The sequence below is a fragment of the Monodon monoceros genome, unplaced genomic scaffold (genome assembly GCF_005190385.1).
Source record: "Monodon monoceros isolate NGI ecotype Baffin Bay Population unplaced genomic scaffold, NGI_Narwhal_1 Super_Scaffold_2, whole genome shotgun sequence".
Lineage (NCBI taxonomy): Eukaryota > Metazoa > Chordata > Mammalia > Artiodactyla > Monodontidae > Monodon > Monodon monoceros.
Window position 1 is genome coordinate 42,969,336 of NW_021703776.1, and position 144,179 is coordinate 43,113,514.

General features: G+C 35.2%; 1 pseudogene; it reads right to left on the bottom strand.

The window, feature by feature from the left end:
- Positions 1-48,574: 48,574 nt before the first annotated feature.
- On the bottom strand, positions 48,575-107,302 carry LOC114901338 (annotated as a pseudogene).
- Positions 107,303-144,179: the final 36,877 nt, after the last annotated feature.

A 144,179-nucleotide genomic window follows, 5' to 3' on the forward strand; every position in this document is an offset into this window, starting at 1 on the left:
TATTCTGGATTTCTAAATATTCTGTCTTGTCTTGTTCTTTAAACCTACCACCCCACAATGCTGCCAGGGTGACCTCATTAAACTGTACATCTGATTTTTTTTTAACCTCTCCATGACTTATTTATTGTATAAATAGAAGTTTTTACATTTTACCCTCTTCACCCATTTTGCCTACTTTCACCCCTCACCTCTAGCAACCAGCAGTCTGTTTTCTTTATTAGTTTGTTTGTTGTTTGTTTTTAAGATTCCACATGTCTATACACGTTTTTAAAATGTAAACCTGTTTTTCATTTTTTGTAAATGTTATTGTGTTGTAAATGTAATTTTATACTCTACTTTCTGTTTAGAGAAATTCTTTTAGTGATTCTGTTGGGGTACTTGTGCCGGTGACAAAATCTCTTTTAACTTTCCCTCATCTGAGAATGTCCTGATTTCCCTTTCATTCCTGAAGGACAATTTGGCTAGATATAGGATTTTGGCCTGATAGTTCTCCTCTTCCAGCACTTGAAAAATGTCCTGCATCTTCCTGCCTCATCTTTCTGATACGAAGTCTCACCATTTGGAACTGTTTTCTCCCTATAGATAAGATGATCTTTTCCATTCATGCTTTAAACTGTTTATTTGTCTTTAGTTTGCAGAACTTTACCTTTGTTCCTTGGGGTGGATTTCTTTGTGTTCACTCTGTATAACATTCACTCAGCTTGACTTTGTAGGTTTATGTCTTTTGCCACAGTTGGGAAGTTTTCAGCCATCATTTCTTCAAGTGCTTTTTCAAGCCTACTCTCTTTTTCCACTTCTTTTGGCATTCTAATGGCGTGAATTTTTAGATCTTTTGTTATAGTTTCATAGGTTCCTGGGTCTCTTTTTCCTCCCCATCTATCTTCTCTTTGTTTTTTACTTTGTGTACTTTCTATCGTTCTATTTTTAAGATGTCTGATTCATTCCTCTCTTCCCTCCATTTTGTTCTTGAGACCATCTGTTTGCTACCGTATATTTAATTTCTAAAATTTCCATTTTTTTCTATTCTTTATATTTTCTATTTCTTTACTTAGACTTTGTACTTATTTGCTAAGATATTTTATTTTTCATTTGTTTCAAACATGTTTGTAATTGTCAAAGCATATTTATTACGGCTGCTTTAAAGTCTTTGTCAGACAATACCAACATTTCTGTCATCTTATTGGTGGCATCAATTGACTATCCTTTATCCATCACTTGTTGATATTCCTGGTTCTTGGTATAATGAATGAACAGTTAGTGGCAACAGTTACTATATTTACTACTTGTAGATTTAACAGCAGGGATGGCTGTTAAAAATATATTGTTGACTGCTGCAATGTAGGAAACAGAGTAAGATACAGTGTAATACTATTTTCATGAACTAAGAACACATTCAGACAAAATATTCATGTTGTAAGAACTTATACAGATAAAAAGGTAAACACTAAGGCCATTAGATTTGCTGTACGGTAATGGCGAATGAGGATATAAAGGATATGGAATATGACAATAAAAGAATAGATTAAAATTTGAAATATAACTATTTGAAAATGGTTAGGAGTGGCACTGTAAGAATATGAAGTATTCGCATGCATCACAATTAGATTTCAATACTATCAATATTTATAATGATAGTTCATAAAAGCCTGATGTAATAAGCATAATAGTTAGAGATATGAAACTCACCAACAAGTGTATATACTAAAATAAGAACTAAAAAAATAAAATGAAGTAGGTGCTAGGGAAGCCTAAGGCTCATTACTGCTGCTTATTTTTCTATATATTTTTATTTGCTTATATGGCTTTTGTATTTTTTAAAAAAAAGACTTTTAAATACCTGAATCTTCTGGTATTATAGATTTCATTTCAGCAAATTTGATCTAATGTAGCAAATTAATTGGTGCTTTCATAATTATATAACTATTACCTGGAGAACTGTCTGGCATTCGTAAAGGGCAACACATTAGTGGAAAAAAACCCATAGTATTAATCTTATAGGAGGATTTAATTTACCTTAGCATCTCCAAGGTGCTTCGTTGACATTTAATAAATAATTTTATAAAGATTTACTGGGGACCTACTATGTGCCATGCCCTTTTTAGATGCTGAGGTCACAGTAGTGTATAACAGAGACAGGATTCCTGCCTTACTATCAAAACAATAGCCAAATCTTGAATTATGCAGATTATCAAAGTAATTCATTTTCTTTTCCTAGTGCTGACCTTTCTGTATTCTACTAAGGATAATATATCTTATTTAAAAATCTGTATTTATTTTAAATGGATACAGTGAACTATCTAGTACAAACTAGTCATGTGGAACATTTCATTAGGAAAGAACTGTCAATTCTTATACACTAGATGACATTTCATGTTTCACAATCACTCTAACGATTCTCTGCTTTCCTTCAGTGTTTTATTAAACAGATGCCATCTTTTAAAGTGTCAGCAAAAAGGAAACATAAGGACGTAATAAAATATACTGCTGACTCTTTAAACAAGGACAGGTCTTTGAATAGGTTAACACCAGGAACTGATTTCAGCTCCCAGAGATTTTATTGTTGTGTTTTTTAATCATTACTTTTTTCTTATGCATTATCTCCACTGATGTTTTAATAAAGTTACTCAAGTCCTCTTGTGCAAAACCTACCATAATTAATCTTACTTTAAAACCTTGTTTTCTATGGTGTTATAAAATGACTAGTCACAGGGTTGATAAAATAAACTTGAAAAGAAAATCTCTTCCTTTAGCCAATGCTTAATATGCCCCCAAATTTTCCCTACATAAATCCTATTAGGTTATTCAAACAGTTAATATTATATGATATATGTAACATTAAAAAAATACACAGGTTACTGTATAGGGAGATCAACTTAATCTTGTGCAAGTTCCTACCTAAAGATCTAGGAAAATATACCTGTAATCACTCTGATGACAGCTCTCTAGGGTTAGTGAAAATTATTAAAAAATAATTTGTTTTAACCAGAAGGCTGGATTGGTTACTATATCTAAATTAGTGTTGGAAACAAAAAAATGAAAAAAATATTTTTAAGCATTTAAGCATAGATGAGTCAAAAAAAGTCATGAAAAATTAAGAGAAAAAGAGAAGACCTCAGTTGAATGTTAAGCTAAGCACTGAAACTGGGATACTACTGAATTTCAGTATCCATAGTCTCTTACTGCAAGGAGGGCTGGAGAAGAAGTCTAGAGCTCTCTCCAGGTAAGGAGTCTAAAAGATTTTCTGGAGCCTCCCTCCCCCACCCATCATAACTCAGGGGCCTAAGAAGGCTAAAACATTAGTGTGTAATGATCAACTAGTAATAGCATAGAAAATAACATCCTTAACCTGGAAATGAATAGCGGCAAACAAACAAACATTGGACCTAATAATAAAATATAAGAAGCCATCTCTTGTAAAGTCATAAAAAAAATAAGAATAACTAACATCAAAAAATATCTTGGAGATCCTAACCAGTATAACCACACAGATAAAATTAGTAAGTAAAGATTGGAAATAGTGAGTAAAACTGCCAAAACATTCAAAAGCATCTGTATAAAACATTTTAGAAGTAATAAGAGTTCAGCAAAATCTTGGTTTAGAAGATTGACATGCAAAAATTTCTATAATCCAGCAATAACAAATTAGAAAATGTGACTTTTAGGTAGACACCATTCACACCAGCAACAAAAGGTGATAAAGCCTCTAGCAATAAATCTAACCTATCTGTATAAGACACTTATGAAGGAAATTATGAAACATTAAAGCATAAAAGAATAAAAGAAAACCGGAAAAACATGAGAGTTTAACATGTTTGTGGATTGCAAGATTCTGTATTAGAAAAGATGTCAATTTTCTTTAAATCAGCATATAATGCAATTTTATTCAAATTCCCAGTAGCATTTTTAATAAAAACACGCTTGACCCTAAAATTCATATGATATAAAGACCTAATAACAGCAAAGAAATTTATGGGAAAAAAAAACAGAGTTTTTCTTACTAAAATTTAGTCATAGTAATTGAAGATACCATGGTATTTTTAGAGAGATAGATAAATAGATCAAAGGAATAAAATAGCCAAAAATAAAAAGATTGACACATATATGTGATTAGGTAAACCCTAAAGTCAGAGAGGACAGGACACTATCCAATGAATTGTTGGACAATTCTCTTTTCATACGAAAATAAAGTAAATAATATCTTTATCTCCCTGCTCTCCGTTTGCCTCTCTCCACTTACCTACCTCTCCATGCTTAAATGTGGGAACCAATTTTTTTTTATAATTCTGTTTTATTTTTAAATGGAGTATGCTTGTTTTACAATGTTGTGTTAGTTTCTACTATACAGCAAACTGGAGTTCCCTGTGCTATACAACAGGTTCTCATTAGTTATCTATTTTATACATATTAGTGTGTAAATGTAAATCCCAATCTCCCAGTCCATCCCACCCCCCACCCCCTGCTTTCCCACCTTGTTGTCCATACATTTGTTCTCTACATCTGTGTCTTACAAACTGGTTCATCTGTACCATTTTTCTAGATTCCACATATATGCGTTAATATATTTGTCTTTCTCTTTCTGACTTACTTCACTCTGTATGACAGTCTCTAGGTCCACCCACGTCTCTACAAATGACCCACTTTGGTTCCTTTTTATGTCTGAGTAATACTCCATTGCATATATATATATATATATATATATATATATATATATATATATATATATGTGTATATATATATCACACCTTCTTTATCCATTCGTCTCTCGATGGACATTTAGGATGCTTCCATGACCTAGCTATTGTAAACAGTGCTGCAATGAACAATGGGGTGCATGTGTCTTTTCGAATTATGGTTTTCTCTGGGTATATGCCCAGTAGTGGGATTACTGGGTCATATGGTAGTTCTATTTTTAGTTTTTTAAGGACCATCCATACTGTTCTCCATAGTAGCTGTATCAATTTACATTCCCACCAACAGTGCAAGAGGGTTCCCTTTTCTCCACACCCTCTCCAGCATTAGTTGTTTGGACATTATTTGGTGATGCCCATACTAAACGGTGTGAGGTGATACCTCATTGTAGTTTTGTTTTGTTTTGTTTTGTTTTTTGCAGTACTGCGGGCCTCTCACTGTTGTGGCCTCTCCCATTGCGGGGCACAGGCTCCGGACGTGCAGGCTCAGTGGCCCTGGCTCACAGGCCCAGCCGCTCCACAGCATGTGGGATCTTCCCGGACCGGGGCACGAACCCATGTCCCCTGCATCGGCAGGCAGACTCTCAACCACTGCGCCACCAGGGAAGCCCCCCTCATTGTAGTTTTGATTTGCATTTCCCTAATAATTAGTGATGCTGAGCAGCTTTTCATGTGCCTCTTGGCCATCTATATTTCTTCTTTGGAGAAATGTCTGTTTAGGTCTTCTGCCCATTTTTGGATTGGGTTGTTTTTTTGCTATTGAGCTGCATGAGCTGCTTATATATTTTGGAGATTAATCCTTTGTCCACTGATTTGTTTGCAAATATTTTCTCCCACTCTGAGGGTTGTCTTTTCATCTTCTTTATACTTTCCTTTGCTGTGCAAAAGCTTCTAAGTTTCATTAGGTCCCCTTTGTTTATTTTTGTTTTTATTTCCATTACTCTAGAAGGTGGTTCAAAAAAGATCTTGCTGGGATTTATGTCAAAGAGTGTTCCTCCTATGTTTTCCTCTAAGAGTTTTATAGTGTCCAGTATTACATTTAGGTCTTTAATCCATTTGGAATTTATTTTTGTGTATGTGTTAGAGAATGTTCTAATTTCATTCTTTTACATGTAGCTGTCCAGTTTTCCCAGCACCACTTATTGAAGAGACTGTCTTTCCCCCAGTGTATATCCTTGTCTCCTTTGTCATAGATTAGTTGACCATATGTGTGTAGGTTTATCTCTGGGCTTTCTATCCTGTTCCATTGATCTATATTTCTGTTTTTGTGCCAGTACCATATTGTCTTGATTACTGTAGCTTCACAGTATAGTCTGAAGTCAGGGAGCCTGATTCCTCCAGCTCCGTTTTTTTTTCCTCAAGATTGCTTTGGCTATTTAGCATCTTTTGTGTCTCCATACAAATTTTAAGGTTTTTTGTTCTAGTTCTGTAAAAATTGCCATTGGCTATTTGATAGGGATTGCACTGAATCAATAGCTTGGTTTGGATAGTATAGTCTTTTTCACATTATTGATTCTTCCAACCTAAGAACATGGTATATCTCTCCATCTGTTTGTGTCATCTTTGATTTCTTTCATCAGTGTCTTAGAGTTTTCTGAGTACAGGTCTTTTACCTCCTTAGGTAGGTTTATTCCTAGGTATTTTATTCTTTCTGTTGCAATGGTGAATGGGATCGTTTCCTTAATTTTTTTCTGATCTTTCATTGTTAGTGTTTAGGAATGCAAGAGATTTCTGTACATTAATTTCATAAGCTGAAACTTTACCAAATATGCTGATTAGCTCTAGTGGTTTTCTGGTGGCATCTTTAGGATTTCCTATGTATAGTATCATATCATCTGCCAACAGTAACAGTTTTACTTCTTTTCGAATTCGTATTCCTTTTATTTCTTTTTCTTCTCTAACTGCCATGGTTAGGACTTCCAAAACTATGCTGAATAAGAGTGGTGAGAGTGGACATCCTTGTTTTATTCCTGATCTTAGAGGAAATGCTTTCAGTTTTTCACCATTGAGAATGTTTGCTGTGGGTTTGTTGTATATGGCCTTTATTATGTTGAAGTAGGTTCCCTCTATGCCCACTTTCTGGAGAGTTTTTTTTTTTTATCATAAATGGGTGTTGAATTTTGTCAAAAGCTTTTTCTGCATCTATTGAGATGATCATATGGTTTTTCTCCTTTAATTTGTTAGCATGGTTTATCACACTGATTGATTTGTGTATATTGAAGAAACCTTGCAGTCCTGGCATAAATCCCACTTGATCATAGTGTATGATCTTTTCAATGTGTTGTTAGAATCTGTTTCCTAGTATTTTGTTGAGGATTTTTGTATCTATTTCCATCAGATATTGGTCTGTAGTTTTCTTTTTTGTAGTATCTTTCTCTGGTGTTGGTATTAGGGTGATGGTGGCCTCACAGAATGAGTTTGTGAGTGTTCCTTCCTCTGCAATTTTTTGGAAGAGTTTGAGAAGGATGGGTGCTAGCTTTTCTCTAAATGTTTGATAGAATTCGCCTGTGAAGCCATCTGGTCCTGGACTTTTGTTTGTTGGAAGATTTTTAATCAGAGTTTCAATTTCATTACTTGTGATTGGTCTATTCATATTTCTTCCTGGCTCAGTCTTGGAAGGTTATGCCATTTTATTGGCATATAGTTGCTTGTAGTAATCTCTCATTATCCTTTGTATTTGTGCAGTGTCCATTGTAACTTCTCCTTTTTCATTTCTAATATTATTTATTTGATTCCTCTCCCTCTCTTTCTTGATGACTCTAGCTAAAAAGTTTATTTTATTTATCTTCTCAAAGAACTAGCTTCTAGTTTTATTGATCTTTGCTATTGTTTTCATTTATTTCTGCTCTGATCTTTATGATTTCTTTCCTTCTACTAATCTTGGGTTTTGTTTGTTCTTCTTTCTCTAGTTCCCTTAGATGTAAGGTTAGATTGTTTATTTGAATTTTTTCTTGTTTCTTGAGGTAGAATTTTGTCTCGAGGCATTTTTTGATTTCCTCTTTGATTCTTCCAGTGATCTCTTGGTTATTTAGTAGCGTGCTGTTTAGCTTCCACATGTTGGTGTTTTCTACGGTTTTTTTCCTGTAATTTATTTCTAATCTCATAGCCTTGTGGTCAGAAAAGATGCTTGATATGATTTCAATTTTCTTAAACTTACTGAGGCTTGATTTGTGACCCAAGACGTGATCTATCCTGGAGAATATTCCATGAGCACTTGAGAAGAAAGTATACTCTGCCGTTTTCAGATGGAATATCCTATAAATATCAATTAAATCTCTCTGATGTATTGTGTCATTTAAAGCTTCTGTTTCCTTGTTAATTTTCTGTCTGGATGATCTGCTCATTGGTGTAAGTGACGTGTTAAAGTCCCCCATTATTACTGTGTTACTGTTGATTTCCTCTTTTATAGCTGTTAGCAGTTGCCTTATGTATTGAGGTGCTCCTATGTTGGGTGCATATATATTTATAATTGTTATATATTCTTCTTGGATGGATCCCTTGATCATTATGTAATGCCCTTCCTTGTCTCTTGTAACATTCTTTATTTTAAACTCTATTTTATTGGATACAAGTATTGTTACTCCAGCTTTCTTTTCTTTTGATTTCCATTTGCATGGAATATCTTTTTCCATCCCCTCACTTGCAGTCTGTTATGTGTCCCTAGGTCTTAAGTGGGTCTCTTGTAGACAGCATATATACAGGTTTTGTTTTTGTATCCATTCAGCCAGTCTGTGTCTTTTGGTTGGAGCATTTAATCCATTTACATTCAAGGTGATTATCGATATGTATGTTCCTGTTACCATTTTCTTAATTGCTTTGGGTTTGTTTTTGTAGGTTCTTTTCTTCTCTTATTTCCCACTTAGAGAAGTTCCTTTAACATTTGTTGTAGAGCTGTTTTGGTGGTGCTGAATTCTCTTAGCTTTTGCTTGTCTGTAAAGCTTTTGATTTCTCTGTCGAACCTCAATGAGATCCTTGCTGGGTAGAGTATTCTTTTTTTTTTTCTTTCTTTTTGCTGTGCGCGGGCCTCTTACTGTTGTGGCCTCTCCCATTGCAGAGCACAGGCTCCGGACGCACAGGCTCAGCAGCCATGGCTCACGGGCCCAGCCACTCCGCGGCATGTGGGATCTTCCCATACCAGGGCACGAACCCGTGTCCCCTGCATCAGCAGGCAGACTCTCAACCACTGTGCCACCAGGGAAGCCCTGGGTAGAGTATTCTTGGCTGTAGTTTCTTCCCTTTCATCACTTTAAATATATCATGCCACTCCCTTCTGGCTTGCAGGGTTTCTGCTGAGAAATCAGCTGTTAACCTTATGGGCGTTCCCATGTATGTTGTCATTTTTCCCTTGTTGCTTTTAATAATTTTTCTTTGTCTTTAATTTTTGTCAATTTGATTACTATGTGTCTTGGTGTGTTTCTCCTTTGGTTTATCCTGCCTGGGACTCTCTGTGCTTCCTGGACTTGCGTGGCTACAGCCTTTCTCATATTAAGGAAATTTTCAACTATAATATCTTCTAATATTTTCTCAGGTCCTTTCTCTCTCTCTTCTCCTTCTGGGACCCCTATAATGTGAATGTTGGTGTGTTTAATGTTGTCCCAGAGGTCTCTTAGGCCGTCTTCATTTCTTTTCATTCTTTTTGCTTCATTCTGTTCCATGGAGATGATTTCCACCATTCTGTCTTCCAGGTCACTTAACCATCCTCTGCCTCAGTTATTCTGCTATTGATTCTTTCTAGTGTATTTTTCATTTCAGTTATTGTATTGTTCATCTCTGTTTGTTCTTTAATTCTTCTAGGTCTTTGTGAAACATTTCTTGCATCTTCTCAGTCCTTGCCTCCATTCTTTTTCTGAGGTCCTGGATCATCTTCACTATCATTATTATGAATTATTTTTCTGGAAGGTTGCCTATCTCCATTTCATTTGGTTGTTTTTCTGAGGTTTTATCTTGTTCCTTCATCTGGGACATAGTCCTCTGCCTTTTCATTTTGTGTGTCTTTCTGTGATTGTGGTCTTTATTCTGTGGGCTGCAGAACTGTAGTTCTTCTTGCTTTTGCTGTCTGCCCTCTGGTGGATGAGGCTGTCTCCGAGGCTTTTCCGAAATATTAAATAGTAGTAAAACTATTAGAAACAAATATAGTGAAATATCTTATTTATTCAGGATTGAGAGGGATTTCTCAAACAAGATATAAAATGTGGAGTGAAATGATGAGAGAGAAGCATATTAGTATTCAAATTCAGATATTATTTTTGAAAGTAGCCTTAGCAATCCATTTTTACAAAGTATGGCTACAGTGAAAATATGTCTCAAATCACAAATGGCAGGAAGCTTAGTAATTGGCCAACAACCCCAGATGCTGTGGTCTGAAATGTATCACCCAGCTCATGAAAAGGCTGCACTTCCTGCCAGCTTCTGAGGCCAGTGACCGAGTGTGGCCTGATACAGGGGCCAATGCTTTCCTGGAGACAGTGGGCTCCAACAAGAATTCACTTGGCTTGAGGATTCCCCAGTACTTTTGCTGAAACCTTTTTAGAATTGCTCCACAGTTTATTCCTTTTCCTACTCTACCTTCCTTCTTTCCCTCTTAGCTCCTCTAGATTAGACCTGCCACCTGGTTTGACAGATCTCCCAGCCTCCTCTAGCTCTCGGCTCCGTTTTTCCTCACACTTGTGTTTTCCTCTTATGCAGCTAATCTCACTTTTGTGTCTGATTCTCCAAGGACATGAATTAACACACAGTGGCAAACACCAAGAAGTAAAAGCAGAAGTGCAAGAAGAATAAAATTAAACATTAATTTTTGTTTATAATATGTAATAGAAAATAAATATCCACAAATGATCTTAGAAGCATGATATCACTCGCACATTCATGGAAGAAAACCAATAATCATTAAGATAATCAATTACCTACATAAGTGGTTGGTCAACTTTTTTTAAAAAAGAGCTAGATAGTAAATATCTTTGTTTTCTTCTGCCAAGGGGCAAAATTGAGAGTGTTATACAGGTACTTAGAAGCCATTTTAAAATACATCTATTTACAAATGGAAAAAAATCACTTCAGTTCCTGGCAAAGACAGAGGAGGAGGAGGGAAAGAAAAAGAGTGAGGGGTAAAGGGAGGGAGAAGAGAGGAAGAGAAGGGGGAGGAGGAGGGGGAGGGGAGAAGGAGCAAGAGGAGGAGGAAAAGGAAGCGGGAGAGGAAGAGAAAGAGGAAGAGGAAGGTCATGACAAGCAAGGCAACTGGCCAGATTTGGACTCTGGGCTGATCCCTGACAAGGGTAAGAGAGTGCAAGCCTATGAGAGTGGTGTTCAAAACTTTGTTTGGGTATTCCTACAAGAATTTTGAAAAATTGTTTCCCTTTGTATATGTTTAGGATGATACCTGACGTCTTCATCTTAAGTTTGATCATTGCAAAGGATGTAATTATAGGTACAATTCTATTGTACATGTCCTTTAAGGATGTTTTTATTAAAAATTTAGAGCCTCAGCTTTATTCAATTTATGGAAAACATATATGTCTAATAATCCAAATGACAATGCTAGTCATTTCTTTCTCAAATTCAGACTCACTTCATGTCAGAAAAAAAAAGATGACTTTGCTTTTCATTTCAAATATCATGTTAAGAAGCATCACTATCATCTCAGTTCTGATTTTTAATTCTAAGTGATGTGGTAGATAAAAATATGGGTCTATAGATAGATGTATAAATGAGAGATGGGCAGATGAACAGATAATTGCTAGACAGAGAGGCAGACGGATGCATGAACAGGTAGAAAAAACATTTTCTCTTTTGATTATTTTCCCTCTTTATGGTGCCCCAGAGATTTTTATACCTTGGAATTGTGCCAAAATAGGATGTGGAATGGATTGGTGAAAGTTGCCCTGTTCCTCTGTGAAGTTGTAGCAGAAGGGTTCTGAAAACAGAGGTGGGAGTGGGAAAGCCACACAGATTCTCTACTAGGTCAGATGAGTTTTGGAAAGGGTACATATGGAATTTAAGGATATGGAAGATAATACTCTCTAATTCTATTTTTGCCCAGGCACCCCCCGCCACAGACACACACTAAAAATGGTTTATTACCTTAATACTTACAAATACTCTAATTTGAAAATCACTGGTCTCAGATCCCAAATGCTCCATTTATAACAATCATAGTTTAACACAAGAAGGGTTTGCTGTTTGTGGTGGTGGTTTGAATAAATATGTAACTCTGAGCTTACAGACTTAGGAAATTCTGCGACGCTGCACACCATTTATTTCCCTCTCTCTCACCCAGTTGCTGTTCTGTATAAATATGTCAGTAGTAGAAGATTCTCATTGTTCAACCTCCTCTTCTATCAACCTTCTGTAAGGATAAGTCCTTATACTGGGAGATGGCAGACTTCACTCTGCTGGCAGTGCCTGTGGTTTATAGTGAGTCACAGCTTGCTAACTGCTTAACTTTTTCTCTCTACTTAAAAGCTCCAAGGAGTCATGAGACCACCCTGAGGAAACAACGGGATGTCAAAAGAAGGGTATGATTTTCCCACCTCTTATATGGATGTAAACATTCAAATGTAAAGTTAAATTAGGAATCTTTGAAATGCATTTTTCTACAAAGGACATCACTGAAAGCACAGTAACATTTTCACTGAATATAACACAAATTATCATATATTGTTTAAATACTAATAAAAATAAATTAGTTCTCATATGAGTAGTGTAGCACACAATAAGAACACAGGATGTTTTTCTTCAGTTCTATCAGAGTTGATAGAGCAGCTAACTCTCCTCTAAACATCCACTGAGGATACCTTCAGATGAAATAAACAGGTTTTTTAAACCTTAAAGACCTAGATATAAATGAAAAATATAAGAAAACAACATTGTCATTGGAATTACTAACAAAATGCTTTGATAAAATCTACCATTAAAATGTGATAGAACATGACTAGATGACTTCCCAGTCTCATTAGCTTAAACATGACCTTACAATAAACAGATGCTTCTACAAAATGCAGTTTGCAGGGAGTATTCAAAATAAACATGACCATTACCACTGCTGGTTCCAGGACAGTAAAACAGGTAGTGAAACCCAGCAACCTACGGGAACCTGGGTGAGCCTAAGGCTATCAGTGTTCTAATTTATATCTTTTGAAAATAAATTGACTTGTCAGAACACACACACACGTGCGCGCACACACACACACGTAATTAATCTCTTTTATGCAAATACTCTGATCTCCAGTACTTACTAAGCATTCTAGACATGCCATATCATATTTAAGTACCCAGTGTGTATATATTTTTATGTAGTCTTAGAAAACATGCTTTTGCTGTTTTACTTAAGTGAATTCAGGTTAATGTATATTCTAATAAAAGGACAGCTTATAAACAAACTCCTAGCAGAAAACAGCTATTTTTGTCATTCTATATTTTAAAAGGCATGCCTGAATGGTTTACTGAGTTATAAAAGTACATAAAAGCTTTATTAGTGTTTTATTAAAGGACTAGATGCATAAAAAACAGGTGACTTCCCTGGTCCTACTTCATAAATAAAAGTGATCTCCCTGGTAATAAATGATCTCTCTGCTTCTTTTGTGGTCTTGCTTCTCGGTCTTTGATTACAACAAAACACTTGGCATAGCATTTGTGATCAGTACAACTCTGCCTCTAAAATAACTTCCCTATTTAATGGAGAACTTGCATAGGAGAAATTGTATTTGTTTTGTTCCTTCTAAAGTTCTCCACTCCTGGTTGAACTTGTGACTCTGGAAATTCTGCTATTTTGGAATGCTTCCTTGGACCAGGCAATGCCTGCGGAAAGGTATTTGGAATGGGACTTCTCTAGAGATCAGATACATCAATCTGCGTGTTACACATTAAGCAATACTATTCAGAATGTACACACACACACACACACACACACACACACATACGTCAACCAGAAATTATTAATGCATGAAAATGGAAAATAGGTTCAATAGAAAGAGTCCATTATCTAACAAATGATGTCCTTCCAAAGCATATTAAAATTCTACAAATCTTAACAGGACTGCTTTATTAGAGAACAGTTGCTTTGCTTCTGGAATCACTGTTTCAGAGGCAAAGTGTGTCTCATTTCACTTGCGATTTTAGAATGAGAGTCAAACCAACATTAAAGAGTGGCATATTTGTTTTCTGAAGGATATTCCCCAGGCATGCCCAAAGTCAGGCTGGCTTCTTGTCTGTGCCATTGTTTGCACATTTTGTAAACATCACTTGAGTTCTTCTGTATCCTATCTATCGAAAACTCCCAATTTCCAAAATGACCTCCCAAATTTACTGCCCCACAAATACTGCTTTATATCTTGAAAGACACAGATTTTAGATTAAAAAAAAAAATTCTCTTCAACAAAGGTCACCTAAACACCATCTTCACAAAGGGGAGACATTTCTACTGTCTATTCTATCTCCGTTTTGACTGTGGGCTGCCTGCTGCCTACTTTGCATTCTGTTGTCCAAAAGGCTTATTAATGGGGTCTAGAGGGAGGCTGTCAGAAATGGCAGACTGAATCAAGGGATTTTCCTTCAACATCCAAATGACACACTGAAGCTAGAGAATTAAACAGATGACTAACCAGTGCCCTTTTGTCTGAAGATGAAAGTGGGATTGCCAACTTGCAAACCAATGACTGACATTTGGGTAGATTAAACCATCCTGCTATTGTACTGCCAGTTTATAATCATTACTGCTTTCTTGATCTCAAGTGCCTCAGCAAAAGCCTTCTCAGTTTTTAGAGTCATGTTTGTAGAAACCCTCAGCTGAGCTTTTGCTGTAAACATTTATACACCAAGAAGCAGTTCTCTGACACTAACTGAGAAGAAGCGTTGGCTTCTAGGTATTTAATTAAAACATTAAGGGGAAAAGCTTTCGTGTGAACATTCACAAGTACTTTCCTATAGCTGAGGGTTGCTATAATTGAGTTTCCCTTCAAATGCAACCCTCCCCTCCCCAGCCTTCTCTGAGAACAGCAATAGCTTGAGGTTCACTTTGCCTCACGCTGTTAGTTGTGACTTTGAGACTTTGCCCCATGCTGTCACTTTCCTGATTCTCTCAATCTGGTTGTTAGCTTTAATTTCTAAAATCAAGATTGGATGGCAACAAGGGGCTTTAATGAAGAGTGAAAAAGTCATTTGTTAAACAGCATTAAGAATTTTTATTTGCACTGCTGTATAGTGTGGTCAAGCCAAACACTTTCTGCTTTTATGAATCATTCAATTTTCCTTAACACATAATTAATGTTAATAAGGAGAAGGCATTGTATAGGAACTTAATTCATCATTATAGATGCTGACTCTAGGTGTAGGTTCCTGGGGTGCCACCATTTTCATTGTAAGGTATTGTGAGTACCATGTATTATAAGGAAGGACATGAAGAACAAATCACATATGGTCATTTGATTGTTGACCAAGTTCACACAATGGAAGTACTTAGTTTCCCTTAAAAGTTGCATTTTTCAGTGAAAAGATAGTAAAAAGATATCTAGTAATGCCATATTAGTGAACCTTTCTGAAGAGTATCATTTCTAAAGAACATTTTTAAGCTACTCTGTGCCTTGGACCATTGAATGTAATAAAGGGAGATTGCCCATGCAATTCTCTTCAGTGCATCAAGTCAATTGACAGGAGCTTTATTCCCCTTTCATAAAATGTAAAGGTACAGATTTCACAAAACATCTTGAACCAATCAAGATGGCAGCAGCCAAGTGTTGCAGGAAAGATATAAAAGTGGTTATAGCATCTCTGTTAAACTCATGTTTCATATTCAAAAGTGAATCATTTGCAGGATTCAACAAATTTCCTTTAAAGATAATGTGGCTACAATTTTTACTTCAAACTCATAATTTAGAATAGTCAAATTTACTTGTTATGAACAAGTAAATATTTCAATTTAACAAGAACTTACTGAGGACTTATTAAATTGGTAACACTATACTAAGAAGTAGAAATACACAGTCATATAGACACAAAAATACCACATAATGCCCAATTTGTGGAAATTATTTATCCTTGATAAAGAAAATTCTTTTGAAAACTTAAATGAAAATGCAGGCTACATATATGTGCTAAATTTTAAGCAATGTAGACAATAAATTGGCATAATATTACAGAAGGGGAAATGTGGATAGAACAGCACGCCAGGCTATGTTCCTCTTAGCTTCTGTAATCCTGCTAGCTCGTGCAATAACAGGAGTCCTAGACCCATTCAAAACTTAAGTAAGAATCAAGTCCACTTTCACTATAGTCACACTCTGATGGGTTCCTTGGTATTTTCTTTTGTATCTGAGTCCCTGCCTTGATGAACTGCCATTTACTTGAGTTCTGAAATTTCTTTCCCACCATAGTCTCAGTCTTGCCTTTAATCCTGTTCTTAAGGCATGCATGTTTCTGTCTCTTGAACAACCATATTAATGGCAAACACCTGTCTGCTTCAGCATTCTTTTCACTTGTCAAGATTCCTGTCTGCTTTCTTGCCATACTGCCTTCTGCCCTCCATCCACTTGACTGTCTTTCATTGCTTATAAATGCCATTTCCTGGTTAAGCATCAAACCTATCTGACTTACTACCAATAAAAATCTGTAATGAATATGACCCACTCCCCACAGTACATGTATGTTCTGGCTATTATTACACTATCAACTTACCTGAAAAGGTCAATCTATGGTATATTTATTCTAATGTATTATTCCTCAGTGTTTTCCCTCTAAGACAGGACATGAGGAAGAACCACTTGGGATAAAGGGAGTTTCAATGAGAGCACCTCACTTGACATTATTCTATTTTTTTCTCCAAGAAAATAGATTTCTCTGTGGCTTACCCACTTCAATACCAGTCTCTGTGTAATGACCACCGTTTTTGACATCTATCCCATTATCTAGCTTCTCATCTACACTTACTTAATTTTTGGTATTAAACTATCCATTTGGAATTTCAGTACAATTCATCAAACACTGAGTGAACACCTACCATTCGCAGGCACCGTGCTAAGTGCTGGAAATACAAAGGTAAAAACACTGTTCCTGATTCTGCAAAAGTTGTCATCTAATGAATACAACTCTGTCACTACCTCAAAACTGGAATTAACTCACTTTCTACAATCAAAAGTGATCTCAACAATCACTTTTGTTCTCCTTACTAGTAGCAAATTGCCACCTTCACTGGTAAATAACTAACGCAAGATTCAACTTCCAGGAAGGCAATTCCAGACTACTGTCTTGAGTATTTCCAGAACTAATTCCCTGAGTTGGAGCTTGAAAGATTAAGATTCATTTTAACCAACTAGTGGGTGTGATATTTAGAGATTATAAAAATGATACAAAAACTAAGGACAGCATAATACTCACTCATCTTAAAAAAATTTTTTTTCTATACAATGCAGGATTTTACTTCCCAAATGTACCCAACTGAAGTAAGACATGGGAGCTGAAATCTAGTCTGTATTCTCCTCTCCAATATATACACCCTGGCTTGTAACTGCATATGACCACACAGGACATTTTTTCTAATTTATCTACCAAAAACTTGTTTCCCAATTTGTCCAAAGGGGCATAAAAGCAAGCAGCAGACTGAGCCTACTGACTACTCTTTAATTCTTTAGTATTCTTAACAATCAAAATTCTCAAAAAGGTGTATGACACTTACTATATCCATTTTCTCACTTCCTATTTATTTATAACCCATTCCACCCGGGGTTTTATGCCCATCTTTTTGCAAGACCCATCACTGATTTTCGTGTTGCAAGATTTAATGGACACTCTTCTATGTGCACCTAACTTAAAAATTCTTAGCAATGGGCACAGTTGGCCATTCTCTTAAAAAAAAAAAAAAGTATTCTCTCTCATCTTCTAGGAGATGATATTTTCCTGGTTTTCCTTCTACCTCCCTGAATACCCTTTCTTAGTCTCCTTGTTGGCTATTTTTCCCTGTACTTATCTTCAAAATATTTATTTAGTGAGCATCTCAGGAGCTGTTCTTTTTTCCATTTACACATCCTCTTTAGGCAATAAAATTTTGTGGCTTTTAAGCAGCATCTATATGTTCCCAGTTTATATTCCAAATTTATAACTGTAGTTGTACAGCTCCAAATTTAACTTTATAACTCTAGTTACAAAGCTCCAAATTTATATCTCTAGGCAAGGCCTCTCTTTGCTCCATTCTCCCATCTTCAACTAATTAGGATTATGGCAAGTGAAGATGGTTTCTGTCTTCCATGGTTGTCAGTGCTACAACCCAGGGGAAGAGAGTTTTTTCTCCCTCTGTGCTGACACAATGTAAGGTTTCAAAAAGATCAGCAATACACTTATACAGAAACTGCTGAGGACTGTGCTAAATTAAAATATATCACCCAGATTTGCACTTTATTACCCAGCCAATTGTTTTCAAAGTGACTTTTTTACAAAGAGGCTCTGAGTGTAGTTAACGTTCTGCATTTAACTACTTTTCTTGAAGGTCCAAAATATCAGGGAATATTTGTTATCCACATTTATGTTTTCTATATTCTCTACAATACCTAGAATAGTGGTTCTCAATTGTTACTGAACATTAGAAATTCTGTGAAGCTTTAAAAAAATCAGAACCTAATATCACCCCCAAAACTCTGATGTAATAGATACGAAATGGCACCCAAGCATGTCTATTTTTAAAGTTTCCTCCTAAATGTCAACTGACAGATGAATGGATTAAGAAAATAATGAAATATTATTTAGCCTTAAAAAAGAAGAAAATCTTGCCAGTTGTGACAACATGGATGAACCCGGAGGACATTATGTTAAGTGAAATAAGCTATACACAGAAAGACAAATACTGCCTGATTTCACTTATATGAGGTATATAAATTAGTCAGAGAAGCATAGAATGGTGGTAGCCAGGTGCTAGGGGTGGGGGAAGTGGGAAGATGTTGGTTAATGGGAAGAAAGTTTAAGTTATGTAAGATGAATAAGTTCTGGAGATCTAATGTAATGTGACTATAGTTTAAAATACTGTATTTTATACTTGAAGTTTGCTAAGAGGGTAGATCTTAAATATTCTCACCACACAAACAAAAAAAGAAAGAAAGAAAATGCTAACTATGTAAGGTGATGGATATGTTCATTTACTTGATTGTTTACTATGTATATAGTAGAATACATACCACCACTTAATCACCATATCTGGTTTCCTAGATGAATCAGGATATAGTCAGCTTTGCTAAGCACTGGAATATAACAGTAGATGCTCAAAAACATTTGTTCAATAAACCAACCAATATATCTCAGTAGTCACAGTAAAAAAAATTAATCACATTATTATTATTTAAAGAGTTTCCTTTCTTCTACAGTACAAAATAAACAGCTATTGATGGACTTGGCAAGAGATCAGAGACCTCAGTTTTATTTCGAAAAAAATCTAGAAAAGCCTTTGTGGATTTCTTTCCAACAAATCTAAACAGGCAGTGATTGCAGTATCCGCAATTAATAGCAGGTACACGACCATTTAATAAGACAGCAATTGATTTGGGGTCCTTTTCATTTAGAAGCAGGCAGAAATTAGCTTACATAATGTTGTACCAGCAAATAAGGTTGTTATTTTGATCCAAAAGGTGATTACTTTACCCTAGGAAAGCCTACCCTTAAAAAGGAGATCAAGAGGGTTTGGATGGAAGAAAGGATAAATTATATTTTAATTCATTTACTTGATGTATTCATTCTTCTAAAATATTTAACATGAATTTTGTAAACTTTTTAATCAGGTAGAGAAAATTTCAGAAGACATGGGAATAATTTGATGGAAAAAAATTGATTTTACTCAGCTACCTATGAACTCTGTCATTGTTAACTCTGTTGCTTTCAATTCTAATTGAAGAGATCTATGTAAATTGCCTGTATGAAGTGATTTTTTTCATTCAATACTGACATACATCACCTATCTTGAAGAATTAACCCCAAAAGGTACAGATGGAAAAGAACCCACCATAATTTACATATGTAATGTAATTCCCTAGGATGTAATTTTGTACCAGAAAATAGGTAATTTCTCTATTATTGTGAGAATTTTAATAGCTAAAAAGAAATAATGGTTTGTTTTGAATCTTATTTGGAAGACAGTTCCCTAGGACTAACTAAAACTCTGCCATATGCCAAATATCACCCCATTTCCCTATGTACACAATGAATGCTTTACTATTGTTAACAGTGTTGTTCTTAATAGTTCAAAATGATCCTAATATATCAAAAAGGATACAGAGACAAGAACTTCTGAGCATTCCTTGATGAATGCTGCAGCCAGAGTGTGAGGATATGAGTGCCCATTGTTCCCTGCATCCACCTTGTAGATTTCCTCTCTAAACTACCCAGAACTCTGGTGCTACCAAAACAAGAACATCTACTTCAAGCAAAAAGGTATATGAAGGCCTTTTTTATTATCCTGCCCTTCAAAATGTCTGAAATATATTCATTGTAGGAATAAGTCTAAATTTATTATTTTAAAAGTTTACTCCCTGGGGTTTTTTTTCTTTCTTTCTTTTTATGTCTACTGTTTGGTTATCATGATTTCTTCACCTGAAATTATATTTGAATTTTTTTTTTAATTTTTAATGCTTAATAGATTAAATTGGTCAATAAAAATAGAAAAGTACCAACATATAAAATATGCATTTTAAAATACAGGTCACGCTATCCAGTTGCATATGCATGCATGTGCATACACACACACACACACACACACACACACTCATGCCCTGCAAGAGCCCCAAAATATTCAAAGTGTTTGCATTTCTCAGGACCATATTTTCCTTGATTGTGTGCTCTAACAATCTTAGTGTCAGTAATTTTAAATTCCAGTCATATATCAGATTTGTTAAAATAGCTTTTGCTTTCTAATATTTTCCTCTAAAAGAGGTTTTATTTTTAAGGTTTGGAAATAGATTCCTGTGCCCACAATGAGTATATAGGGCACACTGAAAAGCATATCTCAGTTGAAGCCCCTTTGCCTGATAGGGACTGCCTAAATGTTTAAAGACATTAGCTCCCTGCAAATGACATTCATTTCCTGCATATGCAAATTTTCTTAATGTGAAACCCCCCATAACAGGTAGAATGTATAAAGTTAATGAAGCCATGTAATTACAATCACTATGGTGACTGCAATCCCCTGAGAACAATAATGTGATAATATACATCAGTTCTGAATTTCTTTGGAAACAACAGCTTATAATTTAAAAATAGATAGTAAAATATTTTCATTATCTCCCTCTTAACTCCTAAGGCAGAAGCAGGTACAAACAGATTATGCTCTTTACTAACTGAAAATAAGATAAGAGAAAGCAAAAATACAATGTTAGTAATTGTTTATTTTCAACTTTCAATGCCTTCATTTGGCCTCATTTTAAAGGCTTTTTCCCATTTAATCAGGAAAACACCAGGGTCTTTGGAGCCAGATTTTGTTTTTCTTAAATCCTGATCTTGTTAATCCCAGGGAGGCTACATAACTAGCGTTCACTGCTGTTGTGCTAAAATGACATGACTTGTAATTGTAAACTGGGTAACAAAGTCCTCAAATATTTGTCAGTGATGTGAGAGACCAGGGAGTAGGAGTGAAAGGATGATTCTTAGGAATCGTTGCTGTGTTGATTTTTTAAAATTATAATCATTTTGTGTTCTCTGAAAGAACAGGAAGCAAATAAATAACACAGGTGAAAGTCTACAACTTTGTAGGGTTGTCCTGACAGTTGCTAAGCCCATATTTAGCCAACGTCAAGATAAGCATAAAGTATATTTATTCCAGGAGATTTTTTGGAAGTATTAGATACACTCAGTCCTAATTCTCTCATTATTTCACATCCCTGTGCATTTATTTCCCTGAATACCAAAGAAAGTGCAACCCCTGTTCTTTTATATCACTCAGGAAAAAAGAATGTCACATTCCCCTATGAAGACAATGAATCAAACTATTTACGCCTGGAGCATCACAATGTTGACGAGTATAGCCCACAACTGAACTTCCCTTTAAACACCTACCAGTTGATTCCACTTAGTGCAACTTCCACTCACTTACTCAAAATGGAGGGCCTTTCTTAATCAAGCAGCAGGTTTTGTGTAAGAGTTGGTGGCACACAAATATACACTGAGAATTTTGTGTTCCTAAAATAGCTGAGAAATACAGTCCCCTGAAAATTGAAAACTTTTTCATTCAGCTTTATGCAATTACATGTTTTAAAAATTAACCACTTGAAACTGTTTTGAGAACACTGATTAGTTTTCTTAATCTTCCAAATGAAATTCAATACAACCCATTAGAAATGGAACTCTAGTCATGGTTAAGCACTGAAAATAATGTATGTATTTATTGTTGTTTTAATTTAAAAAACTAATATTTCTTAGAGCAGTTTTAGGTTCACTGCAAAATTTAGCAGAAGTACAGAGAGCTCCCACCTACCTCCTGTCCCACACACTTACAACCTCCCAGACTATTAACATTCCACATCACAGTGGTACATTTGTTACAATCAAAGAATTTACCTTGACACATCATTATCATCCAAAGTCTGAAATTTACATTACAGTTGTACATTTTTAGTGACGTACATTTTTTGGTTTTGACAAATGTACCACAACATTTATACACCATTGTATTATTATACAGATTAGTTTCATTGCCCCAAATATCATCTGTGCTCCACCTATTCATCCCTCCGTCCCCCTAACACCTGGTAACCCTTGGTCTTTTTGCTGTCTCCATAGTTGTGCCTTTTCTGGAACGTCATATAGTTGGAATTATACAGTGTGCAGCCTTTTCAGATCGGTTTCTTTCACGTAGTAATAGTAATATGCATAAGTTTCCTCCATATCTTTTGATGACTTCATTATTTTGTTTTTAAGCACTGAATAATATTCCATTGTTTGGATGTACCACAGTTTATCTATGGATTCACCTACTGAAGGGCTTTTTGATTGTTCCCAGTTTGGCGATTATGAGTAAAGCTGCTAGAAAAATCTGGGCACAGGATTTTGTGTGGACATAATTTTTCAATTTACTTGGCTAAATACCAAGGAACAAATAACGTGTATTTTGACTTGACTAGCATATTTTTGTGATGGTAAGCTTTCATAAATTGGCCTCTGGGTCAGAACAATAAACAGAGTTGGGTGATGAAATGTGTGGATTCAGGCCAATGTTTAAAAACTAAAACTAAAAACCTTAAAACTTCCTTTTTGTCTGATCCACTAATTATTCAAAGAAAACACATGGAAAATATAAGAAAACAAAGTAGCTACAGAGATGGTATTTGGACATACAATTAGTGCATTTATTTGAAGAGTCTGTACCATATTCCCATAGAAAGTAAATACAAAGCCCCTTTGAATTTTCATGAAATCTGCCCTTAAGGTTAAAAATGAAATAACTAAAGAATACAAGATGTTTTATATTAAGCCAGTCAATTCAATATGAGATCCTTTCTGAACAGTGATGCTAAAGGAAGTGTGTGTATGTATATCTATCTATCTATATCTCATGGTGTTTATTTATCATTTGAACTTTGAAAATTAGAGAAATTCCTTGGGTAGTCTTGGCTTGACCCTAACACTAGATGGCTGCTGTGTTTATACAGATGGCAAAAAGCAATGAAAGGGTGTTCAACATCATCAGGCATGTATTTGGTCTTTATACCACCTCTCCATCTCCTTTGTTTAAAACCTACTCTAATCAGTTTTTGCCTCCAAAATTCCATCAGATTTGTTCTTGAAAATGTCACCAGTCACCTCCACATTACTAAATCTAATGTTGATTTCTCAGTTTTCATTCTATTCCATCTACTGCTGCATGTGAAGCAGTTATTCACATGTGTCATCATGTTTACTTTCTTTTAGGACAGCATACTTTCTTAGCTTTCCTTCTACTTCACGTTCCTCCTTCTCAGGATTCTTGGCAGGATCCTCCTCATCTACCTCATATTTTTGTGATGGTGTAGCACAGGAGATGTCTTTGGTCATCTTTTTTATTTGCACTCACTTTCCTGGTGATGTCATCCTGTCTCAAGCTTTCACTTATCACATACATGCTACTCACTCCCAGTTTTATATCTCCAGCCCAGACCTCTCTCCTGAACTTTATAACTATTTATTGAATTAATAGGAGTATATTCTTAAAGCAATGGCTATTTGCAGAATAGTCATGCAAAGCTTTAAAGAGAAGATAACGCTTATCTCCTTATACCAATTCAAATTCTTTGGTTGCATGTAACCAAAAAACAGCCTCAAACTGACTTTAGAAATGTCTTCATCACCACAGATGAGCTATCTGCAATAACCTAAGCTTATTATTCCTTACTAACATCCAACACTGGGAAAAGCTTATCTTTCCTCAACTTTCTGACCGAAAGAACCAGACACCTTTCTGAGTAGGTCATCTTAAATCATGTGCTTATGTCTGAACCAATTGCTAGGGCAACTGTGACATAATTAATAGTGTTCCAATTAGAGTCCACACCTAGCACCAAGGTTGAGAGTTTCATAAACAGAGGAGCATGCAAAAAGTAAAGGAATAGCATGAAGCTTGAAAGTGTTTATGTTTTGAGGGAATGGTTAATGATCAGTGTAGTTGGATCATTAAATTGCATGGAAGTTTCTGGTAGGTAATGAAGTTGAAAATATAGTTTAGGACTAGCATGGAAAGGAACAAAAGCATATTATTTTGAAAAACCAAGTTAATATGCTCCAAGTATCATCCCTTTATTTCTCTTAAAACTCAAAATCACTAAGCTTAAAGTTGTGAAGATTAAACATTCTATGATGCCACCTCAAGTAGGTATGTGTGCTAACATTGGTTTGTCAAAGACTATTGGTTTTGTAATAATATTTAAGAAAGGTTTTAAGCCCATTAAGAATACATGTTTAATTTTGTTTGAAATTTTGACATTTTAAAATAATTATTTAAGCCATTAAATTCTGATTAAATAAAATTTAAATAAGATATTTTTATTGGGAGGTATAAAGGCCTTTGGAACCTTGCTATGCTCAAAAAATTAGAGATCCTATTTATTAGTATTTCATAGGCCAATATTTCCATGAAGTAATGATGCCAATGTCTTCCTAATAGAATTATGATTGGTTTGAAGCTTTGCATTTTATTCGAAACTTTCAATAAAAGTTACAAATTAAGTACTATATGTTTGCTTTTAGTAAAACTGGAAATTATCCTAATACTTGTCAAGATTATACTAGTACTGACCTGGATTTCATTCACTTACAGACTAAATGGTCAACAAACTTGCATTTTTGCTAATCCTGAACTATGAGAGAGAAATAACCCAAAAGCCACCAATAACATTAAATCATAATATTATTAATAACTATGCATTGTTTGAATGATAAACATATATCATTCATTGTTTCCTTTTCAAAAGGGCTGCTACAGATTTGACTCCAGCATCTTGTTTCACCATACTCCATTAAAAGGAAATCCACAAGGATTCATTTTATACTGACCCTTTCCTCTGCATTTCCTGTTTCCTCATTACAGCTACAATTAAAAATAGTGACAGCAGCTACAACCATGTCCCCCATACCCTCAAACATGATGAACTAAATGTGTACTCGTTCGGCATATGAAAAAACAAAACAAAACAAAAAAGGGCTCCTCATTGTTTCAGGTCTCTGGGATTTGGTTGAGTCACATTTGTAATTGAAGAGGCTGAATTATATCCAGACAGCCAAGCAGCATGAAGCACCCCTGAATAATTGATAAAACATTCAGATGCCATACTTTCTTTATTTTAGTCATTCAATGTTAAACCACAGCTATAAATTTCATCACAGGATCTCTCATTCCTTGTACTATGATTACGTAGGAAGTAGCTCTGAGATTCCCCTGTCAAATTTATCTCTGAGTAAGTGATCCTATTCTATTTTATTTCAGTGTATGACTCCCCAGCCACTTAAGGCATATCAATAATATTTATCTTACTATCTCAATAGCAGACTAGCTCTATGATGTCTCTGGCTGTTCACAACCTCAATAGCATTGAAAACACTATAATGTTACTATTTGCCATTTATAAGCTAACTATCATTTGCACAACAGTACTATGACATGATAAAATTGGTTTTTAGAAAATTGTTAGACACCTGAGAGCAAGCTAATATTGTCTGGAATAGGGATTGGATTGTTCTCTGGAATGGAGTACATTAAGAGTTAAATGACCAAGAACTACTTGGAAAGAGAATTCCCTGACTCTGCCTTATTGAAGGGGAGGATCAGGTGCACATGCCTGAAAGAATGATCAGCTAAGAAAAGCCTGCAATATAAATTCAAATTTTATATGTAGACACCAACTAAAAGTACAGGAGGAAACACTGAAGTTGTGTGAAAATTTAGTTATCTCTATATTTCAGTTACCCAATAAAGCTCTTAGTTGGGTTTCAAAAAGTTAGCCAAAATATTTGGCTTTGTTTCCTTCCTCCCTGCCACTCTTTTTTCATTCTTTCCTCCCTCTCTGCTTACCTTCCCTACTCTCTTCCTTCTTTGATTACTATATTAGAAAAGCCATTAGCAAAACTCAGGAGCTTTATTTTTCAAGGTAAAATTTATGTTTTGTATTTCAAATGTATAGAATATGTTCATTTCACCTTGATGCTTTCCATCCACTTGTCAAAATCCTACCTGGTCTATTTGAAAAAGTAGAACTTAGGTTAACTATAAAATTAACATATTTTCATAGGAAAATTAGAACAGAAAACAAACAGCATGCTACCTATTCCAAGGAATTTTCCAGCAATTTCTTGGACAGAACAAATTTCATTTTCCTCTGAAATTCCACAACCCATTCTTGGAACTCTTTTATGACCCTCTTTACATTCAACTCACATAATAGTCACATAAATTTCTATCTACTATTCTAGAATGCAGGCTAAGGCCATGTCTTAGTAGCCATTGATGGTCCACAGTACTGAACATATAAATTCTGATTTTAAAAAGAATGCAGTGGCTTTATATATTCCTTAATATGATTTACAATCATGTCTCCAAAGTTACAGAAAGATTCCTCTAGAAATAATAGAGGGGGAAGCTGAAAAAGAAAAACCCTCCTCCAAATAACTAGATAGTAGTATGAACAAGAAAATAAGGCTAAATTAACCAAGAAAAGAAAAATGTGATAATGCCAAATTCAAGCATTTTGAAACAAGAGACTTGCCAACATGTAAAATCTCCAACTAGCTTTCAGTTTTCACAACACAGAGCACTTCATTAAAAATGAACAACCTTAGTCTGCTCCCAAAATGGAAATCTAAGTAAAAGTAAAGACTTGAAAATAAAAACCAATACTAGAAGCTTGCATTTAAAGTTGGAAAGGAGGGCTTCCCTGGTGGCGCAGTGGTTGAGAGTCCGCCTGCCGATGCAGGGGATATGGGTTCGTGCCCCGGTCCGGGAAGATCCCACATGCCGCGGAGCGGCTGGGCCCATGAGCCATGGCCGCTGAGCCTGCGCGTCCGGAGCCTGTGCTCCGCAATGGGAGAGGCCACAGCAGTGAAAGTAAAGGCCCGCGTACCGCAAATAAATACATAAATTAATTAATTACATAAAATAAAATTGGAAAGGAATCTTGGGGAAAAAAAAAAAACAGACTAATGCCTGATGGTGGTAAAACCTGTATGGTTGTAGTGTATGTTGTAGGTCCAATTAACTGTCAGCATCATCAAGTAAGAGCCCAAAAGATAGTCAGCATTTGGTATTGCTACTTGGAGAAGAGTACTGCCATACACCATAAACAAATACAGCCAATGTCTCCATGGGCAGAATTAAAAGAATGAGAAGAGAAGGTTGTTTATATCATCATGGTTTACATAATTGAAAATTTATTGTTGGGGGTCAGCAGAATGGAGTGCTAAAAAGCATGGGTTTTGAAGTCAAATAGGCCTTGATAACAAATCCCAGTTCTACCTATGTAACTTTGGACAACCTACTTAACCCAAATGTTTTTATCTTTAAAATCAAAATACTGATACATTCTTATCAGGAGAGTACGTATGCTTACCACAGGGGTTACATAGACAATCATTAAATAAACGGTCACTATTATTAGGAGAAACATGACTTTGATACTCCACAAAGTAGCAAATAAAAATAGGTTCATGCTATTACACCAACGAAGGAAGGAAGGAAGGATTTTCTGATCATGTGGTTAATGAAACACTTCAGGACACTAAAATGAGAGGTATAACTTCATACTTAAAGATCACCTCCCACACCTCCATTTCTGTAACTGGCAGTCATCCCAGATTCTCTTGGGTGCACTGAGTTTCCAAAAAAAAAAAACAATTTCCATCAATTTTTAGTGCTGTCAACTAGAAAATAAAAACAAAAACAAAGTGTCAGCATCAAACTAAGTTGAAGATCAAAATGCTAAGGCTGACTTTAAAAATGCTTTCTACCATATGAATGATTAATTTTATAAAAAAAAAAAAAAAAGGAAAATTTTCTGCCCTGAGCGCAAAAGAAGGTAACCATTACTGAGCTATAAATACCCCATGCTGAATGGCGTGGGGTGGCGTGGGGGGCGTATAGAGAAGAAAAGGACAGTGAAACCCATGACATCTTTCAAAAGCCCTTTTCTTACAGGGTTCTAAATCAAAAACAGATTATTCACCAAAGGCTTTTTGATACCTTGAAGGGTTTCTTGGCTGTTTCTTTGGAAGCTATCATTCACTAGTTCACACTGACGCAACATTAGCTGTCACTCAGAGATGAACTTAAAATTGCTGCCACATGGATGGAAAATCAGTACCAGGAAGAAAGTGCCTTTTGTAAACTCAGAAAACATATTTTCTTTAAAATGGAAAGGCTGACCATATGATAAATGCTTTTCGTATAATGGATAAAACCACTCTCTACTTGAAGAAGCATGCACAAGCCCTCTGAGACCTGCAGCTCTCAGATATTTTTCTTCAGATCACATGCAACATTTAACTTTACTGGATGCCTTCGTAGCACCTACATCTTGCATTTCTCTCCTTCATCTCCCCACTTCATTTTTCTGCTTCAAGAAAGAGCAATTAAAGTAACTTGTAAGTTAGAAAATAAGGCTTTGAATAGAGATTTAAAAGGAGCTAGGGGTTATTTGGCAGGCACTAGATAAATAACGTTTTTAAAAGTATAAAGCATTTTATGGTTGATTCCATTTAATTCAACAAATGTTTGTTGAACATCAAACATATGCATGGCTTTGTGCTAAGGATCATAAAGAATATGAAAAAGGAACAGACAAGAAATTGACCTTCAAGGGGCTTTAATGTAGAAGGCACATATTTTAAAGTGCAAAAATGATTTGCAGTTTGTTGTTAATGCCTCAATAGATCTAAAAACAATTCAGACAGATCACTGTCAGGGGGAGGAGTGGGTGTTGTAAAAAATGAACAAATACTTCAATGGTTTTCAGAGAAAGCTGAATGGAGCTTTCTCTGATAAAACCACTATAGTAGTGGACCTCAAGTGGCAAAAAAGACATTCTAAGTTGAGAGAACAATCACAGGTGATGGATTCTGAGGCTACTGAAACTTCAAGACGAGTTGTAATATCAGATAAATGAGAAGTTATGGGAAAGATCTAAAAAGGGAAGTTTGGCATTAAATCCTAGATTTACATGCTTGGCTAGAAAATTTGGATTATAAGAAGCCTTTACCATTTTGGAGCAGTGAATTTACATGATCAGATTTATAGCTTATGAAGATAAACAGACTGTCATATAAGGAATGACTGGAGGTAGAAGATACTGGCAAGGCCAATTTGAAGATTATTTGCAGTAGGGAATGTAAAAAGATAGGACTGAAGCATGCAGTGGGGATGGACTGGAAGGGACATATTTTGAAATGCCTTTTGCAGGTATAATTGACATATCTTGGTTCCATAGGGAGATTGACTTGAGGATGATTCCAAAATGTTAAGGCTAGTTTCCTGCAAGAGAAGTAATTTCTAATAAATAATTAGGGAAGAAAGTAGGAATAACAGGCTTAGTTTTTGACAGATTGAGATTGATGGCAACAAGAGGTTATGAATTAGTAGGTTGTTCACTCATTCAGCAAAATTCTGGGAGAGATTCCTATGTATCGTACCAGTACCAGGCATTAGGTATACGAAAAGGAATGGACATAAAGAAAAGTACTGGGCTTCCCTAGTGGTGCAGTGGTTGAGAGTCCGCCTGCCGATGCAGGGGACACGGGGACATGGGTTCGTGCCCCGGTTCGGGAAGCCATGGCCGCTGAGCCTGCGCGTCCGGAGGCTGTGCTCCGCAACGGGAGAGGCCACAGCAGTGAGAGGCCCGCGTACCGGTAAATAAAAAAAAAAAAAAAAAAGAAAAGTATTTTAGGTTACTTTATCAAACTATATCACACAATAATCCCATTTATTGGCTGTCATAATTATTCTAGCATATAGTTTAATTAATTAGACATTGAAAGCTTCTGTTTTCACCCAGTCTAGAATTTCAATAATTCTATAAAAATATTTGCTTTTGCCTCAAGTTCAAATGGTCACAGAAATGTAAACATTGAGGACAAAAGTTTGAAGTGGTTGCTTTAGGTCTTCATAATCAATAAAATGCACAATGAACTTTGGGTGTAAAAGAAAGGCTAATAATCCAGGCATGCATTTTTAAAAATTATGTAATAAGAATATATGGCTAACATGTTAGATCCTGGACTTCCCTAAACTTAAAATTTTGATGAACTAAAATTAAGGACAATGAAGAGAAAAACATATAGTGTTGATCTTCAGTAAGTGGATTATATTTATATATTTGACTAAACATGGAACTTGTTTTACAGCCTTCATTGTGAACTTTCCCAGCATGATTTAATAAAACTGTAGTCTGTGAATATACAAACTAGTGTAAGAGTCATTACTTTCATTAAGAATATTACAGTGAATAAATTAACCTAAAACAATAAAACCTGAGCTGTTGATCTATGTTAAGTCATTTACATCTTGTAGACTCATTTTGGGTAGGGAAGAATAAATGTGTTACGGTGGATGTTTCATTAGCCCTTGCATTTCAATTGACTTTGAAAGCACAGAATAAGAATACAAAAGCAATAAATATCATCCATAAACAAGAATATCATACAGGGTTGTGGATTTTTTTTTAACAAGATGTTCTGTGCTATTACACTTTAATAGTCCTGCTGAATATGAAAAAAACTAAAGAGGACTGCCGTAGTGCCATCGCTGTATTCTGCAGCCGTATTTTATCCTGCTTTATTACATCACTCTGCATTCAAAGCTACACACGATGATGTCTCATGGGAAACGCCAAAGATGCTGCAGGAAACCTTAAATGTAATACATTAGCATCTTTCAGCATTCTGTACCTGATGCTAAGGAGCTTGGCTTAGGCAATGCAAAATAAATACTCAGTGTAAGTCACATAATAACAGCACATCATATCCACTGGATTTATAAGCCTGAGTATTTGACAGATACAGATATTTTAAAGATGTTTTCATTTAGCATCTTATTAGTATCCTGGTAGATACATACTAAAAGGACCAGCTCACTGCACTCTTGCGGGGAGAATAAAGCCAAAGAGATTTCCTTTCACAGCTGGCCATGCGCTGCTCTATTTACACTACATCCCTTGGGGGATAAGGTTTCTTTTTACTACTGTCTAAATCAGTGTTATTTTTCAAAAGATGTATATCTACTATATCAGACCAGAATGAGAATTCCAGATTTTAGTGTAGACAATGCTGAATTAGAATCTCATTGGTGGTTCAACAAAGAGCTCTAGAGATCAAAGCAGCAAAAAACAAAATAAAAAAACTCCTTGTAGCAAATATTAAGAAAAATTTTAAATGCTCCTTGAATATAGCAGTTACAAGAAAGGGCCTTTTAAGACACATTTGGGAATGGGCTCAATTAATACATGGTAGGCCCCTTTAATAAAGTACTAGCAGACATTCAGGATAAGACTGATGAGCACAACCCTGAAAATCTCTCAGCTACCTGAAGAGTTTGTAATCCAGATTCAATTCAGGTACTTCAACATGAAAGACCTCAGGGGCTAAAACAACTTATGCCTGTCTCTCTGTAAAACACCTGTATACTTCACTTAGGCCCCTCACTTGACAAACTCTCCTCTTCCTTCAGCTCTCTGATTTGCCACTTCCTCAGAGAAGTGTATCTGGACCATTTTGCCTAAAGCAGCCCCCACTCCCAACTCATTTTCTTTCTTTGTTTTTTGTTTTTTTTGTGTGTGTGTGGTACACGGGCATCTCACTGTTGTGGCCTCTCCCGTTGCGTAGCACAGGCTCCGGACGCGCAGGCTCAGCGGCCATGGCTCACGGGCCCAGCCGCTCTGCGGCATGTGGGATCTTCCCAGACCGGGGCACGAACCCGTGTGCCCTGCATTGGCAGGCGGACTCTCAACCACTACACCACCAAGGAAGCTCCCCAACTCATTTTCTTTTAATCACACTGCCTCATCTGCTTCTCTATAGTAACAAAATCTGCAGTCATTAGGTTTGTGGATTTGTTTCCTTGCTTACTTGTTTATGACTCCGACACTAGACTATTTTCTCCGAAGAGGGAGGGATCATGTCTGCATTTCATGACTCCACACCAGCATCTTGCACAGTGCACAGCACATGGTCAGGTTTAATCCATATTTTGTAAAGGAGTAAAAAAGGAAAGATCGAAAAAAGGGAGAAGGAAGGAAGAAAAGAATGGAGAAACGAAGGGAGGGAGAGAGGGAGAGAAGGGGAGGGGAGGGAGGGAGGGAGGGGGGGGGGGGGGGGAGGGGGTGGGGGGGGGAGGGGGAGGGGGGGGGAGGGGGAGGGAGGGAGGGAGGGAGGGAGGGTTCCCCCTCTATCCTTAAGCATACCTGATATAAGGAAGTTGAGGATCATTCTTAAACATATTATACTGCCTTTATTCAATTAACTGGTTGTTAATATAGTGCTTGAGTATACCCTACCACAGGGCAACATAATAACAATAATAACAACTTACATTTCTTAAGTTATTATGAGCCTGAAACCATTCCACTATTCTAAGCTCACTGTATCTTTTATCTCATTTAATCTTTATAAAATCCTAGAAGGTAACAATGAATTATTCTTATCTTTGTTTTACAGTGAGTAAACTGAGGCACAGAGAGATTAAGTAACTTGTTCAAGGACCCAGTTCAGTAAGAGACAAGACCTGGTTTTGAAGAGGGTTTCTGGTTCCAAGTAAGGCCTCTCAACATAGGCTCTGCAGGTCTCTTAACAGGCAATCTACATATGATTCTGCAATTATAAGGCTTGTGGAATTGTTCCTGGAAATGGATATTGAATATACGACTGTGTTCAGTCAACAGGCATTAGAATGTTTCTCTTTTGCCTATTCAGTAAGACTATAAAACAGCAACAGGGAGATACCAGAATTGAAAAATGTCTGAAAAGTTTTTAAAGGATATTCAAAATATTTTTTAAAACTTGGTCTTGAGTTTAGTCCCGAGATTATTTTTACTCTCCCAAAGTCCTCATTTTGTATCTGTTGGTTCACAAACTGGCCCCTGTACATGGAGGGCAAGGAGAGACTGAAAAAAATGGCAGACCACTCTAGATTGGTAGGTGGCAATTTTAACAAGCAAGGGAACTTACACATGAGGCTTGTCTTGGGCAGCTGCACCATGAGTAGATTTCCATTCCACTTACCAGTATCTTCAAAGTTTATATAGAGGCCTTAATTGTGTCCAATCACATATTCAGTTAGGATGGTCTCAACAATGCCTTGCTCTGTCAAGGCTGTGTCCTTAAAATGGGAATGTTGGATGGAATGTACATTCCAAGGACAGGGCCAGGAGAGAGGAGCCCCCAGTTCCCTGGGTTCAGCTTGCAGGTCAGCTGGCAGTCATGCCATCTCAACAACCTCCTCCAACAATACTGTGCTTACAGTTTCACAGAGCAATGAATGACTATCAGAAATCCTAAGAAGTTTCTGCACACTACTCAGGTCTCGATAACTTACCCCACCTTCTCCTACCCACCTCAAAGAAGGTTTTCCCCTTAGTATTGGTTGGTGAGTCCAATTACTAAAAGGTTTCCTCTTTTGGTGTGGGGAGGATGAGGAAGGCAGAGAGAGTGGATTTTGTTCTATGCTGCTCAAATATAAACCGATCATTGTTTTCAAGGCTATTACTAGAACTACTGTGCTAACAAAGATGGTAATAATAATAATAAGGGCTAAAATGTATTAAGTTTTTACTCTGTGCTTACCAGACACTCTGTTAATCATTTTAACAAGATTTTTCCAACAACTAATCCGTGTAATATATAATCCAGTTACCTCCATTTTACACAAGAAATGGTTTCAGAGTTATTTGGCCAAGGTCTCTATGTGAGTGGTGGATCTGAGATTAAAAATCCAGTCTGCCTGAGTTCAAACTCAAAGGTCTCATAGCCACCTGCAGTACTGCCTTTCCATGGACCAAAAAGCACCCTCCACCACTACCTCAAAACACCTCCCTCCTCACATGAATATGGGCAATACGCGCACACACACACACACACACACACACACACACTTTCTCTTCCTCAGGTTTCTGCTTAGGTGTTGGGACTCATTGGCTCTACAGAACTGGAGAGGAACCACTCATGGGCACTCTCTAATGCTTAGGTTTGGTTTATCGTAGGAATACTCTAAAAAATACTTTGCTATTTCTGTACTAACATAATGGACTACAGAGTTCTTTTCCAGCATATTTTATGTACAATAGAGTCTCATGATATGTAGCATCATAAAACAAAAAGTTATTCCATATTCAAAATAGTTAAAGGTTTTGTGAAGTGTGAGGGGAGATGTGACTAAGAATAAAGAGGGGAAACCCAGTAAAATTAATCCAGGTGTTTTTTGAAAAGGTTAAACTTCTAAATGGAATTTAATAAATGCATTTCTATGATGATTAATGATGCTGAGCGTTTTTCATGTGCCTATCTGTATGTATTCTTTGGAAGAAATGTCTATTCTGCTCTTCTGCTCATTTTTTAATCAGGTTCTTTGTGTTTTGATTTTGAGTTATATGAGCTGCTTATATATTTTGCATACTAACCCCTTCTAGGTCATATCATTTTGCAAATATTTTCTCCCTTTTGGTAGGCTGTCTTTTTATTTTGTTGATGGTTTCCTTTGCTGTGCAAAACCTTGTAATTAGGTCCCATTTGTTTATTTTTGTTTTGGTTTCCTTTGCCTTAGGAAAGGGATCCAAACAAATATTGTGATAATTTATGCCAAAGAGTATTATGTCTATGTTCTATTCTAGGAGTTTTATGGTTTCCAGTCTTAGTTTTAGATCTTTAATCCATTTTGTGTTTATTTTTTATATGTTGTGAGAAAATGTTCTAATTTCATTCTTTTACATGTAGCTGTCCAGTTTTCCCAGCACCACTTATTGAAGAGACTGTCCTTTCTCGATGGTATATTCTTGCCTCCTTTGCTGTAGATTAATTGACCGTAAGTATGTAGGTTTATTTCTGGGCTTTCTATTCTGTCCCACTAACCTGTATGTCTGCTCCTGTGCCAGTACCGTATGGTTTTGATTACTGTAATTTTGTAGTATAGTCTTAAATCAAGGAGCATGATACCTCCAGCTATGTTCTTTTTTCTCAAGATTGTTTCAGCCAATTAAAAGTTCTTATTTTTACATGGCTATGTATTTGTGTGAAGTACTGCCATTATTCAGCAGAATTTTAAAATTAATTAGTAGGTCTCCTGAAACTTACCACCAAGTGTCCTACTTACAAGGTCTACTCTCCCATGCAAGTTGTAATGCCTTTTCTTTTCAAGATAAAATCGAAGCAACCTAAATTTCCATCAACAGAGGGATGGATAAAGAAGATGTGGTACATAAATACAATGGAATATTACTCAGCCATTAAAAAAATGAAATAATGCCATTTACAGCAACATGGATGGACCTAGAAATTGTCATACTGAGTGAAGTGAGTCAGAGAAAGACGAATATCATATGATATCGCTTATATGTGGAATCTTAAAAAAAAAATGGTACAAATGAACTAACCTACAAAACAGAAAGAAAGTTATGGATGCAGAAAACAAACGTATGGTTACCAGGGTGTAAGGGGTGGGGACGGATAAATTGGAAGACTGGGAATGACATGTACACACTACTGTATATAAAATAGAAAGTTAATAAGGACCTACTGTATAGCACAGGGAACTCTACTCAGTACTGTTTAATGGCCTATATGGGAAAAGAATCTAAAATAGAGTGGATATATATATATATATATATGCATAACTGATTCACTTTGCTGTACACCTGAAACTAACACAACATTGTAAATCAACTATACTCCAAGAAAAATTTAAAAATAGCCCATATTTTAATTTCTAAAATCAAACCATGTTGTATATATTCTGCTGGCATATGAGGTAGAATTGCCACTGAACAAAAAATCTCACTCTTAGACATAACCTGATATATATTGATACATTTGTTTAATCAAAGAGGAAAAACAGGAAGCTATTCCCAGAAACTGTATGGTAGCTATAGCATGACTACTGCATCCCATAATAATAGTTCTTACATTTTGTTTCTTTTCTGAAGAGTGAAGAAGCAGGCTCAAGCTTTTGATAACCACCACAGCAAAAGATTGAAAGCATTCTCTCTGTAACCCTGGTTAGGTATGTTTGGAAGGGGAGAGAAGAGGTGAAGTAGAATTCAGCTTCTCATGACCCCATATTCTTCTCCCACAGTACTTCCTCCAGGAAACTGTGACTTATGAAATTGAAGGGCAAATGGCATCAACTTTGTGCACATTCAGAGTCCTCATGCCCATGGCAAACTGTGCTTGAATTGAGGTCCTACTGTGTCCCTATTGTGAGCAGAGCAGAAGAGTGACAAGTGACAGGACATGGGTCCCCATGGACAATAGGAATCGTTAAAAGTAAGTTTGTTTTCCTCTGTCTCCACTGAGCATAGTCTATTCAGTGAAAGCCCAAAGTATTAAATGGAAATTTCATTTTTATGTAACAGAAGCTTTAGATATATTAAAAAAGAAAAAAGTGTTCTTCAAAGGCTCCCTTTCTTTGAAATAGACAAAAAGGAAAGGTGAAATTCATCTGAGAACTGTTCAAAGTCACCATAATCTCAGTAAAAGAGGGAAAAAAAGAAAATAAGTTCAAAACCACCTTTGTTTCTTCAGAAATATTTTACAAATAAAATCAGGGAATATTTGCTTAGAGCAATAAAGCCAGCCTCAGCAGAGAATGAAAGTGATACACATGGATGTTTACAGAAAAGTGTTCTTCATTTGAAGTAAATTTACTTTACAGAACATTGAATTTACACGATTAAGGTGAATAACTATTAAATTTCAGGAAACAGGGAGCCATGAATGCAAGAACCTTCTACCTAAAATACATTATAAGGCATATTTCTGAAATATCTAAGAAAATGTGACTTTATTTAGTACAATGATGTAATAATTCATGGATGATCGAGAAAAGCACACCTCTAAAATACTGAGAGTATCATGGGCCAGAGGAACGAATTGGGTCATCAACTTTCCTAATTAATTTGTGATCATTTGTGGCCATTTGGCATACTGGTGCCAATTTTATGTTGTAATACAAAAAGATAACAGAATTTCACCAATTTTGTTAAAACATTTTTAAACTGATACGAAGGGATTCTTGCATTCTCAAGAAGTATCTTCTTGACTCAAATCACAAAGGACTAAACTTACTGTAAGCTAATAATGCTTGGGTCGGGTGAAGGGTGTTTCAAAGACGTTTGAGCACTAGACTTAAGGTAGGAGAAGTCACGTACGTTTTTAGAGTGGAGAATGGAATTGGCCATACTCTGCTCAAGTTTCCAAAGTGGGGAAATGATGTCTCATCCAACTCAAATAGTTGATGAATGAACTCCTCTCAGGCTTGGGCACGGGAAAGGAGACTAGAATGCAGGAGGCTATTCTAAATTACAACTCTATCATCTTTGGCTAAAACAGTGTCTGACAATTAGATGAAGTGGTGTAAGCAGCGTTTACTTATAAGAGAAGAGCCTGTGTTTGGAATCTTGTTCTGCACTATTAAGCTAAGTAGTTCCAAGAAACTTATAACATCTTGAAGCCACTGTTTTCTCCTCTGTGAAATGAGGGTTGTAACATCTACCTCTCAGAGTTCTTTTGAACAGTAATTAGTACTTAGTACTACTTACTGGAAAGTAAGAAATTGAACAAAATATGCATTAATACTATATATATACACATACATATGGAAATACACACATATACATATACACATGTGTATATAATATTTATGAGCACAAATATTTTAGCTATCTGGTATTCAGTGTATTCAAAGGATAAATACTATGTACGTAGGTAGAAAATGACTTTAGTGTTAAATATTGCAGGGAATATAGAAGTATACCTGAAATACCATATGCTCCTTTCTTCATTTATGTGTATATTATTTTTTATTTGCTAACTTAACCCAAATAAAAATTCTAGGTACTGGTTTTACCATCCCTTTTTTATAAAGGAGAAAACAAGGCACTGAGTAGTAAAAAAAAGTAGTAACAGTAGCAGTAGTAGTAGCTGTTGTTGTAGTCCAGTAAACAAAATGTGATGCTATATAAAGTTTGTGATCATGAAAACAGGAGCTATTACAAGGAAGAAATGGGCCTATCTAATGGATGGTTTGAGTGAAAAATTAAAGGAGCTTAAAAAAAAAAAGGATATTTTTGCATAGGGAATGAGTATTGGGCTTGAGCCTAATGGATCACAAGCTTAAAAAGGGCTATTTTGAGATATATCTGGGTTAAGATACAGTGGAATTGGGTATGAGTATCTTGACATCAACAGTCAAGCATGTGTAGTTTTGTTATTATTGTTTATTGGTGACACTATCATTTAAGATTTTTTTAAGTGGCATGAGACATTTGGTACAAAATCTGACCCCAAAAAATCAATAGATAAAAGTAAAGAGAGCCTGGAATTGTGGGGAGCCATGAGGAGGAGTTTTCAACTGTTTATATTCTTTCCAAAGTGGGAGCAATTTTTTTGTTTTTTGTTTTTGGTGGAAGGGAAGAGAAAGCTGATTCTTTAGTGGTATATAGATAGGAATTCAAAGTTTTAAAGGATGTCTGAAAACAATACTTCAAAATATTTCATCTTTTGAAAGCACTTTCACACACATTATCAATAAACTCTCAAATAACATAAAAGGTGGAACAAGACAGATATTTCTTTCATTGCCGGGTATGAAAACTAAAGAACATGAGAACCATAGAATTTGCTCAGTCACAAATGTAGCAAGTGACAGACACCAAAGTGCAACCCATATTGCCTATCTCCTAGTTAATTACTTTTACCCCACTGTATCACACAATCTCTCAGATATATGTGTCACTGTTCCCTTTCCCGTATCAGGTAATTTTCTAACTTGCAGTATACTTTCTCTGAGGGGGCTTTTGGAAATTATAGAAATAATAATCATAGAATATTTAAGCTTCATGAAAGGTAGAAATGTGCTTTATAAATATTAAATGGTAGGTGACTAGGAGTATAAAATAATTTTGCTCTAAGCTGCTAACAATGATTAAACATACTTTTTTAAGAGCTGCTCTTTTGAAATTCTACTTATTTTAAATCCAGTGCTTACTTGGCAATGCCCTCCTTTAATGTTGCCTTTTGTAATGCCTGCTTCCTCCTACCCATAAAGTCTGTTAGATTATATTGACATAAATAAATGTAGGCGATATTATGCTTTTAAAAAAAAGATGGTGTTAATTGGGGACCACAGAAAAGAAAAACACTGAGAATGAATGTCGCGAGGATATTTTAAATCCAAGAGAAGAACTGGCTTCACTGATTGTTGAGAATAGTCTGTCCATAAGGAAGAGTGATTCCTAATGAGGATGGATGTACCACCTAAGCGTATACGAAACAGCAGCAGCAAGGAAGAAATTGTGATGCATGTAGAGAGCCTTTTCTTTGAACCATGCCTGTTATAAGGCTACGTTTGAAGCCAGTAGAAAGCATTCTCCTACGTATTGTACAATAAGTAAAATGGCATGATGGAAACAAATATCATCAAGCTCTAAGAGCCTAGAAATTGTGAGTTCTTTGTTTTCTGAACAAGAGAATTTTCCACTATCCAAAAGTCTGACAAGCAGACACTGAATTCTTTACTCAGTTGAGAATTTGTTTTAGTTTCATAATAAAGATGAATTGATACAGGATGAAAAGATTATTTTGTAGGGGGATAAAACACATTTATGGGGCCGAGTATATTAATAACTAATGATTTTAGTTCCAATTTTATTGAAAATAATTGAGGCAGATAAAACAATAAATGTAAGAAAAGCATGATCTCTATCTACCTGATAGAAGCCTATAAATAATTATGTATATTTGTTTTTACTTTCCAGTGATTTCAAAGAAAATTTAAATATATATATAGAGAGATAGATAGATAGATATAGGAAATATTCATTCTCAAAATTGCACTCAAAATTTGCAGAGAAAAAAATTACAGTATATAAGTTTTTTTGTCTGTCATCGTATTATAAAAGGATAAGAAGTTCTATTTCATTTCCAAATAACAATAATACCACCTTATGGTTATATGGCACATTTTGTCTGAGAGCATAAAAGGTCAACTCAATGCAAGGTATAACAAGATTTTATCATTAAAATTAATGACATTTCTGGTGGTGAAAATTCAAAAGTGATAAATAGCATCTGATTTTTGCTATGCTGGCACAATGCAGACACTGAGAAAAATTTAAAAATTTGTGACTTTGTATTTTCAGATATATAAAGAGATAAGGAGAATCATCTGGAAACTTCTACAAATTTTACATAAATTTTTCAGGAGTCCAGTTTGAATCCTAAAGGTTAAAAATATGTCATACATAAAAGGTTCATTTCAATTTGAAGTACTCATTTGAGACCATTTAAAATCTTTTCTTGGATTTGGAAATCTGTGAGATGGATACATTTCTAGGAATATCAAAGATGAAAATACTGTAGTATAATCTGAAATTCTCACACATCTCATCTGTCATAACATATTTCATATATATTTCAATATATTCTCAATATATTGGTGACAGCAGTAAACTCAAAATTATACTTTCGTCCCAAATTGGTGCAGCCACTATGGAGAACAGTACGGAGGGTCCTTAAAATAATACTAGAGTTACCATATGATCCAGCAATCCCACTCCTGGGCATATATCTGGAGAAAACTATAATTCAAAAAGATACATGCACCCCAGTGTTCAATGCAGCACTGTTTACAATAGCCAGGACATGGAAGCAACCTAAACGTCCACTGACATATGAACCAATAAAGAAGATGTGGTATAGATATGCAATGGAATATTACTCAGCCATAAAAAGGGTGAAATAATGCCATTAACAGTAACATGGATGGACCTAGAGATTATCATACTAAGTAAGACAGACAGAGGAAGATACCGTATAATATCGCTTATATGTGGAATCTAAAAAAAATGATATAAATGAACTTATTCATAAAACAGAAATAGACGAACAGACATAGAAAATAAATTTATGATTACCAAAGGGGAAAGTGGGGGGAGGAATAAATACGGAGTTTGGGATGAAAATATACACAATAATATATATAAAATAGATAAACAATAAGGACCTATTATATAGCACAGGGAACTATACTCAATATCTTGTAATAATTTATAAGGGAAAAGAGTCTGGAAAAGAATATATACATATATATATATATAAAACTGAATCAGTTTTGTACACTTGAAACTAACACAACGTTGTAAATCAACTATACTTCAATTTAAAAAAATTATACTTCTGTCTCAATCAATGGATTATCTGTGGTCAGTAGTCTCCTGATTATTTGATCCATTGTTATTCTCCAGAAAAAGACATAGTGATATATTGTTAGTAAAGAAGATGAAAGACAAATGATAATGTTATATGTGCTTCCTGTAGCTGTCACTTATTAGTGATCCTTACACTGATTGATTACATTGATTACACTATAATTTCAGATGACACTTTAAAATATATAAACATATTCTCAAAAGGTATATTATATAACCACCACCTCTTAGAATTTCAGGGGAATAATGGACCCTAAGAATCATCTAATCTTTTGCCTAAGGAAACTGGAGTGCATAGAAATTAAAGTGACTTTGCCTTAGGTTTTGCAATATAAGTTGCTAGCAGAGCTAGTTCAAAAATTTAGGCCTGCTGATTCACTTTACTTACATTATTCTATTGATTTAAGAGTAAATTAAGACGTGTAATTTATTTATTTGTGTACATTAAACAGATGTAAGTCTCAGAGAGCAATGAAATTTTTAGCATAGAACTGTTTTAATAATTTCTTACATGATTGATTTAATTAATTAAATCAGTTCTAACATTGCAACTGAAGTCACTGTGACCTGAATAAAATGTGACTGACCTTCAGTGAGTAATATGTACCCACTCACTCATTAAGTCACTATATAGTGTGTTTCTACTAGGCGCCAGGCAGTGTTTGAGGCATTCAGAGTATAGGGGTAAACAGAAATAAACCAGTTTTTATGCAAGTAATTTTTTTTTTTTTAATGAAGACACGGCATAAAATAAGTATGCTAGTTCATGATAAGCACTTTGGAGAAAAAAAAAGAAAAATACTGTGTAAGCAAGCCTAAGGCAAGATGGAGTTTCATTTGAATAGGGTGTACAGAAAGGTCTCAATTTAGAAGCTAAACCCATGAGGAAGAACGTTAACAGCAGCATGAATACCAAATGTGCTGATCCTTAATAGGAAGCGTGGCTGGTGTGCTCAAGAAACAATGAAAGGTCTAGAGCAGTGGTATATGGGAGCAGGTTACTAGTAGAGGAGATATGAGAAGGGAGGTAAGCAAGCCATGGATTGGGGAAGATTATTAGGGTCCTGAGGCCATGGAGATGTCTTGGACTTTTAGATTTAAAGCCTTCAAAGAGCTTTGAGCAGAGAAATGCTCTGATCTTTCTTTTTTTTTTGCGGTACGCAGGCCTCTCACTGTTGTGGCCTCTCCCGTTGCAGAGCACAGGCTCCGGATGCACAGGCTCAGCGGCCATGGCTCACGGGCCCAGCCGCTCCGCGGCAGGCAGACTCTCAACCACTGAGCCACCAGGGAAGCCCTGATCTTTCTTACATTAACAAGATCACTCTGGTTGCTGTGTAGGAGATAGACTTTAGTGGAACAAGAGTAGATGCAGCAGGAAGAACAACAGGAAGCTACTTCAACAAAGCAGACAAGAGATGATGCTGGCACCGAAGATTATTACACCACAACTAAGTACTCCGGGAAATCCATTTCCTATAGTGTAACAGCTCAGTCAGGAAACAGGTGGATCATTCAAATGTTATTTGAGGAGATTTTAATAAAGAGATTATTTCCAAGGGTGGACCAAGGTCATTAATAAATAGTGTAATACACTGAGGCTAGTTATAACAGGGAAAAAGTACTACCCTCTAGGTCTAATGGGAGAAAGCAATGGGAGCAAGCTAGTACTGGAACCTAAAGAGGACAGCTATACGGAGAAGGCTTCTCAATGGAAGTAACAGCCGAAAGGGACACTGGTCACAAACTGGCAGAGAGACATCCAGGGGAATTAATACCCCTATATCAGTCTCCTCTCTCCTTTGATCTCCTATTGGTACAGCCTGTTGACCAAACCCAAGCAGAAACCAGAGGGTAAGGAAATGCTTTGATGAGCCCCCCACAGGTTAGACTTTTGAGAATGGAACAAGGTGAAGAGTAAACTGGAAGCATAAACAGAAGATTGTCCTAATTCACACCAAGTACACTCACACACTAAACTGTTAAGAACTTACTATATCTTGTTTAAACACATACATGCAGAAATTTGAAATATATATATTTCAGGTAATAATTCATGAACACAACGAATTCATTAAAGTCATTAATGTGTTCTTACTCTTGGGCAATGATGTGTAAAGTTTAAATATTATGGCTTTTTAATGAAATTATTCTATTCAGGACATCAGTGAAAAAATGATGTATGTGTCCTCATCTCTGTACTGTGAAATCAGACATTCAGGAATTATTATTAGGAGTTATTGAACATGTGTCAGGCATTTAAGAGATTTTCCAGAATATAAAAACACTGAATTCACTCAAAGTTCTACTTATTTTCTTAACCAGTTTCTCTTCTCTCTCTCTTGACCCTTATAGTTCCTGCAGTCTGAACAGATATTTCAGATGCCAGAAAACCATCTCAGTTTCCAAGATTAGGTAACATCCTAAGGTGTTTCCTACTTTCAGATTAATTCATAGTAAAATTAGTACCTCTTGGACCAGTAGAGTTCCTAAATAGAAAATAAGAGTACAATAAAAATATTATGTTTTATGTTTTTTAATTTTCTAAGTATTTCTGCATATAAGAACTCAGCTGGTAAGGAAAACATGAATAGTAAAAAGTACTTACAAACTTGGCCGAGAAGGTGGAATCTTTGGGTTTTATGAAAAATATATGTTGTCAGCAGTCCAAACAAAGATAACAAGCAAAAACAAGAGTCTAATACAAGTTCAAATTATTTCAGTTACTCAGAAATCACCTCCTGTCCCTACAATTCAGTGACGATTATAGTGTAAAGTTTCATGGCAGAAGGGCAATTTTCCCTGCCCTCTCACTCGACTATTCAGATGCTCTTCTGCTGTGGTTTGTAGGTGTATTTCCAGTTATTAAGCAATTAAACTGAACCAGGTAAATAGGAATGGAGAACCCATTTCACTGATAACTCACTGGAAGGTGTTATCTTTCTTCCATTTCCTGTTTTTAATCAACAAGCCATCTTCAACCTATATCACAAGAAATATTCGATACTTGTTTTTGCTTCTATAAGAAAATATATTCCAGGTTCTACTATGATGCATGGTCATTACTTTGATAGTCAACAAAATTCTATTTATTTGAATTATAGCATTACAAGAATTATAATTGCTTATTTTGCCCTGGGAAAATATATTATCACTTCCAAGAGGGGAGTCAGCAAACTGATATGTAGTTTGGGCTGGTGGAGCGGAAAGAATATGTGCTTTAAAATCAGAGATTTATTTTATTTTACAAACACTTATATATTGCTCACCATGGGATTCTAAACACTTTATAAACGTTAACTTATAACAACCCTGTGAAGAAGACTTTATCCCCCAAGGATCATCATTCTCAATCAAATTTCATGAATAAGGATACTGAGGCTCAAGTGGTTAAACAATTGACCAGGGCTTCCCTGGTGGCACAGTGGTTGGGAGTCCACCTGCCTATGCAGAGGACACGGGTTTGTGCCCCGGTCCGGGAAGATCCCACATGCCGCAGAGCGGCTGGGCCCGTGAGCCATGGCCGCTGAGCCTGCGCGTCGGAGCCTGTGCTCCGCAGTGGGAGAGGCCACAGCGGTGAGAGGCCCGTGTACCGCAAAAAAAAAAAACAATTGACCAAAAGTCACATAGCTTATAAGTGGTAGAATGAGGATTTTAAATCAATCAGTCTCTATTCCCAATATGGGGGAAACATATTCTACCTCAGTAAATTGTAAGGATTCAATGAGATGTTTAAGGGCTACCTCCTCTCCCTATGTTCTGCTTCCTTCCCTAGACAATGAAACATGCTCAGTATTCTTCCTTAAAACAAACGATTTAACAAACAAAAAACAACATTGTCTTACTCCACTTTCTTCTCTAAGTTTACCTGATTTCTCTCCTGTTCATTGTCAAATTTATTGAAAGGACTACAGCTGATGCCTCTATTTCCTCATCCACCCTTTACTCTCACTTACCAGCTCCTCCACTCTGTCTTTGAGTCTTCTCCCTCTTTACAGAATCTGTTTCTATTATGGTCACTAATGACGTTCAAATTTCAAGTTCAATGGAGATTTTTAATCATTAGTTGGTTGCAGTCAACACATCTGATCACTCCTTATTCAGATTACTCTTTTGGTGCCCTTGATTCAAAATTCAGAGTTCTGTCCTATGCTTCAATTTTCTCATACTACATACTCTGCTGACATGATAATATCCACTACTCTGACTTCAGTTTCCTTGTATGTAGGTTCTTGTGAAATACCGTGGGTTCCAGTGTTAGTATCTCTTGCCCTAATGCCCAGCTGCCATCAGCTGCTGACATCTATAGCAAATAAAGCCTATGACTTGTTTCTGGATTTATCAGGCTAATAGCGCTCTTACCTGGTCTGACTAGGGAGACTACTATTTTGCCATGTGATATATTCAGTGGTCTTCAGATACCCACCTGGGCACCTTCTCTTCAGTCTCACAGCATTGTGGATACTGCAGAGGCATAACTGCTCCCTTTCCTCCCCATTTTCTGGGACTATTTTACCCAACTGGATAGACTTTGTTGTGGGGTGCTAAGCCAGATCACACCCCAGATATCTGCTTCCTCCTTCTCTAGGCTTAAAGGAAAACTAGAAAGTCCTGCAGAAAATTGCAAGTATGCCTTTGCCCTTTTTCAAATGGTCATGTTACTGCCTAACATACCACCTGGGTGGCCACATGTTACACTGGCATTCCCTCTAAGGGAAACTTGATTTTTTTTCTAATATGTAGGTAAGAAAGTGAGAAACAAACACACTTGCTCAGAACTCCTGAAAAATTATCTGGTTGTTTCTATTGCTGGAATTATGATGTTGTGGACTGAACAAGAGAGGAGGGGAGGAGTAAAAGGACTGTTTTATCCTCCACTTTCTGTCTTTGCAGAGCCGGCTCCCCTCTGGCAATGGGAATAGCTACTTTCATTTTTCTAATACATCCTGAACTTACAATTTGTTCTTCCCTATCCTGTGGCTAAGATACAGACATAGCTGATATAGATTTGTGACAAATACAAGTTCTATAGGTCCTTTAGGGCCTGTTGATGGATAAAAGAAGGTTAAATGAGATAGAGAATTAAACATGTTTCTAACTCTGGGGAAGTGTTCCATGGGGTAATACGGGCCAGTATACTGACCAGCATTAGCTGGTCACTCTGACCCTGTCCACTTGGCCCACCAGACTCTAGGGGAGGAACTGAAAGGAAACACTGCTAGTGCTCTCTATGACACAAAAGGATAACCAAGTAGAGGTTTTATGCATAAATTCACTAAATCTCCAAAGACAATTTTAATGACTTCTATTTCAGAAGTTGGAGATATGACATGATATGATTTCTGATTATGCCTTTCTGTGGGATTCTGGAACCTGTGGTAAAGATCACTGAAAGTTTGAAAACGGCATCTCTAAAATAAAATTGAGTAGCCTATGGTCATGTTTATTTGCCAAAGGCATGGTTGATGATATAAAAATATCTATCTCAGCTGGCTGGGCAGCATCTTAATAAATGCACTGACTCATGCTGTGATTTCAGTCACCTGAGATGAGTTTTTTGGATTAAACCCTTTTCCCCCTGATTCCAACTTATTTTTTTGTCTTATCTTTACTACCTTCAGCAAATTTATGTAGACAGCCTGTGCAAATGGTGGAAGGAGGATAAAGAAACCTCTTTTGCTTTGTAAATTTGCATTTTGATTTGTGTGATATTAAAATTGTTCAGAGGTGGTTAAAATAGGGAAACATTTACCCAGAGGTAAGAACCTGAGTGAAAATGAGAAACAGCTGGGGGTATCCAGCTAAATGAGTTTCTTATAAATATCCACTGGCATTATCTGCGGCAAAAGAAGACAAAGATTTAGAAGTGTGATATACCAAAGGGCTCTAGAAATTGCTTAAAACAGATCTTTTCAGGCTAAAAGTAGAAAATAGGGAAGTGTTAAGAAGGCAATTATCATCTGTAATCTAAATATCAATTGACTACACACGTGGTAACTAATGGACTCAAGACTCAAACTATGAAAGTGAACTAAAGCTTCTGCAAGGAGTGAAAATAGCATATTCACTCATTTATTCAAAAATTATTTATTAAGAATCTGATATGTGACAGACACTGGGGCTTCAGTGACAAACTATAAATTGGTGAGACACAAAATAAGCAATGAAATACATGAATAAGCAAAACACCCAAAGGTTATATAGTAGGTTCTGTAGGAGAAGTAAGCAGATGTCTTGACAGAAAAAAGTTCAAAGTGGGGAATCTATTCCAGATAGGATGGTCAAGAAACACCTCTCTCAGGGTGTGACATTTCATCTGAGATCTAAAGAATAAGAAGAGCCATGGGAAAGTGGTCCAGATAGAGGTGAGAGTGGATATAAGGATCTAAGGCTAGAAAGGCTCCATGTCTTCAAAGAAGACAAAGAACAATGCAACTGAAGAAAAGCTAGGGGGAGTACAACGGGTGAAAACCCAGACAAGAGTTAAAGCATGCAGTATCTTATAAATCAGGATAAGGAGTTTCAATTTTATTTGAGCACAACAGAAAACCATTAAGAGGTTTTAAGTAGGGAAGTGATGTGATCTGAATGGTTTTTCAAAAATATTTGTTTTGTGGAGAACTTAGAAGGAAGAAATGAGAAAGTCCTCAGACTAATTAGAATACTAACAGTAATACAGGCTAGAGATGATTGGGGCTTGGACTAGAGAGGGGCAGGGGAGGCAAAGAAGAGTGGATTGAATAGACATGTATTTCGGAGGTAGAACTAACAAACTTGAAACTGAGCAAAAACAGTTTACAGAGAAAGATGAATTAAGGATGATTCTTGGCTTGAGCAAGTGATGGTTCCATTGTAAAAACAGACAACAGCTTGTGGATAGAGTAATCAGATGATCTGGGTTTTTTGTTGTTTTTTCAACAGAGGCTTTTATCGCATCTTTAAAATATCACAAGAAGGTCTTAGGAGTCATCGGGCATCTTATTGTTTCCATAGATAGACAACTCTTAGACTTTATTCATCAGCCTGCTGGACTTTTCCTTTTTCAGAAACATAGACACCATCTCCAAATTTTCTGATATTCTCATTTGTAACTGTTCTGGCTTGCTGAGTCAAAATAGCTAAATTTGATACATGGTTAGTGCCGTTTCCTTCAAGAATTAACTCATCATTCTGGACTCAAGATAGTGAACAAAGAATACCTTGTCTCATGCAAACCCTGCAGACGTAGTTTTCAACCAAGAAATTTCTAATTTCAACAAGAGACCCGTTCTACATACTGAGGTTAATGGGCAAGTGGCACAAATCTCATCTTGTAACAGGAGCCCAGTGTGACACCCTTGATCATGTTCTATGCATGACTATAGATAGTGTGAACAGTAACCACTTCCTTTCTATTTCCCTACTATTTGTCAATGCTGGGGTGTCTTCACTCCAAGGAGACTGAATTCTACATTGATGTGCCTGAAGTTCCTCCACAGAGTTTCTCTGGGGTCCTTGAAAATAACTGTGCGTCCTTTCAGAGTGATGTCAACATTTCCTGGAATGTCAACAGCCTGATGAGAATCATCTTTGTTCTCACAGTAGAGGTAGCAAAAATCGTAAGTGATCTGTTTTGAATGTATTATGTTTGAATTACCGTAAGGGCGATGTCAGGAAGACAGCTGAATATATGTGACTGAAGCTTATAGAAGAGATCTGGAAAAAGGTACAAATTTGGGAGTCATCAGCATGGAGGTAAACATTATTTATGGTCATAGGACTAGGTAAGATCATCTAAGTGCCATTTGTTACGATGAGTAACATGTGTGTAGAAAACCTGAAAGTCTTTTGAGAATAAAATCTGAAACTTAAAACCATTTTTGCTAAAGACATCATCACAGAGGAGTGACCCACACTAAATTTGGGTTTTGTTTCTTGATTCACCTATGCCTAAAATTTATTCTGTTTAGTTGTACAGGCTTCTTGCATTCAAAGAAACTCCTGTAATTCTATCACTTTATATACAATTTTCAAAGAATAAATTAGCATGTTAAAGACGTTGGTGATTTACATGAAGACTTCAGAATAGTTAAATCTACAAAAGACAAAGAGCTGGCTGATGAAAGTGTTGACAAAGGTAAGGGTTATGTGTTGAATGACAGAAATAGCTTTCACAGAAATGCAGTTCAGAGTGATGGCTTGGAATGTTAGAAATAAATGATATTAGTTACATTAAAAGTTATATATTTCTGTTGAAACAATTATTCAAGTAGAAGATTGGGGATACATATCTATGTAATAGTTTATTTGTTTTTAATTTGTAGGTTAAAAAAAATAAAGGCTAAATTTCAATTAACCATGTGAGGTAGGTACTTAAAATAAAATGTAAATTTAAGCTGTGTGGTAATCAGTCAAAATCAGATAGACCTGAAGTGTAATCCATGCCATCACGTCCCAGCAATGTGTCTTTGGAGTCTTACTATCTATGCCACTTGTCAAATTCTCATAATAACAGTCTAGAACATAAAGAGCTTTCCTCAAACATTGTTTGAAGGGATTTTTCCCTGTTACTAAGCATATTACAAAATTATTTTAATAGTTGCACAAGGGTCCATTTACTGAAAGTTCTAAGCCATCATTTATCTATTATCCTTCTGTTGGATGTTTAGAATATTTTTCATTTTACATTATTATCATAACTTTTTATTTGTTTTGAATCTCAGCCCTTGGTATTCTGCAGAAGCTCTGCTATACATGCCCCCACCCAAGTCTATTCACTTGACCCTCTCTTACAAGATGTTTAGATAGCCTCTACTCCTTCACTCTCCTCTCAAACCTCCAAGACCTCTTTTCTGTTTTCCCCCTCAGCTTGTTGATCTTGCTTCCTACGCTAAAAAAAGAAAAGAAAAGAGAAAAAGAAGCAAACAGAAGAAAACATTCCAAGCTGCTACAATCAAGTCACCTATTTGTATCTGTGCCTATACATTCTGTCTTCCCTTCTGTTACTTTGAATGAACAGCCTGTGTTTTCACTGAAGGACATTTCTTCCACTTGTACACCTGCTCCAACACATTGCTCCAGGAATTTTTGTCTTGGACATTATAACTTTCCCTCTTGACTAAATTATTCCAAGGGCATACAAGCATTCTGCTATTTCTCCCATCTTAAAAAAAAAATCAGAAAACAAAATTCTCAGTACCACATCCTTTTTCCACCTTATCTGCTCTCCTTTAGAGGAAAACGTCTAAAAGTTTTCTTTATAAGCTCTCCTCAGTTCCTTTCTTTCCATTCTCTTGAATCCTATCCAATTAGCATTTCACCCCATAGTCCATCAAAACTTCCCTCAAGGTTATCACTACCTCCATATTTTAAGCCAATAATAAATGCTCCATCCTCATCCTATCTAAAAGACCAGCAGTACTAATAAGGCTGAGGATGGTCTCCTTAATATACTCTCTTCACTCAGCATCCAGGTTTTCATGTGCTCTTCTTTCTCTCCCAATTTTTATAGCTTCTCCTTCTCATTCAGTTTTGCTGAGTTTACAGTATCTCATGACCTCCAAACACTGGAAAAGCTCGAGCCTCAGTTCTACTCCTAAAACCTCTTGATTTTATACCATCACTGCCCTGTGATCTCATCCATAACTTTTTTATGCTGAAAACTTTCAAATTTGTATCACCAGCTCAGACCCCTCTGAACTCTACACTTAGATGTACAACTTTCTAGTAAGATATACCTGTTGGATGTAAGAATTTCAAAGACTAAACTCATGATCCATACCTCCAAACCTGCCCTTCCCACAATCTTTCTAAAAATCAATAAAATCAATCTTCTTAAAATCAATCAGTATATCAATACTCTGGTATTTCTCAGGCCAAAAAAAAAAAAGTCATTCCTGATTTGATTATTCTTTTTGCCTATAAGAGGCAAAGTATAAGACTTTTCCTCTGTCAACACATTCTTTCCTTTCTACCTTCAAAATGCAGGCAGTGTCTGAACATTTTTCATTATTTCCATTACTCCTATCCTAATACAAGCTATCACTATCACTCACTCAGATTACCATAATAACCTTCTGGTTCAGGGGTGTGCACTTTACCCACAAGGATCAGATGGTGAGCGTTTTAGTTACTGCAGGCCATAAAGTCCTGTTGCAGCTGCTTACCTCTGCCACAATGTGAAAACAGCCATCTACAGTATGCAATTTAATGAATGTAGCTGTGTTCCAATAAAACTATTTACTAAAACAGGAAGCTGGCCAGATGTGAACTATGGGCTGTAGTTTTCCAACACCTATTCTAGTTTGTCTCTCTGACTCATCTTTCTTTCCTAATATCTACTCTCAACACAAGGGCCACAGTGATCCCTTGGAAATGAAAATCAAAGCACATGATACATCTACTTAAAACTGCTTGTGCTCCCCATTTCACTCACAGGAAAAGCCAAAACTCTTAGTATGGCATACAAATTTCTAAACAATGTTTCCTCAATTTTGCTCCCTGTGATCCAGCCACATTGATCTTTCTGCTGGTCCTTGAACTTGCCACATGCATGACGGCATCTGTCCTTTCTATGTCCTGTCTGAGAACCCATGGAACTGTGAAGCTCACTTTCCACCTTCTTTAGGTCCCTGATCAAACGTCACATTTTCAAGGAAGCCTTTCCTCCCTAAGAAATTACCATCACCCTCCTCCCAACATGCCCCATTCTCTTTTCCTGCTTTATTCTTTTTCCACCATTACCAGCTGGTATGCTAAAAAGTTTAATTTTTATTTGTTCCCTCCTCAGAATACGTCCCACTACAATATTGGGATATACTTGAGGATAAGTTTGTTTTAATGGTTTTCTATTTTATCCCCAGAATCTAGAACAGTTTCTGGTATATGATTTGGGACCAGTAAATAAATATTTGTTGAATGAAGCACCGTAAATGAACATGGGGAGGGCAAGAGAGAGTTCCTGGCCTAGATGTACCGAAGAGAAATTACTGCATCACATGGTAGAAGTTATTTAAAACTTCAAATTTAATATGCCAAGGTTTATCTCTAAGTTTTTTACATAATGTTTTGATGCCCTTTCTTCCCTCTGTCTCTGTGATGCTTAATTTTTCGTGTCAATATGATTGAACTAAGGGATGCACTGATAGCTGGTAAAACATTATTTCTGGATGTTTCAATGAGGGAGTTTCTAGAAGAGGTTAGCATTTGAATTGAACTGAACAAAGCAGATGGGGCCAATCCCATTGGAGGCCCATACAGGGCAAAAAGGTGGAAGAAGGGTGAACTTCCTCTCTCTCTGGTTGATCTGAGACATCCATCTTCTCTTGCCCTCCTGATTCTCAAGACTTTCTGACTCAGACCACTACTTACACCATTGGTCTCCCAATTCTAAGGCTTTCAGACTCAGACTGAATTCCACCACTGCCTTTCCTGCGTCTCCTGTTTGCAGACAGCACATCCTGGGACCTCTTGGCCTCCTTAACTATGTGATCCAATTCCTATAATAAATCTCCTTTTATCTCTATCTACATCTATATTTACTATTGGCTCTGTTTCTCTGGAGAACCTTGACTAATATAGCCTCCAAAATGAAAATGACTGTTTATTTAACATGCTTTCAGTATTACCCAACTGAACTACATGTACATGGTCACAGGTATACTATTTCTAGTCATCCTAACCTCATATTTTTCTCCTATTATGCTCACAAACGAAACAGACACGTCCAATATTTTACTTAGGAGCAAAGAACTTCAGAGACTACTTTAAAGCATTCTGTGTATTATAGTACTTACCCCTCTAAACTCTAATCATTATTTTCATTGTTGACAACTCCCATTAGATCAGCATGCTGTTGAGTATATCTAACTAATTTAACTAGTAATTCAGTAACTAACTTAACTGGTAAGACCCAAGATCTCCCAATTTCAGGTGTGAGAAAAGCACAGAATGAATGAATGAATAAACAGATGAATCAATGTTTAGCAGTACTGGCATCAGGGCTTGGGCTCTCTTACTTCTAGCATGGTCTTCTCTCCACTACAGCATGCTTCTTTTACAGTGACTTCACAAATACTTGTTAAGAGGTAGAAAGTCCCCTAAACTTCGACTTCTAAAAACAATGACAAAAAACCAAAAGCCCTACACACCCAACTGCCATTCTAACTAGACAACAGATAATTCATGAAATGAAAAGACTAATAAAAGCAAACCACAGAATTGGTTTCACAAAGTTATTCTGAAAACAAATGCAGCAATAAATTAGTCAGTGGCTGGGTTTGAAAAGAGAACCTGGACAGAATAAAAAGGGCTGCTCCTGCATAGCACAGGGATATCAGCTCAGTGCTTTGTGACCGCCTGGAGGGGTGGGATAGGGAGGGTGGGAGGGAGGGAGACGCAAGAGGGAAGAGATATGGGGATATAAGTATACGTATAGCTGATTCACTTTGTGACACAGCAGAAACTAACACAACAATGTAGAGCAATTATACTCCAATAAAGATGCTAAAAAAAAAAAACAAAGAAGGGCTGGTAGATAAATCCCTTCCATGATTCTATAATAGTAATTCTTAAATGTATTTTAGTTTTGGTTTCTGAACCCCTGGCATCAGTATCACACAGGATGCTTGTTAAGAATTCAGAGTTTGTGACCCCCAACCCAATCTCCGAATTTCTGGAGAGCTAATCCTGGAATCTGAATTTTAACTACCCCTCAGATTCTTATATACACTTTAGATTTACAGTCAGAGCCTTGCTACTCAATGTGCTCTGGAACCAGCCACAAGGACACCACTGTGGAAGGTGCTAGTGATGATGCATATTCTCAGGCCTCTCCTCAATCCTACCCAAGTCTTCATTTTAACAAGATCCCTGGGTGATATGAATGCAAATTAAAATTTAAGAAGCACTACTCTTGAGATCACCTTTCCATACGCAATGAAACATGAAGGAACTATTATTTCCCCTATTAGCTAGTCTTTCTTTACACTTTCCATTAATCGCTCTCCAATGTTACTTTAGAGCCCTACATGGAAACTAGACCATTAATTTACATAAGATAGAATTATGTAATACATAAAAACAGAATGGTCGAAGAGGAAAGGACCTTAGAGAGCACCTCTTTGAACTCCTTCATTCTACAGATGCAGAGAAATCAGACCCAGAGAGGTCATCTGGGCTCATGAAGATAACTGATGGTTAAGCCAAGAATATATTTCAGGCCCCCTGATTCTGATTTCCTGGCTAATTATATGCTGCTTCCTTCCAGAAGAATTTTACTCATAATTGGGGTTTTACTAAAAATTTGGCCTTTAACTTATACAGTTTTTTTCAAAGCAAAGTCAAATAGTTAGCAAGTAAGAAATCCACTGTTAGTCAAATGTGACATCATCAGTCATCCTAAAAAGGGGACTAATTTAAAAAAAAGGACTAGGTTCCTCTATAATCAAGAAGATTATTTTTTAATCTAATTCATTTTTCAGAATAATTACTCAAAATGAATCACTGTCAGTTTACAGTAATAATCAGAGAGGAGTTAGAAAATATTGGTGATATTGCAGGGTTCAATTTCTTCCCAAGATAAGAAGATCAAATCAATCCAACAACTGGGAATTGCATTACAGCTATTTCTAAATGGAGTTTAGCTGCATCATTTTACATTCCAGGTCCTTTGGTCTCCAATGTTCAATTTTCTTGTGTGAAAAATATATGCACAGTGGATATAAGATGGTATTTTGGAACTAATTACAGCCTCTTTCAGCTTCCTAAAGGAGGCTTTCTTAGCACAAGCAAATGCCTTCCTTTATTTCTTTCTTTGCTTTTTGTCTAGTCAAAAAGGAATGACAAACAACTCAGTCCTGAATGATTCTCTTTTGAGTTGTGAAAGGGACAAATAAGACAGGAATGTGCCAGTAAAGCAATAATACAGTGAATTTACATATTAATGATGATCCACTCACACAGGATTTGTTTCTCAAATAAACAGCCTAAGCTATTCTGCCTCTCCTAACATGTGAAATCATTTAGTATAGTGCCTAACACAGGGGTTCTAAATAAATATTACTGTTGTTTTTTATAAACCCCAGACCATAACATAAGCATTTCCCCCAAGTATTAAAGCAGATTGTTAAGGTCCAGTTAACTCTTTCAGAAGAGAGAACATTACATAACTCAAAATGTAACTGTTTGTACTTAGAAATTGTGAAATAATGTCGCTCAGGACGCAAACAGTTTTAACAGAGGAACCCAATTGAGTGGATTCAGAGTGTGTGCTGGGGGAAGAAAACTGTGCTGACTCATGGTCCATCTGATATTGTTTTTCTGACCAAATGCTTCATTATATAAGAATTTCTTCTTTGATATGGCCACTTGCTGTTAAAACTGCTCACCGTGACCTCAAATGTCACAAGAAGCAATGCAAGCACATTGGGTTACTATTTGTGAGACAGATGACTCAGTTAGTCTAAAATGGTTTTAGAGGAATTGATCTTGAGATAGGATTAGATAGCCAGTTGTTAATTTTTTTAGCCTAAGCCTCAGTTTCTTCTCTAAATTGAGGATACAAATATCTACTTTAGAAGGTTTTTACGGAAAGGATTAATGTAATGCTGTAGGAAAGGTTTATATCAACTGCCTGACCTAAGTGAGACACTCAATATTACTGATTTCCTTCTCCCTTTATACATGCCGCTCTGGTGACTTCTTGTCTATGTTTGTAAAAACAGTAGAAACTATAGAAGTTGGCAACCTCTGTTCAATCCAAGCCAATTTATACATACAAGAGTAGACCAGCCCTATAATGGGCAGAACTGCCACAAAGGATAGTCAGCAATCAGGATAGTACCCCCTTGATTATGTCTAGCTCTATGTATGCAAATATATTTGGAATTCAGTCAAAACAACTGACACAAGAACTTTGAATTTAAGAGTCTTAATTTCAAAGAGTAAATGAATACCAGAGCTTCTATCTTGCCCAGCAATTTTTCACATAAAAGCAATAGCTAATTACTTTCTCAGTAGAAAATATCAGACTTTGGAAGTGCAAACTACTTGTAATTTTTCAGTGGTCACCAATCGTCTCAAGTAAAACCTAGTAAAAGCAGATAAATAAAAGGAAATCCTACAAGACTGAATTTAGCCATATTTCTATTTTATACACATGTATTTCACTTAATTGAGCTAAGAGGATACAGTATTCAATTGACGGTTTTAGTCAATTCAGGCTTTACAACAATGATTCAGTCAAAGGTTCATACTGGGAAACTCTGTAGCCTACCAACCCAGTGAAATATTGAAATCTTTGGGAGTATGTTCTCAGGCTGTGTAAGCATCATGAATTTAATTCAATAAAACTTTTTTTGCTAGATTTTTCTCTGCTAATGAAAGAGCTTCAACATGAGACACTTGATGTTTTAGTATACCACAAAAATCAAAGTATATGTTGTAGAATTAAGGACTGGGCTCTTAAGAAACACAGCAAATAGTTAAGCCACTGCATGAATGTAGTATGCATATCTATACCGCACTGGACAGTCAGAAGCTTGAAAAATTAGCTACATTGTAAATAGTGGTTTGATTGTACTGTGAAAATGATCTAATTCATACTAAGAGGATAAAAAAAATATATTATCATGAAAGAGAAAATCTTGGGAAGATGGGAATTGTGTCAGTTTGCTAGGGCTGTCATGACAAAACACCACAGACTGGGTGGCTTAAACAACAGAAATTTATTTCTCACAGTTTTGGAGACTGAAGTCCAAGATCAAGGTGTCAGCAGATTTGGTTTCTCCTGAGACCTCTTTTCTTGGCTTACAGATGGCAGGCCTCTTGGTGTGTCCTCACACGGCCTTTCTCTATATATGTGCATCCCTGGTTCTCTTTCTCCTCTTATAAAGGATACCAATCATGTTGGATTGGGACTCTACTGGTCTCATTTTAACTTAATCACCTTTGAAGGTCCTATAGCCACATATAATCACATGAATTAAGATCACCCAAACAATCTCATTTAATTTAATTACCACTTAAAAGGCCCTATTGCTGAATATACTTACATTCTGTGGTACTGAGGGTTAGAATTTCAATATAAGAATTTGGTTGGCATGGGAAGGGGATGGGGATAAGGGACACAATTCAGCCCATAATAGAAATATATCTGCATGTGGCCAGGTCATGGTTCCTGCTGTGAATTTTCTACTGTTAAACTGATTTCCTTTTATGAAACAGTGAATTAGGAAATTCTTGCATGTTTTGCTACATATCTATCATTCTTATTATCACTCTTGTAGGTCTTTAGGTTAGCTATTGATAGGACACAGATGGTATATTTTGTCAGACCTTTTTACTATGACTAAGAGTTTTGTAAAAATCTTTTACTTGGAATGAAGTTAACAGCCGAGCATAAAACTAAACAACACATTTGGCATCCAAGCTTCCTTCAAAATTCTCATTGGAACCAACTGCCAGGTTCAAACAATACAATAACTTTCTTTTTTCCCCAAGTCAAAGGATAGGATTAGAAGTGTTGTTAGAGAAAATGTAATTGTCAGTGTTATGTAAATATAGACTTTGGAGGATTCTCAGAAAGAACCTTTGGTTGGTATTTCTGTATAGATTTAACTTCTAATAAATTGTAACTCATATTGTGAAAAGTGAAACTAATGTAGAGAACAGTAAATTCATTCAATGCTCCATAATTTTGGAGCCCTAAAAGGTGAATTTCTCTAATTTCTTTTGCTACAAAGTAAAGAGTAAGCTTTAACAAACTTTTTCGGTATTTGTTTCCTTTGGAGAGAAAGTAATTTGGATGTTAGATATAACACAAACTATTTAAAATATCTGCATTATCTTGGCTGAGCAGAGCCGTAAGCCTAGTTTCATAGGAACTGAGGGTATTTCTCTAATCTTCTGATGCACTAGTTTCAGCCTGACACTATGTCTATGACTTCCTCCTATAGCCTATTAGGATGGTACAAGACACCATCTGCCCTTCTGGGTTTCCCTTCATACAAATCTGGGTTCTACCCTCTCAAAGACAAGAAGGGGGTTTCTTTGCCTTTCCCAAGACATGCTGAAAAACGTTTACTTTAATACTGCTATGTTTTACCACATATTTCATCTCTATTTCATTCTTTTCCTAACTAGTAACAGTATTTTTTACTAAAAAAAATTAATACGAGAAAATGTTTCATTCTGAGAACACATTAAGTAACAGTAGAGATCAAGGTTAGAAGGTTTATAAAATGATCACAAATATTTCAAGACAGATAATTCATGCTGAGCATAACTCTGTAAACATCCAAATTTTTTTTTGGCCAGGGATCAGGGTAGGGAGAATCATTTTATTCTCTTATTTGTAAGTGGTCATTTAGTTGTAAGCAATAAAAACCAACCCTCCCTCCCCAAAAAAGAAAAGAAACTATTTTAGGATTCTTAGTTCACAGAACTGAAGTTTAACATTCAGTTATAAGAAGAACAAAAATCATCAGAACAGCTCTAGAGAGTTTTATCTCTTATAAATTGAGATACACAGAGACTGGAAATGCTACTAAAATAGGAATTTGCTAGAGATTACCAGATAATAAAGATACTGCAAAGATTTATGGCAAAAGAATGAGAAAACAAACATCCCTTAACTAAAATGCTATAAAATAATTCATTGTTTAGATCACTGGAAGCAAAAGATGGAAGATAAGAGAAGAGATTTATCCCATAGAAATAGTCCTAAAATAAGCATGGATCACCAAGATGGCACAAAGTTCTAAGATTTTCTTCTAACTTTCAAATCATACTGAATAGAAAGAAAGCTTTGGAAAAGTTAGTGGCTAAAATGGACTAACCCAGAGCTTTATCAGCATTTTTAAAAGAAATGCTTTTATAAAAAAAAGAAACCACACAATAAAACATGACAAAATACAAGAAACAACGTGGCCCTCAACTTGGCTTATGCCATTAAGATCCTATACATTATTCTGTATAAAGCAAAAGATGTTTTACCCAACCAACACTAATCTATTCATGTAGGAACACTGACATTAGCCAAGTATTCAAGTCCACCTACAAACTTTCACCTAATTTATTATATTTAATATTTATACAATATTGTCTAACTCTATATCATATAAAAGTATACATTTATGAAAAATATTACATAGGTATATTTTATTTACAAGAAAAAGTACATAAAGTGTGACTCTGGGGAAAAATATAGAAAGGTAGAATAAATGGGCCAAAATAATTTAAAAATATAATTGAAGAACATTTCTGAAACTAGAGTTGAAATTGAATACTTAAAAGATAAAGCAAATTATATACAAATATGTTTTTATATGTTTTCTTTAGCCTCTTCCATAATAATACTCAACTTTAGAATATAGTAGAGTAATATCTAAAAAAATGTGACAGGATGGTGGCACATCCTTTATGTATAGGCAATTTGTCTTTCAAAAATACAATAACAAACAGGCATTCTTTAGCAAGCTTGACACTGGGAATATAGCATATATGAAAATTATATTTGATGGTAAGCTAAAAGATTAATCAAACTGAAGAATCCTAGAATGGAGATCCTGTGATGAACAGATTTTAGAACTATAAAGCTAATACTCAATAAAGGAGAGAATTAAGGTTTCATAACTGTAAATAAGCAGTAGGTACCTTGACAATATAAAAATAAAAGTATAATGAAACAATATACTATAGAGATGGAGAAGAAAGAAATAAGTGAGATACTGTCCTTATAATTTTTGTCAAGAATTCAATACAGACTAAAACTGAAATATTAAGAGAAACACAATAATGAATTCATAAACTTAAGTGTCTTCACAATATTCTTTTACAAGTTGAGAAATTTCTTTAGATACTTATGTCATTTATTATAGAGAAATATTTATCAGAAATTAAGCAATTCCCTCAGTTTCATCTTATTTTCTTTTTGTAAGTACATTTACTTAATGGTTTATATAGAATCAGGAATAATGAAATCCCAGGTTTTAAAATTATTTCTATTTATATGCTTTTATATTTTCATAGAGGTAAGTCTGGAACAATGTTACCCAGTTGTTAACAAATGATTATATCTCAAATACTTTGTTTTCTTTTTTTTCTTTATCCAATGCATGTTTTAGACTGCTTTTATACAACAGTTGCATATAATCTTAACAGAAAAGTCACCATTCTTTCCAAAAAGTGTAATTCATATGATAGCATATATAGATAGAGTATTTAAAATATCAACTCATAAAATTATAAATTGGAGGGACTCATAGTATCTTAGAGGTCATATGAAGATTTGTTGTAAAACTTAGAACAGTCCCTAGCACATAGTAATCATGCAATATGCATTAGCTACACCTTCAGCTAACCACATCTATGCTAGTAGAGCTATTATTTTTACTTAAGTGAGAATCTGATAAATTATAACTTGCAAATACTACTCATATTTTTTTCTCTTGAAAAATAGAACAATAACTACTAAGCATTATTATGGGGGTTAAAAAAATCATTACTTAAAGGCAGATGCTGGGTAGTTGTCTAGGCTAACTCTCTAAGTGATTCACTCTTTCATACCACCTCATTGTACCCATTTATAATTAAATACCTGCTGTGACTAAAATATTCTGTGAGGTACTCTAGACACAGTAGTGAACAAGAGAGATTGCAGGTAGGCATTCATTTCTCATCAATAGTAAAAATTCTATATGGTAAATCTTATAATATAAAATTTCTAATGTCCTGATTAGCATAGTCAATATATTTCAATGTTGACTCTGAAAGAATTCAAACGTTTAAACTACATTGTTATTAAGCTTATTTGCATCCATGTATAAATTAATTCTGATATAATATTCAGTCATAATTTTTTGAAAGCATCAATAAGCTTTTAATATTTAATACTGATTCAAATGAGGTTTTGACTTACATCCTCATATGTTCCATATCATTTCTTTCAGAAGACTATGAGGCTATGCTAAAGAAAAATGAGTTGTAAGGTCAAGAGATCCCCATTTCCCAACAACCAATGACTTCCCAGTAGAAACCACTATATGTTCTTACTACAACTTAATTAATTTTTGACAAATTCTCTTAGTGTTTCATAAATTAATAAATTATTTTAATTAAGGCAATGCATTTTTTTAAAAAAGGGCTTTATAATATACTGGCTCTGAAAATAATAAATTACCAAATATATAATGTCAAACACAAAAAATTCCAATAGTGGATACATTCCCTATAAGTTATCTCTGTTTAATAATGAGTACAGGGCTTCCCTGGTGGCTCAGTGGTTGAGAGTCTGCCTGCCGATGCAGGGGACACGGGTTCGTGCCCCGGTCCGGGAGGATCCCACATGCCACGAAGCGGCTGGGCCCGTGAGCCATGGCCGCTGAGCCTGCGCGTCCAGAGCCTGTGCCCCACAACGGGAGAGGCCGCAGCAGTGAGAGGCCCGCGTACCACAAAAAAAAAAAAAAAAAAAAAAGAGTACAAACCACTACCTAATACAGTCGTTAAGGGCCAAATTTTAAATTAGCTTAAAAATAGGGAATTTTTTAGATTAAAAGTTGAATACTTAAGCCAAATATTTGCAAATCCTCACACTATAGTAAGAATCCTCTTACTATAGTAAGAAAATTATGTTTTAGATGTTCAAGTCTTAAATATTTAATAATAGTAATTTGCCAGCTTGATACATGATTCACATAAATACTTTATTACTAGCAGTTTAGAGGAATGATGTTACTTTTGTAATTACAATTCACTTCTTTATCTTTTGATAGTGAGTTTTATTGAGTATGCTTGAAAATGTAAAATTCATAGACTAATTCTGAAATGTTATTCCAATAAAGTAAGTTCACTCTTGAGAGGAATTTTATCAGAATGATAAAGTGGTTTTAGTCAAGATGTGAATCCAAGTCATTATGGGAAAGTGATAGTCTCCTTGGTTAGCAAGGAAGGTGTTGGAATTGGGTAAACAAATAAAAACTAAAATGTTAAGTGAACAGAGAATCAGGAGCATGAAAAGCCTATAGTAGAATGTCTTATCACACCAGCTAGGTAAGAATTATAAAAACTAAACCAGGAATAAGATTGCTAAAGAGAAGTCTTAACAAAATGTTCCAGCTGAGAAAAAGATGCAGCAACTAGAAAGGAAAGCAGGCAGTAGAAATTGCCTTTGAAGCAACTTTACTGCCTCCAGAAGGAAATGTTTTCATGGGTGTGGCATTTTTTTTACCAAAAGCATAATGTTCAGACTGGAAGAGGCTTGGCACTCTCAAACGCCTCTGCTGGAAAAACAAATAGGTAAAATTTTTCTAAGTTTCAAATACATAGCACATAAAAATTTTCAAGCAAACATGCCAATATCATATGATCACCACAGATGTAATATTTACAATTTAATATGAATATGCAAAAAAGATTTTCCTCCAACAGTATTTTTTGAGAGAACTGATCAGAGATTATTTTAATAGAAAACCTAAATAGTCAACAAAAGGCAGTTGGCTAAATTAATTATGATAATGCTATGTAATCATAAAAACTCTTTTGAAAAACTCCAGTAAATTGATATATATAGGGACATAGATGGCTGTCATGTATGGTGAAAAACGCAAATTGCACAACTATATGTATAATGTGAATACGTTATATAGTCATATAATTATACATATACACATGTGCTTGCATATATTTGTATACATAAATTATAGATTTTGTGTATAGATACATGTGTAGAATAGAATAAATAGCTAGATATTATCTATATGAGGGATTTTTTTTTGCATAATCAGTTTCTGTCTCAGTCAAGGTTGAGACAAGATCCAAAAGTTTTACCATTCCCCTCCAATTCATATTTATTTCATAAAGCTTCAGATAACTTTTTACTCAAGATACTGTAGAGAAAAAGAAAGGAAAACATTATGTGGAGCATAGAAAAATAATTTAATAACCCTCATGGGACATTTCTGTTCTCTTGCCAAATTCTCTTGTCATTTGTCTTCTCTCCCTCATCCTCATCTTCAATCCAGCTCTCTCTCTCTCCCTTCCCCTCATATTTCCTCCCTTTCTCTCTCTCTCTCTCTCTCTCTCTCACACACACACACACACACACACACACACACTTTCCTCCCAAGGCTCCTTATTCATCCCCTCATGTTAGTCTCTAAACCATTATTTTTTAAGCAGTTTTGCTTTTTTTCATTCTCACATTTCTAGCCAACAGTGGATATAAAGAGTTCCTATTTCATAAATGGTTATCTCCCTGGGAAAAATAAAATTGCAATATAGTCTTTTGTGTATGAACACACATATGTTTTAAAAAATTATTGCATGGTATTCACCAAGCTGTTGATAATAGTTATAGTAAATTTCAGGGAGTTAGGTTGAGAACAGACTCACAATCTGTATATTCATACACGCCTGGCTTGTTCAAATACTTTGCAATAAAAATAAACTATTTTGTATACTTTGTGTAAAATGAATATTTCATTCCAATGTTTTCACTCATCTGTGTTATTCTTACAAGCTCCTATCTTGTCTTCTACCTCTAATCTTACCTCTTTCAATATACTGTTAAAAGTGAAACCAGCATGATTATTTTTAAATGCAAAATTTATACTATTGCTCATGTTATACTCCTAAATGAATTGGTTTGATCTTAGGATAAAGGTCAGCTTTCTGAACAGAACTTATAGGCTTCTTATGAACTATTGTTACCTTTTTCCTCTTTAACCTCATCTATTGTCATTCTTTTGTCATATTTTTCTCTGTAGGTCTTTTAAAGGTCAATCCTTTCTCCTATGATATTTAATAATTTTTTCATTGCTAAAATTTCTCTTTCCCTTTTCTTCCAAATCCCCCTATTCCCCACCTAACTCCTATTCAGTCTTCAGGATTATACTTAAATGTCCTTTCTTTTATTAATTCTTCCCTGAATTCACAAGTCCCAGTAAGTGCTCCTCATATATATTCTTACGGCGCAATGAATCTTTGCTCTTAACACACTTGTAACACAATACTTTTTAAAACTTTTCTATATTCTTCATTTGATACTAAGTTCCCTGAGAAAAGCCATTATATGCACTTTATTCAATGCTACATCCCAAGTGCTTGGCATGTAGGAGGTGTTAAAACAGATGTTTCAATAATAATCATTAAACCATTTGGTAAGTGAACTGAATGTCTATTCACTATTCATGTAATAAATAATATATCAGACTTGCTCTATCAGCCAAAATGGGATAGCTTGTATCAGACTAACCTTCCCATCAAAAGCAAAGGTAAACTTTGAAAAATACAAAAAAAAAAATATCCTTTCAAAGCACAGAAGAGCAACTAAGATGCTCAGGATTTGAGAGACAAAGGTCTTAGAGGAAAAAAAGAAAAAATGTATTGAAGAGAGCTCTATGTTCACCACTGCTTTTTCCTCAGGGCATTTTTTTTTTTCTAATTTGCATTGCAGGGCATAGAGGGCAAACAGAAAGTTGTGGCTTGGAGGGTGCAGGAGTCTTACTCAGTAAGGAAGTCAAATTTGGAGTTTGAGCCTCCAATGAAGCAAGAAGGAAGGCAAGAGCTAAGATCCTCTTGGAGGTAAGGAGACAATAAAGATGAGGGTCCATTATTTAACACGGTCTCCCTCAAGGTATTTGGGGATTCCTCAACTGTACCTGCACTGAGTAAATATTTAAAAGATAGCTGCTATGAGGATAAAATGAGTTTCTGAAAATATTACAGTGTTAATGAGACAAAAGTAGACGTGTAAAGTCCAGCAAAGAAGTAGACCAGACACAGCAGAAGAGAGAATTAGATAACTGAAAAAGTGGTGAGTAGGTGAGTAGAAAAGTATCTAGATTGAAGGAAATACATGAATAAAAAGAATGGAAAATACAGAAAAAAAGTGAGATACATGGGGCATAATAAAAATTCTTTTGAAAATTAAAAATAAGATGAAAATTTAAAAAAAGAAATATAAATATATTACTAATTGGAGTATAAAAATGGTAAGAGAGAATATGAGGCAGAATAAATATTAAAGTAGGTATTGGTCAGAATTGTAAGTACTGGCCAAATTGATAAGTCATATCGTGTCACACATAACAGAAGCTCTTTGAATTCCAAACATGATTAGTTTTGTAATTTTTTTGTAACAAAAAAATTACACTCAGGTACACATCATGGTAAAACTGCTATAAACCAGTGACAAGGAGAAGAATGAGAGAGGCAAAATCAAGAAGGAAGGGATTATTGTCAAAGGGCTAACAGTGAGATGGACAGCTGGATTTTTAAAGAAAACACTGAAAGCCAAAAGACTATAGAATGACAGCTTTAAAGGACAGAAAGTAAAGAACTGTCCACCTAGATCTGTATTCAGTAAAAATATCCTTTTGAAATGAATGAAATAAAAAGTTTTAAAATAAAAACTTTTTCCATTAAAAAAACAGAAATTTGTATAGGTGAAACTCATGAGAGGAAAAAACCTCAAAACAATTCTTCAGGGAGAAGAAATACAATTCTAGATAAAGGTATTATAACATACAAATAAACAAAGGCTACCCAAAAGGATACATTTCCATATAAATCTAAATAAATATTGACTGTTTAAAGCAGTAATAATGATTTCAAATATATGTGGGAATGAAATGCATGAAAACAACAAAACCAAAGCAGAAAGGTATGAAGGAAAAGAAATTGCTAGAGATATTTATAACTATCATAGAAGAGGTAAAAGTATTTAAAATGTACTCTTATAAGTATGGATGTTATAATCTCTACATTTAGTAATTCATTTCTGATAAATAATACACAGTGAAATTGACACTGTTGGAGATCTGAGCCTAGGTCATAATAGTTGATACAGTTTTTGCTGGTTTCTCTCTCTCTCATTTCTATCTCTATCCTCTCTATCCCTATTGCTCTAGGTGCTTTCCCCAGAAATCCATGCATCATGCTGTGGGGAAGCCACATAGCCACATACCAATTCCCAATATATGTGTTTCTGTCATATTTCCAGTTGGGATTCTAGCCGATGGGATCCCGGCATCAGTCACCAAACATATAAATCAGTGAAACTTCAGATGATTCCAGTCATCAGCATTCAAGTTGGCCCAGGTAATGTCGAGTGGAGCAAAGACAATTTATCCCACCTAGCCTTACCTAAATGGCTAATTTCTAAGGAAAATTAATGTTGTTTTTGTTTTAAGGCAATAGATGTAGATAACAGAATACCAAGTGTTGGGAAGAATATGAAAGAGCTGGAACTCTCATACACTTTTAGTGAAAATATAAATTGGTACATCCACTATGAAAACTATTTGTAATATATGCCAAAGAGTAACATAAAAAATATCCACGACCCAGTATTTCAATTTTAGCTGAATATCCAAATGAAATATATATGTACAGATATAACATACATCATGTATATATACACTGAAAGACATATTCATAGCAAAATTTTCATAATACCTAGAAACTGGCAACAATCTAAAAGTTAGAATGAATAAATAAATTGGGGTTTATTCATACAATGTAATACATTGTAATTTACATAATACAATGCAATGTTACTATACCATAATATAAAGAACTAATGATACATTCATCAACACGATTGTCTTTACAATCATAAAAATGGAAGCTTGACATAAAGAAGTATATATGGCATGATTTAAATGTGGAAAAAAAGTGTTTGGTTAGAATCCAGTTAAAAAAAAGAAAACAGAAACCATTGTAGTTATTTCATATGAAGAGCATTTAATATAGGGAATTAGATACAAAATTAATGTAAAGGCTTAGAAAGAAATAAAAGGAAACTAGGATACTCAGAGAACAGCAAATGAAGGAAGGTGACATAAACTACTTAGACTAGAAAAAGAAAGAGAAAATTAATGTAACTGAGAGTCCAGGACTGCTATGCTGCTGGGCCTGCCTAAGGAACCACCACCATGGCTGCTACAACGGAAGCCGAAATGCTAAACAACCACTGGCACTACAGAAGCCTGCAGAAGCCCATCCATGTTGCTGCTCCGGACAGAACCAGAACCTCGAATACCCTGCCACTGAGACTGAGAGAGCGCTCACTGCTGCTGTGTGCTCAGTGACTATCTGTGTCAAGCTGCTGAGGCTGCTGGAGTGACCAAGGTCATGATTTCTCATACTACTGCTGCCCAAGCAGATAGCCAGGGACCTGTACTTGCCTATCTCAGTTACTGTTTCCTGAGACTCTACCAGGAGCAAATAAAAAGTGGTTCTCCCTTTCTTCCCTGTTTTAATAACATGTCTGATCTTCCCGTTTGAAGAATTTAACCAGAAACCTACTACTGTCAGCGAGGCCTGTTTAATCTTGCTTCTAGTTCCCTGCAGTATACATACCAGAGAGGATACAGTGCAGAATAACCATCATAGTCCATCCTGCTACACCCATTTAACCAGGGAATTTAATATAGCATTAAAGTATTAAAAAAGCCAGGAAACAAATAAAATGTGTAAAAAAAAAAGATTACTCAGACATTAACATTAATAACTCAGGAAACTACTTACTACCCCTAGGTCAGGAGAAGCAAAAGGGAAAATCGTGTTACCCAGTGCCCACAAGCACCATGCTCTTGAGACTGTTGGAGCTGGCAGACTGCATGTGGGGATTAAGGAAAGTGAGGATTCTGGCTCACCCAGCCAAGAGGATAGAGGTGCTATTCACTGAAATATGCAGTGTTAGAGAAATATAATCAAGTCTTCTTTGCAGAAAGGTAAAAGTCTATGTACCAATCCCACTGGTGCTGCAGTGGACCAGGAACCCACAAACATAGCAGAGGGGAGCATGAACAGGCAGAAAAGTTGAAGAAGGCCAACTAACAAATAACCGACAAGGAAAATGTTTTGTTATTAAAAATATAAAAAAGATTAAGCAATTAACAAATTAGATTACTAGCAAGTCAATATTTTTGTGTTAATTTGAAATCTACAGTTATTAAAGTTTTAGCAATATTAACAAGCACTTAAAATTATTCCAATGGCAATGTACATTTATGTACACAATAATACCAAATTCCATGCAGATTGATGAGACTAGTGTTTGCCCTAGAAATTATAAACAGAACTAATGTGGAAACTTAAATATAAACATTGCAGGTCAAGAGGTAATATGAGATACTAAATGCTTTCACTAGTTAATCTCCATGAGAGTAAATATTCAGATAATGATTTCAATCATGCTCCTGAACAAGCAGCTCTGTGATTTAAATGTCTAAACTCAGCAGTTTTCCTGTTCATTTGCATTATCCAAAAAGACTTCTTCCTGCTCATAAAAGACACTTTGAAAGTAGGTCTTACTGATCTTGAATGCTTTCTAAAACTCATATTCTATGATATTGGACTCTATCTCCATCATAAGAGGTGATGAACCATGTCACCTGTATGCTCTCCACAAACATTCATTGAAAACCTACTACCTTACTATGCTCCATGTGTTGAGGGAGGAAAAAAGGAAAAAGTGAAATTGATAAATCTTTCTGCCCAATAGGTATTTCAGTCCAGTAGATAACTACTATATTTGAAAAACTCAAAGGAAACAGAATTGTAATGTTTGTTTGTTTGTTTTTTTAAAGAAGCTGGACTTTTTGGGGGGTAGGAGTTTATTAATTTATTTTATTTATTTTTGCTGTGTTGGGTCTTCGTTTCTGTGCGAGGGCTTTCTCTAGTTGTGGCAAGCGGGGACCACTCTTCATCATGGTGTGCTAGCCTCTCACTACTGCGGCCTCTCTTGCTGTGGAGCACAGGCTCCAAACGCGCAGGCTCAGTAGTTGTGGCTCATGGGCCTAGTTGCTCCGCGGCATGTGGGATCCTCCCAGACCAGGGCTCGAACCCGTGTCCCCTGCATTAGCAGGCAGATTCTCAACCACTGCGCCACTAGGGAAGCCCCAGGAATTGTAATGTTTAAAGAAGAGTAATGCTAAATGAGCCTGGGGAGACATATCACACCCAGTCATTCACGGCTAAGGGAGCAATATCAAAGAGTTTGGTCTTTATCTTAAGAAAGATAGGATGATATTAAAGAATATTTAATGATGTAGTGTCAAGATCAAATAAGTGTGCTTTGAAGGATCACTTTAGCTGCTATGCAGAGAATGGATTCAATGATGTTACTGCAGTGGTTAAGCAGAGAGACACTGGTGGAACTGACATGGACAAAGTGTTATGGGAAGGGAGAGTGGTAGGCAGATTTGAGACATTTAGTGAGTAAAATCAATATAAAGTGTTTATGGATTGGATGTGGAGAGTGGTGAAAAGGAAAGGAGGCACTGACTATAATGCCAAGGAATAAGACTGGCAAGAATGAATGAACACTGATACCAAACACTAGAGCAAAACACCTCATATCCTTTTATATTTGACTCTCATCCTCACTGCGACATCAGAAGGGGTTTCTCAAAGGCCCTTAATCATATTCTGTCTCCAAAACCAACAGCTATTTCTTGGTTTTCTTTCTTGGTGTTCTCTGAGCTATTAATAGGTACTCCTGGTTTCTCATATTTCTTTGGTCTGATTGTTCCCAATATTGAGTTTTCTTGGAGGATTTACTCTTAGCCAAATCTTTGGCCATGTTTCCTGTTTTCATTGATGGTAACACTAACCCCCCGCCCCAAGTACTGTAGTCAAAACCTTAGACTTGTTTTAACTCCTTTCTCTCCTGTCAAATTGGTTGACAAGTCCTATTGATTTTTACATCTAAAGTATCTCTCTAATTTTCTCATACTCTTCATTACATACCTCCATGTCTATAGCACTTTTCTCCTCACAGTTCCCACCAACTCAAAATCTATCCCTCTCCATTTCAGTTTATACATGGTTGACATATTAACTGTAGATATTGTCTTAATTTTCTGTTCAAAAAGATTGTTTCTCTGAGAACAAATTCTCTAAACCATCACCTACTATACAATGTTCTTTTTTCATCAGATACTAACTTACATTCCAATCTCGATGGAAACTACCCACTATACTAGCCATTCTAAGATTTACCAGTCCATATAAGACAGTATTATGTTTTAACAAGTACATACACATATACCCATGAAAATACTAGTTCCATCCATGAACTGAAATCGATGACTTAGGAAGAGAGGTGAAAGGGAGACATATTTTGTTGTTGAATCATTCATGTTTTGTACTGTGTAGTATGTAATACGTCTTAAAAATATTCAAGTCCTCTTTTCAGAATATAAAAATGCAATGGTGTCATTTTATTTCAATAGGCATAATATTTAAAGGACAAATTTAACCTTCAACAATATTCATACAGTGAAATTATACCTGCCTTTGCAAATAAAATCAAGTTACCTTAAACCCAAAGAATTTTGTGCTAAGCAGTCTTGGGAACCACAGAGAAAATATGTGATCTCATCATTTCTTGGAAATATTCCACCTTAGAAAAGCTAAGCCAATATCATCCATTTAGCTTACTCCTAAATTTTAAACTGGACCCAAGATTTATATTTATATGTAATTAGTGTATACTTACATAAAAACTGAGCAGTAGAGCGAGATAACTACCTGCCATGCCAACCTATTTCCTTTTTGCTCTTTCAACATTACTTCTGTTTTATTTTTTAGATAACATTTCAGTTTTCCTCTGGAAAATCAACTGTTTTCTTTTTTAGTCTGTGTGGTCTGAGATGAGTTGATCCTAGCTGTCTCGGGTGTATGAGTTTACGCAACAGGGAAACCAAGAATCAGTCAGTGAACTTGACTGTGATCAATTCACAGATGGGCAGAATGTGCCAATGAATCCGTTCCTGGGCTTTTGCTGCGATGTTTAAGAAGCACTCCTTCTGTGTTATTAAGCAAGTAGAATATAAGCTTAGAATTGCCCATTTCTTAACTGGGTTGTTTGGGGTTTTTTTTTTTTTTTTGAGATTCAGTTGTATGAGCTGCTTATATATTTTGGATATTAGCCCCTTGTTGGTCATATCATTTGCAGATATTTTCTCCCATTGTGTAGGTTGTGCTTTAGTTGTTTTTTTTTTGCGGTACGCGGGCCTCTCACTGTTGTGACCTCTCCCGCTGCGGAGCACAGGCTCCGGACGCGCAGGCTCAGCGGCCATGGCTCACGGGTCCAGCCGCTCCGCGGCACGTGGGATCTTCCCGGACCGGGGCACGAACCCGTGTCCCCTGCATCGGCAGGCGGACTCTCAACCACTGCGCCACCGGGGAAGCCCTGTATTTTAGTTTTGTTCATGGCTTCCTTTGCTTTGCAAAAGCTTTGAGGTTTAATTAGGTCCCATTTGCTTATTTTTGCTTTTATTTTTTGCCTTATGAGACATATCTAAAAAAATCTTTCTACAATTTATGTCAAAGAGTGCTCTGCCAATGTTCTCTTCTAGGAGTTTTATGGTTTCAGGTTTTACATTTAGGTCTTTAAACCGTTTTGAGACATTGCTTTTCGTTTTGGTATATGGTGTGAGGAAATGTTCTAATTCTTTTTCATGAAGCTGTCCAGTTTTCCCAGCACCACTTACAAAAGAAACTGTCTTTTATCCATTATATATTCTTGCCTCCTTTGTCGTAGATTAATTCACTGTAGGTGCATGGACTCTCAGTATATATGTAGGGTGCACTGTGGTGGCGTGACCGCAATCAGAGATGCAGGCAGTTTCTGAGGTGCTGCCTGATTATATACCAAAAATGGCCGCTGCCACCCTACTCAGGCTCCACCTCGGGACCAGGTTGCCTCTGCACCCCATGGTTGAGTCTTTTTCCTGGTCATGGTTGCCCCAGATCCAGTACCACACTGTGATACTGCGGTGTGCAGCAAGGTGGTCTCGGGACACCCAGCAGCCGCTAGAGCAGACCTCTCCTCCTCTTTGCCTCTGGGACTAGCCTGCACAGGCGTGAGCATGTGCTCCTCCCAAGCAGAGTCCCAGCTTTCCACAGCCCTTCCATTTGTCCCAGCAGTCCTCCAACCAGCCGAGGCAGCTTCTCTTCTCTGTGTAGGACCCCAGGACTGAGGTGTCCAACTTGTGGCTCGAAATGCTCATTCCCCAGGGCCAATCTCCACCCACGTAATCATCATTTTCCTCTGAGTCCCCTCCCAGAGGCCCAGGTCCCGATCAGGCACAAGCACACTTTTCTTCCCTTCCTGTCTGACTATGTGTATATCTTCCATACAGCCTTGGTTGTATAGGAGTCCTGCTGGTTTCCAGTTAGCTTCCAGTGAGAACTGTTCCTCATGTAGATGTATTTTTGACGTGTTCATGGTGGGAGGTGAGCTCCACATCCTCTTAGTCCACCATCTTTATCCTGCCTCCTACAGTGCACTATTTTTCATTACATTTCTTACAATTGTAACAAAATATTTCATTATTATTTATTGAAAAAATTATTATTTACAATTATTAACTCTACATTTGTTACTCTTACTAGGTTATAAACTCAAATGACAGCAGGGATCATATCTGCATTGTTTACTCCTCTCCCCAGTCCTAGCAGACAGACAAAATGAATTAAATAGAGTCAATTTCCAATAAACATTAAAATGCTTGGAAAATTGTATTTCAAATTCTGTTGTACTAAACACTTCAAGTAATGTTGATGGTAAACTGCCTCTTATTTTGTTGTTGTTGTTGTTATAAATTAGCTCAATATAGGGACCAGCACCTAAAACAGAATGTCAAGCCTTGATTACATTTTCTGACCAAGCCAACTTGTTTGAGTCTCATTTTTGGTAAGAATAATCTCAAGATTAAAAGTCACAAATGAGCTTTTAAAACTCTGAAAGTATATTGTCCAGAGAGAGGTCACATTTTAAAAAGAAATATTATATATGCTTCTATAACATGTTTTGAAATGTAAGTTTGAAGAATGTGTAATTTCTGGTATTGTTTTCTGTAAACGTTTAGATACTTTGCCCCTTCAAAATATATCCATAAGATTACACTTATCCCTTAATGCTTGTCTAAACGCCATTTATATGAATAACTTTACCTTTTGGTTTTCAAATACCAAGTTTTTTTCAATTATGTCCATATTGGATTTGATTTTTTGAATTGTGAATTTTAGCAATAGAAATAAGTGCCACGTTTCATGTGATAGCATTTTCATCATTATATCAGATAAATTTTGCCTGAACTTATATCTATTGTGGGAGGTGGGGAAGGAGAGCAGATGAATATTAAACATATTCAACATAGATACGTCAGAAAGATTTCTATGCAATTTGTTTGCATACTTCTAAAATTTTCAATATACAATCTTACATTCTCCATGGCTGACCTTTTGTTTCTTAAGTGAATTTTAATAAAAGAACTACTTCTATCTCATTATTCTTTATGCTATCCACCACCTGCTAGGATGAAGCTACAGAGCAAAAGCTTATTACCATTAAAATATGTCAGCATTAGTAAGTACCACTAGAATTTTACAACTTTTATAACATACAGCCATTTATTTAAAGTTGCAAGCAGATTTTCTTTCCTTATTCACATTTGGCACCCTTGTAAAAAAAACACTGTCCATAGAAGTAGATGTTTATTTCTGGACTCTCAATTCTCTTCCATTGGTCTATTTGTCTATAAAGACCAATATAGAGACATATGCCCATGTCACACTGTTTTGGTTACTGTAGCTTCGCAGCAAATTTTAAAATTGGGAAGTGTGAGTCCTCCAACTTTGTTCCTTGTAAATATTGTTTTGGTTATTTGGGCTCCTTAAGTTCCATATGAATTTGAGAATCAGCTTTTCCACTTAAATAAAAAAAAAAGCTTATCCCTAAGCTTAAACATTTTCAGTGTTTCATAATTGAGTGTGATGTTAGCTGTAGGTTTTCCATAAATGCTCTTTATCCTGTTGAGGAAATTTTCTTCTATTCCTAGTTTATTGAGTGTTTTTACATGAAAGGGTATTGGACTATCTTAAGTGTCTTTTTTTCAATCGAGTTTTTTTTTTCCTTCTTACTAGTAATGTGGTGTATTACACTGACTGATTTTCTTATGCTGAATCACTCTTTAAATCCTGGGATAAAGCCCACTTGGTTAGATTATATAATCCTTTTAATATGCTGTTGGATTTGGTTTGCCAGTATTTTGTACCTGTATTTATAAGGGAAATTGGTCTGTAATTTTTTTTCTGATTATGTCTTTAACTGGCTTGATATCACAGTAATGCTGACCTCATGGAATGAATTAGGAAGCGTTACCTTCTTTTCTATTAAACATTTTGTAGAATTCACCAGTGAAACCATTTGGTCCTGGACTTTTCTTTGTTTAGAGGCTTTTGATTACTAAACCAATCTCTTTGTTATAGCTCTGCTGAGATTTCTTTTTCTTCTTAAGTCAGTTTAGATTTAATCTGTCAGTTTAATTTGTTTTTAAGAATCTGTCCATTTCATCTACCTTCCCTAATTTGCTGACATACGGTGTTCAGAAAATTCTCTTATCATCCTTTTTACTTTTGGAAGGTTGGTAGTAATGTCCCCACTTTCATTTCTTATATTAGTTATTTGTGTCTCACAAGAGCTTCTGAAGTAACATTCAATGAAGTCTCAATTTTATGTCATCCTATCCAGTAAATATTAATGCAATTAAGAACATGTATTTTATCGTTCAGTGATGTAAAAATATGTGACATTTTTACCTCACTATGCCTAAGGAAATCATCAGAAATTCATATATTTAGTGAAAAAGATGTTTGTTTTAGAATCTTTACAATAGTAAACACAATCTAAATTACCAGCATTAGGAATTAAATAATACTAACTATGGTATCTCTTTGCAATGAAATATTATACAGATAACAAAAATATAACATTATATTTAATGTATTTATTGAAATGGAGAACCTCAAAATATAAAAAAAATTTAAAGGGATATAAAATGTTGAAAAGTTGTGGAAAGTACAAAGGTACCCCTAAGTTTTGAAAGATGACACAGAACATAGTTTTTGCTCTGATTTTCCTTGGTCTTACTGTCAAAGAGGATTCTGGACTATGGATAAGCTAAATATCTGACTTCAAATTCTCTACCTTAGGGAAAAGAATTCAGTCAAATGAAAAATACTCAATTTGCATAGGCCTGAACATGAGTCATGGTTCTATGAGTTGGCTAAACTATTTTAGCTTGTGCTTGCCTAATTTGTGTATCAGGCTATCAGGAGCACAGCATTTTCTCACATTTTCAAAATTATGTTTTCCTGTAAACTTGACCAGCCTCATTCACTCCTTCAGAATAGTCTAAATTGAAATTGTGGATAGTGCTTTAGTAGAAAGAGTGTGACTTTGGTTTTTGCTGATTTTTAAAATTTTAAATACTTAATTGTTAGGATTTTTAAATTTTACTATTCCTTGAGGCCTAATGGAATTTAGCACAACTACAATAAACAGAAACATAAAATTATCTAATTATGTTACATGTTTAGAAAAAGGCAAAAATACGTTCTTCTACTTAGACTGCATCAATGCCAGTGAAGCTTGCAATGATCAATCAGTGCCACTCCTGCCTTGGGCCACAAGGCTCTGGGGTTATATCCTCCACCTTGAAGAGAGAGCTAAGAACGGTATATTATCTCACCATTCCGCTCACTACGCCAAAGCTGCTCACCCCCTTTCTTCCCAGGCACCCTTCCTACATAAGCAGATCTAAAACTATTTGAGTGATGCTATTCCCACATTCATAAAACCTAGAGGATTTCCTTGCAGGAATAATTTGGACTTATTCTGCTAACAAATTTGTTATAATTTTCAAAATCTGTGAGCCCCAAGAAAATACTATTAAAGATATTAAAATATTACTACTATTTCTACTGCTGCTGCCACTGTTAATAAAAAAGCAAACATCTGAAATGATAAACAAGAGACAAAAGAATTCTTAGTTTCTATGATAGATACTGTCATTACCAAGCAACCATCTGGTCTACTAGCTTTCAGTTCTGGACCACAGAGGGCACAAAATGAGCCATGTACAGCATTTTCCTTTAACAAACAGCAGCACTGTTATCTATCACACCTATAAAGCTCTTAAGTGGCTCCTATGAGCTCTTTAAACTGATGGAAGTCTTGCCTTCCAGTTGAAGACATACTGCCTTAACACAAAGGCACGCCTGTTTAATATAGTTGAGTCAAAGGCCAAGGAGGAATGGCTTTAACTTTATTAACTTTCCCAGTAAAATGCAGGTCTAGAATTTTATGGCATACAGATGAGTCCAGGAATGGGAAGGGATTCCTGAAGAAAGGCCACAGAGATGACGGTGAAACCTGGTGCTGGTAACAGTGGACGTGTTCTAAATTTTTCTGTTTTTCCTTGGTGGAACTACATTTAACATTCAAAGAATGAGCTCTCTAAGCCAGGGCTATGGAAGTTCTAATATATTCTAAGGCGGGGGTATAAGTATTTGCGTAATTCAATATTTTTTCCTCATTTGTTTGCTCTACTCATCCCCATAGAAATTTTGCAAGGTTTACATGAGAAACCCCAATGTAAAGTATCTGTTGTATGAAGACCAAAACATTATCAAAATGGTATTTCTGGCTGGTCAGGTCACCACAGAGGTGACTGATTGGCAACCATGGCCTTTCTAATTGCTCTGCAATAGCTGAGTGGTTGTTTAACAAACTGCTTCATAAATGGTTTCAAGTATCCAAACTGAATAGTATCAGTTTAGTAAATGCACACCAATGTGGACAAAGAATCAAGCCTAGGTGGTCGACCTAAATGAGCTTGTATGATTTAAAGGAAAAGGAAGCACTAATTTTGGGGACTTATTATATGTTTGTCATTATGCTGAGCAATTCATTTTGTCATTTATTTCTCACTCAAAGACTGAAAAGTAATTTTTTAAAATTCCCATTCTACTCTTGAAAAACTTATACTCACAAGAGTTAAGAAATATGTCTGAGGTTACATGTTTTTTATGTGGGAGAACCCAGATTCAAACTGATCTGTTCCTTCCAAATCTAGTGTTCCTTATCTCACACTGTTTCTCACTAGCACTAATGTTCATGGCCAACTCAAAAGGGCATTATTATAATGAGGATGATGGATCTAAAGCCAAGTTTGAGATGGTACCCCTCACTATAATTCCCATTATGAACAAAAGAGCAAAAGAGCTGACTTTTTAAAATACCATGAGCTAAACATTTGACATGCATTATCTCATTCCTCTAACAATTCTATGTGAGTCCCTACTATTAGGTCCATTTTACAGATGAGAAACTGATATATAAAAAGATGAAGAAACTTACTGAAGGTCTTTTAGCCAGTACATGGTAACAACCCAAAGCCAGAACTGCTAACCATGCTGATGGGAGGTGGGCTGTATGTTTGTCTCCTTTTTAATAATTCTTTCATAGTAAATCTTTCATTAAATACTGTTTCTTGTCATTACTTTCACTGCCTCTTGTCATGCTCTATTATTGTAGTTCCTTGACAAAAATACAGAGCAGATATATCTTCTTAAAATGCCCAAATGATTACCCACAAACAAGAAATTTGATATTGACCTTTATCTCTCCCAATTAAGGCTATACCAGCATGAGAATTGGGTAACATAACTTTGTCCAATATCTCAGTTTCTATACATTATACATCCATATCTTTAAGCATTTTTCTTGATATAATTATGTTGACAAGTAAAAACTTTAAAGAAAAAAAGCATTTTAGTAAATGTTAGAAACAAAACATTCATTCACTCTGGGCTTAGTCAGAAACCAAAGTATGCTTTAAGTATTCCATCAAAGGTTGAACCCATGTACACTTACAGGAGGATAATAATTAAAGTTTCCTGTTAGTTAAAACTAAGATATGTTATTTGACATAATCTATCTGCTTATGTTACACTTTATTTTGTGCATGCTATTTAAAATCTATCTTTTACAGTGACCACAACTTTTTACTATGATATGCTCAATTTGTTTAAAAATTCTCAGATTTAATGCATTTGGTGTTACTTTATCACTAGAACTGTATAACAGAGAAGCAAAGTAACAGAATATGATTTAAAGTAAGAAAGCACTTTCAGAAATCAGGCAATAATGATGTTAGGAGGATATTCAGAAATTTTAAAATATACAAAATACAAAAGTAAACACAAATTACATTAATACAAATCTGCTCTACTGTATTTTATCAGTGAGTCAGAATTAACCTCATCAGTCTTTCCTTGAAACTATGCACCATCTAAATATGTGTTCACTGTATTTTTTTCTTGCAAACAGATTTGTGTATGGTCTTTACTACCCAAATAAAAACTATTTTCTTATTTATAAACAAAATCTGTGTGAAAATTGGAGCTTGCCTAAACCCACTGTAAAAGATAATTTTAGAAATAGCAGCTCACTTTAGATCACCATTAGGAAGCGGTAGAACTTTGTATGGGATGGGGGAGTGGAACGGTAAGCACTTCTGAGAGGATCTCAGGAAAAAACCTTGCTTAATTTACAAACAGGACTTCTGGGCTAAAAGAAACTGATAGCCTTAAAAGAAATCAGCTGAGAGCCCATTATAACTTTCAATAATGCTTATTTGATAAAAATTTGTCAACACAATGTAATACTTTATAGTTGGAAGAAAACAAGACATTAGAGTCAAAAAGACCATTTGTACAGATAAGGACATATCTGTTCTAGGAAGAGCAACAGGTGCAGAACTTTGTGCAGATAGAGTGTGTCTGCTGCACAAGGTTCAAAGCAAGCTGCCATAGCTTATTTGACTGCAAAAGTAGCTTTATTAACTTTTCTGACATCTCCATTGTACTGTGAGTGACCTGAAGGGAAAGACTCTCTTACTCATAGCTGCAAACCTAGAATAGCCTGGTCCATCATAGGAACCCAGTTAACATGTACAGAAAGGAAAGAATTAAGCAGGCTCCTCCTCTTGCTAAGAAACATAGACTATTCTGCAAACAATTTATAAAAAGGTTTTTTTGACAAGTGAATATATTGATCCAAGTCTGGAGAGGACCTGACAGAAGGAAGAAAGGAACAAGAGTTTAAAACAGTTGTAGTATTTTTTAAAAAATGAATGCAAGGCAATGGAAACAGGGCATAAATTAAAAAAGAAATTGGGGGAAACACCACAAATGTTACAAAGGTAAATTCTGTGACTGCACATGACTTAAGAGAATGAGGGAAAACATAAGAATGAGAATGACTCCCCAATACTGCCCTATAGAAAATCTTTTTCCTAAGCTCTAAATTTATATTTCCAACTACCCACTGTCTGAAGACTCCCAGACAATTCTGTCTCAGCATTCCCAAATTAATTTATTTTTAGACTCTTTCTCCATGTTCCCACCCACATAAATAGTCAACCTGTTTTGTTTCCCATTCGTGCCTCGTAACCAATACCATTGCCTCCCCAGTGAGTCCTCTCATTAATGCCATGAAAAAAGTCTGTAAGACAGAAAGCAAGAGTCTTTTTTCATTAAGTAGGGAAATAATAGCTTGTAAATGAGTTAAGTTTTTGAGTGACAGCTTTAGTTTTAAAAGTATAAAGAAGTTTATATGTGCTTATGTAGAGAGCAGGAGTATAGGAAGGAAGAAGAATATAAGAGCAAAGAAGAAAATACAATAAAATGGACACAAACAATGCATTAAATTCCCAGGTAACAATAAGGGTCACAAGCAGACAAGAGATTTGCCATTCTCTTTTCCCTTTAGCTATTTGGCTTAAAAGAAGAAAAGACTGAGTACCAGGATCTAGGAGGGGAGTACCTAAAGGCCGTCTGTGAAAGTATAAAACTCTTGCTCTTAACACAGACGAGATGACTTGCACTATACAGGAAAGGATCTTGAGGAAAGATCATTAAAAACTCCAGAATTGGTATTTTTCTAAAACCCTAAGAGCCAAACCATTTGAGACCACCTATCTATGTCTGTTAATGACTCTGTGATATATCTGAATCTCAAAATAAACATCATAAGGAAGATACAAGGAAAAAGGAGAAGAATGATTCTAAGAAATAGGAAATATGGGGGATATTGACAAAGATGTCATAGATGCTTCACCATCATCATCATCAATGGCTTTATTGATACTGCCAAAACTTAATAAAAAATGAAAATAAAATATGAAAAAAATTCTACTCATAATAAAACCAAAAACATAAAACGTCTAGGAATAAACAAAACATGTAATATGCAAGAGCATGGAAGAACTCTAGAAAGCAATACTGAGGGACAAGAAATAAGCACAACAAACAGAGTCATATATATGACCTGAAATTTGAAGACTTAAGCATTGCAAAGATGTTGTTTCTCTCCAAATCAAACAATAAAATTAATCTAATCTGTCCCCAACTAAATACTGAATTTTACTGGAGTATGAAAAGCAATTCTACAGTTTATTTGACATAAAATACAAAAACATTAAAAAAAAGAAGAAATGTGGGAGGAACTGTCTTTCTTGAAACTTAACTTATTTAAAAACAAGGATAATTAAGGCATAAAATTTTAGCATATGAATGAAAATGGAATAAGAAGATCGTGTGTTTATGTATGTGTATATATACCCTAGGGAGTAATACACACACACACACACACACACACACACACACACACACACACACAGAGTATGAATTTAGAATATGATTAAAGTGACTTCTCCAAGAAGTTCATAATGTGTTATTAAGTGGTATTGAGATGATAAACTCATGTGTATAAGAAACAAAACAACCAAACAAAAAACTTAGATCTTATTGTATTAGTTTTCTAGGGCTTTTATAGCAATGTACCACAGACCGGGTAGCTTAAACAACAGAAATAATTTTTCCAACAGTTCCAGAGGTACAATATCAGGGTATAAACCCTGTTGATTTCTTCTGAAATCTCTTTCCGTGGCTTGTAGTTGGCTACCTTCTCCCTGTTTCTTCACATAGTCTTCCCTCTGTGTCTGTGCCTAATCTTCTCTTCTTACAGGGCCACAAGGTCCATTGGATTAGATCCTACCCATATGATCTCATTTTACCTTATTTAAGGCCTCTCTAAAAAGGCCTTATCTCCAAATGTAGTCACATTCTGAGGTACTGAGGGCTAGGACTTCAACATATGTATTTTGGCGGGACACAATTCAGCCCATAACACTTATATAAAATGCATTTTAAAGAATTAAGGAATTTTTTTTTTCAAAAAAATAACTAAAACAGTACCCTTTTGACCTCAATGCATAGGTTTCAGAGAGTCTATGGACTTCCTGAAGTGTCGGGCAAAACTTTCTGTGTTTGAGCATTTGTGCATATTTTTGAGTGAGAGGCTTTATCTTTCATAAGCTTTATGAAAGTAGCTGTAATTAAAATTTTCTTTAAAGTTTAGAACATTAAACTAGCGGAACATATAAGTGATATTTACATAATATTGAAGTAGGTAAAGACTCCCTAAGCTTAACAGCAAAAGCACTTACCCTAAAGGAAAATATGGATGGATTTGACTATGTAAATATTAAACAATTTTTATGGAGAAAGAAACTGTTAACAAAGTTAAAAGTAAAATCCTGCTGGAAATAATTATAGCATAGATAGGGAGGTAGCATAAAATGGAGTTAAGCATACAGGTTTGAAATGGGATACACACACACACACACACACACACACACACACACACACACACACCCCTTTAATATTACCCTATGACTACTATGTGACTTTCCAAAGATTGTTTTTCTCTCATTCTTTCTTTAAGTCTAAAATGGAGATCATAATACTATTTTATAGGGTTATCAAGAAAATTATACAGAATAAAATTTGTAAGAAGTTCATGCGACTTGCATGTAGTATGAATCAATAAATATTAAGAAGGCAAAGATTCTATATAGCAATATAGATAATTGTATAGGATTCTTTTTAAAAATATGAAAAAAAATAAACACCTTGAAGAAAAATTGACATCAGACATGGACAGAAAATCTAGTAAAGTTGCGCAAATGGTGAAAATATCAAGAAACAACATGCAGCCTCACACTCAGAATAGCAAACAGGCCAGTACAAGTGGCTTAGAGATGGTTCTAAATAGAACCTAGTTCATACATTATTAATGGATAATGCCTAGCATATGATAAGTATTTAATAAATAAGTATGAAATAAATAGTTCTTACTTTAAAAATATTAGGTAATAAATTTAGCCCATATTAATGTTTTAGAAGTTAAGAAAAATAGAATAAACCATATGAATAAGTAAGATTAAAAGAGAACTAATTTTAAAGGAAATAAATGCATGAAGCAAATGAGAAGACAGGATTTAAAAGGAACTCTTAAAAAAAAGAGCGCCAATCAAGACAGTAGAATGACTTATAACAACTCCAAGTTACAACAGGCTAAGTATTTATAACAGAAACTCAAAATGGTAACGCTGTAAAATATTCCACAAAAAGGAGAAGGGTGGTGGGAAAGGAAGAATCAGTTGGAGTCAATACTCATAAAAGTAGAATGAGTTTGTCAAAGTCTCATGTTTTGGAGAGTCCCACTCCTAGGGAAGGTGGAGAACCTCAGCTTCTTTCCCCATCCTCACTCATCCTTTCCCATGACTCATTCTCCTTTCAGCTCATATTGTCATCGCAGGTGCTATGGCTCTATAATTAAAATAGGGTCAACTGTGTCACTTGCAGATGGCACAGACAGCCCAGGATCTCACCTTCCAATATGGCAACCTCCTCCTTCATATGTTCAAAAGTGATCCTGATTGGTTCATTGTGAGAAGGAAATTAGATGCCGTATGTGAATGCATTTTAAAATTAAAGTGCAATAGAATATTTTAACATTATAAGTAATTATTTTGAAGGGGTGATTCAAAAAACATCTGACCATTGAGGTTTGAAAAGGTTCTGTTTAATGACTCAAACTCCTGAGACTCTCACTAACATTTAACCTCATCATTTATCTCACAGCAATGTATCATCATCACTCCACTTACACCTATCTGGAGAACTGGGATGCCAGCCTTCCATAAAGAGCGTAGCAGTTCAGGAACCCCTGAAATCCTAGCTGACAAAAAAGGATAATGAGGCCACAAAACTGCTAATACTCCTATACTGGAAGATCCGAGTATACACTGATGTTTAAACATCAATGTTTAAGATCCGAGTATAAATCAATTAAGCATCTATGTTTTTGGTCCAATCAATTAGAAGAAAAAATAGATTACCATGGAGTAGGAATAGGGAATGCAAGAAAAGGAAGGAAAAGTAAAATATGTGGACCCACATCACAATAGCAAGAACGTTATGTTCCAAGCCTCTAAGAGGGGAGTACAATAATTGACAGTTTTCACTCATAGGAGATCAGAGGAAAAAGCCACCTTAATTACATCGCTTAAGCCAGCCTCCTAACTCCCAGACTAGCTTCCCTTCCCCTAAGAAATGCCACTTCCCATTAGCCCCCATGTTTGTTAGTCTGAGTGTTTTACAAAGTGGACCATCGCATCCAGGAATTTATGAAACAGATTTTTGTCATAAGATTGGATCACTGTAAGCAGATGGGGTAATGTGAAGCTTCAAGTAACAGAAAGAGAGCTCCTCCTAAATTATTCATAGGAAATATGCCTCCAGACTGAAGAAATATCCCACGTGAGATGAACCCACATCAGCACACACACCTGCTCTATTTTTATTTTTCACTTTGGTTTGGCACCTTACACACACAAAGTCTCTCTGAGATTACTATGGTTTGGTTGATTGACAATCACTGATATTCCATCATTGAAATAAGAACTACATTAGCCATGCCTTTGATGTGCCCTGCATAAAGTGGAGATGGCAGAATATGTCCCTGAATATATGTAGCTTACATCTAACTGTGACAAGATACAGGTTTCTTCTACACTCTGAGTTGCATTACTTGAAATGTTAATTTTCATGAGCTGAGATTGTTTTTAACCCACCAAATTAATTTTCTCAAACAGTACAGTTGATAATCTTAATAATATAAAACTCTCCTCATTATTTTTCCAAGTTTAATTTTGCCCTATTTACAGCCCATTTAGATAAAGCAAATTAAAGAGGCCATTCTTTTTGTGTATGTGTGCTAGACTGTACACTAGCATGTAAATGAGGAATATCTCAGCTAGGCAGGCAATTATTCATACTGAATATGTATTTGTGTCTAAATATTTATAAATGTATACATACCTTACTGCCACTTTGCAAAAAATACACCTGAATTTATTCTTAGGTGGGCTCAAGAAGACATTTTTCTTTTAATTTCTCTCAGAAGTAAAATTGTCTAGCTCCAGAATGTTGCTTACCATTACTGGTTGTGGCCTTAGGGACTGTTACTTTATTACCTTTCTGAACTGTACTTCAAAGAAATTAATTAATTGATGCTCTTAGCAGCCTCATCCTGACAAAAACATATGATACTCAAATGTTAAACATGGAACCTCAGATGAAACTGTCAAGAAAAAGCTGAAAGTGGTTATTAATATGGCTTTTGATAAATATCTGCTCAGCCTCACACTGTGCCTCGTCTGTTTTCATCATGGAGAGTAGTTAATCTGATTGATGAAGATCCTGGTTCAGACTGTCTCCCATGCTGAGTTGAATAACGGCACTTTATTTTTCCAAAAAAATTTCTTATTCTCAAGTGGAGATGTCTGTGCTTTCTCATTTGATTGTCTTCAGGAGCACAAACTTTAAGTGGGGTCCCTGACATTCCCTAAGAAGGTAGGAGTCCCTTACTGTCACACAACCCCATAAACATGAGAGATGGGGCTGGTTTCCAGGCCCTAGCTCTTCGCAAAGTGAGGGTTAATGAGAATGCTGTCAAGTACTCACGCTAACCCTCCAGGCATAGAAGAGCAAGCCCATCAGGACAAATCAGGCAGCCGGCACACATAGGCTATAAGCTTGGCTCATTATCATTATCCACCATCTCCCATGAGCCGTAACTTTTTTTTTTTTATCATAATTCAAATAGTTCCAATTCTAGTTAAGCACAGTCGCAATGGCTGACACAATAGAGAATGGGCTGTGCATCATGGCATTCGTGCTCTAGCTATGGTGGAGCCTCTTAAGTTCCCTCTTCCCACCTGAATTGCTAAGTGTTGGCACTCATCACTGTCCCCAACTTAGTGAAAAAGAAATCTAATGCAAGAAGATAATTCAAAAACTAGTCTGATTGGAAGCAGTAAAAGATCAGTTTTTAAATAATCTCTTAATATCAGAGTAATGGCTAATTAGGGAAATTCAAGAAAAGAATGGAAAACTTTTCTTTTTTTGTAGTCAACCCTTTTGGATAACAAACATGATCAAACTACGAATCAATGCTTGAGTGAAACAGAGAACTCGGTGCTGAAGTCTCCGTTCTTTTGGTAAAAGGTCTACAATCACGCAGGCATCTACGCTGTTGCAGTGAGTTCATTATCACAAATCAAGCAGAACAATTGCTTGACATTTTATTTGTTGATGCAGACTTCAACATCCTTGTGCACCATCTAGATATGTAACTTGGACCTTAAAATTCTGGAAGCTATGCACTCTAACTTGTTCAACAGTACCTTTTCTGTATCAGTTAATAAAGGATTGTTGGATAAGAAGCTTCTCTTCCGTTATTTTCTAAATGCCCTTCTAAATGGTATGTGTGTATAGGTTCATAAACTTCATATATATGTAAACCCACTTGCACACAGTCTCTAAAACAATGTGCATCTTAAAGAAATCAGTACTACTTTACATTAACTAATATTGAGTGGATAAGGTCAACACACTCTGAAATAAAACTGGCCTCTTTCTTAAACATATCTCTTACTGATTAGGACTTTTTGCTCTCCATATTAACCTTAATCAACTGGCTGGAGATAGCATTTGCTAGTTTTCTCCACTATAAAGTCATTTTTTCCCCTCCCTTCTACAATGTATTCTTTGGAAGGAAGTCACAATGCACATTCCACCCTCAGTGGGTGGGGAGTTATGCTTCATCTCCTAGAGGGCTAAGTATCTACAAAAATTATTTGGAATTTTTCTGCATTGCAGGTTTGTCTATTCTCCCCACTTATTTATTCAATTATTTATTTATGTCAAGACTCATGGATATTTATTTCATAATTTCAGTTATAAATTAATTATACTTTATTTTTTTGCTCAAATTATTTCAGCTTTGGCCGTTGGGAGTGCTTTCAATTTATCTCTAGCCATCAGGAGTGCTTTGAATTTATTTCAGTGTCATTTTGACATAATTCTGTCACTGTAGATTTTGTGGGGTTTTGGGGGGAGTTGGGCACACTCCCTTACTTTCTAATACTACAAGATGCTCCAGGCTCATCTTGTATATTTCCTATCCCTATTCCTAGAATCAGCCATATCTCCAAGGAGATCCAGTACCATTTTTGAAGACTGGTATTAGAAACCAAGATCTAGGTACTAGGACTATTGGAAATTATGGTTTAATTGAAAAATCTCCATTTCAAAAAACCAATTGTTATTTTGTATGTCTCAGATGATATCATCTTAAAATAAATTGGGCATGGGGAGCAGTGTGAAACCTTAGGGGAAATTTAAATCATATATTCAATGATGTGACAACCCACAAAACCTGTGTAAGTGTTTCTCCTTGTAGAAGAGCACTTAAACACTGAAATACTATATCTAGCCAAAAAGAATATGTTTTATGAGGTATTGTTTCATTTTAGCATTTGACTGTTTTCTTAAATTAAATGTTTAAAGTTTATTCATTTAAACTTTAATTCCAAGTTAGTAGAAGAGGTAGGGGGTAGTGGGTAAGACAGGATGAACATTAGTGACTATCGGAGAAATTAAAAATGGAATTAAAGAACCTTGATAATGCCTTTTTAAAATTAAAATCAGTAAATTTAGTTGCATTATAAAGATGTTGTTTTACAAAAAAGATAATTTGGAAAGCTTTTCTTTACAATCAAATACTTCTTAGATAAACATACAAGATTCCATTATTCCATCAGAGTAATTTAAACCTTGAAAATATAAAGTTCGTATCAGTGGCAACAAGTTACTTAGTTTCATCCAAAAAGGATACCCTTTCCCCAAAACCCAGTCTGTTAAACCAAATGTTATTCATTCAAGAATGTGGAATTTAACAAGTGATAAAAAGGCCAGGATACTTCACTCAGGAGTCAAAGGAGGTTTCCAGTTTTCATTCATTTTTTACAACAAAAGTACAGCTGAAGATATATAGAGAAATGCAAATAGAACCAGTGTCAAATGTTTATTAAGAATGATATACACTGTATTTTATGAATACTTAGCTAAATAAATTGGTAAGGCAGAACAAGAACCTAAGAGATGACTCTGAGGAAGACAGAATAAAATTTTTTATATTTCATTTGAACTAAAAATGTTTCTTAAAAATAGTATGAATTTTAGTTCAAACTGTTCTTGTTCTGTGAAGCTTCTTTGACTACTTCAAATGTATACAGCATATATATAGTATTAAAATATACAGTATACCCTGTATTTACTGATTTTTATATTATTTAGCACATTGAATTATAATTGTGTTTTACATGTCTATTCTCTCAATTAAATTTATTTAATGTGCTTTCAACAATATTTATGAAGAATTTACGATAGTTTTATGTAATGGTTAAGAGTACAGGCTCTGTAATTAAAATGCTACATTCGGATCCTGAATCTACTACTTACAAAGTGTGTATTGACCTTGGGCAAGTTGATTCACTTTCCTGAGTCTTAATTTCCTCTTGTAAGAAAGGGTATCATATCAGGATATGTCATGTATTTATCATTTATAGCATATGATATGTTATCATCATAGTTCTAGATGAGAAAATGCTCTGTATATTCTGGAGATTCAGTGCTAACATCACAGTTACTGCCCTCATGGAGTTTTCATTCTATTGGACAGCAGACGAGTAAAAAGCAATTTTAATATACTATTATGATAAGACATACACAAAATACTAAGAACATACATGAATGGGCAAGTCACATAGAATTTGGGGATTTAGGGAAGTCTGACCCTTATTTCTTTCCTATTAATAGACAATTGGACTAGTTGACGTTCAGGTCAACTTTCAGCTCTCTTTGTATATAGCACAATACCAGGGACAAAAGGCCAGGAGTACAGCCACAGTTGTTGAGATTTTGGTTCTCTCTCTCATAAATAACAAAGGTTACCAAAACTACAGTTGAGGAGGCCTGTGAAATTGCAAACTTTCCTTGATTTTGTTTTTATAGAAGCTTTTATACTTCTAAGATGGGAATTTTCACTTGGGCACTTCATAAAAATCCATCTGTTGATGAGTTAATGCTTCAGACAGCTGATAGCTGATCTCCAGAGTTGTTCTCTATCTACTCATCATTTCGTCCTATCAGACCTCCAGTTTCATGATCCTGCACAATTATACCTTAAACCAAATGTAGTTAGACAGTAATGCACAGCTTGCTGAAATAAACCTTCAATGTATAGTAATGGTAAAGAAACATTTGTAACTTAGTGATTTTAAATCAAAATATTTTTATTTAGGTAAATATAAGTCTATTCAAATTGCCTGTTTCTTATGCGAGTTTTGACAAATTCTACCTTTCAAGGAGTTGGCTCATTTCATCTAGGTTATCAAATCTGTGGTCAGAGAGTTGTTTATAAATGCTGCTAAATTTTGTTGATTATTTTTTGCAGCTATGTTCATGAGATACCTTGACCCGTAGTTTTGTTTTCTTGTAATGTCTTTTTCTGGTTTTGGTAATCAGGGTAATGCTGGGCATCAGAATGAGTTGGCAAGTATTCCTCTGCTTCTATCTTCTGGAAGAGATTGTAGAGAACTGGTATAATTTATTCCTTAAACGTGTGGCAGATTTCACCAGTGAACCCATCTGGGCCTAGTGCTTCATATTTTGGAAAGTTATTAATATTGGTTCAATTTCTCTAATGTCCATCCAACTGTCTATTTCTTCTTGTGTGAGTTTTGAGAGACTGTGTCTTTCAAGGGATTTGGTCCATTTCATCTAGATTAACAAATTTGTAATCACAAAGTTCTTCATATTATTCTGTTATTATTCTTTTAATGTCTATAGTATCTGTAGTAATGTCCCTGCTTTCATTTCTCATATTAGTAATTTGTGTTCTCTTTTTTCTTAGCCTAACTATAGGCTTTTCAATTTTATTGTTTTTTTTTTTCCAAGGAACTACCTTTTGGTTTTATTGATTTTCTCTAGTGATTTCCTGTTTTCAATTTCATTGGTTTCTACTCTAATTTTTATTATTTTTCTTCTGCTTACTTTGGATTTAATTTTAATTCTTTGTCTAGTTTCCTAAGCTGGAAATTTAAGTTCTTGATTTTAGATTTTTCTTCTCTAATATATGCATTCAATGCTATAAATTTCCCTCTCAGCAGTTCTTTTACTGCATCCCACGAATTTAATAAGTTGTGTTTTTACTTTCATTTAGTCTCAATATTTTAAAATTTCTCTTGAGATTTCTTCTTTGACCCATGTGTTATTGAGAAGTATGTTGTTTAATCTCTACATATTTTGGGATTTTTTAAAGCTATCTTTCTGTTATTAGTTTCCAGTTTAATTCTACTGTGTTCTGAGAGCAGACATTGTAAAATTTTTGTTCTCTTAAATTTGTTAAGGTGTGTTTTATGACCCAGAATGTTATGTATCTTGGGAATGTGTCATGTGAGCTTCAGAAGAAGATGTATTCTTCTGTTGTTGAAGTAGTCAGTAGGTGTCAATTATATCTAGTTGACTGATGTTGCTACTGAGTTCAACTATGTCCTTACTGATTTTCTGCCTGCTGAATCTGTCCATTTCTGATAGAGAAATGTTAGAATCTCCAATTGTAACAGTAATTCATCTATTTCTCCTTGTAATTCTATCAGATTTTGCCTCACACTTTTTTAAAAATTTGATACTGTTTTTTTCCTTGTGGCTACATTTATAAAATATATATTTTTTTAAGTATAGTTGATTTACAATGTTGTTGCCTCACACGTTTTGATCCTCTGCTGTTAGGAGCATACATATTAACGACTGTTATGTCTTCTTGAAGAATTGAACCCTTTATCATTATGTAAGGCCCCATTTCACCCTGATAACTTTCCTTGCTCTGAATCTTCTTTTTCTGAAATTAATATAGCTACTCACACTTTCTTTCAGTTAGTGTTACCATGGCATAAATTTTTCTACCCCTTTAATTTGAATCTACTTATATAGTTATGTTTAAATTGGATTTCTTATGGACAACATATAATTAGGTCTTTTTTTTTTCCTATTTTTTGACCAGGCCACACGTTATGTGGGACCTTAGCTCCCTAACCAGGGACAGAACCCGTGTATCCTGCAACAGAAGCGTGGCATCTTAAACACTGGACCGCCAGGGGGTTTTGATCTACTCCAACATCCATTGTATTTTAATTAGTATAGTTAGACCATTGACATTTAAAGTGGTTATCGATACTAGTTGGATTAATATCTACCATATCTGCTACTGCCTTTATTTGTTGCCCTTGTCCTTCATTCCTATTTTTTGTCTGCTGCTATCTTTCTGCCTTTTGTGGTTTTAACTGAGCATTTCAAATAATTCCATTTTCACTCCTTGTTTAGCATATCAGTTATCATTCTTTTTTTTTACCTGTTTTATTGGTTGCCCTAGAATTTATAATATGCATTTACAATTAATTCAACTCCTCTTTCAAATAACTCTATACCACCTCATGGTAGTGCATGTCCCTTTTAATAATTCTAATTCCCCTCTCCTATTTCTTATATCATTGCTGTCATTTATTTCATATATACATAACCTTAAATAGGCTTACTATTACTATTCATAAGTATAGATAATTGAATGTAGTGTTGCTATTTTTTTGAACAAACTGTTATCTGTTAGATCATTTAAGAAAATAAAAAATTATACTTATTTCTTCAATCCTCTTCCTTTCTTTATATAAATCCATTTCTGACCTATATCATTTTCCTCCTCTCAAGAACTATTTAATGTTTCTGTTTTTTTTTAATTTTTTTAATGTTTCTGTTCTGTTTTGGTTTTTTTTTAACATCTTTATTGGAGCATAATTGCTTTACAATGGTGTGTTAGTTTCTGCTTTATAACAAACTGAATCAGCTATACATATACATATATCCCCATATCTCTTCCCTCGTGTCTCCCTCCCTCCCACTCTCCCTATCCCACCCCTCTAGGTGGTCACAAAGCACCGAAAAGACAGGCCTACTAGCAACAAATTTCCTCACATTTTGTCTGTAGAAGTCTTTATTTCTCCTTCACTTTTTTTAGTGAGATGCAGTTGATATACAATATCACTTCACTTTTGAAGAATAATTTCACAGGGTAAAGAATTTTTTAATTATTTTATCTCTCAACACCTTAAATATTTCACTCCACTCTCTTCTTGCTTGTGTAGTTTCTGAAAAGCAGTCACATGCAATTATTATCTTTGCTCCTCTATAGATAACTTTTTGTCTCCTCTGGCTTCTTTCAAGATTTTTTAATTCACCTTTGATTTTCTGTAGTTTGAATTTGATATGCCTAGGTATAAATCTTTTTTGCATTTATCTTGCATTTATCTTATCATTCATCCTGGATCTATGGTGTTTGACATTAATTTGAGGAAATTCTCAATCATGATTGTTTCAAATACATCTTCTTTTCCTTTCTTTCTTCCCCTTCTGGCATTCCAATTATACCTATGTTACACCTTTTGTAGTTGTCCCACAGTGCTTGTGTAATCTATTTATATGTTTTTAGTATTTTTTTCTTTTTGCCTTTCAGTATTAGAAGTTTCTGTTGACACATCCTCAAATTCACAAATTCTTTCCTCAGTTGAAAAATTATCCTTATATTTTTGCCCATCAGAGGCATCCTTCATTTCTGTTACACTGTTTTTAATCTCTGGAAATACTTATTCTTTCTTAGAATTTCCAACTCTCTGCTTACAGTACTCATTTGTTCTTGCATGCTGTCTCTTTTATCCATTAGAGCCCCTAGCATAATAATCATAGTTGTTTAAGTTCACATTCTGATAATTCTAACATCCCTGTCTTATCTGAGTCTGCTTCTAGTGCTTTGTCTCTTCAAACTGTGGTTTTGACCTGTGGTATGCCTTGTAAGTTTGTCTTTATAGTCAAACATGATGTACTGGGTAAAAGGAACTGAGGCAGATAAGACTTTATTTAACATGGTGGTAAGTATGGGATGAGGGGAAGCATTCTATAGTGCTATAATTAAATCTTAGTCTTTTAGTGAACCTATGCTTCTGAACTGTGAACTTCACAACTGCTTCTCAGGTTTTCCTTGTCATTTTGTGGGACACTATGCCTACAGTGGGCTTCCCCGACATGGAAAGTTACAGTGCGCTGAACCTTATTTCCCTTCCTCCACGTGTAAGGATATAGTGAGCAGGTGTTGAGCATTTCCCTTTCACTAGATCAGTTTGACTCTGATAATACTTCAGTAGTCTAGGCCCTTAAATAGCTTCTTCTAAGGGAAGGTTTTGTTAAGAAGGACAGGATGCTCTGGCATATTTCAAAATGGATCCTGTCCCCTCTTGCTGGAAGCATGAGGGTTTCTTCCCAATATTCACCATGAGAACTTAGTATAGCTCCGGGAGGTAAAACTCACAGAGCGTATCTAGTCAATCCCCACCACCTCCCACCCCCATGACTGGGTCCCCCTGTGGTTTTTACCTCTCTGAGTTTTCCACCCTGAGTCCCAACAACTTGTCAACTACAGTTCAGATTTTCCTATCCCAGTACTGCTTCCTGTGGAGATTTCTGCTTGAGAATTTAGGCTCCAGCAAGTTGTGATTCTTCATGTTTCCCTGTCTGTCTCTCCAATTTGGTGGCAGTGATTTGCCCTGCGACCTCACTTCTTGGAATAATCTGAGAGTTGTTGATTTTTCAGTTTGTTCAGCTATCTACTTGTTAGGACACAGTGACAATTTCTAAGCTCCTTATGTGCTGAACTGAAAACTGGAAAATTATCCTTATATTTTTGTTACTCTCTTTAAGATAGAATACAACTGAATTTTTAAATCCTATCTGGAATATTGTCTTTTAATTGCAAATTTTTGTAATTATTGATACGCTTAGATTTATTCCTCACATTTTCTCTACTCTTTTTCTTGTTCCTTTTTCCTTTCTTCCTCCTCTGTTTATTTTGATGTATTTGTTATTTTTCATTTCATTTTGGATACATTCGATTTCTATTCTTTCAGTGATTTTGGCATTATATTTAACAAAAGTTATATTTTCAGTATCTACATGCTCCTTTTAAGCAATACAGGAAAACAAATCACTCTCTCTCACCACCTCCCTAACTTACAAGGTAATGTTGTTCAGCATTTTAGTTATATCTTTTTTTCATATAACACTGTAAATGTTAAACTTTGTTTTTCATGCAAAGTTTATATATAACATACATATTAACCAGTTCCTGTGTGCATCATTTATTCTTGCTTCTCAGCCTTTCCGAATTAAATCAAATTCCTTCTCCATGAAATATATTCTACAGGAAGAATTTTTGGTGTAAGTTCTATTAGTGTTAAATGTTTCTACTTCTGTTTGTCTGAAATTGTCGATTTTAAGCCCTAATTCTCAAAATATAACTTTGCTTGTTATATAATTTTAGGTTACAAGTTATTTTTTTTTATCAGCACACAGAAAATATGATTTAACGGTCTTCTGCTGTGAGTTGGGTTGCCAGTTTACTTAAAAATAAACTGGGTGTTTTTTCCTTTTAATTCCTCTCTGACTTCTAAGAACTTAATTTTATACCTGGTGTTCTAAGTCTATGATATGTTTGGATTGGAGTATCCTTTTATTTATCTTGTGTGAAATAGTTAAATCTAGTGGGTCTCCTGAGTCTGTGTTTTGTTGTCTTGGTCATCAATTTTTACTTTGAATACTGTCTCTCGTATGTTTTACCTATTCTTTGTTGATTAGATATGTATTAGACATGCTCATCCTAATTTCAGTGCCTTCTAACCTCTCCATATTTTTCATCTCTCTTTCTTTCTGTGCTGTTTTGCAATTCCTCCCTCTGAATTTCACAAGCTTACTAATTCTTTCTTTACCTGGGTAACTTTGCTGTTTAATCCATCCATACCATTTTTAATTTTTGTATTTTCCATTTCTGACATATTTTTCTCTTTAAAATATTGAATTTATCATAATATTGCAATATTTGAATACGTTATAGATTTACTTCAGGTATCAATTGTTTTTGGCAGCTCTAGTCATAGAGGCTAGGTTCCTCCCATATTTTGTGATTCTCATCTCTGGTTGCATTTTCTTGTACTTTATGTTAATATTTTAAGTTGTGTATTGAAAATGCATTCCTCCAGAGATGATACGCTTTTGCTTGCCAGGCTTCTGAGAGCACAACAAATTCAGGGCCACTTTTTTTTTTTTTTTTTTTTTTTTTTATTCAGGGCCATTTTTAAAAATATTTTAGATTACAGTTGTTTTTTGTTTTGTTTTTGTTTTCACCAGATATGAACAAATCTCAAGTGAGATCCAGAAATTGCTTTCAAATACTCAAAGTGAAGTTCCTCCCACACGTCCCCATCTAGCACCAAGTTTAAATAGACACATTTTGTTTATTTTCCATTTGGGAGGTAAGGTTATTTTTAGTTCTCTCTTATATTGAGTTTGTACTCATCTGGGGTATCAGCTTTATTCCAGTGTCTTCAATTAGGTTTTCTACTTGGGCAGGTTCTAGGATTAGTCCTCTGACCTCTCCCTACCTCACGGTTATCAAAATAAGCTTCATTTATCACCAGATTTCAGGAGGAATCTACAGGTTCAAAACTGGCTTGAGTGCACCCTTACCTTTATGGATTCCAACATTCATGCTGTCTTTGCCTTTTGAGGATTCTTCATTTTCTAAGAAATTTTCTTTCAAATTTGTCTGTTTGTTTATTAGCATTTGTTGTTTATGTTACTGCAACTGCTGTTTTCAGGGAAATGCTTATTCAGGTTACCAAGTTATCCCAACTGCAGAAACAGAAGTTCCCATTCTTTCCTTAATCTCTCTCTTAATCTCTAAGTATCAGGATTTTATGCCCACAAATCCACTGAAACCACCCTTTTCAACGCCAAAGATTCCCATGTTGCCAAACCCAAATTTTATTCAATACTTGTTACTCAACGCTCATCATCATATGACACTGTTACACTTCATTCTTTCTGAAATGCTTTTTTCCATTGGTTTCCAGGTATCACACTTCCATGGTTCTCGCCTTTTCACACATATTGCTCCTTCACAGTCATCTCTTTCATCCTCCCCCCTTTATTCTTTAGAGCATATTCAATCATAAATTGAAATGATAAGAGTTATTTTCATTCGTGTTGTAGCTCCATTACATTTAGACTCTTAACCATCTTGTTTATTGCTATATTCTCGAAACCTAAAATAAGGTCTGACACACAAAAAAAAATAGTGCACCAGTGTGAAAAGCAGCTTAGCTAGTGCTTTAAGGGCAGTGGGGACTCTAGGGCCAGACTGGGCTCAAATCTTCATTCTACTGTGTGCTACAAACAAGTTACCAAATCTTCCCATAACTTACTGTAAAATGTTACTTAACTGTAAAATGGAGATAATAATAGTATCCACCTTAGGACTAAATTGAGTCAACAAAAGTGCTAGAGCAGTTCCTGGCATAAAGTTAACACTCAATAAATATCAACATGCTATTGTAGTAGCAGGCAGCAAATAAATGTTTGTTGAATTATCTATGAAATAATTAAATTAAATAAATTAAAAACTTAGGAGCTAGTTATTCTTAAGATAGAATAGCTGGTATTAGATCTATTTTCTTTCCCTCTATGAGAAAACATTCTATAAAAAGAGAAATATACCAAAAATAAAAAGGTATATCATTAAGGAGTTAATTATGGGCATGCTTCAGAGTCATAAACTAGGGTTTCTGTAAATATTTCAAATAAAAATGTTAACAGAGATTTTTACCATTGATTCTATGTCACATTTGATCAGTTACATTTCATTTTGATATTGTGTGGCAAGAGTTATTGTCAAATAATCAGAAATAATTGGGGTGAAGAGCATGATAACATTTTTCTTTTATTTTTATTCAAAAAATAAAAAAATAAATATCAGCGAATGGTCTTCGTCTACTTCAGCAAGTTGAAATACTTTTAAATTTGACTTGCCCACTGTATTAGTCAACTTCAAGTAAGTTTTGCTGTAGTAGCAAATCCACATTCTCAATGAGTTACCTTACAAGGGTAAAGGATTCTCACTTCATGTCACATAATCATTGTGGGTTGGCTGCAAGGTAGCTTCTTTCCTCCTAATTTTGGGACTCAAGCAGTCTGGACTAAAGGAGCAGCCCCTAGCTACAGAATTGTGTCTTATGACAGAAGGAAAAGACACTATGGCAGAACCATACAGTGGCTCCAAGGTACATACTTAGATGTTGGCACAAAACCCCTTTACTCACATTTATGGCCCAGGCAAATCATATATCAAGAGTGGTGTCAGTGAAGCAGGAAGCCATAATCGTCTTGTGAAGAGGGGCAATGCAAGTCACATGTCCAAACATGATATTAAAAGTGTAGGGATGTATAATCTCAAAATACAGAGGAAATAATTATACTTAAATATCTCCCATACCAATATTAGAAGGCGGTGGGTGGGGGCACACATGTAATCTAAATATATACTTTAAATCATTCTTGAAAGACCATTTTCATAAACAATAAAAGAGAGCAGCTTTCATTATAGTTAATTCATCAATTTAACCAGTCATAATGACAATACATATTATTACATTATTTGCCTACAGTTATTACAATTAATTATGAAACTGGCAAAAGTGGACAATTTGTGTTATGCCATAGTCTGTCATTCATTGGAAACAGAAGTTAGGGCTCCTTGATTAATGAATTTAGACATGTAGTAAGACTCAACTTCTTCTAAAATTTTCCTATATAAACTGTACACTTTTTTCCTCCTACTGCTTAATTTATGATATTAGTTTCTTGAATAATTAGCTATACCAGGAACTGAGATACAAGAAAGATTGACTCAGCCTCCTTTATTTTTCAAAGCAAGACATCCAGAGACAAAGATGCAATAATTTTTGTAATTTCATGGAAATTTTCAGGGGAAAGTACCAATTTCACGGTGACATCTAGGGAAACGTGATGATTTCATGCAGATTTAATTCTCTGTGCCTAAACCATCCACAAACACAGCTCACATGAGTGTAAAAACAGACAGCTTTCTGTAGAATTTTCAGTATTCTAATTATAAAAATGAATGAAAAGGTGAAGTAGAAAATTTTGAAAGAGAATTTGCTGTTATAAAAATTAGAGGAATAATCATATATTCTCTTGAAGAAAACTATTCAAAAATATGAATTTAGATTAAAAAACATTTCAAATCAAATACAATTCCCCATTGGCAAATTTCTAATTTAATTTTGGTACAAATTGCCAATTTTTCCACAAGTAACACAAACTATCATCTGACAACAGCTTACAAAATCTGTTTGATTATTGATGTAAAAAAGATTTTCAGTTAATTTTTAAATACATTTAAAAAATATTATATCATAAAAAAGGGAGGGCTTCCCTGGTGGCACGGTGGTTGGGAGTCCGCCTGCTGATGCAGGAGACACGGGTTCATGCCCCGGTCTAGGAAGATACCACATGCCGCGGAGCGGCTGGGCCTGTGAGCCATGGCTGCTGAGCCTGTGCGTCCAGAGCCTGTGCATCCGGAGCCTGTGCTATGCAACGGGAGAGGCCACAACAGTGAGAGGCCCGCGTACCACACATACACAAAAAAAAAAAAAAAATAGGGAGAAGACTCAAATCAAAAGAATTAGAAATGTAAAAGGAGAAGTAACAACTGACATTGCAGAAATACAAAGGATCATAAGAGATTACTACAAGCATCTATATGCCAATAAAATGGACAACCTGGAAAAATGGACAAATTCTTAGAAATACACAACCTTCTGAGACTGAACCAGGAAGAAATAGAAAATATGAACAGACCAATCACAAGCACTGAAATTGAAACTGTGATTAAAAATGTTCCAACAAACAAAAGCCCAGGACAAGATGGCTTCACAGGCGAATTCCATCAAACATTTAGAGAAGAGCTAACACCTATCCTTCTCAAACTCTTCCAAAATATACCAGAGGGAGGAACACTCCCAAACTCATTCTACAAGGCCACCATCACCCTGATACCAAAACCAGACAAAGATGTCACAAAGAAAGAAAACTACAGGCCAATATCACTGATGAACATAGATGCAAAAATCTTCAACAAAATACTGGCAAACAGAATTCAACAGCACATTAAAAGGATCATACAATATGATCAAGTGGGGTTTATCCCAGGAATGCAAGGATTCCTCAATATACGCAAATCAATGTGATACAGTATATTAACAAATTGAAGAAGAAAAACCATATGATCATCTCAATAGATGCAGAGAAAGCTTTCGACAAAATTCAACACGCATTTATGATAAAAACCCTCCAGAAAGTAGGCATAGAGGGAACTTACCTCAACATAATAAAGACCATATATGACAAACCCACAGCCAACATCGTCCTCAATGGTGAAAAACTGAAAGCATTTCCACTAATATCAGGAACAAGAAAATGTTGCCCACTCTCACCACTATTATTCAACACAGTTCTGGAAGTTTTAGCTTCAGCAATCAGAGAAGAAATAAAAGGAATCCAAATCGGAAAAGAAGAAGTAAAGCTGTCACTGTTTGCAGATGACATGATATATACTATACATAGAGAATCCTAAAGATGCTACCAGAAAACTACTAAAGCGAATCAATCAATTTGGTAAAGTAGCAGGATGCAAAATTAATGTACAGAAATCTCTGGCATTCCTATACACTAATGGTGAAAAATCTGAATGTGAAATTAAGAAAACACTCCCATTTACTACTGCAATAAAAGGAATAAAGTATCTAGGAATAAACCTACCTAAGGAGACAAAAGACCTGTATGCAGAAAATTATAAGACACTGATGAAAGAAATTAAAGATGATACAAATGGATGGGGAGATATATCATGTTCTTGGATTGGAAGAATTAACATTGTGAAAAAGACTCTACTACCCAAAGCAATATACAGATTCAATGCAATCCCTATAAAACTACCAATGGAATTTTTCACAGAACTAGAGCAAAAAATCTCACAAGTTATATGGAAACACAAAAGACCCTGAAGAGCCAAAGCAATCTTGAGAAAGAAAAACTGAGCTGGAGGAATCAGGCTCCCTGACTTCAGATTATACTACAAAGCTACAGTAATCAAGACTGTATGATACTGGCACAAAAACAGAAATATAGATCAATGGAACAGAATAGAAAGCCCAGAGATAAACCCACACAGATATGGTCACCTTATCTTTGATAAAGGAGGCAAGAATACACAATGGAGAAAAGACAGCCTCTTCAATAAGTGGTGCTGGCAAAACTGGACAGCTATATGTAAAAGAATGAAATTAGAACACTCCCTAACACCATACACAAAAATAAACTCAAAATGGATTAAAGACCTAAATGTAAGGCCAGACACTATTAAATTCTTAGAGGAAAACATAGGCAGAAACCCCCATGACATAAATCACAGCAAGACCCTTTTTGACCCACCTCCTAGAGAAATGGAAATAAAAACAAAAAATGGGACCTAATGAAACGTCAAAACTTTTGCACAGCAAAGGAAACCATAAACAAGATGAAAAGACAACTCTCAGAATGGGAGAAAATATTTGCAAAGGAAGCAACTGACAAAGGCTTAATTGCCAAAATTTACAAGCAGCTCACACAGCTCAATATCAAAAAAACAAACAACCCAATCCAAAAATGGGCAGAAGACCTAAACAGACATTTATACAAAGAAGATATACAGATTGCCAACAAACACATGAAAGGATGCTCAACATCACTAATCATTAGGGAAATGCAAATGAAAACTACAATGAGGTATCACCTCACACTGGTCAGTATGGCCATCATCAAAAAATCTACAAACAATAAATGCTGGAGAGGGTGTGGAGAAAAGGGAACCCTCTTGCACTTTTGGTGGGAATGTAAACTGATACAGCCACTATGGAAAACAGTATGGAGGTTCCTTATAAAACTAAAAATAGAACTACCATACAACCCAGCAATCCCACTACTGGGCATATACCCTGAGAAAACCATAATTCAAAAAGTCATGTACTACAATGTTCATTGCAGCTCTATTTACAATAGACAGGACATGAAAGCAACCTAAGTGTCCATCAACAGATGAATGGATAAAGAAGTTGTGGCACATATATACAATGGAATATTACTCAGCCATAAAAAGAAACAAAATTGAGTTATTTGTAGTGAGGTGGATGGGCCTAGAGTTCCTCATACAGAGTGAAGTAAGTCAGAAAGAGAAAGACAAATACCGTATGCTAACACATATATATGGAATCTAAACCAAAAATAAATAAATAATTGTCATGAAGAACCTAGGGGCAAGGTGGGAATAAAGATGTAGACCTACTAGAGAATGGACTTGAGGATATGGGGAGAGGGAAGTGTAAGCTGGGACAAAGTGAGAGAGTAGCATGGGCATATATACACTACCAAATGTAAAATAGAGAGCTAGTGGGAAGCAGCCGCATAGCACAGGGAGCTCAGCTCGGTGCTTTGTGACCACCTAGAGCGGTGGGATAGGGAGGGTGGGAGGGAGGGAGATGCAAGAGGGAAGAGATATGGGGATATATGTATATGTGATTCACCTTACTATAAGGCAGAAACTAACACACCACTGTAAAGCAATTATACTCCAATAAAGATGTTAAAAATATTGTGATATGACAACACACAGATATGTGTACACATAGATATTGCTGTGTATGATCTTCGTTAATACATCAGGACATAAACAGCCAGGCCTTCAGTTTCAGTTTTTGTCCCACATAAAAATGATAAATTCTCACTAAATCTTTTTCAGACACAGAGTTCTTATAACAGCTGACAGCTAATAGAAGCAACACACAAAGAAATGATGCAACAAAAACTTCTTAAGGGTCAAACTACTTCCGGCATAAAGATTTTCTTCAAAGCCCCCTTCTTAGTGTATCTCCAGAACCTATTATTTTTCGATTCTATGTTAGCTCATTAGAAGACCTCACAAGAGTCTTTTCATCTTCGCAAGAGAAGGAAATAAAGGAATTAGGTTAAGGAAGCAATAGGAATATACAAGGTAACACAGTTATTAGTGTTCTTGGCATCTCCTAACCAGACTGCAGCAACTGAAACTTCCTTGTTTAACTCGCTGCTTTACACACAATGAGTTATTCACACATGAAAAAATATTCAGTAAATATTAAATTACAAAACAAGGAATTGTGTCTGTGAATATAATGTAATAAGAGGTATCCTGATGATGGTAACCAGACCGTAAGTAAAACCAAGAAAAAAGTACTAAAAATGACTTGAGTAGGTAACTATTTTAAAGTCAACTATGATTGTGGAAAAGTTAAAGTGACTACTTTAAAATCTTCTAAAATTGTGAAACATCTGTATTTTTTCCAGAAACACAACTCACTTTAAGTATAGGGACAACCCGTGTGTAATTATATTTGCACCTTGACTGTTTTCCTATGAGTGAAGTTACACATTTATATCTGTACACCCATACAAACTCATGAATTATGTCAAGAATCACAACTCAACCATTTTCAGACTTTTGATAAAATAAAAGCATACCAATGAATATTTCTAGTGATTATGACTGCTTTGGTTTTATTAGTGGTAATGGGAACTGAATTACAGCAATTATTCTCCATATAATTCTCTCCTTTCCCTTTAAGTTGGCAAGACACATTATTTTCTCTGCTATCCCAGTTAGTACTTAAAAAATACCTTATTAACTATGTACTTCTGATTATCAAAGACAGTGTTGCCAGAACATACAAAGCACAGAATAGAGGGGCACAGATACGGTGTGGGAAGGTAGGTAGATAGGGCCAGATCGTGCACAGCCCTTCAGCTGGGAAATGGAGGTCAGATTGTATTTTAGAAGCCGTAGGAAGCTTACAGCATTGTTTTTATAAGCAGTGTTGGAACATGCTCTGATTTACATTTTGAATATGTCCCTCTGGTGTACGTGGAGAATGGTTTGGAAGTGGGCATGAGTAGAAGCCTTGCATGTCAGGCTAATGTGTCTGGAGTAATGAGATAATTGCTAACAATAGAGGAATAGGACCAATTCTATACATTTTCTAAAGAGAATTCTTTAGAATTCTAAAAGCTATTGGAAGGCTATTGTAAATAGGCAAATGTGTGTGGAAACAATATGGCCTGAAGTAGAGAAATGGCAGTAGGAGTGAAAAATACAACACCTACGTGAGAGAAAATAGAAAAATTTGCCTATTTTGGTAACTTAGACATGGAGGTTAGGATGAGAGGACAAATAAAGCCACTACCAATATCTTATGCTAGCAATCTGAAGGGGACAACAATTTAAGAAACATAAGATGTTGAACAGAATTTGGGGGAGCAACTCAAAGTTTGAAGATGTTGTAATAAAAAATAAGTGACATGAAGACATAGAACAAATTGTTGAAAATTATCTTTAGTAAAGAAGTCTAGATTTGATAGCCATTAAGATAGCTAAAAGTCATAAGAATACATAAATTCACTCAAGGCAAGTATAAAGATGAAAAGAGAGATGGTGATAGAACCTTGAACATCAATTATATGTAAGCAATGGGTCAAGGCTGAAAGCATATACCAGGTCTCTCTAAACAGCCTATGATAATATCTTCTGTAATCAAGTGAATAATGTATCATGTGATTTAGGCTAATTAATGTCCCACAATTCTAAATAGCAAACTGAGGACATTTAGTCCCTATCTTAATATCTTAATAACATCTGATAATCAATATATTCAACTATTTCTAAATGTCTCTCCAGTGTCCTCATCAATAATGGATATTGAACTTTTATATTTTGGCTAATGTTCTCAAAGACATGAGATAGCACCAGTTGCTGGTAGCAAATTTTTTTAAACTGCAACAGCATGAACACAAATCTGTTAAATACACTGACATTATCAATGTGGAAATAGCTATTATGGAATAGCAACTGATCATCACTACTGAACCCGAAAGACCATGGTTGGTTCAGGGAAAGTATTTCCTATGGTCAGACTAAATTATTGCCATGTGCATTATTTATTTTCTCTGCACTGCCATGACAATAACAACCCAGAAAAAAACAGGAATGTTTTAATTTTCTGAGCTTGGCATCGGGGGTCTTGTAAATGAATATGGATTTTTTAAAAAACTCTCAAGCAACACGTGGGTGAGGAGTACAACTCGAAGCTGTAAGAAATGGAATTATAATAAAAATTATTTCAGTGCTTCTAGGGTAAGATTTGGACCTTCCGATTCTAGGTAAAGTTATTATATCCTAAATGGTAAAGCTGACTATAGGTGCAAGAAAACTTGGGTCACTTGATAATACTAATTATGCATTATTTTAAAGCAATACTTGATATAACGTGACCCTTATGAAGACAGCAACCAATTACAGTTTTGCTCACCACTGTGCCTGGAACTGAATAAATTTAAAAATATTTATTAAATCAATATATGAATGAATACATGCATGTATACAATGCAGTAATTTAACCATAACACTAAATTCAATGTAAGAAAGATGTTCCTATCCAAAAAAAAAAAAAAGGAAGCAACAGAGAACCCAAGAAACTCTAATTCCAGTTGAAGAGATTAATTTACATTTTTTGTACACGTTCATATCAATGCCTCTAACTCAAAGTGATGTTTCATATTTTATGGATTTCTAAGGAAAATAATACTGACTTGTTTGCTTCTCAAATTAATTTTATCTTTAAAATAAAATACAGCTTACAACTCTAACATATTCTCCTTAAATGGACTGGATAACATATGTTGTTGAAAACAGACATACTTGATTAGACAGCCTAGTTAACTGATAGTGCTGGCTAATGTGATCAGTGCATATAGCTGAAACAGTCAATTATGAAACTGAGGAAGACAAAATGAAGGCCAATTTCAGAGTTCTATTGCAGAGTGAAATAAATGAATAGTTACCCTGGTGTTTGGATTCTGTTTGAAATGTTACATGTGGCATTTTCCCACAAAAGATGCAATTAACGTCATGGCTGGCACTGTCATACTGCATCGGAAACACTTCACTGGATGTCTGTCAAAATCAAAGCAGCTGTCACAATTTAACATAAAGAAAACTATTATAAAGAATTTCCTGTATACTGATGTGAAGTCAAACCAGTAATTATACCGATAACAGCCAGAAATTCAGACTAGAAAATTAATATATTTTTCCCCGCAAAATACTTTTGCTTTACCCTTTCTTGAGATTTTTTTTGAAGATGTGACCTTGAAAAAGGAGCAACTCACAAAGTTGGTAGTACTATTATGACATTAACTTGCCATTCTAAGGAGCAAAAGGCATTTTTTCCCCACCAAGCGCCACCTCAGTTGCCTGCCGTAAAAAATGTAGCATTTTAGTTCTTATAACTTGCCTATCCTTAGGACAATATGTTACTCCTTTCAGTCTCAAGATTATTGGGTTTCTACAGAGACATTCATTCCGGTTATTGAGAAGAAGCATAGACAACTCACAAAGCAAGCAAGTGATCTTACAAATAAAGATAAACTTCAGGGACCTGAGATTGTATATATTGTATATTTGTGAAATACAAGTACACAATTTCACACTTGTGAAATACAATTTCCTTTTTTCTTTCACTATTCTACAAATAAAAAGCTTTTGAACATAAAATCTAAGAGAAGATACATTTATGCATTTCTGGAATGTAGTTAGCATTTTGCAGGTGCCTGTCTGTGAGACATTTAAAGATACATTGTAAATAGACCTGGACCAGAACTTTTTGATATGACCTTGAGAGAGTCGTTTTACCTTCCCAATTCCACATTCCTTTGCTTTCAAAAACAGGGATTTTTCCCCTTCTTCTTTAATTTAAGCTTTAGAAAAACAAAACATTATACGGATATTAAAAATATACTATCCCCAAGAGATACTGATTTTAAGGTCACATAAGTATGAGAACCATATCTACTTCATCCCCTTCTCAGCGATTAAAACATCTTTCATTTGAAGTATATGGCAAAAATTTGTTTTAATTTGAGGAATGCCGTGAACTGCACCTTACTGAATAAGAACAAATCATCTTGGTATCTATGAGAAGCCTTTCTTGGAAGAATGGATTGAGAGTTAGTAGCTCAATACCTAGAAAAGAAGTTCCAAAGACTTTTGTGTTTTCAGAATTTAAAAGATAATTTACCAACTCATTGGTTAAAAGACCACTACAGACTCTGCAAGGATCTGAAGTTGCAAGGACTTATTACCCATTACTGCAGGGCACAGGCTGCATCTGTCAGACCAATCTCCAGACATAATTTTGTTTGGCAGTAAGATAAAATAATAATAATAGATCAATCACATGCCAATTGACTTCAAAGAATCCAAAAGACCCCATTTGAACTATGCAAATTTTTTGACAATAAAATATAAAATACATAAGCAAGTTTAAAAGTTAGAGTTGCTGATATTCCTGTTAATAAGATAAGTGAGAATTTAGGTAACTGATTGAAAAAATAAGAGAATGGTCACCAATTCTGTGTTGTTTTTGTCTGGGTACAAAGTCATATGATGGCATATAGAGTGTGGGAGGAGTCTGACCAAAGTGCCCACCCCCCAGAAAAACAAAAAACACTTGAGTTTGGAAAGGGGAGCTAAACTCTGTGCTCCATTTGAAATTCTGTCATTTTTAAAAAAAAAAAAAAGCTGCACAAATCAATCAACAAAACTTTTCAACAAATAGTGATGAAGCAATTGGATATCCAAAGGCAAAACAAATTAAACTTAACCTAAGAATCACATTTTATACAAACATAATTCAAAATGAATCACAAACCTAAATGTAAAATTAAAACTATAAAGCAAGATGAAATTTTGGTAAATTGGACATCGATAACAGTAACAACTTGCTTTGCTAGAGGCCCTGTTAAAGGATGAAAATACAAGCTACAGACAGGACAAAATACGTGTTTGCAAATCACATATCCAACAAAGGATGAGGCTACAGAATATATAACTCCCAAAACTCAACGATTTAAAAAAAAAAAATTAGAAATGGGAAAATCACAGGTGTGAATGTAAAAAGGTAGAGCCCTCTGGAAAACAATTTGACAGTCTCTTTAAAAATGAAACATGCAATTACCATATGACTCTGCAGTTGTACTTCTGGGCATTTATCCCAGAGGAAAGAATAGTTACACTCACACCCATAAAAAAACAGTACACAAATGTTTATAGCAGTTTATTTGTAATAGCTAATAACTGGAAACAGCACAGATGTCCTTCAACAGGTAAATGATTAAACAAACCACAGTAAATCCAGAACAGAGAATACTACTCAGCAATAAAAAAAAAAGAAGTACTGATACACACAAAAACTTGGATAAATCAGAGAATTATGATGAGTGAAAAAAAATCAATCCCCAAAGGTTCGATATTATATATTATAGACTGAATGTTTTGTGTCCCTCCAAAATTCCCATGTTGAAGCCCTAACCCCGCAATGTGATGGTACTTACAGGGTTAGATGGGGTCATGAGGGTGAAGACTTCATGATGGGAATAGTGCCCTATGAGAAGAGATACCAGAGAGCTTGCTGACACTCTCTCTCCATAACGTGAGAACACAATTAGAAGGCACTCTTCTCCAAGAAGAGAGCTCTCATTAGGAACTGAATCGGCCAACACCTTCATCTTGGACTTTCCAGCCTCCAGAACTGTGAGAAAATAAATTGCTGTTGTTTAAGCCATCAAATCTATTATATTTTGTTATGGCAGCATAAGCAGACTAAGACACTGTATGATTCCATTTATATGACTTTTTTTTCTGGTACGCCGCCCTCTCACTGTTGTGGCCTCTCCCATTGCGGAGCACAGGCTCCGGACACGCAGGCTCAGCGGCCATGGCTCACGGGCCTAGCCGCTCCACGGCATGTGCGATCTTCCCGGACCGGGGCACGAACCCGTGTCCCCTGCATCAGCAGGCGGACTCTCAACCACTGCGCCACCAGGGAAGCCCTATATGACATTTTTGAAAAGACAAAATTATGGGACTAGAAAACTGATTATTGGTTGCCAGGGGTTAAGGAATGGGTAGGGACAGGAGAAAAAGTGTGGCTAAAAAATAACAATATGAGGGATTGTTATGGTGGGGAAAACGTTTTGCTTCTACACTCTCTCAATGTTAATATCCTGGTTATTGTATTATAGCTTAGAAAAATGCTGCTATTGGAGCAAACAGAGTAAAGGGTACATAAGATCTCGCTGTATTATGCCTTATAAGTAATACATGTGAATCTACAATATCTCAAAATTTAAAAAAGTTTAATTAAAACTGGATATGAATCTCAAAGAAAGAAAGGAAGAGGGAGAGAAAATAATAGGGTCTAGTATTCCCAGTAAGAATCAAAAGATACAGATGAATCAGGGTAAAATTCCTACTGTAATAAAGGAGACTCTGCCTCCTTTTCATACTTACTAAAGAGAGTAGAATTTAGAAGGGATTTGGTTTGGAGAAAATCCCCTCAAGCAAAGAATATTCTTCATTTTCAAGATGCATTGCTTTTTAGAATAACCCATCAAGCATCCAAAATGGTCATCTGCCCTTACAAATTGCCAGGGATTTTACTGTTAGCTCAATGTTCTCTTTGCTAAAGTATTTCATATAACAACATTTGCTTTATGGGTTTCGTTAGCCAAGGTATCAATGAGAAAGAAGTTCCTGTGTCATAGACAAAAAACTGCAAAACATTTTGGGGTATTATGATATATAAAAAGGGCTTGATTCTACACTTCACAAATGAAATTGAATGCCAACCTTTCTCTAATGAAATAAATAAGTAAAAGAGTAATCGGATAGAAAATTACATGGTTTGCATTACAGGTATTATCACTTGCCAAAGGTAGAAAGGGAGAGAAACAGCTGAACTCTTCACTATTCTATTTACTATTTTATCCTTTTACCAAGTAAATTTCCATTAAATCTGGGTTTTATGGGCTGATTTCACAGCAGGAACACCCAGAAACAGCCTTTAGAAAGGAAAGAATTGTCTTTTTAAAGTGTAAAGGAATCCATGCATTTATTGATTTTCTTGTCTTTCCCTTCAAATCCTTTGAAATATGATCAAAAAAGTGTCTCCATTTTATATACCACAATCTCCCTTTAATAGCTTTTTCTCCACAACAGAGTCAGAGCTCTGCCTTTCTAACTAAAGAGGAAAAAGCTGTCTCAGAGGGAAAAATAACAACAAGTTAAGCCAACTCTAAGCCACCATTAAACATGTGAACATTTGGAAGGTCAGGAAAGGGCTGTCTAGTGGCTCAACTCTGTCTTGGCTACTCTGCCCAGCAGAGCCCCACAGGGCACAGACTTAGATGACCTGGTTGATTCTTTTCCCTCATTTCCTAGGCACTGCACACCTACCCTCATTTCCCATGCTACACCCATGGTATTACAATACCTCCCAGTCCCAGCAGCAAGAAGGAACAATCTTCTGTCAAGTCATGTAATGTTTAGGCCCTTAAACATGTGTGTCTTAACTAGTTCCTGATTTTTGAATTCCACCAACAAAACTCTTGCCAGAATATATCAACCAACACAATGTGGGGAAATTTCCAGATATGGAAAATTTGTTCTCTCACAAAAGCATTTTTGAAATTATTTTTAGACAGCTCTGACAGGTAGAGATAACTTTTTGTATTGAGGTGAAAATATGTGCCAGATGCTTCTAATTCTAATCCTTGGGGCTATTCAAGATAAGTTAATCCCTCTCTTATGTGACAGCCTGCATAATACTTGAAGACAGTAAACATAGCCACCCTAAAATTTCTCTTTATCATGTCTTGTCCCACTCTATTCTCATATGGCTTTAGCGTTACTCTAAGATTTTTTCCATCCTGATTTTTACCTGTTGGGTATGCAACCATTAGACTGTAATCATTTTAAAGAACCGTATCCTTTGGTAAATGTGTGGGTTAAGTATGGATTCAAAACTTGACTCTGGCACTTACTAACTCCATGGCTTTTGCAAGTAGTCCACCCTTGTATTGCCTCAATTTCTTCATTTGTGGAATACTGAAGATACAAGTACATATCTCATAAGGTTTTCACGTGGATTAAATGTGTTCATACATGTAAAGAATCTAAACAGTGGCTGGCAGATAGTGATCATTAGATGTTTGCTACCATCATCATTATCCCTGATACACTCTTAGAAGCATTAGGTGAAACAGGACGGTCACTACACTCATTCTTCACTAATCTTCTTTAATGTGGGCTAAGCTCTTATTTGACTTTTGATACTTAAATAACATATAACTCATTAAATCTCTAAGAATTCATGAAAACGGACAAAGGATAAGCACCTAAGGCTTTGATGAAGAAGTTGGTCTTGAAGCAGATACTAGAACAGAATTAAGTTTGGACAGAGCAATCTCAGGATCCTTTTTAAGTAGGGTAAGTTGGAAACGGTGTGTGCTTGCCGACCATCACATAGCCTGCCTAGTTGAAACAGAAAAGATAAATGATTGATTAGAGAAAGATAATTTGTAAAAGGTCCATTGAACCCAATGCAATTATGAAAGACTTCGGACTCTGTTGCAATGGGAGTTTCAGGTAGAGCATGGTCTGTGCTCACTCTAGGTTTCTGACACAGCTAGAAGCAGGAGGAAATTGGATATTGGACTAGTATTAATGTCCAATACACTGCCTCTGTAGTTTTCATTTTTTTAACTAGGAAACAACCCTTGTTGTTTAAGTTAGTTTAACTTGGATTTTAAGGTACTTACAACTAAAAAAGAGTGAGGGGCCATATAGCAGTGTTAACAAAGCATGGGCTTGGCACCAAATGGAGCTGAATTCAAATCCTGGATCCGCCATTTAAGAGCAAATTATTTAACCTTCCTAATTTCTTCATTAAAACAAAAAACAGAATTTCAAAGGATTGTCATTGGTTCTAAACAGAACACATGGAGTGACATTTTTCTAAAGAAAAACAAAAACATCTGAATTGGCTGAGATGGAGACAGAAATACAGAAAATTGCCTTTTGGGAGGGGTCACATTTACCTTGGCAAACAGCTTGTATGTAACTTTGACATTCTAATCAGAATTACAGAAATAACTATATTAGTTTTATTTTCCTATCCATCCCCGACTCCCCTCAAATTAGATATTTTGGTCCCTGTTAGGAACTGCTTTATTGAAGCAGGTCCCTGCCCTTGGTCTATAAGGAATCTCTCTTTTAAATTATATTATCTGATTTTATACACACACACACACACACACACACACACACACACACACACACACATATTCTCATATTCAGTTCTACCTCTTCAGAAAATGTTGAAAATGTTATGTGATCAGGAGTGTGGTGGTATTGCAGGTTCTATGCAATGTGATTCAAAGGAGCATAGACACTATCCTTTTGACAATTTTGCCTAGGAAAAACTTAAATGACCTCATTAATTCCTTTCTGGTTCAATGGTTGAAGAAATTCTCCCCAGAGTTTGGCAGTGCAACCACAGTGTAAGTTACTACATTCTCACCTGAATATGGACTTTGACTCTTCCACCATTATCTAACCATGTCTGCTTAAATAGTTTTAGGTTGAATTACGGAGTTAAGAACAACTCTGTCACGGATAAAAATTGTATTTAGCGGCAAGGAGAGAAAAGGTCCATCACCATCTGATCTCTACCATCCGCAAGGGAGAGAGCTAGAGTACATTTGTAAATGACTTTAAAATGTGAAACAGAACAGGGAGATTTCCCTCACCACTCCCAGGTCCCACTGGGGTCCTGACAGCCTCACCCTGCACTGGGGAGTATCCTAATGAAGGAAAGGAGAGAAGCCCTGTTGATGAGATCATTGTTACACAAATCACTGTTATTCACAGATGAGGCAAACTTGCACTTCCACACCCTGCCAGCTCTTTCTCCCAGCTTTACTTTCTCAGACACACTATTATTAGGAATGACATCTTGGCACAGAAAATGCCAATTATCTAGCGCTGTAATGACATTTCTGGAAGTACTGTATAAGAAAATGTTCCATAAAATTGTGTTTTAGGGGCCAGGTCAGGGACTACAGAATAAAAGAGATAAAATATCATTTTTGTGAGTTTATTACATGAAGAGAAATAACTACGAATCTGAAACTGAAGTTGATAGCACTTTCTATTTACTTGTCAGGAAACTAGAATAAGATGGGAAGGAAGTCATATTATTTTATTTCACTCTTTACCTTGTAAAAGAAAGAATTCTGGCTTTAAGCAAGCTGCAGTTATTCAGTACTATTTAAGGCACACAAAATAATGCAGTGACAACACATAACACAGAGGATTAATATGATAATAATAAATATGAGGACCAGATCATGACATAATTTTTAAAAGGTAATTTTATAACCATATCTTGGCTATAATATTGGCTATAATATTTTAGATTACTTGGCTATAATATTGGGTACTTGGCTATAATATTTAAATAAATATAATATTTATTTAAATATTTTAAATATATAATATTTAAATTTAGGTACTTGGCTATAATATTTTAGGTTAGTTGCAGATAAGCAAGCAAACCTACCCTTTGCATTCTAGAAACTGATGCTTTCAAGTACACTTATATGAAAGAATTAATGACCACATTCAGTGCTGTTTTTATGAAAACTATATATAAGTTCTGGAACATACTCATTCCTCATCTCCTGACACCTCGTGATTCTTCTCCAATAAAACTGAATTTAATGATTTAGATTTAATTTGATTAAATTTAAATTTTAAACTCTAATGAAATATCAATTTAAATAAATCATAATGCTTAACTATTAATGAGGATTCAAAAGTTAAATCATAAAACTTAAATATTAATGATGAGAGAAAATGTATAATCTATTGAATTCCTTAATACAATGAATATACTTTCTCATAAAACAATGCCAAAATCCACTACCTACATAAAATTCTGTACCTTGGCCATGTTCTCATTTCCCTCACTGTCAACAATGGAGAAGAACTAGCAGTATCCACAATGATTTTAAGTATTTTATTTTGAGTGGAGAAGAACTACAAAGGCACAGTAGAAATTCTACTTAACTACATTCTAAGAATCTATTATCAAACATCCCCCTTTTTTGCTGGTATTCTTCTGTGATAGACAACAATGAGATTGTCTGTATTCATTCACATAAAGAGAAATGAGAATGATGCACTAACTTAAAGGAAGGTGTATTACAAAAATATTGTTTATATTATACAGGAATAAATGAAAAGGACTATATCTATTTTGACAAATGGCAATTCTTCTAAACTAAAAAATAATAAAACTATTCTTGTTGAATAAAGCAGAAATTCATAAAGTAAAAATTAGTCTCCCATGACCTTTGACCAGTCCTACACTTTAAAGACGTATTTACCATATTTTAACTAATCCCCTATGACATATACCAATCATTTGTTAACTTCTATTTTTACACTGTTTTAGTATTTCTTATTTTCAGCAATGTGGTAATCAACATTACTGAACACAAATCTTTGCACACAGTGTTAGCGTTTAAACACTGAATCCCTGGAAATGGAGCTGCTGAGTCAATGAGGTCTGCACATTAAGAAATCTTGATAGATATAAACCAGACTTAAAACTGAACAAATTTACATTGCCACAAATAGTGTATGAGAGTTTTTCTTATTTTAATTTACTGAAAACTGTCTATGAAAAGTATTCTCTTTCTTTGCTAAGCTAGTTAATGATTTTCTAAAAAGTGTTTCATTATTTTACATTTATTTAACTAGGAAGACTGAGCAGCCTTTTATATGTTTAGCAGTTTTCACATTTCTTCTTCTATGTTCTTTGTAACTACATTTAGAAAAGTGAAAAAGATATTATGACAAATACATTAATATTGCTCCCAGTAAACAAAAGAATTAATGGTGACATCTGTCAATATTTCCTTATTTTTAAGAAATAAAAAACAGCACTGATGAGGTTGAAGTTCTTTGCCTTCTCCAAGTTTCCATCCCTCCTCTTTTCTCTTTTCCCAGACACAAATTCACTGACTCATATTTGAGTATATACTTTCTATCTACATATTTCTAGTTATATACCCTTAGTGGTTTTGTTTTATATAAATGTCAAATGGTACTTATTGTCCTATAACTTAGTGTTTTATTCAACATTATATATTTTTAAATGATCAGTATTGAGACTGTAGCTCTAGCTCATGAATTTTAACTGCTAAATATTTCATTGTATGAGTATATCTCATTTTATTCATCCATTTTTGAAAAAATTGATATTTGTGTTGTTTTTCTATTTGTCTCTTTAAGAATAAATCAAAAATTTTATACATATTTCCTTGAAAGGGACGTGAAAGTCTCCCTAGGGCAAGGCTTCTTAAATTTTAATGTTCACAAAAACGACCAGGGGATCTTGGTAAACTCTAGGTTCTGATTTAAGGGGTCTGAGAGGCTACATTTCTAACATATTCCCAGGTGATGCTGATGCTACTGGTCCAAGGACCTCACTCTGAGTTGAAAGGGTAGCATGTAACTAGAAAAACAACTTCTAGGTATACCATGTACGTAGCAGATATCTAGGAGACAATAAGTAGTTTTCAATACTAGTAGATGTCTAAGAGAATTTCCCCCCTCATTCTCACCAACACTTAGCACTGGGATACACCTTTCTTTAAAAGTGTGTATGTAGCATGTCATATCTGGGATTTTCTTTCAAATAATTGAAGCCTATTGTGCAAATTTTAATTCATTTTACTTTTTGACTTGATCCTAGTTATTTTTCCCTTTGATTGAATCATACATTGTTATAAATTAAACAGTTTCTCTTCAAACAAAACAAGAAATTGCTAGTAATGTCTGATGCTTTAACAATAGTTCTATTCAAATCAGTCACTCTAGATACTCACACTACGTTTTCATTTACTCCAAAAGGTAAGCCAATTTCTCCTGCCTTGAGCTGCATTTCTTGGAGAGTGGTATCAACATAAGTAAAAATAAAAATGGATATTACTGTGTTGAGATGACAACCGTTACCTGGTTGATGGCAATTGTAAGGTGCCACTGCCTTTAGGACACATCATGGTTTCAAAAATGTCTAAATGAAAAAAGTGCATTTTATAACTTCTTATGGTGAAATGTCAATTATCCCAACACTATTTATTGAACAGGTAATTATTTTTCCACTGACCTGTGGTATTTCTTATATTCAAGATGCATGCATGCTTGGGTCTTCCTCAGGAATTTCTATTCTTTCCGCTAATCTATTTCTTTATCCCTGCATCAGTAATATATACACTTTTCTATCCATGAGAGTATATGTCTTGATAACTAGATGAGTGCATCACCACAATACTTCTCTCCTCTTTCTTAATGCGTATTTTCTTTATCATCTTGGCTCTTCTTAGACATTTATTATTGTATTTGAACTTTAAATTCAGCTACTCAAATTCCATATGCAAACCATATTGGGGTTTTGACAGGAATTGTAGCAAAATTTTGGCATAAATTGAGCCTTCTCATCCCTCAATATTCTTCATGCTGATATATCTTTCAATAGCATTTTAATTTTTTTCACTAATATTCTGCACATGCCTTGAGAAATTATTTCTGAAAACTACTAGTTTTATGGCTGCTCTGAAGAGACTTGATATTCTCATTGAAAATGTTGGTGACGAAATATTTTTATATGTCAATCCTTTTATACATCACTATTTCTTAATTATCTTATTCTAATTGGATTTTCTATGTAGGCATCATAATATCGGTAATCAACAATCTTATTTCTTCTCCCATCCATAACCCTCTCCCTCTCACATTTTTCTTCAATAGCTTTGACCAGTACCTTTGGTACAATATTGAATGGAAAGAGTGGCAACAGGCATCCTTGTCCTGTTTCTGACTTTGCTGAAATGCTTCTAAAAATCATGATTAACTTGCTATAGGTAAATACACTTTATCAATTAAACGCATGCTCTTCCATTCTGAGTTGATTTAATTTTTTTATGAATGAGTGTTAAATTTCACTAAATGTCTTTTGTTTAACTTTTAAAATTATTACTCGGTTTTATCCCTCAATCCATTAACATGGTGGCTTCCATCAATAGATTTTTTCTGACATTGGCTCACCTGTTCATTTGTGGAAAATGCTCAATTTGGTCAAGATATTTTTTATTTTTATATACTATTTCAATTTGCTAGGAGTTTATTTAGGAATTTTGTATCTATGTTTCTTCATGAAGCTAAGCTGTAGCTTTAGAGTCTATCAAGTTCTTGCAATGTTTTCCTGTCAAGGTAATAATAATCCAATGAAAAGTTGGGGAAGATTTTTCATATTATTCTCTGGAAGAGTTTTTATATGATATGCATCATGTGTTCCTTTGATGTTCAAAAGTAAGAATTTCTGATTTCAAGTTTTTTGAAAGAAGATATTTTAAATGTTAATTTAACTTATATAACTATAAAAGTTCTAATTAGATTTATATTACTTATTGAGCCATACTTTCCTGGGAAGTTGTCCATTCCATCTGGGTTTTCAAAAAAACTGACTTAAAGATATAGAGGCCATTCCATTTTTATTTATTTATTTATTTATTTTACTTTCATGCTTGAGGTATAATTTATAAGTAAATAGTATATATTTTAAGTGTATTATCATGGTGATTTGATATATGCATACACTGTGAAAGGACACCCCCATCTAGTTCATTAACACATCCATCACCTCACATATTTACCTTTTTTTGGGTGGGAGCATTTAAGCCTATTCTCTTAGCAAATTTTAATTACAGAATACAATATGCATCAAAAAAAAACGTGGGAATAAGCCTACCTAAGGAGGTAAAAAACCTGAAACCTGCACTTCCCTGGTGGCGCAGTGGTTAAGAATCCGCCTGCCAATGCAGGGGACATGGGTTCGAGCCCTGGTCCAGGAAGATCCCACATGCCACAGAGCAACTAAGCCCATGTGCCACAACTACTGAGCCTGCGCTCTAGAGCCCATGAGCCACAACTATTGAACCTGCGTGCCACAACCATTGAAGCCCACGTGCCTATAGCCCATGCTCTGCAACAAGAGAAGCCACCGTAATGAGAAGCCCATGCACCTCAATGAAAAGTAGCCCCCACTCTCCACAACTAGAGAAAGGCTATGCCCAGCAACGAAGACCCAACACAGCCAAAAAAAAAAAGTTTCCCTTTAAAAAGGGAAACTTGTTTTTTTAGCAAGCATTTTTTTTAACAAGAGATTGAAACAGTAAAATGCAAATGAACTGTGGAACTCAAAAAGTTCCAGTTGCTAAGTTTCAAAATGGACACATAATGGAAAAATTCATTGACATTTAAAAATATAAGATTACTTCTTTTCACTGAATTCCTCTACTTGCATCGGCAAATAGAGAGTGGTGCACCCGTCTCAGGGCTTCAGTAGCCTTAGCAAGATCTTCTTTTAACTTGTTGTACTGCACCACATCAAAATGCTGTTGCTTTGATTTCTTATGGAAGAAGTGAAGAAACCTGTCTGAAAACTATAAGACACTTATGAAAGAAATTGAAGACCACACAAACAGATGGAAAGAAACACTACATTCTTGAATTGGGAGAATATTGTTAAAATGACCATACTACCCAAGGCAATCTACAGATTCAATGCAATCCCTATCAAAATACAATTGGCATTTGTCACAAAAGTAGAACAAATACTTTTAAAATCTGTATGGAAACACAAAGAACCCAAATAGCCAAAACATTCTTGAGAAAGAAGAACAGAGCTGGAAGAATCACGCTCCCTGACTTCAGACTATACTACAAACTACAGTAACCCAAACATTATGGTGCTGGCACAAAAACAGACACATAGATCTATGGAACAGAATAGAGAGCCTAGAAATAAACCCACTCATTTAAGTCAGTTAATCTATGACAAAGGAGGCAAGACTACACAGTAGAACAAAGAGTCTCTACAATAAATGGTGCTGGGAAAACTGGACAGCTACATGAAAAAGAATGAAATTAGAACATTCTCTAACACCATATACAAAAATAAACTCAAAATGGATTAAGGACTTAAATGTAAGACCAGAAACCATAAAACTCCTAGAGGAAAACATAGGCAGAACACTCCGACATAAACCAGAGCAATATTTTTTGGATCCTCTCCTAAGGCAAAAGAAATAAAAGCAAAAATAAACAAGTGGGACCTAATTAAAGTTAAAAGCTTTTGCACAGCAAAGGAAACCAACAACAAATGAAAAGACAACCTACTGCATGGGAGAAGATATCTGCAAATGATATGACCAATAAGCAGTTAATATCTAACATATATAAACAGCTCATACAATTCAACATCCAAAAAACAAACAGCATGATTAAAAAACAACCAGAAGAACTGAGTAGATATTTTTCCAAAGAAGAAACACAGATACTTTTCATATGCCTACTGGCACATGAAAAGGTAGTCAAATATCACTAAACATCAGGGAAATGCAAATCAAAACCACGATATCACTTCACACCTGTCAGAATGGCTACCATCAAAAAGAACACAAATAACAAATGTTGACAAGGATGTGGGAAAAAAGGAACTCTTGTACATTGTTGGTGGGAATGTAAATTGGTATAGCCACTGTGGAAAACAGTATGGAGATTTCTCAAAAACTAAACAAAGGACTACCATATGACCTGGCAATACCACTCCTAGGTATATATATGAAAAAAAACCCCACTAATTCAAAAAGATACATGCACTCCAATGTTTATAGCAGCATTATTTACAATTGCCAATATATAGAAGCAACCTAAGTGTCCATCAGCAAATGAAGGGACAAAGAAGATGTGGTATAGAGGAGCTAAAAATGCAAAGAGCAGCATAAGTATCTTTACAAACCAAGCAAAGAACTGTTACAAAGGCTTTGAGTTTGGAGTAGGCATTTTAGGGCAATGTGAGAATACAGGGGTATCTGTAGCTCAGCCACTAAGAGTGGATTGAAATGAGGTAAAAGGATTATGCACTGCCAGATCATGCAGAAATGTATGTCCCATAGTAAGTAGTCTGTATTTTATTCTAAGGGTCATGGTTAGTCGTTCAAGAGTTTTCATTAGTTTTGATTTGAGACCAACTTGCAATGATATAGAGAATCAATAGTAGAGCAAGATACAGAGAATAAAGGGAATTAGAGGTTGTGGTTGATTTGGAGACCTAGAAGGGGGTGAAAGTAATAGAAATGGAAAGAGTGGGATAAATTTGTGAAATATTCTCAAGGCAAAAATATCACTAATTACTGAGGTCAGAAAAGGAATCAAAGCAATTGGAGGGATGACAGTTTAAAGATTAAAGATAATGAATATAAAATACCTGGCACATAGTAGGTATTTAAAACAGTAAATTTTAGTTTCATTCCCAATTCATTGTTTTCTAATATAATTTCAATTTTTGTGATGTTTTTAACAGAGAACTACTGCAACAATGTATTTAAAATTATGTTTTTCAATGACCACCACAGTTTATAGATCTATGACTGTTAAAAGCATAAAAAGCATATGTTAAAAGCATAAAATTTCAAATAATAAAGCATGCCCTCCTAAAAACATTTTGTTCCCAGGGAACAATTTGCTATTTTCATAGCGAAACCAGGGGTGTGTATGCATCATTGTGTAAGACAGAGAGACATATAACACCACTTATTTTTCCCCTGTAATAAAGATTTTGGAGAAAAATTTTTAATATTCATTTTCTGTCATTTTGAATACAACTTCCCTAATTAGCTGAATTATACAGATATATTTTACTACCTGCCTGCACTTGGAATTATTCTCTACACCCATTCCACTAATTTGAACTTTTTCCAATGGTGGTGTTTTCTATTTTTTCCCATTAGGCAATATTTCATAATGAAAATCTTTGATACAGACATTCTTCCTAATTAATAATCTGATAAACAGAAACTCTGGCAGGCACACACACATGTATTCTTTGTGCTTTTTGGGTGAAATTGTTCATTCTGTGCTAAGAAGTACATATGTATCATTCTAATAATACAGAAAAAAATGTTAAATAACAAAGTAAAGGTTTTTTATTGTTTTGCATTTTATTAGCTTTTATTTTTGTTTTGTTTTTTTTTTTGACAGAGACTTAAAAAACTATTAGATGTTTTAACATTTCTCATCCACTTTTTCAGTCCATCCTCAGAATATCACTGTGTATTGTGCAGAAACTGCTTGGGTCCTCATTAACAAGCCTCACTGCTGACTCACTTTCTGATAAGGTTTTGTGAGCTTTTAGGATTAAAAGACTTCAGAAACTAATCCTACTATTTCCACAGCAATGCCATTCTACAGTATTTCCTCTGCCAATTCCTTTCTCTTAGATGTGACATATACCAGTATGAATAACCTGACAAAGTATCATACTGCTTGATACCTTAAAACAGTGCTGAGTTTTTATTATTTATTTAATTTCTGAATAGATAGTATATGCACATGACACAAAATTCGAAAGATTTAGAGTACACACATTAAAACAAATAATGTGATTGATCTCCCTCCTTCCCCTGTCCCCTAAACACTCATTTCCCTGTTCTGGAGGCAACAATTTTTATACATTTCCTTCAACTCCATCCAGAAATACTCTATTTACAAACATATACATGCGTGTGTGCCTGCTTGTGCATAAATGCATACATACAAAGCTATTTTATATATTTGTGTGCATCGATTAACTACTGCTACAGCGTTAAACACCCCAAAATTAGTGGCTTAAAATAACAACCATTTTCTTTACTCGTCCTTTAGTAATTTGAGCTGGGCTGACATCACCTGGGTAGTTTTTCCACGAATGTCCTTTGGAGTCACTTAAATCATCAGGAGCTTAAATGGGCCTGAAAAGTCAAACATGGCCTCACTTCCATTTCTGATAATTAGTCCTGATGGTCCAGCTGGACCTTTGTTTCTACATGGTCTCTCATCCCAGAAGAGCCAAGCCTGGCTTCTTCATATGGTGGTCTCAGGATGTCAAGAGGGCAAGATTCCATATATATGGGAGGAGGAAGGGTAAGCTGTGACAAAGTGAGAGAGTGGCATGGACATATATACACTACCAAATGTAAAATAGATAGCTAGTGGGAAGCAGCCGCATAGCACAGGGACATCAGCTCGGTGCTTTGTGACCACCTAGAGGGGTGGGATAGGGAGGGTGGGTGGCAGACACAAGAGGGAAGAGATATGGGAACATATGTATATGTATAGCTGATTCGCTTTGTTATAAAGCGGAGGCTGGCGTACTATTGTGAGGCAATTATACTCCAATAAAGATGTTAAAAAAAAAAGAGGGCAAGAGCAGAAGATACAAAGACTTGTGAACCCTAGGCTTGAAAATCATCTGCACTCTGTTGGTCAAAACTAGTCACAAAGTCAGCCCAGAATGAAGGGAGGGGGAATTGATGCCACCTTTTTATGGAAGAAGCTGCAAAATATTGCAGATATGCTTTCATAAGCGTGTGTGTGTGTGTGTGTGTGTATACATACACAAATGCATTCATACAAATGGTAAAATATCATACAACTGTTTTACACCTTGCTCTTAACAGTATAACTTAGTAATATTTCTATGGATACATATAGATCTTCTTCATTTCTCAGTTATCTATTAGTGGTCATCCATTAGTGTTTCCAGCCTTTTACTATTATACTGAATGCTGCAATTAATTTATATGTTTATTGCATCTCCACACATATGAGCCTACCTATAGAATACCTAGTGTTGATTTAATGGCTATGTGCATTTTAAATTTTGACACATATTTGTAAATAGTTTTCTGCTATGAGTTGAAATCTGTCATCTCCCCCAAATTCAGTACCTCCAGTACCTCAGGATATGACTTTATTTGGCAACAGTGTCAATGCAGATATATTTGTTGAGATGAGGTCATATTGGAGTAGGGTTGGTTCCTAATCCAATAGGACTGATGTCATTATAAAAAGGGGAAGTTTAGAAACAGATACACACACACAGGAATGCCATGTGAAGATTGGAGTTGTGCTACCACAGGTGTCTGATAGTGTCAGGGAACTACCAGAAGCTAGGAGTAAAGGCTGCAATGGATCCTTCCCTAGAGGTTTCAGAGAGAGCATGGCCTTGATTTTGAACTCCTGGCCTCCAGAATTGTGAGATATTAACTTCTGTCCAAAGCCACCCAAACTTTTGCTATAGCAGTTGTAGAAAATTAACACACTCTCCATGAATACTGTACCAATGTATATGTTTGTTAGCAACATGCATGAGTGTACCCCTTTCTCCACGTGCTTGCCAGTTTTTGACTTCTGCCAATTTGATAGGTAAAAAAAAAACCTTGTAGCATTTTTTCTATTCCTCTCTTTTAAGTAAGACTGAGTGCCTTGGGACTTCCCTGGTGGCGCAGTGGTTAAGAATCCTCCTGCCAATGCAGGGGACATGGGTTCGAGCCCTGGTCCAGGAAGATCCCACATGCCATGGAGCAACTAAGCCCGTGTGCCACAACTACTGAAGCCCATGCACCTAGAGCCCGTGCTCCACAACGAGAAGCCACCGCAGTGAGAAGCCCATGCACCACGACAAAGAGTGCCTCCACTCGCTGCAACTAGAGAAAGCCCGCGTACAGCAAGGAAGACCCAACGCAGCCAAAGCTAAATTTAATTAATTTTTAAAAAGGTTGAGTGCCTTTATCATGTATTTAATAGCCATTTGTATTTTTTTTCAGAGAATTAGCAACTTGGAATAAACTAGGTCTTAGAAATAAAATTTCAACATTGTTTCTCTAAACAATACATTTCTTAGTGATTTAGTGGTCTATGGAATAAAAATGTGCTTAATTATATAATATCATGGTTTTTTTTTTAAGCTATAGTCTCTCACTTGAGAACACTGAACTTTATCTTCTTTCTCAACCCGCCCCTTTCTTTATATTCTTGCTCCAGAGTACTTGTGCACTTTTATCAGTGTTACCTATGCCTCCTCCAAGGTGTCAGAAAAAGAGTTGTGTGCGTGTGCCACAGTGATGGTGACCGATCACAGAGGCAACCTCGACAAGGAAATGTATAATTAGAAATCAGCAGAAGTACCTGATAATTACAGAATAACTGCCCTAGCAGGAAGTAAATGGAGGCTTTATTTTAAAGGAATGAGCATGTGTTCTGAAGCCCACTCCTTGTTAAGAGGGTTCTGATGGCAGTCAACTCTATCCCAGAGAAAGTGCTATACTTTGGAAGGAGACAGCAGTAAAGTACTGATGAGGGGCAGGGCCCCTGTCCCATATGAATGAGATGTAAAAGCATTTCTGCGGCTCAGTGGTCTTTAGGCACCTGTACAGTGTATCATGCCCAACTCACTCTTTGTTACATATTGTTAAATAATAATCCCATCTTCTCATTGCATGAACTTGTATTTAAGACTTTTGTGGAACACGGAGAATTGTTCAGTCAAATTAGATTTATAATCCAATGAAGAAAAAATGACAGATTGTAGTCCAAGTGGGGAGACACTGACTTTTTAAAAAATCATTCTATAGTTTTGGGTGGAAATTCTGAAGATTACGTGTAGTGGAAATCACTTAGTGGTTCTGAACTGCAATGCAGCAAATGTTTTGTTGCCTAAAGTATCAGTGACCCCTATGGAAAATCACATAAAATCCTGCCGATAACTTATTTTATCCTACTATTGCAAATGTTTATCCCTATCCTCTCTCCCTAACTATTGCTTTCAAAAAGACTAACAAAACCAAATTACCTGATGTTACTTTTATTTTTCACATTCCCAGTATAATGTTAATAGGGACATAAAATCCATGACATGGGCAGAAGAAATTTGAAGAAAAATAAGAGTGAAATCATAAACTGCTATTTCCTAGATAAGCAAGGACTGAATTAATCAATACCATGCAATTTAAAGTGTGTATAACATCATTTTCTTTTTATCAAATGCTGTGTAACAAATCACTCCAAAACTTAGTGGCTTAAAACAGTAACAATATTTAGTCTCCTCACAGATCCGCAGTATGAGAAGGACTTGGTGGGAGCAGCTTTTCTCTATTCTATTTAGTGTCAGCTTGAAAACTAGGGATGGAATCATCTAAAAGCTTGCTCACTCATATATCTGGCAGCAGATGCTGGGAAGACAAATAGCTGGGAGCTTGAACTGCTTGGGGTCTTCAGGCAGCTATCTTTTTGTGGCCTCTAAATGTGGTCTCTCTAGCATGGCAGCGTCAGGAATCCCAATTTCTTACAATCTTACAGCTCCCTAGATACATTTCCTGAGGGAGAGCGCCAGGTGGAAGCTTAATCCCCCTGTTATGACATAATCTTAAAAATCACATAGTGTCACTTGCACGACATTCTATTCATCAAGGCAGTGACAAAGCCCCACCAGGTTCAAAGGGAAGCAAAACAGACTCCACTGCTTTTGTGGTTTTGTAGCCAATTTTTAAAAATATACTCTGCCTCATATCTCAAGTTAGTAACTAATTTTACCCTGGACTACTTTCTACCTCTTTACAACCCTAGTTCTTATGTATTGCTCCTCATAGAACTAAATAAACACAAACCACTGTGATAAATTGGGCTCTATCACAAGTACGTTTTGAAATAATACACACATAGATTAGATTAAATGGAATTAATGTATTCAGTGTATCTTCCCACTACCTAGTTTCTTCTGTTCCTTATTAAATTGCTACTGTATTTACACAAATTCATTTTTTTTAAGTACAAGCTTCTTAGCAAATGCAAGTGACTAATTCAATCTGGTTTATTATAAAGAAGATAGAGCTCAGAAATTTTTACAGGGTCAGTTAAAACAGAGCTGGACCGAATGGCAAATTTCACTCTAGCTCCTAGCTTTTGTTTATGCCTGATTCAGCTAAAACTCAGATTCATTTTTCCTTCTGCTTCCAAAGCATGAATATTAGGTAGTGGAAAAGATCGATTAAGAAGTTCAAATGGAAAATAAGAAACCTGTTCCAACACTTCTCTGGGAGGGCTTTGAAGTTCATGGCTAGGGGGAGTTATGAGACTACAGATTTAAGCTACTTGTAATGAAACGGATGGTTTTCATTTTACCAGTTAAACTAAATTCTTGCCTTTAGAAATAACTTTTCTCAAGAACTAGTGTCATGGTGTAAAAGCTTTTTTTTCTTTTTCTTTTGCTATGATTTGGAATCTCTCTTGGAGTAGAAAATGAGGAATTTTTAATATTAGAAATCTATAAAATGAAGTTATATAATTAATATTGTATCAGGAAGTCAACTCTTTTCTCTCAGACAGATGATTGATAAAAAGATATAGATATATCTCAAAGGACATGAATGAGCATCTATGTCATTTCAAAATCATATATAACCCATATGCATAAGAGAATGTTAAATGGTTACAATGGGGATATCTAGTAGTATAGCAGAAAAGTCCTTGGATTTGTAAATTAGAAACCAGAATTTGATTCCTGAGTCAATCCTTGAGTTGTTCTGTGACCTTCAGCAAATCACTTTAATTAATCTTCCCACCTGTAAAATGGAGATATTAACTGTCTTATTTCTTGCACTATTTTGCTATGAGGATAAACTGGCATCCTTCAAATACATTGAAATCGCTTTGAAAATACAAATAATGGTATGATTGCATGGTTATACAGCTAATACTGGACTTGTATCTTCCTTTTCCCAATCTGCCTATACTTGCACCATGATAAAGAGCATCATCATTCACTCAGTCACCCAGTCCAGAAATCCAGGGTCTCACTAGACCCTTCCTCTCTTAGGTGCTCTCTATCCTGAGTGCCCTTTTGCATGTTCCCCAATGCCAGGCCTACACTTTCGCTGCTTCTGGGGCTGACTAAAGTAATGCATCCTGGGCAATAATTATGAAGCTTATCCTCTGAGAAACATTTTATGACATTCTAGTCCTATTAGAGAAGTGGAAGTTTGGGTGAATTTTAAATAATTTCCCTGGATTTCCTTTTGTAATATGCTCATTGATTTAGGGTAAAAATTACCTTTACAGCATTAGTAAGCTGATAATAAAGCTGATATGTTAAATGTGAGGGGCAAAAATAATTAACGTTTTATTGTTAACAAGTTTTCACCCTGTTAAAGAAAATCTTCATAATCAAATTAATATAATTATGTATTCTCTCACCATAATACAATAAAATTAGACATTAATTTAAGAATATGAACCCGTGTCCCCTGCCTCGGCAGGCGGACTCTCAACCACTGCGCCACCAGGGAAGCCCCTGCCTGAATCTTTAGGTGTCTTCTGGGTTCCAAAATATAAATTCCACATCTGCAAACACTACTATTACATAATCCACACCATCTCCATAATAGTTTCCAAACTTTAAAATACCCAAACATTTTGAGTCATAACGGATAGTTATAAACTTGTACTGGTGTTTGTTCTGTTGGTTTATTCATTCATTCATTCATTCACTTACTTATTATTTCCAGGCATTACAGCGTTAAAAAGCCCCATTTTAATGTTTATAAAAAATAAGGTGTCAGAAAAGTCCCTGGATGGCAACTATCTAACAGGATGTGTAGGGGAATAAGTTCTTAACCTTTGGGGCCAAACAATCCCACAGTCACTCTGCCTTTTTTTGAGAAGCCAAGCATCTTCCTAGTAAAAATACTTATGCCAAAATTCCACAGAAGTCTGAAACTCTTTTCTTTTTAAATAAGCAGGTAACTCTCAAATAATTTCAGATTCTCAGATAATTCCCTAACATAACGTTGGTGTTACCATCACTGAACATCAAGATAAAATACGCCAATTTTGATAAAGGTTGCCTCAACATACCTTTATTAATTGGTGAATAAACTCGAAATAGAACTCTAAGACTATAAACTTTTATGTTGTCCTAACTTACCCACAGGCTGCATTCCTTTACCAATTATATGTAGTAAATCAGACATGAGTTTCTATGCATCTAAATATGTAAGTCAACGGTGCATGGAAAGTTGTAAGCTCAATTCCAGTTCAAATCAATGAGTAGAGCTCAGAAGGCCATGGAGAAGCTTAAGCATGAAGCAAGCACCATGATATAAATATAAACTTGACTCTTACACGCTAAACTTTTCTCTTTACAGTGCCAAACTGCCTAATCAAGAAGGTCAAAGACTGCAGACAAAGTGAAGGGCAAAATAATGGGGTTAACACACTAGAGGCGTGAGGCCCATTCTACACACTCTTGTTTCACGTGATACAGCAGGCATATATCCCAGGCTTTCACACTGATTGTTAAACCAAATTAAGAGTGGTATATACTCTACACTCCTGAATAGTAGTAATTTTATCTCATTTTACAAGGGCTTTCAAAAAAACTGTTTCTTGGAAACAGTTTAGTTACATTAGCTCCTTGGTGAAAATTCCTTAGACATGAGTTTGTAAAACATAAAAAATCAAATCCTAGGGCTTCCCTGGTGGCGCAGTGGTTGAGAGTCTGCCTGCCGATGCAGGGGACACGGGTTCGTGCCCCAGTCCAGGAAGATCCCACATGCCGCGGAGTGGCTGGGCCCGTGAGCCATGGCCGCTGAGCCTGTGCGTCCGGAGCCTGTGCTCCGCAACGGGAGAGGCCACAACAGTGAGAGGCCCGCATACCACAAAAAAAAAAAAAAAAAAAAATCAAATCCTAAATATGAGCAGATTCTTACACAAGACTTTCTTTATATACGGTATAATCAAAAGCAGTATAATACTATCACTTGGAAATATCTCGGCAGAAAACAATAAAACAGGAGAAACTAAGATAGCTATATATTATTGATAAATTTAAGGTATGTGTCAAGCTGAAATTCCAACAGAGAGTGGTAGTCGTAATGCATAGCATTGATTTTCATCCACAGAAATTGAGAATTTACTTACACATACCAGGGATCTCACAAATGCTTGAAAGCTTAATGCTGAATATAAGATCTGAATAACTGACTATGACACGTCTCTCAGAATTCTAACACCTAAACCTTTGTCCTTCAAACTATTTCATTATTATATGACAGATATTCCCTTCACCTTATACTAAGATAAGTATCCCTCTGAAATCCAGATGCTGATACTATAAAGGATGGTTTGTTTTGATTATGTCAATCCTAATCATAGCCTAAATCCCATCTCTTCTTTCATCTTCAGACACTACTGGATTATAAACTGAAAAAAAATTGACATTCTATCTCTGTTAACCTTTGGAGATACTCAAGGAACTATTCCTTGTTTGTGAAGCCATCTAATTGCTAATCTATAATCCTTTTAATATGCTCTGCTTTTTGGATTGATCCATTGCCAGCTGACCTAACACTGCCCATAGCTATATTAATCCTATTACTCACATCCTATTACAGAGTATCAGTGAAACTCTTTAATGAATCCTGAAAAGCTTGCTTGCCAGATACCAATATTAAGGACGATTACACATGTATTCATTCTTTTATTCTTAATTATACAGTTTCTGATTGTATTAATTATATTCAGTGGGATTCAGAGTTTTTCTTCTCCACATCTATCTGTGAGCTTACACTAGGTTTTGGAAAATATTAGTTTCTAAATGTCATTACCATACCTATTGTTTTGATCCTTCTTAATGGTAAATAAATTCACAAGATAAAATGTTGTAGTATATTTTGAGATTAAATCCTGTTGTAAGATAAATAAAGTGTGTTGGGTATGGTAGAATTAAGTAGGGTTTATCAAGAGTAGATAAAATATCCTAGAGAAAGGTCTGCATTTTGAGTTCCTGATATATTCACAGTACCATTAATCCCCTAATAGGATGGATAAATCTGTCTTGGATGATAAGCCTAGTTGTTAAGGGAAGTACATTCTCTGCTGAATTAATCACCCCATATGAAAATGCAAAGTGTCATCAGCCTGAAAAACTATGATACTTTATCATCAATTTTAGTCTGATGAGTGGATAAAGAGAATAGATTTTTTTAATTGAAATCTATTGGCAATGAGACTTTTATTTTAAAAAAATCTGAAAAAGTAGGTTTATAGAAGAAGAACACTATTGTTGTTGATGATGATGTAACTGTGTTTCATGAAAGAGTAAACAGATGGGGTTCTATGGTGATTAAAGGTCCTGGGGACTGGAGCTTGTGGTTAGATGAGGAGTTTGGAAACTGCAGAATGGAAGCAAGTGTCTATATAATGAGAGTCAAGCCAGTACCAAGGAGCTATGGGTCTTGGAAGTACTTAGAATCTTGAGAGACAGTTAAAGACAAATATGCACATACATGGGTGTCGTTGCAACCTCCCTCTAGAAATTTTGTCATGTAGAGCACATTCAATAATGTAAAGCCATCACTTCCCACTAATATATACTCATTGTCCCTTTGCCAAATCATAATGATACCATGAGTTATATTTAAAGACTAGGGTCTTAGGCAAAATTTTACATTGGTCTATTTCTAGTCATTGATCATCAGAAAATACCACCACCGTGTTTCCACCTGGGTATTCGGGTGTATGAAAAATAGGATGTCAGTGAAATACAGGACATCAGGTTAAATCAAATGGATACGTTTCAAATATTGCACGGTACATAAATATACAAAACAAAGCATTTACTGTATATCTAAAATTCAAATTTAACTTGGTACTATGTATTTTTATTTACTAAATATGGCAACTCTAGAGAAGGGGCCTGATAGTTTTGGGGAAAAGATAGAAGAAACAATCTATACCAATACTGCAGGTGCTTCTTTAGATATGGCTCTTCATGTGCTGGCTCAACAGTAAGGAAGCTACCTCCAAAGATGTGGCTTTGTGATAATTACTTTAAAATTATCCATCTTAGTGTTTCACCATTTTGGTGGACACTTGTTTTTTCTCTCCCTGGCTTTACTTTTTAATTTTCACTTTGAAGCAGTATTATTTAACTCAGCCTGTTGAAACATGATTTAAAAGAAAGACTACATACAAAAGTAAAGTAATATTGATTTAAATGAGACCTTTTGCTGTACAGGTGCAATTTTCAAAACAGCAAGAGAGAGAGATTTTATACAGTAAAGTAAAAGCATTTAGAATTGAAACTCAAACCAACTAAAATAAATTCACACTTCAACTGTGACCTTCATAGCTCCCTAAATGCATTTTAAACAGTAAGTTGCTTTTATTTTTATAGTGTAGAGCTGCATGTAATCATCAAGGAGAATGGCAAATGTATACACTGAGTAGGTTATACAGGGAATATGACAGGTCCACATTCTGTCACCTGCCAACACTACTTCTATTCTGATGTGTTTATCAGAGAACTAGAACTAGAGTTTGACGAACAGTACAAAGTTACGGTGAAATAGGCAAATAAATGCACGTACCCACTCTTGCACATAGTCCACAGTTACTCAAAAGTCACCCAGCTCTGGTAGAAAGAGAACTGAGGTATAGTTTAAACTGAATAGACATAGGGAGTTTTATATGAGGTTTTTTAAAAATATAGTCCAGGAGGTTCACAAATTCCTCTTTTATGGCACTATTGTTTATTTTACTTAGCAGTTTTGCCATTCCTAGCTTTTTGGAGATCCTTAATACAGAGAAATTACCTTAGGTCCAGACATCCAAATATATGATATCTCTTTCCCTCTCCCTCACAGATACACTGAGATTTTTTTTCTCCTTCCTTTATTGATTTCATTCACATCATTTTCCAAACCTCTGTTATAATAGTCATTTTTTCTTCACAGTATATCATTGTTATAATTTTGTTATTTCTTATTAGTAACTTGTTATTATAGAATCATTAAATTCTATAAAGTTCATAGCATCCTACAATTTACTCACTAATGTTCAAAAATTTTAAAACATTTTCCAAGGGTATTATAGAAATTTAGAGACAAAGATCAAATGCATGCTTGGTAAGGAAATCAATACATATATTGAAAGACTCTTCGGAAATATTCAGTTTGTGTATATTGAAAAACAAAACAAAATCCAGTTGGATTCAATGCAACAGGCCAACAGATGAGTGGTAATATACAAGCCCTACTCATTCAGTTTATATATTAGGAAATCAGTGAATAAAACTATTAATAGCAAGATACTTTCCAAAAAATAAAAATAATAATTTAGGTCATTTGCTGAAGGACAAGTCATCATCTCTTTTTGGACCAGTATTCAAAATTAACATTTTACTGGGCTGAAAAAAAAAAACAAAACAAAACAAACTAAAAAAAACACTACGTGGTCAAAAGTAATATATTTAGAATTCTAGGAATAAAATATTTTCCCATTGCCTTTTTTTGTTTCTGTTTTTCTATTTTTTCTGACTGAAAAAAATTCACTTAATGGATAGATCTTGATTATAGAACTCTGAGCTTTGATGTGTCTGCTGCAACCACCCAAGCAAAATACATAATATTCCCATCACCACAGAAAGCTTTCTTGTGCTCCCTTCTAATCAATCCCCTATCACAGATAACTACTGTTCTCATTCTATTAAACATTGATTAACCTGGCCTGTGTTTGAACTTCATAAAAATAGATTCATTCAGTATATCTGCTTTCAAGTTCTTGTATGCTAGTTCCAATATCTGAGACATCTTGTGGTCTGATTCTACTGACTACTTTTTCCCTTGACCTTTAATCACTCCTGTGTCTTTGTATGGTACACTGGTTTGTTTCAAGTTATTTTTGGTATATCAGACATTGTAGATGAAGCATTATAGGAGCTTTGGACTCTTCTGAAGTGTATGGATTTTCCTTCTAGCAACAAGTTCAATTGATGACTTATCTTCCTTTATACATTTCTAGAAAGAGTCTGTTTCAGTTTTCGTCTTAGTCTGAAGCAAAAGTTTCAGTCCTGAAATTTAATCACTAATCCTAAAATGTGGTATTATTTTGAGTTTCAAAATAAAACCCACAGTATTTATTACCAAATACCTCAGATATGGGAGAATTCAAACTACAGTGGGAAGATAGTCAAATTCATGCTGAGCTATTCAGAGTTCAGCTGTTGTTTTTACTTGTACTTTTGGATTCCCCTCTACATGTGTGTAGGACTTTAGGAGAGGATATCACAAATGTTTTGGTTCCTCCTCTATGAATCCTTACCATTTATAATTCTCTCTCTTAATTGATAGCTGCTTTTACAGCCCTGAACTCCATACTCTGAGACCAGAAGCTTTCTTCTTGACTTCTAGCTACCCCTTACACACAATATTGGGAATGCTCTCTGGGGGAAAGTCACATTAATATTGATACATATTTCATCCAATGGTGTTTTCTTACTTTAAGGGTTAGATGCTCACCAGTTTCTGCTGGAGTTAGTTTTCAATGTCTTAAAATATACATTTTAATATTTTTACCAGAGATTATAATTGTTATCTCCATGAGGGATAGTCTGGAGTTTTCTATTTCTAGACACAAAACTCCAAAAAGACAATTTTTGAATGCATTAAATTAACATTTACCTCTTCTGCATCAGTTATCATGACAGGTCACAAAGTTGCAGAGGTGCATCAGACATGACACGTTATTTGGTGAAGAAAACACACATGAGGCTTTATAATAAGCAAGTTTATAATCAATGATATATATATACACAAATATTGATGACAGATATATCACTTTTGAATAACTATCTTATCTCATTAGCTGAACATGTACTAATACTCTTTTAACTGCAAGCATTTGCTTTTATAAAACATGTATAACAAAGATGCACAAGATATACAGTCTCTAATCCTTCTCTCACTCTTACACAATATAAATATTTGTGTTTAGTGTGACAGAAACGATAGAATCTAAAAAGAAAGCAAAGTGGATATGTAATTTTGTTGCATAGTACTGAAAATTACATAAATGTGAACATTAAGGTGTTTTAGGAAGATATGTGACAATAGAGAAACAAAATTTAGAAACAAATTTTCATATAAATTTAATGAGGATTTCTGTGTACCTATAAACCAGAGATTATGCTATAATTATTAGAAAATATGAAACGTGTCAAAAGAGGAATACATACAGTGCTGTGCTAACTCAGAAGGCTGGCTAATCAAGCATGCATTGGTAAGGTTGATAAGAAGCTGATTAGTGAAGCTGTCTCAAAGAAGATAACATTAACGCTAAGCAAGCAATCCTGTGAGCAATCCTTCAGAGTTTACGATAATGATCCAGAAATAGTTCCCTTGGCTTTCCAATGATGTGTGAAATGCTCCTGTTGTACAGACTCAGTAAAAGCTGAAGCGAGTAACTGAATAGAACTATGGGTTCTTTGAAGTATTGCTAGCGAATAGACACACCATAGTATGGTGTCATCTCAGGAGGTAGAAGATGAAAAAGCTAAAAGATGCTTTAGGTTTTACTTTTCAAAATTACTAACAGTGGAAAAAATAACATTGTCACTGAATACAATTTTTGTGTGTGTTACAATTAATTTTGGTGTGTGGCCAGTGAATGACTTAAATTCCTTGGCTTTCTCTGAAAAAACATCTCAAGAGGGAAAGGAGAAATGGTTCTTAATTTTGTGGCATTTAAAAAGATCTATGGCATCTAAATTATCCTATAAAAACTTATTCTAAAATAAAGGCGAAGAGAATTATGATAAATTTAAAATTTAATATTCATTATACAGTATATGAAACAATACTACTACATTTATATTCTTTATGCATACTTTATAACAAATGTATTTCATCACCTCCTATAATCAATGTAATGAACATGGTATATTTATACCTATTACAGTCCTATTTTTTTAAATAATTAAATATACACACAATAGTTGTTTGTCTACTTTAGAACATATATTTACTCATGACTATGATTTATTTAACATTGAACTTGGCCAGAAACACAGAAAGAAAAAATATTTTTATTCTGAAAAAAAAAGAAAAAAGTGTCACCCATTACAATATGCATCATTGAAAAAGTGAAATTGTCTCCATATGTATGTATATTGGGTGGAGGAAGAAAGAAAAGGATATTATATTTAAGCATAATAAAATATTAGCTTCATTTTATGGAAGGAAAAAAATTTTAATTATATTTAATGGACCTATTTTCTGAAACTTAAATATGGCTTTGATGTTAACATAAATGATATTATTTGGTTTCTAACATCTTATCAAATAATCATCCATTTATTAATTCACCAAATATTTGTTGAATGTTTCCTTTGGGGTAAGCATTGGTCACACACCAGTGAACAAAACAAACAAAAAACTTTGCCTTCATATAAATCCTAGTGTCAGAGGCAGACAAGTAAAGAAATTATAGTGTTTTAGATATTGATGATTCATATGGCAAGACCTAAGACGAAAAAGGAAAGGAGGATACAGGGTCAGTGAGGGAAACTGAGATTTTATTTAAGATGGCCAGAGATGGTGGTTTTTAACCAAATACTAAAAGAGCAGCAAGTTTAAAGGTCCTGAGGTGTATGCATGTTTGGAGTGTTCAAGGAATAACAAGGAAATTAGTATGCTTCTAGTGGAATAATTTTACTGGGTTTTGTAGGCCATTTAAAGAGGAAGATATTGTAAAAGAGGAAGATACTGAAGGGTTTTGAACAGAGACTTCTTGGCCTGACTTATTTTTAAAAGATTTACTACAGCGACTCTGTTGAGAATAAACGTTAGAGAATCGAGGACAGAGGCAGAGAAACAAGTTAGGACAGCACTGAAATACATGGGCAAAAAATGTTGCTTGCCATGTCCATGCTGGTAGCAATGTTGATTACAGCGGGATGTGGTGAAACTTTGGAAATGTTATAAATGTAGAGTCAATAGAATATGTTAAAGATTGGGTTTTAAAAGTGAGAAATGGAGGATTTAAGGATGATTTTGAAGCTCTTGAACTCAGTAATTGGGGTAATGGAGTTGTCATTTAATGAGACGGGGAAGACTTTGGATAAAGCAAGTTTAAAGGAAAGGTCCGAAGTTCAGTTTCAAACATGTTAACTTTGAGACATCAGTTAGGCATTCAAATGAAGATGTCAGGCAGGCATTTGGAGAAAGTAGCCGGGAGTGTAGGGAGAGGACTTTTTTTTTTTTGCACTCACGCAGCAGAGTCTAGTTTATTTTAAGACATCAGATATGATGGATTTCTAATAAGTGCTCCTGCGGGGCAGAGGCAGCCCTCATCAGGAAAGCTGTTGTCTGGGCTTCCTCCAGGCTGGTACCTAGAGAAGGGCCTTCTTGGGTGCATCCAGCCCCAGCATGTACGTGTTCACCCCCAGTCTCCTTGGGGAAGGGACACATCACCTCCTGGCACATACAGGGCCAGATGGACAAAGTAAGTGCTCCGTAAATGTTGAGAGGAACTGCCTTTGCCCATCTTCCTCAGCAGCCAAGATGCCCAAAATGTGTCAACAGGATTTCACATGTATCAGTGTTGCTGCTTTTCTTCTGATCGTCGCAGGACAGTCAGATGTCCATCTCAAACTGAGCATCATCCACAACTGCATGTTTCCTGTCATGACTGTTCAAGTTGTTCAAATTGTTTACTTCTAGTTTGGAGTCTTCAGCCAGGGCTGGTGACTCCTGGAAAGAAGTCCTTTTCCATATTTGTTTATATTTTGGGAGTTCTGTCTCAGCCTTAGATACAGTGGCTACTCCTTATATTTGCCTTCTTATATTCTTTACTTCTCTCTTCCCCTTAGTAGGCAATCCTCTGTTACGTATGATAATTATTTATATTAAACTTTCTATGTTCATATTACTATGTAGTTCTGTGTTCTGATCTGATTTTGCTAGTACAATGGTATTTAAAACCAGGAACCTCAAACAAATAGAGGACCTCCTATAAGAAAAGAGCCTTGCACTCTCCAACACCTAAGGGTTGAACAGATAAGGAAGACTAAGCACTGGAATCTCATAAAAAGGTGACAACAAAATAAAAGACCAAAAGGAGATGGAAATCCAAGTGCAGAAATTGTTTCAAGGACAAAGGAATGATCAGTTCTGTCAAATGCAACTGATAGGTCAAGTAAGACACAAACTGAGCATTAAGCATTCCATTTCACCATGTGAGTCATTGTGATCTTGACAGCAGTAATTTCCATGACTGCTTGGACAGAAAGGCAGATATACACAGGTTTAAGAGTGAGTAAGAAGAAAGGAACTGAAGAGTGCAAACATAGATTTAAATTGTTAGAGGATGTTTTCAATTATGGGAAGTATTGTAATGGAGTATCAAGTGAATGGAAAAGCACAATCTAAAGATCATTCTAATTGTTATTGTTTATGATAGGAGAACTAACAGCGTATTTCACTACTAATGTGAATAATCATTGTGATAGAAAAAAATAATGATGCAGGGAGAGAGAGGCAACTAAATTATTTTGTGAAACAATAATTCTTAAGATTTGAAATCACTTGTAATGGTCATCCAACAAGTTAATGGAGCATTTAGGATTAGAACTCAAGATTCAGGCCAAAGTCCTGCCTGCTGCAAGAAAACCTTTGATGCATCAGAATTCTGATGTAAAAGTGATACAAATTCAATTACATATAATATTTATATATGATGCTCATGTATAAAATTAAGCACTTAACTTAAGATATAACTGCTTAAAACAGTACTTCATTTTGAAAATAGCTATAAACAGAAAATTATTTCAAAAAAGTTATGAAATTTTTTTATTAATTGCTTTGGACATTGTCAGCATTTAAGGATCATTCACTTTAAGGCTATATAGCTATGTATATTTTATGTGATCACAAATGTGAAAAGAAATATGAATAATTTAGGTGTGTATAACCAGGAATATACACATGAGTAATGAGTGATAAAACAGCACCTACATTTAATGTGGCCTGTGTCTCCTTACTGTTAATCACAATATACTTATGCATGAATTATCTCAAGGAAAGAGCCATAGTTAGTTCAAGTTAGTAAGATTTAGAAAGCCACTTTAATATACCTACTGCTTTGTTATATTTTCTATTAGTGGACATTATGAGAATAGTTAATTTTTTCTGACTACAGCCCTTCATTTCACACAAAGGCATAATTATCAGATATGGGGGCTCCATGTTTCTCCTCCCCGCCAGCCTAGCTACATAGTGTAACCACTTCTCCTTCCCTACAGAGTATTATTTTGTATATAATGGACAAAGAATCATGGAGTTCTGATTGATCTGAGCCACAATCACTATTGAGCCCCTCCTGAGTTCTTCTGCATTGCTTAGTCCTGATATTTTCAAAATCATCACTGTGTGAGGAAATAGCCAGTAGTACTTACAATCAACATGAATATTGTTCTTTCAAGTCATGTGGATCTTCCAAAAGAGTCTCTTTTTCTTTCTATCTAACATATACTACCAGTTAAACCATAGGACACTGACAGAAAATAATAATAATACTGATTTCCTCAAGTCAACAGAGTGTTCTGCACCCGGAGAGCATATTAAACTTTTGTCTTGCTTTTTCTTTCTAGATGATGTAAAATCTTAGATCCATTTTTTATATCCTTTGTGAAATATGGTAATGCTTTGTTTATTGGCAATCTGACTCATTTGATTAATATGCTACAATAAGTACTGCATATGCTGACAAAGTTTCTAGGCAAGAGTAGCTGATCATTCGTATTTGGCTATGTTTTTGTTTTTATCAGTCAATTTTTGCATTAATTACAAAGTATTTATACTGATTTATGTAAGCCAGTATCAATAGTGCTCAAAGCTCTCCTTTGGATTTCTGACATCTTCCCCAGCCATGAGCCAAATGAAATCATCCATCTGAAAAGTTTAGCTGCGTGGACACCAAAATGTATCTCTCCAAATATTAGTCCCTCTTCAGGTTCAAAGAAGCAGTCATTAACTGCATAAATATGCACAGATTGCAAATGACCTTTAGTTGTCTGTATTTGATTGTGTTGGTATTTACCTTTGAATCCTAAAATTGTGTTTTATATATAATATTGTACACAAAATAATAATATTTTGAGGATGTTTACCATGCAGTACCTTTTGTCTTCTTAAAAATAATGAAAGGCCTCATATAGAATTCAATAATACACTAATCCATCTACCATGTAATCTTTCAACATCCTATACTCTGCTGTATTGTATGAAAAATTCAAATACTTTTTTAAAAATAAAAAGTTTCAGATACATGGACAGCTAGCATGAGTTACACTAAAGAGCCTCTGAAATATATTATTATGTAACTTTTTGACTGAAAGATGTTTGTAAATGTTTACAACTATCTGATAGGAGAATTGATCAATCTGACAAGCTTAAATGGCATTATGTTCCACAAAACAGTTATAACCTTGAGGCAAAGCCATCAAATAGAAATAGCAACATTAATCAAAAAACAGCTCTCCACAATAATTGGAACTTTAATAAGTGTATTGAAGCAAAACAGTTGGTTAACACTGTATACAATGCTGAATAAGCAAGCCTGTCTTTACATTTACTGTAATAGGATCTTCCTCAAAATGATGGACTCTAATCCCTTCTGGGAGCTAAGTTTCACCATCAAATCAGCCTTGCTTTTCTGCTGAATATTGCAATTCAACAAGTAGATACATAAAATGTGTTGAATGATATATTGAACTCAAGTTTGTCTTTTTTCCTTAGGTGATAAAAAGATCAGACCAATGAAATTCTTATTGTAATACTGTATGTAAACCAGTCATATTTTTTAAATTATTACATGGCCAAAATTTGTAAGTGTTGATTAGTTTCTGTGACAAGGACACTTTTTAATTGGAAAATTATGAGGGTTTAATTATTAAATACATATTCATCTGCTAAAAATATGGCCCATCTATATTACTGTTTTATTGCCAACAAGTTCAACATAAATAGACATTTTCAACTATATAAAGCATAAGAGAAGTCAGCCATTGTATTATAACCCATTATTCATTTTTTTAAACTAATGTTTGAGGGCTTTCTCTATACTAGTATTTCAAGGCTTCCAAATGTTCCATGGTTAAAATATGAAGTCTAATTCTAGATTTCTAATGCTCTCTGGATATAGCTACTCAAAACATAGGTTACTTCTATATCAGCCTCTTTGCAGTCTCCTTTGATGTCCATTACTTTCCACTTCTGAGCAATTTTTCCTGTTGTCCCCTGCATATAGTAGTCTTACACCATCCTTCCAACCACCAGATATGTTCATTCTACTCCTTACTTCTCATTGCAAAATTCACTTAGTTGTGAGATATTCAGTCAACACAAGCCCGGCACTGATCCATACACTTAATTTTAAGACTATGTTTGTTTTCTCAATGTAAGTTCACACTTATTTTATACATGAGTGTGTCTATATGTCATTTTCTTGGATGACAAAAGAACAAACACGGGTTAATGTCCAAATACATGAAAGAGCTATAAGCAAAGTTCATCACTGCTGTTTTTTTATTAATAGCTATATTGTAAAGCGTAACTCTCTAATAATCTAATCTCTAACCCTATTATGTTGGAGAAGTGTCATGCTGTGAAATATTGCCCAGAATGAGTCCCTTTTGCCAAATGTAAGCCAGAATTGTTCACATATTTGTATAATACTGAGAGGCAGTAATGAGAGTAATATAACAAGAAGATCTAAATTTAGAACACGTATTTTTTCATGACAATAGAAATGCAAATATGATACTAATTAATTAATATGCTAATAGCTCTTCTCTATTTATGGATATTAACTCAAGTCATCTTGGATTAATACCTAAGCAATATCTTTACATTCTGTTCTCCAATGAATAAGTACGATTCCTGAAGGTAGGAACAAAGACTAACCTATATTCCATAACTTTTTCATAGACAGAAAATGTGCTGTTCAATAAAGATGTGATTATATTAATATAACTGTGGTATTGCTTAAATCTATTAAAATCTCAGACTTTATTATCAGGTGCTATGTTAGTTGAGGAAAAAAAGGCTGGAAAAACACCTTTGACTTTTTCTAGGCATAAGGGTTATCAGGTAACTTTGCAGTTACTTGTGAATCTAGTCATTAATTCATTTAGATTACGCACTTACATAATGTCAGAAAACTGAGTTTCTAAAGGTAGTATACAAAGAGCTTTGTTGTCCTATTCTTTCTACTTGCGTGTGTGTGTGTGTGAGAAATTATCTACAATAAAATTTTAAAATGAAAAAGAAGGAAATGCCAATCTTCTGTTATAGAGAAATAGATACGTCTTAAAAAAAAAAAAAACTTGACACAATATAGATTTAAGTGTCATAGAAAAAAGCTAATATTTATAATCTAGGGATGCTATCTGATTTTCATTCTGTCAAACTTTTTCACACAAGGATATACCAGCATCTCCCTTGAAAATATGTAGAAATATATTTTTTACTGTGGCTGATAGAGTACAATTAGAATACATATTGTCCTGGTAATTCCTAAATAGAAATCTGATATGAGCTCCAAGGGATATTAAGAAAACGACTCCCTGGTAGTAGCCAGGTTACCAGAGAAGGTAGCAAGGATGCAAAGGTGGTAAAGAAAAAATACTTCCTGGCAAGCCATTTACCAAAGCGAAGAAATCTTAGGATTCCTTGTTTTTTTTTTTATGTTACTTGTAACACAACAACACCATAGTGTTTTTCAAGGCAAAAACAACTGGACTAACAACAAAGCAAAATATACTATTAGAGCATGACAACCAATTTAACTAGGAGGGGAAATCCTCTTCGTTTGGAGGAATTCTAATTTTCTCATATTAAATAGCTACTATCTACTCTGATGAAGAATTCAATTTCAAGCACAAGAGGAATAAAACATCAGTCTTAATAATAGATTTCAATCTGGAATGGAAGACAAACAATAGGTGCATGTATTAAAATATGTTAATTTTACTGTTCACATAATATCATGTTTTTAATGTACTTTGACAAACTGAAAACAACCAACATTAACAAAAAATAAATGTCATTAGTCTATGCGTCCAGTTGTTAATTCACAAGCAGTGATTATTGTATTTATTGTCATGCATGCACTTATAATGAAATAGCAGCAAAGTAAATTAATCTTAAAAAAGTAAAGAGTGGCTGCTTCCCACTAGCTATCTACCTTACGTTTGTTAGTGTACATATGTCCATGCCTCTCTCTCGCCCTGTCACAGCTCACCCTTCCCCCTCCCCATATCCTCAAGTCCGTTCTCCAGTAGGTCTGTGTCTTTATTCCTGTCTTACCCCTAGGTTCTTCATGACATTTTTTTTTCTTAAATTCCATATATATGTGTTAGCATATGGTATTTATCTTTCTCTTTCTGACTTACTTCACTCTGTATGACAGACTCTAGGTCTATCCACCTCATTACAAATAGCTCAATTTCGTTTCTTTTTATGGCTGAGTAATATTCCATTGTATATGTCAGAAAGAGAAAAACAAATACTGTATGCTAACACATATATATGGAATCCAAAAAAAAAAAAAAGGTTATGAAGAATGTAGGGGCAGGACAGGAATAAAGATGCAGATGTAGAGAATGGACTTGAGGACATAGGGAGGGGGAAGGGTAAGCTGGGACGAAGTGAGAGAGTAGCATAGACTTATATATACTACCAAATGTAGGAAGCAGCTTCATAGCACAGGAAGATCAGCTCGGTACTTTGTGACCACCTAGCGGGGTGGGATAGGGAGGGTGGGAGGGAGATGCAAGAGGGAGGAGATATGGGGATATATGTATAGCTGATTCACTTTGTTATACAGCAGAAACTAACACACCATTGTAAAGCAATTATACTCCAATAAAGATGTTAAAAAAAAATTCAAAAAAAAAAAAGTAAAGAGTGGGCACTATAGTTGAATTTATCAGCACTCCAGAACCTAAAAGAAATAAATGGGAAAAAACAAGAAATCCATTTTATGTATATTCAATTACTAGCACAAAAGAGTTCAACTGAATATGTGGGAAAGTTGCCAGAGCCCTGGGAAAATGTATTCCATTTAACCTGTCAATAGGAAACACCATCAGCTTGATAGAATGACACTGATAACTCCATTCACAAGGAATGGTCAATGTAAAATATGATTTTCTTAATATAAAGGGACATAATACTGATAATTAAATAAATTTTTAATAATGAAAATGTCACAGATATATAACTGCTATGAATCATTCATACTTGACTTGAAGTAAAAGGTGAAAAATGGTAGACTCATTTACAGAATTTCCTTTGCCTATTTTGGAAGCATTTTATCAATTTGATTTAAGCTGTAACCACAGTAATTTTATTCTGTCCTTAAATGCTACAGAAATTGAATAAATGACAGTCATGATCAAATGATGAGCCAGCAAGAATAAAACCAATTTTTAGAGTACACTTCTCACTAACTGAGCATCATTCCCAGAGATGCCATGGGTATTATTTAGTAACAATAGTTCCTGAAGCACTTCATCTTATTTCCATTTTTCATTTATTCAACCAACCAATATTAACTACTTATTTACTAGATGCCAGACAACAGTTAGGTTCTATATATAAAATAATCTATTCAATAATTTATTCTTTAGACAGTTCAATCATTTAAAGTGGGTGTTGAAAGTAGTTATGAGTATTTGGGGGAGGAGCAGAGATTTTGTTATTGTTTCTTAGTAATTTTGAATAAGATTGTTTTAAAAATATAATTCTATCAATACTGATACAGCAACACAATTCATCTGTTATTCATCTATTATTCATTTATGCTTGTTAGTGCTTAGATTTTTAAATGTTTCTTAACTGAATATTTTGTAAAGAAGGGACATGTATTACAACAGGAAGTTCTACCCTCTTTGTAGCAGGCACCTATTAACTAGGAGAGTATCAAGATTCTTCCTAGTTTAGCACATGGTTGCTTAATCAGGAGTGAGAGAATCCACATGTTTGGAGAAGATCTGATTCCTACCTATTAGGCACTCTGAAGGTACTAAAGTATCCAGGAAAAAAAGCTGAGTTCATCTCATGTCTGCTTGATGTACATTTTAATACTGTTCCTCTTCCCTACTTCTACCCAAACTATCTGCGTAAGACTTCTAATGAGGAGACGTGAGGATATCAAACTTTCTCAGATAGTACGCTAAGCTTTTGAAATGAAGTTATTTTTTTAAAGTGGAAGTTAATTCTAAGTTAGCTTATGCTTTTTACCCCTAGAGTAGGATAAGTGTGCAACTGATTTTAATTTAATATTCATGGTGTATTATAACTGCCAGAGAATATAAGAATTTTTCTAAAGAAAGCAAGCTCAGACTGGACCTAAACGTACCCTTAGAATTATTGTCAGAGTTGCAAGGACATTCTGAAACACTAAAGAGCATGTATATAGGAAGTAACTGATTAAACATAGTTTTAAAAGGCAGTGCCCACACCAAACATTCAAAAGCAGTTATATATGCTATGGAGACCTCAAACAGAGCATTTTCACTATGTCATGATCTACTTGGTACAAAAGTAATGCTGCAATATCTCCTCATACAGATTTTCACCTGGAACATTACCACCCAGATGTTGGCTGACCCTTCCCAGTTCAAACATCACTTCCTCGGAGGGAACCTCCCTAACCACTTATTTAAGCATATACCCCCCTCCCTCTTATAGCATTTATCACTATATGAAATTACCGTTTATTCATTTGTGCTTTTTTCTCCCTCCACCATAGGAGCACACTCAAATATAAGCTCCACAAGAACATGGACATTGTCTACATTCATCACTAGAGCAATGACAACCATTCCCTGCATATATGTATGTATTACACTTACCTACAGCACTGTGTAACACAGAACTACTTGACTCTTTCTAAAAGTCAGCGTCCTCACCTAGAGAGTGAGTCTAAATCTTACTCTACAAGATTGTTGTAAAAGTAAAATGTGTGACAGTATTTTATACATAGAAAAATCATTTACATATAAATTCAAACTGCAAATGCACATTGATCCTATAGTGATATATAAAATGAACATTTAACAGTCGTTACCGTTACTAAGTGGTACCTAGAACCAGTGTGAAACTGTCTGATTAACCCCTCTGAGTCCTTGGCTCACAAGGTACAATTTAAGGGCTATATTATGAACTACAGAGGTTTTTCTTTGTTTTATTTTCCCCATAAGTGTTGTCCCATGTCTCAAGTTCTCCTCCATTTATTTCCATTAATCTGCTAACTCACATACTGCTGTTAAATAAGTGATGAATTAGTGTTGCATCTCGCTGTGGCAAATTCTATTAGCTCATTTTATAGAAAGGGTTTAACACTTAAAATGACACTTCTTCTTCAAGCAGGTCTAATACTTTTAAATCAATTTGCAAAAGGGCTAGTACTTTGATGCCAACTTTATTTCATTTTATTTTTAACCTAAAAATTCCGAGAGAAAACAAAAAATATATATGATAGCATTTTCCCTTTGATCCTCACATTGACGGCAACATCATTTTTCTCAATAATAAAATAAGTTGGTTGAGGTCATTAAAAGGCAAGTAAGAAGAACATAAGAAACGCAAATGAATAAGTTTATGATGGCGTATTTTGCTCTTAAAAAGTGAGTTTTAGTCCAAAGATCCCAAGCATGTTTTGCAAACAGAGATTAAAAGGCGTCAAAGGGATATATGAAGACAGAAATTTTAGGCCATACTTAAGTGGCTTAGCTGGATAAACAAATCACAA